Raw genomic sequence first — 128596 nt, forward strand, 5'->3', positions numbered from 1 at the left:
AAGAATAGGATTAGCTGGTCAAAATTAAAGCTGGCAAAAACAATCCAGGTCAGTGCGTTACATTTTCAAAACACAAGACCAAACAGCAACTGAAAAAATACAGACTAAGACTGATAAAAACTAGACTATATTAAAAGAACGGAGACTGAACAACTAACGAGTCCACTGCAGAGGTCACATCCTGCCATCACAGTTAATCAAAACCCATGATAAATGGGAAGGAACACAAACAAAGTCCTTAAAATCCTGCTTCTGTTGATAAACATTAATACAACAAACTCATCACTACACTGCTTGTTTCATTTACCCCCTTGACCCTCTGACACTCTGGCATCCTCTTGGGGCCAGGGATCCAGACAACCTTCCAGGCAGCAGGGCCTGAGACACCCCCCACTTCTCTTCCTGATACAGAGGGAGCTTCAAGATCTGAGACATTAGCTAAGAAGAGGAGGCCCAGAGCTTTCAGTTTAAACATATTAAGCTTTTCTGTGCCTTATATTTTCCTTACAAGGCAGGGGGGGGAGAATCTGTTCAGTTTCCATTGAAATGCGTAGGCTCTGATGATGTGCATCACACCAGGGTCTCCAAGGCAAAAAAATCATGTTGCATGGCACAAGTATGTGTGAAATGGCTTGAGAATTCACAGCCTCATAGAGAAGGGGTGGAGCAGAGCACAGGTAAACCTGCTGTGAAGTTCACTGTACTTCCGTCTGGAGATGGTCCTATCATAAGTGATCACTGGAACCACATTGCCTAGGGAACCACTAATATCCAGAGGCCAGAATCATGCCAGGAGGTACTTTAACAACCTCAGCCTAATCTGAACATGAGCAACTTGGTCTTGTAAAGCAATGACTGACCTTGTTTCTGTTTCAGGCACCAGAGCAGTCACAGTGTCCTGGTGTGGTTCTCATCTGCCATGCAACAAAGGGCCATTAAAAAATCTGCAAAAATCAGCACCTGCACTTTTTTGTGTTCTCTTTGCTCCGATCTACTATAGTGGGTAGATTTCTGCCAGGTTCCATCTGCCTCAGGATCTCCCTCAAAGACTGCTTAATAGAAGTTCATCTTTGTTTAGGATGGTAGCTCTAGAATAAATATATATCCTTCCTTTGAGCATTCCACCTTTTCTTAAAAAAAAAAAAAAGAGTAACAACCAACTCCTTACCCTTAAAAAAATTCCAGGCTTGCCTGAAAATTCCAGAAGTCTTCTCTTTTTAATTGTTTATACAATCAGCTGAAAACTTTCATACATTTTACAACTAAGAAGTTATATTTGGGAGGTAAGAAACATTACATTTTCTTTCTTCTCTGTGAACACTTATTGGCACTAGCAGATTTACTAGATCAACCCTTAGTAACAGTAGATACTATAGGCCTAGGTTCACAGTAGTCTAATACTCCTGGAAACATTTTTTTACCTTATAGCCCACTACCATCATAAAGCAAATGTCTAAATATTCAGGAACTGCTGTGTCTAAACACGTAAGTAGCATTTAAAACCAGACAAAGCTAGTTTTGAGCTAGTTAAAAGAAAAAAGAGTGAAACTACCAATGACCACCAATTTTCTGTGATTTATGAAGCCTAAGGCCTCCTCCCTTCCCTGTTTTCTCCTTTAAGTTATTAGTAATTAAGACTAGAAAGTGGAATTAATCCACGATCAGATCCTCACTCTTAAAAGGACTGACTCCAATTTCTCTTCAATTCGTCATTAGGAAGTAGACTTACATTCCAAGTTTGGGCACACTTGTCTATAATATTATGCCATCTTAAAATATAAAGAGGATTTTGTGAGTGAAAGAAAGCCCTTATTTTAAAAGTACATCGCTCTATGAGCTTCTTGCCAACTGTTCTGATTTTGGTCAGGATAGAACTAATTTTCTATCTCGCAATTTTGCTTTCAGGTAAGTCTCTAAGTAGATGCACTTGCTGAAATTAAAAGCAAGTTTCTCAGTCTTCTAAGATTGATAATGCTGAACCACTGCTTGGTTCTGATAAATATCTTATGCTCCAGAAACAGAAAGGGAATAAAGGGCTTATACCTGCAACCTGCCTTTAGGGAGGATCAGACAAAGCAGGTGACCAAAATTGACTAAATAGAGTATTCCATACCATATACATCATACTTGTTATGAATTTGAGGGATCACAAGGATCAAGTCCCTTCCTTCCTGCTTCTGCTAATTTGTCCATGGCCTGCATCCTGTAAGGATTTTATTTGCTAGCCTGCCTGTGGTCCTGATCCCTGCTATCCTGAGTCCTTGTGTTCCTGCCTCTGCTTTGTGACTGCTGCTGACTCCAGGGGCCCAGCCAAGGACTTTTCCAGGGCTTGCTCTGCAGCTTTGGTGACAACGTGAGCATTACTGAGGAGAAGGGAGGACAAACGTGGTATATTTGTATTTATTTAATGTTTTTTTCTTTTTACCATTACTGTTCCATTAAAGCTGTGTAGTTCAGTTTCCAACCCATAAGTCTCCCTTATTCTCTCTCCTTTCTCTATAAGAGAATTTCTTCTCTTTCCATTAAAGAGAATGTGTCACTGATCCTGCCCTGGCAGGGGGGTTGGACTCGATGATTTTTCAAGGTCCCTTCCAACCACTAGCATTTGGTTAATTGCCAGAACATAATTAAACTGTGACACCAACAGAAATGTTCTGCAAAATATTCTCTGACCATGCTTATACTCAAGACTTTCGTAGTCCTCCATGAAAATTTGAAATACAAGTGAATCACTTCTGCTGAGACTTCTGCCTGCAAGCAAACCATGAGCATCACATCCTGCTCTGCTTCGATGCTCCCCTCACAATTCACTGTTTTATAATGTCCCTTGGCAGTAATAGTGGGAGAATAGCTCTTGGAATTACATGCAACTGAGGCAATCTCCAATAGCTGTAAGCACTTCATGATAATGCTTACTTGCCCAATGTGACAGTCTCATACCCACTAATGGTATCTCAACAAAGTCTCATTCTTCCCTGGTGATGACCAGACTTTTATAAGGGGGTCTACAAAAACAACTTTGACCAGTGACTCACCACTTCAACGCCTCCTGCATATCCTCTTCCCGCAATACGGAATGATCACAGCTAGGATGACAATTACAATCGCCACAGGAATTAACACCCAAAGCAATGATGAGGATCCCTCATCTGTGAAAGCAAAACAAACAAAAAATACACCAAAGCCAGTTTAAATTGGAAAACGAGCAAAAAGAGCAGAGAGGATGTTTGATTAGTGACAGTGCTTCCTCATCAAGATTGTAACAAGTTATCACTAAGCTACAGGAAAGCAGTAATTGCTCAAAAGAGAGAGTGAACATGGATATCTGCAAAGATAAAGCTGCTTGCCCACAGAAAATGCTTTGTGAAGATAAGATGAGCTCATGTTTAGCCAGGGCAAAAACCGCTATCATTCCTACCCCTGAGATAGTTGGTATGCATACACAAGCCATGACAAGTTCTGAAGAAATTTTTTGGTTCATCCAAAATTTTAGCCTTCTGTTTGTAGAATAGAAATTGTTCCTTCTACTGTCTAACACTTATCACTGTCACAAAGGCTGAACCACCTTTCAGAAAAGCAGACAGACTATGTTTTGATGCCTGTTAGTAGCTCTACCCAGCATCTAAGTGTAAAAGTACCTCCCTGGCTAAACATTATCCACATCTGACTGCTATTAACCAAAATCATAATGCAAAGGCTCATTTTAATACTCAATGATGTTAGCTGGAAAACTTTCTGAATTAAAATTTCTTTGAACCAAGCCAAAACTATCACATCTTTTACCAAAGGAAATAAATTAGCACTACAAGGTATTCAGCCTTACACTGATGTATTTAAGATCCACCCAAGGAAAAAAATTATCATCAACTGATACCCTTCCTGTCTGCCTAAAAGTCCTATTACTCCCTGACCATTACTGTAATGCATGCATCTTACCAAAAACATCAGAGAAACCAAATCATAATACACAAGTTAAACTTACTGCATGTTTTGGTACAGTTAACAGAGACATGTTTAATTACCGGTCAAAGACAGTTTATCTTGAATTTCAAAACTTTCACTTCATTGTTCATTTTGCAACCCACAGAGCTTTCACCTTGATACCAGGTGACTAATATTTATATCATCTTTGGGCAGCCAAAGAAACTACAAAGGCCTGCATGAAAATTGAAGACAGAGTTGCTGCAAAATGCATGATGCCTCTCAAAACCACAGCTCCCTGGATGACTAAGTTTGCCTTTTTCCCCTCTTAGACAGGACCTTAATATGTTATTTCTCAAAGGCATCAATGAACAAAAAGTACAATTTCCTTTTTTTTTTTCTTGACACATATACATTCCACTCCCTCCTCCTCCCAGCAGATGTCTACCCAGAACAAGATACTGTAAAACATGGAGGCTGAGAGAATGCTATAAAGCAGCTTGTATCATTCACCTACCTCCTTCTATTTTCACGGGCAATTCCATTTTCTCATTTGTGTTGTTAACTCTGCAGATCAAGTTCTGCCCACTGATGTTCTGAGTGTTTATCTCCAGTTTACTGGTGATGGACACCACCCCATTGGTGTGCCTCACTGTCTCCTGTGTAGGAACAGAATTGAACAAGTTGTTCCAGGTGATGGTGGGCTCTGGGAGGCCAACAGCATTGCAGGTGGCTACCAAATTATCTCCAGAACTGTTGTAATGGACAGATGCATTGAGACCTTCAAAGACACAAATAAGAAAGTCCATCACCACAATGAACATCTAGTCATAAGCAGTAATGGCATCTTAAACACTATCAATCAGAGAAAAGCTTACTGGATGTGCACTGAGGCTCATGGCTCAGGAATGCAACAAGAATTCATTTGTTTGGATCTCCCAGTGATTTAATACTCCTTCCCTTAAACTGAAGTTACATACCCCCAGTGTTTCTCCCAACCTGAAATCCCACGTTTTAAAATAATCTGTTAAAATAAAACCATTTCTTGGTCCGTGCTGTTTCTCCTACTTGCTAATTACCTATCAGTGCTAGGTTTTGCCACAGTAACTCACTGCACAGGGGATGCACCTAGCACCAAGAGGAAACTCCAACAGGCCATGGTGGTTTGCCCAAGCATCAGCTAGGACTGGTCAGGGACTTATAAAGAAAGATTCTACTCCTTGCCTTTCAGTTGCTACCCACAGAACCACAGCACGGTTTGGGCTGGAAGGGACCTGGAAGACCATCTTGTTCACCCAGCCATCAGTTGTCCAACTAATGCATCCTTTGGACAGAATAACAAACAAGGACAGCCCAGAGCCACAACTTGAACGTGGCCTCACAAAGCCTTCCTTACAGCAGTAAAGCTCCTTTCCTCACTATATTCCACCAGAGGATACTCCTACCTCTGCAGTTTCTGAGTCTGCTCAAAGAAGCTTTGTGGGTGAGACTACACCTCTTTTTACACTGCTCATACCCCTGCAGAGAACCTCACCAAAGACATGAAGGCAGGTATGTCCTGAGATGGAGCCTGAAGGAAAAGTGTTGAAGATACAAGTGTAGCACCCCGAATCATCCATTCTAGTGTTCCAGAAAGTGATCTTTGTCTCATTGAGTACCAGACTGGTGAAATTCATTCGGTCCTGATAGGGCTTGTGAATCTTTAATCCTTTTATGGTACTGTACGTAGCTATATTTTTGACTGATGTTTCAGCATTCTTTTGCCAGGTCACTTGCAGAACATCCTTGGGTTCTGTCAGGACACAGCCAAGAGTCACGTTGTCGCCCACCTTCACGCTTGTTTCCTTAGCTTGTGGCACCACTGCAGCAACATGAAATGGTTAGTGAAATGGACAGATACCACAAATATTCAGAACTTCATGCTAATTCCAAGGCCTAGATTATCCACAGACCAAACAATTCCATCAATTATGTATCTTTTTTATGGTTTTCCCCCAGCAAGAAGTCCTTTCTCCTGCATACTCCTAGAAATAAATCAAGTTATGCTGATCTATACTGACTGAGGCTCTGGCTTTCTTCCAAACTGTTTAAAAGAAAAAGACATATCCTATGTTTGTACCCATCCCTGTAGACTTCCCATCTCAGTTGTATTAAATCAGCTGAAGGATTCACATTGTCAGCAAAGACACAGTTTTGGTTTCCTAAAACCTAAAGGAAGATAACAGGGAGAGTGAATGCCAAACCATTCTCAGAGAACTGAGCAGTAAAATGAGCTAAAGGGAATTTATGAACTACGTAACTTCAGAGTTTGCAGTGCATATGAGAGGGAGGGGAAAAAAAAAAGATTTGTTCTCAGGGGGAGGATCAATTATGGGAAGTTGTGAACTCAAGTGAACAACAGTGTCCAGCATTGTTGTAGATACGGGATGCTGTATGTCACTCTTCTCTCCATATGCTTCTCCAGGAGGTTCTGTGTCACACCTGCCAGCTTCATGTCTACACCTCAGCTATCTGAAGCATGTCAAATGCCATCAGCAAGCTGTATTTTGCCTCTTGCTGTTGAAGCCTTAGAGATCAGAAACCAGTTCCCCAAACATTTCTAAGCAGACTTCAGGAAATTCAACTTACCCTTTCCCTTTCCAAGCCCAGCACAAACCAGGCATAAGAACAGAACCAGTAAAATAATTTTGAAAGGGAACATCTTCTTCACCTGAAGGAAGATAAAAAGACAGGCACGGCTCAAGAACAGATTATCACATCTCCAGTGTGCAAATATAAAGCAGTAGCTTTGTCATGTGAAAAAAATGTAGTTGTAGGGGCAGAGGGCGAGTTCTGACATTTTGTTATTTTTTACATGACACAGAAAGTGCCCCAGTCCAGGCAGGGAAAGAAATTCCACAGTGGACATCAGAAAGGCATTAACCTACCAGTAGCATGGTGTAGTGGTTCTCCGGGATTCGCTATGGCCCAGGGAAAGACCTAAGGTTACCTCGTGACATCAAGGGACAAACTGAAAGCAACTGCCCTGAGGACTTCAGGACTCCCCACCCATCCTAAATTGCATGAACTGGGCAATTTATGGGACATACAGCCTTTGCTACATATAAATATGTTACCAAGATGGAAAAAGAGGTAAAAAATAAGGCTGTGTCACTGCTTTCACTAGTGAACAGCTTCTAACTTCCTTCTTGCTCTCTCAGTCAGTTAATTTTTGCCCCCATACAACTGGACAGTGGAGCTGAAGCTGGTGTCATATTTCAGTGGAAGAATTATTTTCCCTCTGTAAAACACATCATCTACTCCTGAGTTTTTTTGCCAGTGTTTGCTGATGCTTCTTGAAACTGTCTTTTGTCAATAACATAAGGAAAGCACCACTTTTTCAATATTTCCACAATATGCAAAAAAACAGGACAATTGACCTCAAAGCATTTTCTGTAATACAGCTTGAAAAAAAAGGGGGCTGAGGAATTAGAAAAAAAGAAAATCTATTTAACAAACTAATTCCCAGCAACTTTGTGCCTACAGCTCACATGCACACAAGCAATAAAATCTGCTTTTTCATTTTAAACACACTGTGCTAAAACAACTGATACAACACAGCCATCACGCATGAATACAGACCAGGTTCTTACACACAAAATCAGAAAAGAAGAACCCATCAGCAACAAGCCCAATGAATAATGAACTTGCCAGGTAATAGTGTAGCCAGAAACTCGATCATGGCTCCAATATATTACCAGAAAGACATCCCTAAAAACACGCAAAAATCAAGGATTAGCCTAGCAAGTGATAAAGCATTTATACAATCACAAAAAACATTTTTAAATCACTGAAAGATGGGTCTCCGGAGTCACGGATTGCATCCCTGCTCTGGATTCACGAACCCTCCGCGATCTTCTGGGAAACTTTTCCAGCTTTTAAAACTCTTCCTCGTTTCCGGCGTCCAGCTCCAGCACACCTACTCGGCACCGCTCGTCCTTGCCGAGTCCGGGCGTCCCACAGGTTTGACAAAGTAGCTTCTGTGTGTCACATTGGGGACCTCCCGGTTAGAAAGGGCGGGGGGAACCTCAGGCTCTCGCCGCAACGCCTGGGAGGAGTCGCGGGCTGCTCCCACATCTCCCTCCCCGGATGGGCCTCGGATGGCAGAGCCCAGTGGCGGGGCATTCGGCCACTCACCTTGATTTCCGGCCTCCCGGAAATGAGATGGGGTGGAGATACCACCGCCCAGCAGCGATGGCACAGTGCCACACGGCACCCCCCGCACTAACAACCCCGGTTTATCAATCCCAACACGCCCTCAACCACACCTCAGAACTGTAAAGGCGCCCCAAAGCGGCCGCTTTAGGGGTTGCCACTCACGCGGCAGGCGACTGATCACTGGTCCGGTCCGGTCCGGCCCGGGAAAGCCGGGTGGGAAAGTTTCAGGAGTCAGCTCCCGTCCCGCAACGCGAGTGGCGGTGCCCGCGGCGCCATCGCCGTCCCGGTGGCAGGAACCCTCCGTGGTGCGCGGCGATGAGTGGCGGGGCGGTCACAGCGTTCGTGCCTGTAATTAGCTAATTAGCACACTGTTGGCTCACGTTCAGCTCTCTGTCGACCAGAACCCCCAGGTGCTTTTCCATAGGGCGGCTCTCCAGTCTCTCTTCGTTCTTCTCAGACTACGGGTTGCAGCTTCCTCCCCACTTCTCGGGGAGATCGGGAGCCGGGAATAGGCTGATGAGCACAGCAGGCTGTGGAGTTTCCAATTGATAGCCCTGAGCTCCAGGAAGACTACAGACTTCCCTTTGATGACGGTCAGCCTGGCAAATCGGATCATTTGTTCCCACTGGGAGAGTGTCCAGCAACTAAAGCTCTGCTCTTCTATATATAGCTGGAAGGTCTGTCTGACTGTGGTGAGACCTCTGGTATAGGCTGCCTATTATCCACATCCCCGTTGGACTGCCTGTCTTCCAGCAGGGCCTCATATTTATTCAAGATAGGACCTTCACCTCCATCCTCACTCCCCTGGCCTTCAATTTCCAGAGCCCCACACCTGTTGTGTATGGGCAGCTGTGAAGTTGAGGGAGGTCAGGAGAGGATTTGCCTGCCTCTCCAGGGAAGGACCTCTTTCCAGTTCTCCCCCTGTCTCTGTGATCCCCGTCTGTATCCAGGGGTCAAGAGAGCAGGGGATCCCCTGCTTCTTGTGGAACCTGCGCCTTCTGTCTTTCCCTCAGGGCTGGTAGGGTCCCCAGTCCATTTCCTTTTCACACACTCTTACAGTCCTCAGCCTTTTGACTTCCTCCTTCAGCTCAATCACCATTCTGAGCAGATCATTCACCTGTTCACATCCAGCACAGGTGTTGCCTCCCTCACCCTCCACTACAAGTGCCAGGCTCAGACCCTCTGTAGCCAGGGGCCTGGATACCTATATGCTTGCCTAGGACCTCTGTCTGGGTCCCCACATTTATTCCGACAACAGCCTTGGGGCAGCTTGCTCCTCGTGGTCTGATGCAGGGGCATTATTGTCATTAATAAAAATGGATATTGGCAAAGAGCTGTGACATTCACAGCAGTCCAGACACCAGAATGCAAATACTTACTCTTCCTGGATATATACTGCTCATACATATTGCAAGGATTCACTGGAAATTGCACAACAAATGTAACTAAGTTTTCCTCAACCTGGCAACTTTTAAATTTTTCTTTCTAACTGCAACAAGCAGTAAAAGTTAATTGCCAGTAGCAGCTCTCTAGCCTGATAATTGTCAACAACAAAATGTTGAGTACTAGACCAAGGCTCTGTCTCTTTTCTTAATCCTCAACCTAAATAAACAAAACCTACATTTTAAATTAATTTATTTATTTTTGGTGTTAAGCTGTGAGAAATCTGTGTAAAAAAAATTCAGTGGGAGACCTTATGGAAAGGGAAGATCTTTCTGACTTTATGGCCAACTTCATATTTACAAGGTGTAGGCATTCAAACTCTCTGCCAAGAATCTTCTGAGTTTATCTTCATTGGTGATGGGAAACTGATTCTGAGATATGTCATTATATCATTGGGAGTGGTCTTTGGCTGCTACCTTCCTGTTGGGCTGAGAAGAAAAGGGGTGGTGGGACAAGTGATACAGGGCAATCTCACTCTCTGTTCCTGTTTTCACACCATTAGAATCTTTCAGTGATGAGCTGTCTCTGTTGTAGTTTTATCAGGCTTGCCCCAGGCTTGACAGAAACAATCCATTTCCCAGTTTGATTGATCAGAAGCAGCATTCTGTACAATCAGTATAGGATGTGTTATGTCTGCTGTTTGCTGTTTCTTCAGCTGGTTTCACACACACACAGTTCCTACTTCGTTCTGTGTCCTGTCTTAAAACATCATTGCTCCCCCATTAAAACATGGGGAAAAATACCAGATTTGGCAGAAGTCCCTGCAAGAATGTACTTGGGAGAAGTGCCAAGTGCCTATATAAACTCAGGCACCCTTTATCATTGAAGAGAAATTCAGTGGGAGGTTTTGCAGCACTGATACTAAACTGTTGTAAGAAAAAGGGTGGTGTCTGCACCTTTCCTGGGTCCTCCCAGGCTCACCCATGTGTTAACCATTCCTGCTTTTTTGCTCTCAGTACTTCAGTGCATAAAGCAGTGCTTTTTCACCTGCAAAAAAAGAAAATACCCATCCTCACCAGAGCAGATCTGTTCTGTTGCTGGAGGCTGAGTCGGGGCAGGAGACCATGATTCTTAATTTAGTGGATCCCTTGCTCTGCCAACTAACAAACCAAACATAAAGCTTCAGCACCACATTTTTGTAACATTTATTTCTGCCTCCTAGGATGGGTAGTAGGTCTTGAGTCACTTAAATGTCCCTCTGCCAGCCTTCCCCTTTTTGTTTTGAGAAGAGAATGAGTTCGCTCTAAAGCAGGTCAGGTCTCCAGCAACTAATTTACTACTTGTCATCTGAGGCTGATGTACCTCTACCCTAAACCTGCATCTTTTTAATGAGAAAAATGTGTTAGCAGGTCTCCTGTGCTCACTTGCCTTCACTGTTGCTGAGGGAACTCCAGGCAACTGCAGACTACATAGCTTAAAATAAATTTATCCAGGAGTACCCTGTGCCATCAAAGCAACAAAAGCAAGAAAGCCTCGGAGACATCTTTCTGTCCTTGTTTTCTGAAAACAAGGGAGACATTTGGGGATCTGGGCAATATTTTATATTAGCTCAACCTGTAACTTCATGTCTACTGAAGTGGAAAAGTTCTATACTTATTCACATTTTACTGCTTCTTCAATGGTCTAGAGAAACTTAGAGAAGATAGAAGAATATAGTGAAAGAGTCTGGAAAGTAAGAGACTTTCTTGTTTGGAAGAGAGGGAAGAAACTAGAGCTGAGCAAAGAAAGCACTGTTTTGTGCACTGCCCTGTAGTCACAGATGAAGACCAGAGGTAACCTCAGGACAGACAGAGGCAAATGGGAAATACACCAGGCAGAGCAGCAATAGCAGAACATTCAAAATCTTTTATCTTCGTAGAAGAACAAGAAAAAAAAAACCCCAACAATTTCTGCCCTGTTTTGTGCTCTCATGTCAATTGCTGCTTTTCACAAGGATCTGGCACAGCTCAGCAGTCTCTGCTGAGTTCTACAAAGTTCTTTGTAGGTCAACTTCTCCAGAGCTGGTGGTGGCCAAGCTGACACTGACTGTCTGGTGTGACAAAGCCTTTGAAGTTAGTGAGAAAGAGAGTAAGTAGAGACCTCTTGTCCTAAAATCCAGAAGCTTCTTGTTCCTCTCTTTTTATTTCTTCACCTGCAATACCCTCTGTGCACTGAGGCAATCTGAAATAGAAGATTTCAGAAAATGAAGAAAGCTGCCAATGGACTTTTTAGGATGTCAGGTAGTAATAGGACTAGGAGAGGTGAGAATCTAAACAGTGGTAGATTCAATCTAGAGAATGGTAGATTTAGATTAGATATTAGGAAGAAGTTCTTCACCATGAGGGTAAAATACTGGAACAGGTTGCCCAGAGAGGTGGTGGAAGCCCCATCCCTGGCAGTTTTTAAAGCCAGGCTGGATGGGGCTCTGGGCAACCTGATCTAGTGGGAGGTGTCCCTGCCCAAGGCAGGGAGGTTGGAACTGGATGATCTTAAAGGTCCCTTCCAACCCTGAAAATTCTTTGATTCTATGTTAAATCCTTTCTGTCACAAATGATATCTATTCTTTCTCCTTTCCTCTGCCTTCTGAGTTAATGCACTCTGCTGCTAACACATGCCTTGATTCTTCTCTTGATTTCTGGACTGATGACCTCTTTTAAGGAGAACCACTTGAGCCAGTAACCAGTGAAGCTTGTACAGGTTTAAGGAAAAGAATTACACAGCTGTTGTAAGTTGCAGTTACTTAACAAGGAAAGAAAAAGCACCAGAGGATGATTTGAGTCAGTGTCACTCACAGGTTCCAGTAGAACAAAACCCACAGAGTTTCATGGGGCATGGTTGGCAGCTGACAGACAGGAATGTTAGGCAAATCTCTTCTGACTATGCTCATAAAAATTAGCATATCAATCTTAATAATCAAATTGAAGCAATGCCTCCGCAAGTCATGAATTTCAACAGGTCTATTAGGAGGTCCAATCTGGTTCAGAGGATTTGCTAGCAAATGACTAGCTACCATTTTGCTAGTGATTCAACCACATGACTATGAACAAATCACATATTTTCTCTCAAACTGTCTTCCATAAAACAAACAAATGCTAAAAGGTTTACAGTTTGATCTCCTGGTCAATTTTTCAGCACAAACTGTATCGTATTTCACAGCAGAGAAAGTTAACCATGTAGGTGGGAGTAAAACCACAGATAAGAATCTGCGGTCTTTTTATCTGGTGAGAAGGAGTTGGGTATGTTCTCCATTTTGCTTTGCTTTTCACCTCTAGACTAACTGTGTAAAATGGGAGACTCCTAAATTTACATTTCATAGTAAAATGAGGTTTAGCATTAGAAGGACTTTACAGCAGTGGAGGTTGTCAGGCATCACGCAGGCATATATATCTTTGATACCTCTGAGATACCCATGCCTAAGCTCACATTCTCTTCCTTTCTCTGGTTTCCCAGTGAAACCTATTGGTCTTTTTGCATTATGTTCATATGTCTTCATTTACATGCCCCTTCTCTGGGCATCCTGGCATCCAGTGGCTGTGGATACCACTGGTTGCACAACCCTCTCAGAGGTGTGCTGCATATTACACAAACTAACATATACACCCGGGCACTGCATATGCAAATGCTAGTTTCCTTGGGATAAGCCAGTGGGAGAAAATCAGGTGTATAGTCAGGAAAGAAGGATAATTCAGAAAAGTCACTGCAAATTTTTTGGTATTAATTTCTGCCGTCCCACAGAACTTCTTCAGCTCTTGAGACAGGCACAATAAAAACAAGCTTAGGCATGTTTCTGGGTCTTGTTAGTGAAGCTGGCTTTGAGACAGCTTTGGTGTCAGCTTTTTGGGTTTTTTTCTCCTTACCATAAGCTGGTAATGTGTTTCCTTTTGCAAGCAAAAAAGACATTTACTGGGATTGAAAGAAATAATTAATTCCATTTCACCAGGAAGAATAAAAGAGCACTTCTGAATTCCTACCTGAAGAGTAGTGAAAAACAGGTCCTCTGCTTTGTAGAAATCCAGTTCTGGACTGTGTTAAAAAAGCCCTCAAGTGAGACAATCTGAAAAAACTGAGACTTTTTCTGCTTATGTGGTTTTTTTGAGTCCTGGGTGTGCATTTCATCCCGTTTTCATTCTTCCTTCTCAGTCACCAAACCTAGCTTCTTACTCTTAAATTAACTAAGAGTAACTGAGAATAATTAAGAATCTAAAATGATTAATAACTAGAATAACTAAGAGTAACTAATTGCACTGAGGATAAATCATATGCTCTCTGCCAGAAGTACAGGGGTGAGACCCCTACTCTTCCCCTCCTTCCACAGGCTCTGAACTGCTCAGCTGGAGTACCACTTTTTGCTATCTCACAGCACCGAGCCTGCAACTTTCTCTTTACAACTTCCACTTCCTGGAAAAGCATTATTTCTTAAAAGAATTAGTTAAACTCACTTGCTTCTTCTTTTGTTGTGTTTATACACATATATTGGTAGTTCTCCATCATGGTGTCAGGGTTTAATGCTGGGCACAATGGAAGATCAGAGCCCATGATTGCCATGGGAAAAAAATAGACAATTTCTCTGAAAAAAAAAAAAAAAAGATAAGAATTTAATCTCCTAAAGCTCTCATTAGAAGAGTGCCAGTTTGTAGCCATTGTAACCTAGATGTGTGTTGCTCAACAAACTTCAAGGCAAGCTGGATCAGCACACGATTTTCAGAACGCAGGAAACAGTTGTCCTTTACATGCTGAACAGACACTCTTGGTCCAAACATCATCTGAGACAGTCTTCTAAAGGCCCCTTGACCAATAAACCCAAGATTGTTTTCCAAAGGCATCCCTTGACCAAAAAGCCCAGCTGCAGAAAATCCAGATGTCTCAAGAGGCAACATTCAGCAGAACTTGTCAGGACTTCAGCAGCCTAGATGCTTTGTCTAGTATTGTGAAATGCCTGCCATTCCCACTTCTCCTTGAGCAAACCTTCTTTTATCCATGGCTGGCCATCCTGTAAGCTTGGAGAACAGGGGAACATCTCCATTTTTCCTTCCCTGGTCCTTTGCAAGAGCTCTTTCTCCAGGAGAGCAAGGCAGGACTGAAACTAAATGCCTAGTTCCTTCTGTCATTTCCTTTCAAAACCTTCTCTTCCAGGGACCACAGTCAGTGCCCACCGCTGGATAATACCCGAAGTAATTTCACCGCATCATTCCTGAACTTCTTGATACCTGGGACGAGGTTGCTGAACGCAAAGAGAAAAAAAAAATAGCACTCATGAGCTACTGTTTTAATGGAAGAGTCACTGGGGGCGTTCTCTCTTCCATTCGCCATCTGTCCCACTAGAGGGAACTCTGCTACTACAAAAGAAGGTGCTCTGCTCTGAGGCTGACGGGCTGCTAGCTGAACCTTTGCAAATCCATTGGAGGGCTCTTCTGGCACATTTTGCAAGTCTTGCTGCATCTGAAGCACAGGTTCTCCTGCCTCATTACTTGTGAAACGTCAAACTTGTGACACTCACCAGCTTGCCTGGCTTGATCCTTGCTGATGTTCACATGCTCACCTGCACTTGCTCGAGGTGCTTCACCAGGGACACACGGGCTCTGCCCCTGCTCCATGCTGGTAGCTGGCACCTGGTTTCTCTCACTTGGGTCTCCCCAGCTGCAGGCACCCAGCACCATGGTCCCGATCCAGCTGCTGTCATCAGGCTCCCATACACAGATGCACATCTGCTAGGGAGCTCCTCACTCAGGATAAGAGTTAGAAATGGAGTTTCACAAGAAGACAGATCGTGGTGATAGGGTGCTGGGCATGGCCAAACAAGCGTACTGACAAGCCTTCTGCACATGTACAACCAGGCTCTCTTATATCTTCTTTTCCCCAGGCTTTTTCCTCTCCAGTTTGCCCTGATTTCTCCCTTTCTCACCTTTGATTCTTCCCCTGAGCATTCCATATGGCCTGTGCAATTGCAAGCGCTCATCCCTTGCACCCCATCATCTGTCCATAACCCTTTTAGGCAGTGACCCACCTCAGTCAGAAAGGTGCTCTACTGATGACTCTTCTGGATGGGCTTCACACCCAGACCCCGCAGCTGAGGGTCTCCTGGAACATCCCTGGGAAGGTGTTTCTTCCTCTGAGTCCTTCATTTGGTCTCCACACCTGTCCTTGGGCTCCTGTGCTCCTCTGGGACAGTGGAGGTGGGTCTTGAGCAGACCGAATGCTCTCCTTCCTATGCTGGGCTGGGGAGCAGCCAGGGGGGGTGTTGTTTGGGCTCTCCCACCTGCTGCTGCCTCTCTGTCCTCCTCCATGGGTGTGCAGCCCAGCTTCTTGGCACATAATGAAACAGATAACCCCTCCAACTTGTCATGGATGTTGCCTTTCAGGTTCTCTGCTTCTTCTGGAATTAAGCACCCCCAATGTTTTTCCCCTCTGATGTCTCTTTTCAGGACTGGCAGCCTTTTGCAAAGTGAGGAGCTGGGTGTCTGCTCCTGCAAAAGACACAGCACAGTGGTGTGGTCACCACAACAAAGCTCTGAGTTATCTGAAAGAGGGAAGTGCTGAGAAAACTGGATTTGTCCCATTCACAGCACAGGACTAGCAAGAGCTTGCAAGGCAAAGAGGAAATATATGGGAGGTCAGAGGAAAGTGGCTTCGAGGCTTCCCCAGCATTTCTAGAGGTTAGATGGGACACAAATGGTGTCATCTACCTGGTGTGGCTGCCTCACACAGCAAAGACACGGAAGCAGGTGCAGACCCTAGCTCTCCATGGGAGGTGTTTTTCACGTTTCTGATGAGTATTGTCAAGCCTTTTGAAGATGTTAATAACTACTGGAAGCCCAGGGCTTTTGTATTACCTCACTTTGATGAACAACGTGCTGGTCCTTCAGCATGTGCAGGCTTATGGCTTTCTCTCTTAGGTCCTGGTGTAAGCCTTCCTCCTCTGCTGGTGTTCTCAGTGTAGTACACCTCTTCTGCCTGAAAACACCCAAACCATTAACTACACTTGTAATGCTTAAAAACCTCATGGCATTTAGAGTGAATTTTGATATTTAAAAGATGCTGTTGTCACCTGGATAAGTTTCCAGGGCACATATATAAAAACAACACCAGGAAACAGAAAGGAAAATGGCAAGGTGAACACAGGCAAGCCATATCATTTGCAGGAAAATGGAAATTAGTCTTACTTTTCCCCTCTTGTGTTGATTTGTCTCATGATGCAATATATAAAGGCTAAGAGCTGCACAGTTATGAAGACTGCCATGATAACTATGGGCTTCTGAACTCCTACAAAAAGAAACCAGTAAGTTGACACAGAACACACAGGGATAACAACATCTTTCTTGTGCTCCCTTTCAGGGTTAGGGCTGAAGTGAAACATTCATCAGTTTGTGCTTATTAATTATTTGAAGGAGAAAAAACCAGCAGTATAACAATGTAACACTCTGGCAGGTGAGAAATTATTTTATGTTTTAACAAATACTGATAATTGTTCCCTCAATACAAAGAAAATGGGAGACAAAACCCACTCTTTTTATTCCTGATATATTTGTGTTTCTGTATGAAGAAGTTTTGTTATGAGGAAAGTCTCCCATCCTTCCTGATATATGTCCTCCTGCAGTATTTTCGACATATATTATTCCCTAGTGTTTGACAGCCAGGGGCCTCCTGTGCTGGTACTCTCCAGCTGTGAACACTGCTGTAGTATTGATTGCATCTGCTCTAATTCACTCACTATGTAGAAACATAAAGATATAAAGACATATATATGTGCATACAAATATGAATATTTATTATATATATATTTGCACACACCCACCACACAGACACAAAGGTACCACAGGAAAGAGTCTTCTGGGTTGTTTCAAATCATGAAATATTCACCTAGCACATGGTCTGAACTCACAGAAAAGCATCTTGAGAGCCCTACCTAAGTACCAGCTGCATTCCCACAATTGCACATCCTTTCCTAAGCACTCCCTGTGACATTCTGCACCTATCCATACAAACACAGCCTACCTTCCTTTCCTTTCTCCAGGCAAACTGTTGTCATTTTCCTTCCCTGTGGGTGTTCAAGGAGACAAGTCAAGGCAGAGAGGTGGTTGGCTGGGAGGGTCAGTCTACTGGACACCATGACTGTTCCATTAGCATTTTGAAGATGGTGTATTTCAGGTGACTTATCCAGGCCTCTTTCACCCAGCCAGGTGATTTTGGGGGCAGGTTTTCCTGTTGCTGAGCAAACTGCAGTAAGGAGACCCTTGGTGGGCACGTGGGAATCATATTCCACTGTCAGCTCAGAAACTGCTGAGGGTGAAAAGAGAAGGTACTTTTAACACTATGTGGTGTGTCGATGGTCAAAGGTGGATGGGACACCTCTCTGTACAGGGGTTCTTATTTAAAAACATCTCCTGGCTTGTTTACCTTTTCTGAGGAAAGATGTGGCTATTCTGGAGACTATCCACTAGGAGATGCTGTTGCATGAAAAGTCTCCATGTGGTGGAGGTAATTCCATCCCCACCTGCTGACTATATGAAAGGGAAGTGCCAGGAAGCGAGACGGTGTTAGTGGAAAACTTACTCTGAATGTTGAGGCAGATGTATTTGCTGAAAGAGCCAGGAGGGAACACGTTGAAAATGCATCTGTAATAGGACTCATCCTCAAATGTAAGGTTTCGGAGTACGATAGCTGAGGCCTTCAGGGTTGCCCTAGTGAAGAGAGCCTTCTTCTGAAATGACCCTATGAGTTTTGGCCCGTGGTTTAGGCTGTAGGATACTAAGTTCTGGAAAGAAGACCCATTTCTCTTCTGCCAGGTGACTTGCAAAACTTCCATTGAGAGGGAGAAGTTGCAATAGAAATTTGCCTCTCCACCAAGAGCTGCTGTGACAACTCCCTCAGATTTCACAGCTTCATTCAAACCTAGGAGCAATGTAAACAGCAAAGTCAGAGCAAGAGGAAAAACAATTCACTCGGGAGGCTATAATGGCTTGAAGCCTGCAGTCAAAGTGTTCCCATCTTGCAGAGCACTGGAGCAAGAAGTGCCCATCACAAGGCACACTGGAAGACCTCAGGCAGCTGTGGGTGGCAATCCCATCCTTATCCTATGCCGATCACATCCTCAGCCTATGCCGTGTGTATCCCATGGTGAGGGGGAGGACAGCATGGGAACAGAAGGACAGATGGGATTCTTAGCAAGCAAAGCAACCTGAATCCCGAGCTCATCTGCCTGCATTACTTTGAGAGTTGTCCTCTACAGACCTGACACACAGCAATAACCTAGAAGCAACTCTCGCTCCTGAAAGCATCCCAGCTCCCTCCCCTACCCGGGGGTGTGTGTGGGGAGGCAGAGCATCCCGGAGCATCCCGCAGAAGGCAGACAGCATCTGCAGACGGACACCCCCCTTCCTCAGCCTCTTCTAACAGATGTGTGCAGCACCCAGGCGTCTGCACTGGAAATGCAGACCCGCTGCACCCCTTGCCCTGAGGAGCTTAGCAACACTTAGACAAAGACAGGGAATACACAGCCTGAATACACAGCTCGAGTGCAAAGACAGCCTGCCCTGTGCCTCCTCTGGCCTGACCTTTCCCGGTTTTGCAGCTGACCAACCCCCATATTACTACTTCCAGTTACCAATTAGTATTTTTCAGTCAGGATGGCGTCTGGGTGTCTTAGTTTTTTTAAAAAAAAAAAAAAAAAAAAAAAAAGGCCGGTGCTACTCCAGAATTAATCTCATGCAGGGAAGGGGCGCCCCACTCACCCGGCGCTGTCTCCTCCAGCTGGCAGCCTCGGCAGAAGGGCAGCATGGAGGCTCCAGCCCAGCAAAGCAGGGGAAAAAACATCGTGGGACAGAGCAATTTCCTGGGAAAGCTCACCCTCTTCTCCCACATCCCTCAGAGGGAAGCTGGCGCTCCCTGATGAATTTGAAGTTTTGCACCTTTTTTCAGAGCGTTTCTGGGAGGCCAACAGGCGGGGCTGCTGGCAGGGAGCAGGCAGCAAGCAGCCAATGGTCCGGGAAGCCTCTTTTTACCTCCCTGGTCAATCATTTACCCCAGCAAACAGCTGCAGGTGATCAGCACAGCTTTGTTACCCAACAACTGCACTGGTTGGCAGAGCTGGAAATAAACAGCAGTCCCCTTTTAAATTTTTTTTTTCTTCCCTCAGCGACAGAACTTAGTGGAACAAGTCGTCCCCTGTAAGCCCCTTCTAAGTGTCTGAGCCAAGGAGTGCCATCAGGGCTTTTTACACCTTGCAAGATGTAAATGTGGGGTTTTCCTGCTAAGTGCCGGAGATGGAAGGGAGCAGACATCAGCCCAGCAAGTTCTGTGTAAACACTCTGAGAGCAGGCTGTCATCAAAGGGGTTCAGCCCCCTTGTTTCCTCCTGGTAGTGTGTTTACTTCAGTTAGGGAGTTGTGGGACTTTTGTCCTTTTGAGCAGAAACTGAGTGGGCGAAAGTGGGGTGGGACATTCACCTGCCTCCAACAGAACATGCTCCCAGCTGTGCCCAGCCCTTTCCTTCCCTTCCCTGGCTGCATTTCCTACAGCTGTCCTCATGTCACACACCAGCCCTACCAACTGAAGCACAAAAAGAGACTGAGCATTTGTAAGTAACTCCACTGAGTTACTTAGGCCAGCAGAGGCAAATTATGTGGCTGGGTCAAGTGACAGCAAAGCAAAAAAGAAATTTTCTTATTTGAGGCAAAAGTATTGCACTGGTTGATAGCACAAAACCAGGTTTAGATCCCAGGGACCAGAAAAAAGAGCAAAGAAGAAATGTGCTAAAGGAATGAAGGAAGCTGTAGAGAATATTAAAGGTTTCACAGACATTCTCACTCACCTTTAGGGAAAAATATCTGCCCCACTAACAATGGCTGATGTTGTTTCCTATTGACTTCTAACTTCATTTGTTCTGAGTCCACCTCCAAAATCCAGGTCTGCCAGTTCCACAGCAGAATGATACAGAGTCACAAACCTTAAACTAGAGCAATTAAAACTGAATGATGACCACAAGTTCCTTCTGCAGGGCTGGAACCCACTGGAGAGCCTGATGCACCATTCCCCTTTGGGCTGGCCTGTTACCTCCCATGAACCAACAGTGGCCCCTCTCCTTTAGTGTCCTAGTCAGACGGTTTCCAGCCCAAAGGAAGGTGCTCAGCACTTTCTCTCAGTGATACACTGAGCTCTTGGTTTCCCTCTGCAGCCCAAGCTAGGCTCTGAGGAATGCATTCTGATTAGCTTTATGTGGTTATAATATTTTTACAATAAATGTTTTTAGAAAAATATCATAGACTTATAGGGTTGGGACATTAAATGATGATATATCCTGAGAAGAAAACTGACACCTTGTTTGTCCTTCTAGAGAGATGCCAGTTGACATTTAATACCTTTAAAACTATTCTGAAGCAGATAAGCAAAGATCTTCAGAAAACTATACTAAGACATTTCCCCTTTTCTCTTCTTTGTATATAGGTTCTGGTATTCAGATAAATAACTGGAACAAGCAAAAATATTTTTTGTTATATAGACTATGGTGAGCTAAAAAAACACCACAATCTCACTCATGAAAATAGCTACATTCTTGTAGACCAGAGAGGCTCAAGGCCTCTGAGGCAAATTGGTTCTTGAAGCTTAAAATATAACCCTGTGTGATTGTGGTGGGATGGTGGACATTCTGTAATTTATTTGAAGGACAATAGAAAATAAATTATTCTCTATTAAAAATACAGTATCTAATTTTAGTCTAAAAGTGTGAGAGGTTTATTTGGTGTTTTATTGTGATTTGGTTTTATTTTCTGCAAGCTTTTCATTGCATCTTAGACTTTCATGTACAACTTCAAGTGTTCTTTTGGCAGATAAGCTTCATTTTCTTCTCTTTTCCTTAGGGTGGGTCATGTTGAAGGTTACTGTTTCTGACATGTTTCAGAGTTAAAAATACATTTGTATTGTGAGTGGGTCCTAGACTGAGGATTCCCTCAAGCCTCCCAGAAAGCCTCCTATAAATTTCAAGTGGCTTTTTTTCCCAAAAGCTGAGCAGCCTTCGACAGAGTCCACCTGCAAAAAACTTGGATGAGAGCTCAGTGCTTCTTTCACACACAGCTTTATATAAGGAAAGATGAAAGCAGTGAAGAAATGAGAAGGCCTTTTGTGTGGCTTCCAGATTATGAGTGATTTCTGGTAAATTAAAAGTGAAAACAAAAATATACTTGATTTTTTATCTGCTTAGTTTGATAGCCTCATTTATGAAAGAGAAAAATGCACTAAATTAGTGCACTTCTCTTATTACAGCTTATTTGTAGGAGCTCATTGTTGAAAAGATTAGGTTATATTTTCTTCCAAGTCCAAGTTCATAAGAAAATTTACTGGTGTGGTATTTAGTAGATGAATCATTCTCCCAGGGTCATGCAACAGAGAAATGATGAATGATGCTTTCAATCTTCTCTCACCAAAACAAAGTTCCTTTCACTAAATGGATTTCATCCCATGCCTCTGCCAACAGTGGTTTCAGGAAAAAGAATATTCTTCCTATTTTTGCCAGTCACTTGCAAAATGTCTAGGGGCAGCCCTTCAGCTGTATTTCAGTTGCATCTTCAGCTAGAGCTGCTGGGGTGATTGCTTTATAACTTATGATCTTAGAACTAGGAACACCAGACAAGAAAAACACCAACATGATACAACTCTGAAACAGCCAAACAGAAACCTGGGCATTTTATACAACATACATCTTAAGGATTCTACATATATTTTTTCTCTATAAAATATGCAGCTAAAATATATATTGTCTTAAGGTCTTAAACGAGTTAAAACTGTAACCCAAGTTGACTATCCTCGAGATGAAAAAGTCCCAGAGCCAAGAGATGCAAGTTAAATAGTTCTGCTTGCTGTGCAGAAAGACATATGACCCAGAACCAGTCTGACCCAAAAGAAAAGAGGCAGGCAGGTGGCATTCCTAGTCACAATCTTTCTATCTGTCTGAAAAACTGATGCACAGGGCTGAGTTGTGGTGACCCTGGACAGACAGTAAGTGGTTACAGGGCAGTGTTGGGTCAGATCAGCAACTCACCAGCCACAAGACTGGGAAAAGTCTTTTTCCTGGCTTTTTTTTTTTTTTTTTTTCATGGTAGTGGCAATATTAGCTCAGAACACTTCCATAGAGTCAGCTTTGAAAAGATACTGTGCTTCCATTTACTTACAAAGTTAACCTGCTTTGCACCACTTACATTACAGCAGCACAAAAGAAAAGTCCATTCCATGTGAATTTCTTACCAGTTTTATTGTTTCTCGAGTGTTATTGAGAATTTGCAACATTTCACAGCCCACATAATAGTTTATTACCAGGAATACAAAGTATCTGAATAAAGCCATCTGAAATGCAGCCTTCAAAGAATTACTGCTGAATTAATTGAGAGCAGAGATAACTGGCCAGGCAAGCACAAGATAATCACAAAGAAACCACAGAACAGCATTCAAGATGTTATTCACCCACAGTAAAAACTTCTGTTCTCCTTCAGACACTTGTTTGTTCCCTGAAAAGTGATTTGTATCCATTTCATCCCCTTTTTCCCAGCTAACAGCAGGTTAGCTCTACATGCCCTAGATGCTTACATTCATTCCTTTGCCACATGAAGCTAAACCTCTAGCACACAGCATTTTGTGGCTCTGTATTTTAGTAGCTGGCTTTGTATAGCAGGAAGGCAAGCACTGTTTTAAATGTTCTGCCTTGGGATTTAATTTGCTGATCTCACTCTGATTCTGCAAAAGATTAATAGATAGGTAATGTCTAGCTTTCTTGTACAGTGTTTTGCTTGTAAGCTACCACATCCTCCTTTCTCACTTGGTCTCTAGTCCTATCATGGTCATAATCAGAAACCTACAAAAGCTTTTCACAATTCAACATTCAGCTAAATGGGAAAAGAAATTACAACCCTGCATGTAAACGGATATTTTTGTGACTCCAAACTGTGCTTTCTCCCACACAAGGTGAGCAGTGTGTAGAAAATAATCACAGGTAATCTCTGCAATCTTCCTGTGTTTGTGAGGGTTTCTTGCAGCTTTGTGCCTATCTCTCTGAAAATCCTTTTAATCACCCACATCTCAATTCTCTGTTTCTGCAAGACTCATTTATATTTTTTAAAAAGCACATTAATCTAAATATTACTGGAAAATGTCTTCTAGAATTCAAGAAAAACCCAAAACTCTGTCTCAAAAAAAAAACCAACCCCCCAAAACAAACAAAAAAACAAAAACCACACACACAAAAAAAAAAAAAAGCCAAACACACCTCAAAAAAACCTTGAAGAGAAAACTGGAAACCTGCTCAGTGGTGAGGGCTGGCTCTGCACAGTTTTTTCTGGAGGAGAGCTGGGGCTGAGCTCTGCCCTCTCCTTCTCATCCTGCCTCCCCCTTCTCCCACAAACCCCCACTCCTCCTGGGGAAAACCTGCTTCTCCCCCTGGCCTCTTCCCCACAGGAGGAAGAAATTACACTGTAATGACAGGAAAACCTGTGCAAAAATTCTTCCTTTCTCGAAAATTATGGGGCACTGGAGAAAAATTTCTGGTTGTGATGATTAGAGCTGGTTCCCCTTGGTTCCCTTTTCCTCACAATCACCAGCTGCACTATTACTAAGCATTAGGGAGCCTAAAAAAAGCATTTTATAATGAAGACTCAGTTTGTTTCTTTTCAACTCACCCACTTGCTTTCATTTTAGGTTACTCAGCCTTTTAGCTTGCAATTCAGCCTACTTCATCTGGGATGCACATTTGGAAGAGATGAGTGAGGAAAAAACATATGGTGCTTGCTCTGGGAAGCAAAGATGGGAAAGGACAGCCTGCACAGACCATCTTTATGCTGCCCACAAGACTGGACTAGCTGAGGTGCTCATGTTTGCTCTCCTGGGACTGGAGGGAAATATTTAACAGGCATAGGATAGGATTCAGGGAACTCTAGGAGAACTGCTCAGAGATACAGGCCAAATCTATAGCTCTATAAGTTATTAGCAATGAATTTTAGCAATACACAACTCATGTTGCCCTGTGCTGGTGTAGATCTGCCCACATACAGCACCCACCCCCTCATGCCTGCCAGCAGCCTCCTGTTTCCCTCTGTACTCACCTGCTACTGCATACACAAAGCCCACCAGACAGCCTCCTACCCTACCAACTCCTCTTTTATTTTCCCATGCCCCTCAGCAGGCAGGTGGGATGCCTGGAAACACAAACCAGCTGTGATGGATTAGGGAAATTAAGAAAGGGGATGTGGAAACCACAGATGGGGAAGAGGGGAGAAGGAAACCTCTGTGTGCCTTTTGCTTTTTCGTTTTTTTTCTAGTATAGGCTGGAAGAAGTTGAAGTTGGCAGCTTCCTTGTGTCTGATTACTCCTGTCTTGAAACCGGGCACTCCTGGTGGCTGGGTTACAAGTTCAGGCCAGCCACAGTCTTGGCTCAATCTCTCAAAAATTTTAGGGAACAGGTTCCAACCCCTGAGGCTCCCAGCAACACACTAGGCTTATCCATGGGTCTTCTGCAACACAGCTCCTGGTGGGGATCTCCTTTGGCTCACCAGCAATGCCTCTCAGGCTGGCATACCTATGAAATTCTGCCCTGTTTCAGACAGTTCTCTACTCGGTTTTGAGCTTGAAGTGTTAAAATATCAGAAGGGAATAAACATAGCACATAAAGCCCCAGAAAATACAAAACATGAGTTTCTTTATGCAGATCCACATAGCCATTCAGAGTTTAAAATAAATACTTTACAGATTTTTTTTTTCTACAAAATGGAATATTATAGTGTAAAATAAATAAATAACTTTTATAAATCATCCCTTTTTTTAATATTTGCTTTGGAGTGAAGTCACAGCAAGTTTTCTTGGAAGCCCAAGGTGCTGTTGTAGGAAGTTTCTCTCTCACAGGTGTAGGGCAGGCAGCTGCTCAGGTATTCAGCAGCATGCCAGGGCTGGGAGGCCCTGCTGGAGCCCACCTCCCTGCAGCTCTGTACTGCCCATGTGTCTTGGCCTTGGTACAGGCAGGAAAGACCTAATGGAAGAGAGGTGGTTAGGTTGTTTTTTGTTTTTTTCTGGTTGTTTTTTTTTCTTCTTCAAAATATGTGGACAATTTAAGTACAAGTTTAAAGATCCAGTCTGTGTGCATTACCAAATGACTCCTTCTATCTCTCTGTGCCAGGGGAGACTAAAGTTTTGCCCTCACAACCCCCCAGCTTGGATCTGGAGGCACAGTGCTTGTGGAAGAAGACACGTACTGCATTTCTTCCTACTGCTGTTTGTCTGCAAAATACCCATCAAACATAAGGGCATATCCCAGAAGTGCCTTCAGCACAAAACCAGGTTGCAATTTTCTGAAATTATGCCACCTCACTCAGTTTATCCCCATCTCAAGCTTGCCTCCTGCACTTGCTATGCCTGGACAGCCTCAGGGGACAAACAGCAGTGCCCTGGCCCCTGCTGCAACATGGCACCCTGGGCTATCTGCACAGAGGTGCACTCTTCTTTTAAGACCCCATTTTGCTTCAGACATGTCCTCAAAGCTGCTTTCTCCACTAGCTGAACTGGATGTTCTGGAAAGAGGTTATTTTTAGAGGTGCAGAAGCAGGGTGCAGTCACTGCTTGCACCATTATTTTATGTATTAATATAGTAACAGAGAAGTGCTTCCTCCCAGCATATCTTGTCATTGATAAAGTGGATGTTTTCTAGCTGTCATTGATGTCAGGCCTGGCTAAGCATCTTCAGGTTTTCCCTTCCCAGTGTGCAGATGTCTGGCTGGGTTCTGATCCCTTCATCCCTCTGCATCCCAGGTGCAGCATGCAGCCAGCCCTGGGGTAGCTGGGAAGAGCTGGGTCCCATCATTGAGCTCCACAATGGGTGGGAGTGAGTCCTGCAGCACCCTGGGCAAAGGCAGACCTACCCAGCATGGCCAGGTTGGATTTCTCTCTGGGTCAGATAGGTGCCTGAGGCAATAGTGGAGGAGGCAGGCAAGAAGGAGGAGGGAAGTCAGGGGGACCAGCACCCCCACAGCAATGACAATGGATGGTGCCACACTGCTGGATGGACCTGTGGAGAAAGCAGCAGGTACTCAGTTTGTGCATGAGGAAAACTAAATAGCCCTAAACTTCTTTCAGACATTGCTTAGCCAGTCCCCGGAGTAAGACAGGATGGGTGGGCATGCTGGGGGCACATGCCAACACACACAGAAGCAACACCACCAGCACTCCTGTGCTTTGGGTCCAATGTCTTGATCAAGTGTGTGGCACCGAGCCCCTTCAAGTTACCCAAAGCAAGCACATTGTGTTGATGCATCAAACTACGTGACAGCCAAACTCTGAGATTTCTCAGAAGAGGCGGGGAGGCTGGGGCACATCACACTGCGCAGGGGACACAGTGAGCACTAAGACACAGTATGTCATCACCCAAAGTGTTTGGAAGCTTTCCAGCACCTTCTCTCACCCTCCCTAGTCCTGGCTGCTCTTCCAGATGCCTTCCCCACAAGCTCCCCCAACTCTTAGAGGAGTTTCCTAATTTCCCCCAGGAGGCATCTCGTGGTCTCCTCCTTGCTGCAGGCCAGGGATGGGGTTGCATACTGACCTTGAGCCAGGCTGTCCCTGGGCAGGACCAGAGTCACGTTTAGAGAGGGGTGCAGGATCACACAGGCAATGGGGTGCTCCTGGAGGATTTTGGAATGGGTGTGGGTGAAATTGCTGATGACAGTCACAGTCTGGTTGCCAAGCCTGATGTGGTACTCCCTGGGTTTCTGCTGCAGGATGGTGGGAAGGCGCCAGATGATTTTTGGAGCTGGCTTCCCTGTTGCTGAGCAGCTCAACCCCACCACTTGCTCTGAGTTCTCGGTTTTGTCTGGACTGGGTATAAGCTTAGCTTCCACTTTGGGGTCTGAGATGGCTGTAAACAGAAAGTAACAAATCCCTTACTTTCTACTCACTTTGGAGCAAAGAGCATCTGTATTTTTCCTTATCTTGGAGAACAACCTTTTTATCTATGCTTGTCTCCCAATCGCTAAAACTCCAGCAGTGACAAATAAATGTGAAAGCCCTCAGGCAGCAGCCTGGGAATGCAGAGCTTGACCAAAACAAAGGACACGAGTGTAGAAGCGTCTGTGCTTCAATTCTGTTGTTAACAGCAGCAGTGCAACATACCAACAGAGAAATGGTGATTAGGGATGAGTAAAGAGCAGTACCTAATGAAACCTTAAAACCCCATCCTCCTCCATCTGAAAGGGCTGAACTGATTCAGTGAATCAAAAATTCCAATTCTTTTCCCTTAAATGTATCTGCAGAATTTACTTTATTTCTGTTTGAGATGTGCAAGCTTGTGGACCAAAGTACTAACTATTGATGCAAGATAGCAACCATAGAAATATGCTTTAGAATCATAGGCTGTTAGGAGTTCAAAGGGACCTCTGGAGATCACTGAGTCCAACTCCCCTGCCAAAGCAAAATCACCTATGTCAGCTCACACAGAAACATCTCCAGGTGGGTCTTGAAAGTTGCTAGAGAAGGAGACTTCACAATCTTTCTGGGCAGCCTCTCCAGTGCACTGTTACTCTCACAATAAGAAAGGTTTTCCCCATATTGACGTGTAACTTCTGTGGTCCACTTTATGTCCATTGTCCCTCATCCTATCACAGGGTACCACTGAAAAGAGACTGGCCCCTTCTTCTCGACACCTACCTTTCAGATATTTATAAACATAAATAAGATTCCCCTCTCAGTCTCTTGTCCTCTCTTCTCTCTTCTCTTCTCTAGACTAAATAGCCTCAGGGCTCTCAACCTTTCCTCATGTGACAGATGTTCCAGTCCCTTGGTCATCCTCATAGCCCTCAGCTAAATTCTTGCTAGCATATCTCTGTCCCTCTTGAACCAGGAAGCCCAAACTGCACACAGTACTCCCAGTGTGGCCTCCTTGGGGCAGAGAAGGGGGTGAGGAGAACCTTCCTCAACCTGCTGGATACACCCTTCAAATAGGGAATTTGTCTGTGGCTATACCACAGGATTTCATGTGTAAAGGTTTTGTGCTTGTACAACATTCTTCCTTCTGGTGTCGGGCTTGGGGGCCATTATGGTATCCCTCAAAAGCTTCAATGAAAATCATTTATTATGACCTCCTTCTCACCCTAGAAGATTTGTGTATGCTGTCACATCTAGTCTTAGTCAGCAAGAAGGATGTCATTCATTCTTACTCACTCCTATGAAGTCTGTTTGATAATTCATATTTATATCAACTATATTTTCAAGGGATACAAAAAGAGGAAGAGTGCAAGAAGTTATTTTCAACCCCAGTAGAATTCCAGGGGAGATCTGAACATATAAGGAACTATTCCCTGTGGAAAATCACCTATTTATTCCTCAGCCATAAAATGATACCATAATTTACATCAGAATGGACCCCTGGAGGTCACCTAGTGCTTGCCCCTGCTCAAAGCCAGTCTCATCATCTCTGCTCAGGCTAAGATCTATGTAGGCACATAGCTCCATTTGGGAGTGCAATGCACAGGTTTCTGTATGGCAGCTAACCAAGCCTGACTTCTACTTCAGTACTTCGGTGCATGTGCTGATGGCATGAAGGTCCAAGGCAGACACTACTTACAGCTGCCTGTTTCTGAAAAGATTGCTTTTTTAAGTGCCGTGGCAATTATAGCTTCATTCAAGACTGAATTAACATGAATGTCCTCTGAATTAAAAAGTATCTGTTACTGCATCTAGTAACAGATGTACTAGTAACACAGTAATCCATGTGTGTATTACTATTTACATAACAAAAATAAGGCTGGTCAGCAAAATATTTATGCTGAAATTTATTTTTATCCCAGTGCCAGCAAGTGTATCACTACCAGTTAAACAATAAATCTGCTTATTCTTCTTAGGAAAGAAATATTCTTTTACTTTTGAAGGTAAACAAAGATTTGTTTATGAATGAGACAGTGCATGATCTTGTGAAAGGGGTAAAAACCTTGGGCTAGATGCATAATGATGACTGTAACCTCCTGGTACAATTCCAACCTCACTAGTCTATCTGGATCCTCCAACCCAAAAGTGACAGAGGCTGAAACTCAGATTCCACAGTGCTGATGAAACCCATTAGTGTTGCTTTGAGATCAACAGGAAAAGTATGTAGGGGAATTCCAGCTGGAATTTCTCAAAATCTCCCAGATATGAAAAGACAAGTGTCACAAACAGTTTATGTTTTGATTAAGAAATAACCTCTGAACTTCTTCTTTCGCTCACGGGATGCATAAGAATAACATATCCACCCACAGCATTAACTTGCAATATTAGGTTGCAGCATCCAAAAGCAGTAAAGGATGGATGTTCTCACAAGTGATAGAAAAACTGCTCAGAATTTTGGCAGAAACAGTCGAATTCCACATCTACTCTTCTTCTGACTAAGAAGTCTTCTCCCGTCCCAGATTGGACCCCAAGGAATGACTATCATGTGAAAAAAGAAGGGGTTTTGCTGAGTTTCCTCTTAGCAAGTGTCTGTAATTGAGGCATGGTCAAAACCTGTAGGTGCTTGCTTTTGCAGTAGAGTCCTGCTACACTATTTGTCAATATGTGCCCGCTGTTGTTGTTTAATGAATAAGCTTAAATCAAAAGCTTCTTCTGCCTTTCAACAAAATTTGTTTCCAGTGGAAAAGTACCAGCAAGAGACATGCATGGGTACTTGATTTAGTAGCTTTTGCAGAGAGATAATGGAAACATTTTCAAATTGGAGCTGTGATAGTGTTACCAAGTATTTGAAAAAGGGACTTTCTAGTGAAGTGCATCAGCTTTGATTCCCTGTCTAAGTTTCCCTGTCTAAGATATAGTGATGGCATTTCTCCTCTGTGCTCAACACTTCCAGGCAGGTGTTGCCACCTACAATGAAGGCAGAAGGTCTCTGAAGATGCATGCAGCACATCCCCCTGTTTCCATACCTGATCATTTGATCCCCTTCCTGGTTCTGCCTCGCATTCCCTTTGGCACTGACAAATCATTTCCAAAGCAAAAGAGAGTGGGAAAGGGGACCGGGCTGCTCAAGAAACATGCCAAGCACACTTGAAACTCTTCTGCTCCAAAATGGGTTTTGCAACACAGCAGGAAATTTCATAGAATCATAGAATCGACTGGGTTGGAAGGGACCTCAGAGATCATCAAGTCCAACCCTTAACCCTTCTGTTTGCTTTTTTCAGGCAGGCAGGTCTGAGATTCCTCCAGCCATACCTGCTTCTTTTTTCACAGCTTGGTGTCTGGTTCTTAAGCAGTTTCACTTCCCCTCATCAGGCAGACTGTGCCGATCTTAGAACTGCCCTTCTTGTGAAGGCTGTTGTAATGGCCTGTAAACTCCCTGGCAAGTCCCCTCTGGAGGGCAAAAACATGGCACTGTTTCATTTTCAGCTGGTGACTCCAGCTTACTCACCTTGCTCTGAATCCCTGAGCCTTGGGAGATTCCTGCTGGCATCAGCCCAGGTTTTCCTCTGGGCTTTTTAAGAAAAGCCATCCTTAAGGGAGTAAGGCTGTGGCTTTTAAGTAGCAGTGCATAAATTAACTTCACTTAAACATGCCATGTGTGAACCAAAAATCTTCTATCACAGTGCCAAGCAATTAATTCATGGTGATCCTCTAGGACATGTTCAATAAAGCAGGTTTCAGGGAGGCCACCGTGCCCCCCATGAGCCAGCCCCTGGCAGTGACCTGCAAGCTGCAAGCTCACACTGGAGCAGGAGGAACAGCAAGCTCATGCCTGCCCACAGGAGAAGTGAAACCCTTCTCAGTGGTGGGTTTTCATCCAAAAAGCAAGAAGAGATGCTCATGGGTATGTGAATAGCAGAAGAAAACTGTAATTTTTTTAAGTGGAGTTCTGCTAAATAACAAATCATGATTAATGATTTTGGAAAAGGTTTCCCCTTCTTGGTTTAAAAAAAAAAACCCACAACAAAACAAAACAAGCAAAACAATAAAACCAGACCAACTTTGTGTTCAGATTGACGTGATAAATGAGAAAGGCATCCCTCTGCAAGACACTTACATATTTTTCTGTAATGTGTAAATCAGCATTTACCCTCTGAATGATTCAGGGCTGGGTGTTTTTAGGAACATTTTCCTTTATGTATCTGAAACTGAGTGAATTTCTTGTAATTTCTCTTTTTTGCTCCAAGAGATTTCCTGAGAGAGAAGAAGAACTTTTGTTCCTAGCTTGGTTTTCCATTCTATTTTCCTTCTTTTTTCCCCCTATGGCTTTCACCCTATAAGCCATGGGCATCTTTTTTTCCCCACCCAAAGACTCGTGGCATGTGTCTGTGTCTGTCAGCAGGCAGTACAAGAGACAAAAAAAACGTTCTCTAGTTATCTTAACACCAATGGCAGATGTTATCTTAACGAGATAACCAATACCTGATGTTTTCCATATGGGACCTGGTGTCTGACCAGCATCCCCACAGAAGTCAACCATAAGAAAGTTAACACTCTGGGAGTGTTTAATGTCTCAGCTTTCTCACCATCAAAAATCCAGGGCTCTTCCCCAAAAGACAAACAGCTTTTCACACTTGTTCCTTTTGAATTAATCTATTTGTCTGTATTTCAGCTTACACTTGCTAGCTCGTGATTGCTTAAAGGGTTGTCAAATTTTGCAACCTATACTTGTGATTTGTTTCAAGTCTCTTCTTGGTGCTAAACGACAATCGTGTGGCAAAGCCCACAAGCTGCATCCCTTTTTTTTTTTTTTGCATCCCTTTTCTGAGCTCAGCATAGCTACTTTTATTTTTTTATAGCTTCGAAATCAGCTTGCATATACTCTGGTCATGCATATGACTGTGCCTTTTGAATAATTTGAATTTTTTTTTTAAGATCAAAGGCAGAGTAAGGGGAAAAGTGCCTGATATCCAGTTTTAGGAGGCAAGAGCAGCAGCAAAAAGAAGCAGAGACACACAGGGTTCATGGTCGTGGCAGGCCAGCTGTCAGCACAGCACATGACCAGGGAAACTTGGAGGAAGTCATGAGTTAATGTCAGCTTTTGAATTCACAGTTGTTGACTTAAAGGGGAACAAAATTCAACAAGTGTTGACTATTGATTTGCCATCAGAGGTACAATCAGAGAGGAAGGAAGAACCAAGAAGGAAGCTGAGCCGCCTTTACCACAGCAATTTAGCAATAATAATCTAGCAATAATGTCAGGGCAGGTTTTTCCCAGGGAAAACAACTATGAGGGCTACTGTCCACAGAGGACAGACCACATGCAGTTACGATGCCTTACCGTAAACCTTGAGACACATCCTGCCAGTGACAGCCCCTGAGGGGAACGTGTTGAAGATGCACTTGTAGCATCCTTCATCTTCGAGGGTGACTTCACGAAGGGAGATGCCCGAGGTTTGTAACTCACTGTGGGCAAAGCTTACATGGCCAGCATAGTCCTTTGCTATCTTTTGACCATTCATTGCACTGTAAGTTGCTATGTTGTCTTCAGCCCCATCCACTTCCTTCTGCCAGGTTACCTGTAGCACATCTTTCATGGCCAATTGGCATGAAAAAGTAATGTTTCCTCCTGCCTGGACCGACTGGACCTTGCTGGGCATCACATGCACAGAGCCTGGAGAAGAAGAAAATGCTGCACTCAGTATTTCTTAACACTCTTCTGCAACCCATGCCCAGCAGAGACCACCCCAGCACCAGTCCTTTTTCCTGGACAGAGCAGCCCTGGAGGGTTTCTCTGCCTTTCCATCCAGGAAAAAAAAATTAAAACACAGCTCAAAAGAATTGTCCTAAAAGTTTGCTGAACCTAACATGTCTCACCAGCCTGTTCTGTTCACTGCAGAGAGAGACACCTAGAAAGGCAGGTCTGGTGTCAGAGTGCCTGATTTCTGTCTGCTAAGAGTGTTACACATGGACACCCATGGACAGGTTCCCCAAGTGTTCAGCCTTGCTGATGCCCAGACAGCCACTGGTGCATGACTGCTCTTTGATCCCTCCTGCAGTGCAGTTAGAAGCAAGTCAGTAAAGCTACTAAAAATACTACATTTACCACTCTATGTCATGCAGCCACACTTGTCAGAGATTGCTAAACGACTAGGAAATAAGAACAAAAAAAAGCAAGGTAGGGAGGACTAGGGACAAACTGCATGTCTCCTGTCTCACAGGAGAGAGGCTGTGCAGCTGAGAAGCAGATGCGACCCTGCTGAAGGCCCATGGATGGAAAACGTTCATAGCATAAATGCCATGGACTTAAGGATTTCCAGGAGGTGGGTTGGGGGAGGAATCAGGATCAGCCTCCTCTTCCAGTTCACATACATGTGCAGAAACCATGAAGGGGACAGGCAAGCAAAATGGATGCTCTGAGGTCTGACATCTCAGCTCCACCATCAATTTAGGACAATTGTTTTTAAAGTTTGTTTGTGTACATCAGCATGGGAAGTAAGGTAGCAGTAGGGACAGGTACTGCACTGAAAACATAATTCATATTACAAGAAAGGGAAATATCTTTACAGATTTTAAAGAGAAGTAAGGCTGTCAGAAGTTCCCAGGAGTACACTTGTCTAAGCTGCCTGATGTAGCTCATTCAGGTCCTGCCTCCTCCATCTCTGTGGCCATGGCCAGGCAGATCTGTACTAGAGACCAAGAAGCGAGCTGTGAAGTTGTGCCAGTTATTTTACTTTCCAAAGCTCAGACACAAACCATGACAATAGAAGTTATTTTAAAGTAAATTCAGGCTTTTTCTACATCATTTTTAGTTACAAAATCAAAAATTACATACCCACACTTCTAATTATCTGAGCAGACACTTATATGTACCACATCCATCACTACAAATAATTTTTTCCTGGCTAAAGCACATCAGTACCATACTCTGACTCAAATACCAGCCACAACAGCAGATGAAATCAAACTTCACTCATAAGGTTCATTGGGAGTACTTGAACATTTGCCTGGTTTATGATTTGGAAATTGTAAATACATTTGTACAACATTCTATGGCTTCAAAATGCATTGCTCATACCTTAAGGAAGAGTTGCTCTCTAGAGAACCAGCAGTGATATGTCTGAAACCTCATGCTGTGACCAGGCACCACCAGCCACTGAGGTCCCCAGCACTGTGACAGTAACAGGACAGACAGACAGACAGAGGAGTTACCTGCTGCAATAGTCCAGATGCTGGAGAGGAGCAGACAAGAGGCCACCATAGCTGTGCACTCAGTGACATGGGCGAGAAAATGATCCATCACACACAAACAGCTTCCTCTTTTTTATACATTTTACTCTTACTCTAGGGACATTCCCCCTCCCTGCACATACGGTAAGAGGCAGCTCGTAAAAACCTCCTGCCCCTCCGACATTCAGCTGAATAATAAAAATTTCAGGGGACATGACAACAAATGTCAGAACCAGAAGCTGAAGAATTCCCATCCAGGCTGCTAGGTGGACAAGGGTAACAGGGTTATGAGGCTGAGTTTTTCACAAGTGCCTCTTCCCATAAGGTTAGGTTTTTGCAAGTGCCTAAACACAAACCCAAAATTCCAAGCTGGATGTGCAACCAAGGGCTGCAGGGGACAGGATGAAAGGTCACCTTGACCTTGACATGAGCTCAGGGAAAGGAGCTACATTGCAATGAGTAGTACAAATGTCCCCAACCTGTAATTCAGAAGATGCAGTCAGGGGTCTGCACCCCATGTGTAAATCAGCAGAAACCCAGGAGCTGCAGCTGTAATGCAGTTCAGGTGTTACAACCTGCAAGTCAAGTGCCTGACACAGGGCCTAGGTCACCTGCTGCCCTGGGGAAGAAGCAGAGCCTTGGCCTCTCCTCTCCTCTCCTCTCCTCTCCTCCTCCTCTCCTCTCCTCTCCTCTCCTCTCCTCTCCTCTCCTCTCCTCTCCTCTCCTCTCCTCTCCTCTCCTCTCCTCTCCTCTCCTCTCCTCTCCTCTCCTCTCCTCTCCTCTCCTCTCCTCTCCTCTCCTCTCCTCTCCTCTCCTCTCCTCTCCTCTCCGTCTCCCTCTCCTCCATCTCTGCAGGTCTGTGCTCCTTCCCCAGCCCTGCCCCTCAGAAAGACAGGGCTGCAAGGACAGTCCTTCCTCTCCACCCTCACCTGAAATTATATAAAAGAAAGTATCAGCAGGTTGAGGAAAGTGATTCTCCCCCTCTACTCCCCTCATGTGAGACCCCACCTGGAGTACTGTGTCCAGTTCTGGGACCTCCAACACAAGAAGGATATGGAGGTGTTGGAGTGAGTCCCAGAGGAGGGCCACAAAGATGCTCAGAGGGCTGTAGCACCTCTCCTATAAAGACAGGCTGAGAGAATTGGGGTTGTTCAGCCTGGAAAAGAGAAGGCTCTGAGGAGACCTTATAGCATCCTTACAGAACCTGAAGGGGGCATACAGGAAAGCTGGGGAGGGACCTTTTATAAGGGCATGTAGCAACAGGACAAAGGGCAATGGCTTTAAACAGGAAGAAAGTAGATTTAGATTAGACAATAGGAAAAAAATCTTGAGAGGGTAGCAAAACAAGTTGCCCAAGAGAAGCTGTGGCTGCCCTCTCCCTGGCAGTGCTCAAGGCCAGGTTGGATGGGGCTTGGAGCAGCCTGGTCTAGTGGGAGGTGTCCCTGCCCATGGCAGGTTTTTGGTTTTTTTTTCTATCATTTTTCTATGACTCTGTGAAAATTACCTCCCACAACTGTCGAGACGTTGCTTTTGTGCATTTTTGCTTTGTCATTTTTACATTTGTGTTTCTGTTTCTCCAGAAACCAGCTATGATCACATTGCTGAAACAAAAAAAAACCTCTCAGCCCACGGACTGTTCACGAATGGGGCAGCAGGGCAACCAGCTGGTGAAGCCTCATTTGCCAGTCAATCTTGTACTGGTAAACTACAGTCCCAGGTTTCTGCCTTCTGATTAGGTGACTTACAAAGTCTTACTACTCCAAATGTCTGTGGTTGCATTAAAAATGTCCTTTTTTTTTAAACTGAATTGCTACACAGATTAACCTTGAATCATGCAAATAGCTTGGGGGAAGGCAACAGGCCCAGATCATACATGATAAAACACATTCTCACACATACACAGCTCATTCTCTCCTCCCAAGTGGTAATCAATTATCTGAAAATAAAACCAGCTCAAGTATCAGTGTTCTTCTAAAGAAACATTTTTGATGTTATTTTAAGTAGGTTCAACTATTCATTTCCATTACTCTGCCAGCAGTGATTGACTCAGACTATTGTCTTTTTCCTTTGAGGTATCACATCTTATTTTCCTTTCCTTGAGTTATCTGTAAAGCTGTGTTCTCCTACAAGATTCCTGGAAGCACATCCTGGCCTGAGCAAAATGGGAGATTATGAGATATATTTCCTGCAAGGTTTGCCAGATCATTTTACAGCTATTAAGAAATGCAAGTAACTCCAGCAGGATGTGGAACAAGGCCCTGAACTAAGTCAGAATGGAAACTGTCAGCCTTGAAATGAAGATTCACAAGCAAACATTTAATTTTTCACTCTCAGCCTCTCTGAACTACATAATTTTGTACCAAAACCTTCTAACAGGACACAATTGACTTATTTAGGGATGTTAAGATCCATTCCATTCCATTTGCTGGTGCCCTCACCTTAGCTCTTCTACAATTTCGAAAGGAAAGGTTGGCAGAAGAACTTTTCACAAGCTCACAGACAATGTTGATGAAGCTGAAATTCATAGCTGAATTTCACCACTTGATGATTGCAAAAGGAACTGCATTTAATTCTAAGAAGAAATGTAAACCCAGTTGAGGTATTTTGCTATTCATAAGAGATTTCTTTGGAAGCCTAAACCATTTTGGTTTCTTCCAGAGACATTCTTTTCTTCCAAAAGTCTTTCCAAACAACCCCACAAACCCTGGGTGATGCTACAGCAAAAGCCTCTCATTAAAGATCAAACCTTCAATCTTAATATCAGCCAAAGGACAGAGGTGGCTCTTGTGGCTGGAAAATATGTTGAATTTAAGTTGTTCATGGCATCCCCTACAAGTGGCTACTCCTCCTTCCAGCCTCTGCCTCTCCCTTGACAGCTTCTGATGCTGCAGGGACCCTGGGTACACAGAGTCCCCTCTCTCAGCCCACGTTCTTGTGCATCTGCATTTAACTACAGCAACATCTCTTTGTGACCCCTCTTCCTCCAGGGACCCTCTGACATCAGCAGTTGATTCATTATTTTAAATATCAAGCAGTAAGGAATGTGAGGTCCACTCATTAACCCCACTACTTATTTCAGTTTTGTTAAAGTATCTTTAAGTGCATTTAATCAGACATTTCCTGATCTGTTTGTCTTTACATAGACTTCTTGTGGATTGCAGACCTCCTTACTGCTCAGTGAGATCCCATGCTCTCCAGTGTCAGTCACACAGCAGCTTCATTTCTGAGAACTGCCCAGAATGCAAGTGAAAGTTTGGAAATAAATCAAGCAGAAGATAGGTCTGCAATCAATGCTTGAAAGATACAGTAGTTCACATTCTTTCCTTCCTTTCTTAAAGTCACTCCAGTTCCTGGTAAATAACTAGTTAAAGACACACAAGAATTAGTTGCACACAGTCACTAACTAAACGACAACCTTTCCACACAGTCCAAGTGACTAATGGTATAGACAAATCTCACAGTTGAACTTCTGGAGAGTGTTGCCATCCAAAGCCCCTTGGGCACAACTGTAGATTCTGCTCCCACAATCAGCCTAAAACATGCTTTTTGCAATCCCAGGTTAACAACTGGGTAGTTATCTACCTTGCCAGCAGCATTCAGGGGTGTCCTCTCTCTCTCTCTCTCAGGGTTTAATGTTCGGCTGCTCTCTAATAACCTCCCCTCCCTTTTCAGAAAAGGAAGTGAAAGAGAATGAGAGAGAGACTTTGCAGACTAAACTACACAGCTTTAACAAGACAGTAATGATGAAAGGGAAAATAATTAAATATATACAAATATATATAAAACTAACGTTCCATTCCTTCCCAATAACTCTCACATCACCACTGAGGCTGCAGGTCAGGACTTGGAAAAGCCCCAGGCTGGGCTGCTGGAGTCAGCAGCAGATGGAGAGCTGGAGTCAGGAACACACAGATTTGGGAGGGCATGGATAGGGATCAAAGACAGACAAACAGATGAAGTCCTTCTGGAACACCAGCCATGGACAAAGAGAGATTGACCTTCATGGTCCCTTCATGGTCCGATTTATACTGAGTATGATGCATATGGGATGCAATACTTTGGTCAGTTTTTGTCACCTGCTTGACCAAGACAGCACAAAGGTAATTTGGCTGCAGCCACAGCTGTTTGGTTATGTTTGACTTGGAGGTATCTGAGCTGTGATCTTTTCCCAAACTGAGCTTCCTCCCTCAGCTACCACACTGCCATTGGCTGCAGTAAAGGACTGGAAACTGCAGGTGCTGGCTCTGAAATCCGGTGTGGGAATGCCAAGCAAGTGCAAAAGAGAAGCAAAGGAGGGGAAGGGCTGCTTAGCTGAGAACTAGCTCAATCTCTCCAGACTGACAACATCTTATTGAGGGACAGCATGTGTTGTGAAACTATCCATCACTTCTCATCTACGATTCTATGATTCTCACTTTCTTTCCCATTGTCTTCTCAGTAGAACAAAGAAGATGTGTAACCTCTAAGTACAGTACCCTAACTTCTTCTAACCCTCTCAAATGAGGCATTCATTTGCCAAAATAAAATGCTCTGCTTGTTTCTGAAGAGAAGCCCTCACCCTCCTGCGGGTGTGTGGCCAGAGGTCTGAGGCATGACACGTTTAGCCATCATTGATCAAAAGGGCAACTGACCCCAGTGCATGAAGCAGTGGTTGAGTCAAGGCAGTGAAATCCACGAGAAGCTGGTGAGCTCTCACCTGTGCCTGTATGAAGCTCCCAAGCTTGCAGAATCCTCTTTGCTTGCCTCTGCCACACTTACAGATGGGATTCCTGCTGCTTTCGAAAACATCCCCAGCTGCTTTTTACCAGCAGGAATCAGGACACTACAAAAAAGGTTTGCATAAAGCAGGTTTTCCTGCTAGGTGTTGATGGGGCTTTGAAACCCATATCCCCCAGCAGAGAGAAGGAAGGTCCAGCGCCATAAAACATGGCATCAGCACAGTGCTGTGTCACAGCCTGTGCTTGTGCAGCTCTACACCTTACTCTCCTCACTTTCAAAAAAACCCTTCTGTAACAAAGCAGTGCTAGGAGAAGTAACACAGGGCAAGCAGTAACACATTCCCCATACAGGACAGAGAGCAGCTGCAGCCCATCCCACTCCCTCTCCCTTCAATGAGCAGTGCCAGCTCCCTCTGAACTCTGTGGGGCACAGCTCCCTCCTTTACCACTCTCACAAGCTGCAGTATTTGCTTAGTGAGGGACAGCTTCTTGTTTTTTATGTACATCACAATTTCATGGCAACATCAAGGCAGCACAATGGTGTTTTAAGCACTGCAAATTCTCTCAGGTGGCAGCTTTCACTCACTGTTGAGAAACTAATACTGTTCCTTCTGTCCAGCTGCAAAACAAGTACACTCGAAAAACCCATTATCTTAGGCAAAACTGAAAGCTCAGCTGTGAAATTTTACTGGAACCACCATAACAAGAACCAGCTAGACAGATAAAAATCAAGCATTGAGCAAGGATGATGCAAAGAGCTGTCATTTATCTCTTTGTGGGACAGGGAGACAAAATTCCAGAAAGCCCAAGCCTGCGAAACCCACGGACACCAACACCCCAGTGCACACTTTGGCACAAGGCACACCAAGTAGTGCTTCTGTGCCCCAGCACCCAGCCAGCAATCCCAGGCAGAATTAAGGCTGAATTGGCCATGAGGTTGAAATACAGTCAGAAAACAAGCAAGAAGAGCCATGTTTAAGAGCAACATGTTAAACTGATTTCAGTTAAGTTTAAAAAAACCCACAAACCGCAAGAACCAAACCACAAAAAAATCCCAGTAAGGTTGCACATCTAGGTTTTATTAGGATAGATGAGCAGTGCTGCATGACCTAAGTGCATGTTAAAAGAGAGTAAAGGTGAATCTTGAAAGGCATCAGATTTATTTAACCTTCAGAGATTCGACCTTTTCCCCAACAAATGTCCCACTAACTCGTGATTTTACATCATTGTACTCAGTATGTAACAATGTCTGAGTAAATCCTGTGTTGCAGAAAGTCCTTGCATCCTGTTGCTGCACCAAAAAATTACAATCACATGTGTTTTGTCCTTTCCCCAGCACAGACTGACAGCCATCTGCCAAATACTATTAAGGTAATGAAAAAAAATGAATGTTTTTGCAGCTCTCCAGGGCAATTGAGTCCAAAACATCCATGGGTCAGAAAGGTGTCCATCATGGTTCTGCAGGAGAGGCTTGGTTGGGATGCAGAAAAACATCAGTTTAAGCCTATGTACAAAGTAAAAATATGTACATAAACTATAATAATCATGCACATCCTCATTCTTTGGAACCCAGTGGCCAAACAGACCACAGCATTCACCTGTCAGAGGCTTCCTTGAATCAATTCAGGAGATTGAACTTCTGATCCATGTCCTAGAGAAGTGTCCCTATCTATGGCCAATCTGTGGCTGCTGGGGTACTTCTCTGTCCTCCTCCTCCACCTTCCCTCCTCCCCTCAGCTTTTTGGTACCAGTGTAACCTCACTTCCTTACAGTTTCACCATAACTGGAGTGTTTCCATAAAAAGTTTTGGTTTCAGCATGACAACTTCTAATAAAAAGCAGTGTAAGTGGACTGTTGCCAACAAGCTTTAGTAATAAAGGAAGTCTTCAGTTGAAATACAAAGGGAGATTTCATATCTGGAGGCTTAAAACTTTTAAGTAATCTTTCAATTGTAAAAAAATAGTAGATGTCTCAATGAATGGCTATGTCTGTTGGAACAAGAGTAAGATTTCCCTTTCCAATGACCCACTGCCTCTAGAGAGAGGAAAAAGAAAACACAAACCTTCACTACCAGGTTGAATATTTGCTTTCTTATAAAGCAGAATGGATCAACTGACTGCACTGCAGGAGAGGACATGCAGGAAAGACTGGCAAGATAAACACATTGATAAACACACAACATTCCCAGTTGATCTTATCTGTTTTGGGGTTAGATTCAGGAACTTTGCTAATGTATACCAAGTTAATTTAAGAGTTAACTATATAACTTGGTGCTCCTCTGCCCAAATTCATCATCATGGGGGAGCAGTCACTTCTCAACTGATACACTTAAGAATTGTTGCAGATGAGAGTGAAATGTCCTAAGGTTATGTAAAGAATCAAGAAGAAATATATCAGGAAAAGATGATTTTAATATAGATTTATAAAAGATTTAAAAAAATATAGATTTATAAAAAGATATATAAAGAGTTTGGTGGCAAGGTTCACTCTATTACTTACGATGTGGAAGGGACGTGTAGTGGTTGGAGTTGGGTGGGAGTCACACGGGGATCAGGGGAAATGATTTATGCAGTGGTAGGGGACACTGGCTCAGGAATGGATTGGAGTGATTTCCAAGGGAGCAGGGAAAAGAAGGAAGGTCCTTCCATTCAGTCATGAGGTTCAGAGAGGACACACTTGCTTTCTGAACTCCTCTACACAGGGGAGTCTGGGTGTGGATGAATCCACCCCTATTCCCAGGCGTGTTCAGTGGTTTACAACTATGGAGTTTCAGCATAGGGATTTCAGTCTAATTTATTTCAGTGCTTTAACATGTAAGTAGGGGTCTGGTGGGATTTGAAATTGCAGTCAATTAAGACTGCATAATGCTTAGAACAAATGAAAAAAAATAGATAATATGATTTTCTATGAGCCTAATCAATAATTAACAATTTGTTATAATCACATGGCAGAGGTTCAATTTAAGGTCTAACAAAGTTTCTAAACTAAATTGTGAACCCACTCACACACACAGATATAGAGGTTACCCTGTTAAGATGTTAAAATTTGGCACCTAATTTCACAAAAGAAGTTGAAATTTACCCCTACTATTGAATCAAATTATAACAACCTTAGTATAATTTACTTAGTTATTTAAGAGAAGTGGCTGGCTACTTATTCTTCCCAATTGGATGAACCGAATTCTTTCACGAGAAGTGTAAGATACAGCATCATGGGTTGGTGCAGACCTGGGGAGCTCCAAAGGGTCTCCCTCCCCTCTTAGAGCCTTAAGGTCTAGAGATGAAAGACTTTAGTTAATATTTTTTCTGTGATGGCCACAATCTTTGAAGTCATCTTTGGCAACTTTCAGAGCAGACCTGTGATCTGAGCAGGAAGGGCCCTGGGTGTGTTTTACAAGCAACAGAGCTGCAGTGAAGTTAGGGAGTACTCAATAGCCCCTAGGTCATTGTGTCTGCACTAAGACTAGAAAGTATCCAGCTTTTTAAACTCACTGCTCCAGCAAGCAAGGCCAGAAAGTGCCAGACCATCTCAGCCCCCTGCACTTGCTATAGAAACAAAAGCAATGTTGACCTCACCACCCCTGTAACTAAAGCAAAAGCAATGTTGTTGTGTTCACATTGCAGTGTGACTCAGTGAGATGGGAGTCTGCACCACTAAAGGAATGTTCTGAGAGGCAGCATCTGAGTACCTGGGGTTTGCTACCTCTGCTTTATAAATAGTGTATTTTAGCAGAGGATAAGTTAAGTTGGCTCTTGAGTCACCAGTGAAAAACAATAACCAGTAGCCCTATGTAATGCAGAACAAAGTGGTGCCATGTAGCAGCCCAACATATTTGTTTGTTTTTTTTTAAATAAGGATGACATCAGCAACACAAAAGTTGGTACCCAGCAGATATGTGGGTGTTTAGCAGAAAACTTTTGAGAGTGAGCAACATGACAGAAAAGGTTGTGATTAAATGAGCTCATTGTTTGTACATGTGAGTGTGGGGTGGACTGTGGGAGAAGGAAGGGGGGGTGAAACTGTAGTGAGGAACCTGCCAAATAGCTGTCTGGTTTTGAGAGTTTTTGCTGTCCCAAAAACCTCAGAGTGTGGTTTGAAGACTATATTGGGTGGGTTGTTCATGCAATAGGAGAGCTGTCCCTTCCAAGTAACAAATTTGGTCTATGAATAATGAAAGACTCAACAAAATCTCAAGTCTTCATGCTTGCTCCCCCCACACCATCAGTGTGTGGGACATATCACACCACCTCTGTGCTTCAGTCTCCCTGCTGATTAGAGAAGGTCAATGATAATAGCTCTTCAAAATCTGTAAACTGCAAAGGTTCTGAAAAGCATGGCTGTGATTAAAGCTTGGGTAGACTTATATGTTGGAAGGGAAAAGAGACACTCAAGACTTGGAGCCAGTAACTCATGAAAATAAAGAACCTACCTCTCTTCATTTCACAGGCACATAGGAGAAATGCTGCTGTCTTCCCAACTTGTTGTAATAGTGAGTAGGGGAGGAGAGCTCCAAGCCCCTGAAGATAGGGAATTCCTTTTCTTAAGCCATTCAGACTTGACTGCTCTTCTCCATAAAACTTCTGGAATTTCTAAATCTCAAAATTTTACAAAGCTTCAACTCAAAACTCAAAAATTATTTTCAGTGAAGTGTCCTCAGTGTCAGGAAATCTTTCAAGCCAAGCAGAATCCAAACAGACAAAATGATTTATACAAGCTGGGAAAATCTCAGACAGATTCTACAGGAGTTAGGTTCTAACAACTATTTCTCACTTCTAGGTTTGAGAAATATAAGTGAACCTTTGGGTTTATTAACCTGTGGAGCAGAGACTCCTGTTCCACTTACAGAGTATGAAAGGTAGCTACAAATGTCAGCATGAACTCAGGAACAGACCTAAAATAATGAGACTACTGCAGACAATACAGGATGATAATATAAAGCCTGTACTTAGTCACTGACTTTATTACCCAGTGGGTTCAAATTGAGAACATCAGGGCAAACAATTATTTAACTTCTGGCTCAAAGGACTTAATCACTTCACATCCTCTCTTTAGATTCAATGAGTCATCCTGCTAAATATCTAGGTGCACAATCACCCCCTACCTGTTAGCAAACAACTCCAAAAAGCAAAAGGAGGGACAAGTCTAAACAGAGTTGGGAAGGCATTTACACACATAATCTTACCTCCTCCTTCACCAATGGCTCTTCCTTCTCCTCCCTCTGTTTTCAAGGAGATCATTAGACGAGGGCTGCCAGGAGGGGGGTGAACCATTGCTGCAACTCCTATGAGGCCAGGACCCCTTCCAGGACCCTGTGTCTCCTGCAGAGACACGCATACACACACACATTTGGGGTCTCAGTCAACTCCCACATACTGTGGTCTCTCTGACAGGTGTCTGTGACTCCCCCAGCCCTCCCCTTATCCTCCAGCTTTCCCATGTCTTTGCTCTACAAGTAACCCTGACCTCCCCCCAGAAACATCTCGTATCAAGTCTTGAGTAAACCCCAAAAGCTCTTCCCTCAAATGCATCAATAATATATTCCATACTTACAGCAGCTCTCCCTCCATTCCATCTACAGTGGGATCTGTAGAGCTACTCCCCCCCACTCATTGGGTAGGTGTCATCCTGGGACTAACAGGATGATGGCTCTCTTGGCACAGCCCTGGGGGGACCCAGGGCAGGGGGGATGATCCATGTTCCCCCACCTGCCACTGTGCTGCTGTAGTCCCTCCTGTGTGTGGTGATGAGCTTTTTACCATGTAATCTACCACTGAGTGCTATCAACCTCAGGACAAGGGTCACACCTTCACCCTCTAAGAGGCATGCATAGGTTAGGTGCTCATGGTGTCTAGCCATGGCCTGTCCAGTAGGAAAATAACTGTGGAATTATAAATCATTCTTGTACTATGTATATTGGTCAACACCACTGCATGGGCACACAAGTGATACTAGATTTTCCACATCACAGACTTCTTAAGGTACAATCATGTTTAAGCTTATTTCTTTGTCTTTCACCTCCTCTCAGAAATGATGTTGCCAAAAAAGATTCTATGAATTCCAGTGAATTGTGATACTCTACTGTCAACCACAATGTAAAATATGAAGCCTCTGTGATTGACATAGGTAATCAGACAGAATATGTACTTATCAACATGCCCCAGAGGAAGGAAAAGATTGCACCTGAGAGAAAGGAAAAGACTGACAGAGCTGAAGAGCACAATGTTTATGTTTGTGCCCTGGAAACTTAGAAAGGGATTCTCTCTGCTCCTAAGGAATTATTTGCTTGAATATTTAAGCCAGCAGTGTGCAGCCTTGCCAACTATCCTACCTCTGCTCTCAGGTCTTCAAGCAAACATCTCTCTCATGTTACTAAGCTTACTGCCAGTTATTCCCAATGACAAATCTGTCTGTGGAAAGGTGATTGAAGAGAAACATGGACAGAGTATAGCACTTGACTATTAAATTAAAACAAATCAGTAGCAACTGTAAGACAATGTATTTTCATACACTGATGCTTTTGAGAAAAAACATACAAACCATGAATTTTATCCTTTCCCAATTTAGGAATAGGAAGGAATATCTCTTCTAGTTGTATGCTTCATCAAATATTGTATCAAGAGAAATTATAGTTCTTACAGAAAACACTGCATCTTACAAATCAAGATGGGGTCAGAATTAGCCACAAGTATGAGAACCATGTGAACTACTAACTTGGTCCAGGCTGTTTTCCAAGCTCGGTTATAATTCAAGCAACAACAAATACAGGTTTGAGTGCACAGATGTGTCAGACAGATGTTTTGTTCAGCTCTCAACATTTATAATCCCAATGGTTACTTTCCAACTCTAACAGCTGAAAGACTAAAACTGTTGAAAAATTAAAACAGTCACTTTAAGAGTAAAAATAAATAATTTAATGTATAGTAAAACTGACAGATTGTTCCTTAAATAAACTAATAATATTAGAAAAAGAGGGACACATCCTGTAATACAATCTCTTACAATACAAAAGGTTTCTTAAAATAAATATATCCATCCAACAATATCAACATTTACATTGGCTACAAATAAATGACAAAAGCTATACTTCACTAACATGGTAGTGAATCCATTTCATTTTATGTAAAGTTAATGTTTAATTTTTAGTTTTCATTTTATAGCCAGTAGCTGGCTATAACTCTCATGCCACACTGGTTTACATGGGTGCTTAAGCATCTTCCTTTTTTTATTGGTCCATTTCATCTGCTTTCTTGTCAACCAGAACAACTATTTTCTGCCTTATTAAGGCAAATATCTTGCACCTGTTCATTTTTATCCCCACTGCTAGGACAAGGACTATAATTAAAGATATAGATTAGTTTCTCTTTGGCTTTGCAAATGTGGGTCAAATAGCTGTCTATTCACTAGCACCAGTAGCTAATTATTGAAGTACACAGTTAATTTGACTTGAGAGATTCCTGTCGTATTCAGATGCATTAATAAAATACATTACTTCTTGATGTTTGTTCCCTTATTTCTATTTCATGTTACAGAAGAGAAAAATAGACTATATACCACATTATCTGAGCAAGGGAATAATGAAAGTTAAATCTCACTTAAGAAGATAGTGCAAAAGTTCTGCATGCAATTAAAGAAAACAGAGACGATAGTTTTCAGGCTGTTTTATGAGGAAAGAACAATGGGGAAATGTGGCATATGAAATTAGCAGGGAAAAAAAAAGACACAAGCATGGCTGCATGTGATCATTAAGGACGATGCTGTGTAGATAATTCTGAATTAGCCAAGAAAAGCAGAGAGGAGACATGTACAAGACTGCTTTTAAAACTTGTACAGGGAAACCACATTTAATTGAAGGGCAAGACAAAGCAAAGGTTTCATAGTCAGCAGAGCATGCATCATACAAGATGCATGATTTTCACACGAATGAAATAGATTATTCAGATAATTCAGATATAGGTTATTGAGATATCAGGACAAAAATAAAGGAGGTAGAGGTGTTACAGGAATACAACACTGTTATAAAAATACCACATTTTCCCTTTACAATATTGCATCACACACCACATTTATAAGGTAACATATTTAGAAGTGTTTCTTCCCAATGAGTATCTCCCTAACCATGGTGTTATTAACAGATAGAAGTAGCCCATTTCTTCTAGGTGGAAGATGAGAAATCTTTCCATCATTTCTCTGAAAGTTAAAATAGTACATTATTAACCTTAAAATGAAACTTTAGTTAGATAGTTCATCATACTCTTTTCTGTCCCTTTTAGACTGTATTTTCTATGAACCCTGACAAGCTATAAGGAACAAAAGGATATTGAGAAACGGAACTCACGACTTGATGCTGTTCTTGACCCTTGATAAGAGTACTGAGAAAAAGCAACATGATTTAATCACAAACCATACTTATACAGATTCTGTGGTGATTCATGAGCTTAGAGCTATTCTGAAAGCACACAGGTGTGGCTCAGTAAGTTGGGTATGGAGAACAGTATCTCCATCCACTGCTTTCAGTAAAACTGAAAAACTCATAAGACTTGTATAATGACATTTCAGTCAAGACAAATCTAAGTGAATTGGAATCATTGCTAGTTGCTGGAATTAGCTAGAAAACCTGGAAAAATGAAAATATGTGTGCATACTAAATTATAAAACCAAAAAAACCAACATCAACAACAGCAACAACAAAACAAAACCAACAAAAAAACAACAAAAAAAAGAGAAACCAACCCCCAACTATGAAAATACAAAAATCAGGAGGCTTCTTCATCCTCAACTGTGAAAAAATCTGAAGTTCATTTCCAGATTACCTATCCTGTTTTACCTGGATTAAAATTTGTTTTATAAGCATTCAAATAAGAACATAAAATGAAGAGAAAGATTTTTAATTATTTGGCTCTCCATTAGGGTACGCACATATTAAGACAACAGAAATGCAAGAGAAGATCTGAAAAACTTGGTTGGAGCCTTTAGCTAACCCGTCTCATCAATACTCTTTTAAGCATCAGCAGACCAAACAGTGAAACCTAGGTTATAAGCTAAGCATTGTAAGACTGTCTTGAAAACTGAATATTTTACAATTTTCCTAATACTGTTGTGCAAAATATATTTACTTACAAATCTCAACATCTTTCCAGAAAGATTTCCCTCCTTTCATGTGTATGCTTCTGCTCTTTGTAAACAGCCTCTCTAATGTGTAGTACTCACATGTTAATGTAACAGAAGCTGGGTCAAGCTTTAACCCGTTACATTCAGATGTCCCAGGACTGAAAGTATCATCTTCATCATAAATATTTTGACGTAAAACATTCCGTATGAAATTTGGGTTCATTGTGTTTTCCATAAATCCTTCTGTTGATGGTGGTACAGAAAACTCTAGCTGATAAAACACAGTGGAGCTTTCATTACTGAAAAACAAAGTCAAGTATGAATGTCTTCAAGTCCCCACTGGATCCTTTCTTTTTTGAGAAGGCTGACTTTTTTGACAGGGATTTTTTAAAAACTTGTTTTAAAGGAAAACATTATAAAAGAAAACTGCCACCAAAAAAATCCAGTTTTCCCCACCCCCTCCCTTCTTAGAAGAGCTCTTGACAATAACTGGGCATGTACCTGAAGCTAACCTGAAATATCTTTTCAAATGTACAAAGGGCAATTGGACATACGACCTAATGGGGTGACATTTTCAGCACTTCTGCTTCACAGCTGTGTCACGATAAGAGGTGTTGGGATATTTTATGCATAGGTTAGCTGAAAACTTGCAGAAAGGTTTGCTCTCCTGCTAGCAGCACCTGGGGCCACTCAACTTTGCTTCCAACCCAGATGTGGAGTGGGTTATGCAAACCACAGAACTGGAGGTCGTCTCTGGAAATGTCATTGTTTGTGGTGTGCCAAATCCACTGACTACAATTCAACAGTTTTATTTTGTACTCACATCATTTAAGATATTAAAAAAAACATTTGTTGGATGGCAGAAAAGGGAAAGAGACACAGAGGCAAGGAGAAAGAGAGAAATTAGCTAGTCAGCACATATGCAAAACTACATCTCTGTCGTTCACAGTCTAAATCAGTAACTTTTATCTGTCAGGCTAAGGAACTACAACTCAGTCATTGAACAAAGATGGTATGCCCAAGGCTGGCACTGCAGGGGAGCAAATTCCCCAAAGTACCCTCAGGACCACCACTTCCCACAGCCTAAGGGGCTTCCTCTGCACTTGCTTACTCAAGAGCCTTGAGACTTTCCAAATCTAACTGTAGAGAAACAAGATAAACCAGGTGCCTCGAGTTGCCAAAGAGTGGGTGTGAGTCCACCTGTGCCTGGTTAGGGCAGGTCCCTATTACCAGGGGGCCAATAAAGGTGGGACACACACCCACAGAGAGAAGCTCAGCTCATTCTGATGTGAGGCAATGGAGAAGTCAGCAGCTCGTTGAGCCTCAGGAGCAAGAAAGGCTCCTCCTGCTACATCTAACTCCCTTGATTTTCTCCTGTCTATCTAATTCAGTTTGTAACAGCTCTTTTCCATAGTACTTGGAAAAGGTCTCTGACTACCTTCTCTTGCCTCTCTGCTACCTCTCCATGGCAGGAACATGCAGCAGTTGAACTTTTTAATTCCCCTTTTCCCCTCTGCTGTACATTCCCCCCTTCTGTTGTCAATCTGTGCTGTCTCCATAGATTAAAATTTACAGGCTCCAAGACAGTAAACTCCTTAGCCTCCCTCCAGTGCCAGTTTCTACCCAGAGTAAGATCCTCCCTCTGTTCCAGCTGGAAGCTTTCTTTTGCCTCTGCAAGGCAGGCCTGGATGCTATTCCCTTTCTTCCCACCACTGCTACTCCTCTGGCTACACCAACCTTCAGTGGCTGAGCTTCTCCTTCCCTTGTGAGCATTCCCCATCCGGGATTTCCTAACCTCCCCTCTGCTTCTGGCTCTGCCTCTCCTGTTCCACCAGCCTCTCCAACATTCTGGTGCTTTGAGAGTTGCTTCTACTGCTCAAAGTAGAGTCAGGGTGTAATAAACAAACCAGTAATGCAACATTACTATTTTCGTTTTCAGACTTGCATGCCCCTGTTGCTTTTAGTTTCTCTGGGAACAAAAGGAGTTGTCCCCTCCTCATGAACCCTGTTTCATTTGTTTAGGGCTATTTAAGCAACATCAATCTCAAGTGGTTCCATCATCTTTTTTTTCCTTCTAGGTAATACCTTTGAATCTGTTCATTAAGGGCTGTATTTGTAACCAAGTAAAACAGATACAATACTTCACACAAACAAAACGTCACTGTATGTCATGATATATATTATCAGCAGTGCTTGCTGCTTACACCAGAGGATGCTACAACCAGTTTTCACTACCTGTACTTGTAACGTTTGCCCAAACATATATGTCTCATAAAATGCTTGGAATTTCCAGATAATTTTGGTAACAAAATTTCTTACCTGAAATAATGCACCTGAGCTGACCTAAAGTAGCGTCCTAGAGCTGGAGATGAACTATAGACATCTGTTAACTTGAAAAGAAAAAAAGAAAAAAAAAAAGAAAAGAATATTTCTTAAACCCTTTTTCCCACAGAAGGAAGTACAGCAAATGACTTTTACAAGGCATTTTAAGGAACATAAACACCAATGCTGAAGGTCAAATATCAGCAAATATATGGCCTGGAAAATAGACACAATCCTTTTAAGCTTGAAAGACAAGTTAATCTTTACCCCATCCCTGAAAGCATCGCCCCCTCCCTGGCAGTGTTCAAGGCCAGGTTGGATGGGGCTTTGAGCAGCCTGGTCTAGTGAGAGGAGCCCCTGCCCATGGCAGGGAGTTTAGAACTCGGTGATCTTGAAGGTCCCTTCCAACCCAACCCAACCCAACCCATTCCGTTATTCTGCGAATCTGTATGTTTGAGTAATTATTATATTACCTTAACACAACAGAGGCATTCAGGGTTAACCAAAAGTATGTGCTCAACTTGCCATGTGCAATCTATGTTGTTTGGTTTTGTTTTTTATATTACCAAAAAAGCCTTCTCTACTCTTATTTGAAAGAGGAAAAAGTTCTCTTTACTGAGACTTCCCCTCCACAACCAGTCTATATGATCACTTCCATGCCTGCTGGGCTTGTTTCAGCTGAAACTCAGAGTTATCATGGCTCAATGGAAATGGCAGCTATAAACCCAGGCTGCCATCATGTCCTTACAGGACAGTGCAACGCACAGGATTTTTTACCAGCATTGGGTTTAGATAACCTTCACAGCCCCCTTCTAACCTAAAATTATACTTGAAAAACTACAACTCAGAATTTTTTGTGGACTTGCAAATGACTGAGTTGCAACACAGAGAAACATAAACCTCTTGAAAAGGAAAACGTTGTGTTAAAAGCAGAATCAGCTGTGCCAAGAACTACATCCACACATACCCTCTTAGTAATGTCTTCAGAGAATAGCTGTGGGAGACCACACATTAACTCCAAAGTTCCTGAAAAGTTGTGCCAATTTCCACTGTTTAGTAGTGCATCAGGATCCCAATAGTCATCCTCATCTGTGTAAACATCTAATGTTCAAAAGGAGATAGAAAGGGGAGGAAAAAGTTCCAGTTAGCAAAAGTATTGGAAAAAAAAAAAAGAAAACCAACAACCTGCTGGCTTTCTCACAAATGTCCTTGGTATTTACTGACTGGGAATGACAGAAAGAAAGTGCAAGTCACCTGAAGAGAAGTGACAGCACATGGAGTTCAGTCACCTGCCTCCATTACTGAAAGTCAGCTACTCTGGGAGCCTGACAGACATTGACACCACACAAGGGGATGTAACTGATTCATGGCACTTGTTGCAATGTTATGAGCGTAATTTCCATCCTCATTCCCCTGTCTGGTGATATTTTCTCACTTAGCTACCAACTGGAATTGCCATCTGATCAGCATAGAAGTTGCTTGCTGTCTGCTAAAATGAAAGCATTCACATCCACTACTGAACAAAACACTCTCTGCAGTCAGCATCCTCGTCCCTTCAGCAGTTTACAGGGGCTTAAAGGATGCTACTGTTCAAATTGTGTTATATTTGGGTTGTACATAGTTTATATTTTTGCTGAGGATGAACCAAGAGTGAGATACTTACTAGAATAAAGGATTAGGCTGATGAGAATAACCAGGAAGAAGACTAGAAAAATTGTGGTTATAACCATCCATAGTTTACACCTCCAGAAAATTACATTCCCGCATGATTTCCAGTGATCTGTCTCCTAGTAACAAAAGGAAGGGAGATGTTGATTAATGAAATATGGGAGGGAAAAACATTTAAGCATGTATTTATTATAACATTTAGAAACAAAAAAACCCCACATAGATGTGAGAGTCTCATTAGTTAAGCATTTCCCTGCATCAGGGGGCCCCACACTTAAGTACGACTGCAGGTGAGTGTGTACACCTGAAGAAGGTGAAGAAGCGAAGGACATTCACAGGTAGGTTATTGCTTGAAAAAGATGCATCCTTCCCCATTTCTGCAGAATTTCCAGTTCTTGAATTGTCCATAAAGTGCTACAAAGGTGCATTCATGGCTTCCAAATTTTATTTTCATAGAATCATAGAATTTTCAGGGTTGGAAGGGACCTTTAAGATCATCCAGTTCCAACCCCCATGCCATGGACAGGGACACCTCCCACTAGATCAGGCTGCTCTAGGTCTGGCCTTAAAAACTTCCAGTTATGGGGCTTCCACCACCTCTCTGAGCAACCTGCTCCTGTGTCTCACCACACTCATGGTGAAGAACTTCCTCCTAACATCTAGTCTAAATCTACCCTCCTCTAGTTTGAATCCATTTCCCCTAGTCCTATCACTACCTGACATCCTAAAAAGTCCCTCACCAGCTTTCTTGTAGGCCCCCTTCAGATACTGGAAGGCTACATTAAGGTCTCCTTGGAGCCTTCTCCTCTCCAGACTGAACAACCCCAACTCTCTCACTCTGTCTTTATAGGAGAGATGCCCTCTGATCACCATCATGGTCCTTTTCTGAACATCTTCCAGCACTTCCATTTTGCTCCTGTAAAAGGGACTCCAGAACTGGACACAGTACTCCAGGTGGGGTCTCATGAGAGCAGAGTAGAGGGGGAGAATCACCTCCCTCCACCTGCTGGCCATGCTTCTCTTGATGCAGCCCAGGATCTGGTTGGCTTTCTGGGCTGCAAGTGGCTCATGTTGAGTTTCTCATCCACCAGCACCCCCAAGTCTTTTTCCTCAGGCAGCTTTCAAGCCCAGCTTATATCAGTGTTTGGGGTTGCTTTGACCCAGATGCTGGTCTTGTTAAACTTCATGAGGTTGGTATGGGCCCACCTCTCCAGCCTGTAGAAGTCCCTCTGGGTGGCATCCCTTCTCTCCAGTGTGTCAGCCACACCACACATCTTGGTGTCATCAGCAAATTGCTGAGGGTGCACTCAATGCCACCATCCACGTCATCAGTGATGATGTTAAATAAGAGCAGTGCAAGCACTGATCCTTGAGGGACTCCACTTGTCACTGGCCTCCACTTGGACACAGACCCATTGACAGACAGCCATCAAGCCAGCTCTTAATCCACCGAGTGGTCTGGTGGATTAACCCAGCACTGATTTTAAATGTACACAGATCTGATTCACATTTCACAAGCTGTTCATGTAGTGTTTGCCATCTCTCCCAACCAAACAGGTATCTATGGAGGAATTTCCAAAATTGTTCACCTCTGGGATGTTGATTATATCACTCTGCATAGCTCCTGCATGCCAGCACCCAGAGCAAGCAGACTATTAATCATTAGATAATATTGCAATAAAGAACAGTGGAAAATAACAGAGACTTTTATAGCTGGCTCTCTTTTTCTTCTGAAGAATGGAAACTTGAAGGCTACTGAGTACATTTAGCAGAAAGTTCACTGCAGATCTCACCTGTTCTAGATCACAAGGAAACTCTTCTCAAATAAATTTGTTTATACAGGAAAGGACAATATCTGCCTTCCATTTAATTTTAATAAGATTTCAGACCACAGCAGAAGTTACTGTTTTATTAGCCACCCAAGAAATACATATATATATGTATATATATTTAAAAACTCAAACCCTTAAGTGATACAATACAAATAAAAAACCCTCCAACTATTTTGTTCCACAGCCAGAAGACTGAAAGAAGGGTGTGAATTCATAAGAAAGTAGACCATGCTGACTTTTCAATTCCTCCTCCTCCCCCATCCACTGCAAACTCAGCTGTAAACTGCATGTCCTTATTGACATTGATACCTGGTGAGGAAAAGCACTGCTGGCAGCTTGCTGGGCCACACACATGTGCTCATTGGCAGGAATTAGTTAATTACCATTAACCCAGGTTACATCCCTATGCTTTCTCAACTTTCTAAGAACCCACCATAACAGGAAGCCTCTCACTGAATTTAACTGACATCCACCAGCTGGCTTAAAGCTTCTTTGGGGGTGGCAGATGAACAGGGGGAGGAAGCAGACACCCACAGAAAGATATCACAAGAGCAGTTTTGCCTGGGGGAGGAGCAGGGAAAGCTCTCTCTCCAGACACCCCTGCACACAGAATTTTGGTGGAGAATAACAGGCAAAAGGCCTGTGAGCTCTATGTGGCTTCACTTACATCATGCTTTCAGTTATGGTCCTGTTTACATATGTATTTTTTATTTGTTTTTTTAAATGTATTAGAAGAATGTAGCTTCAATTTAATACTTACCCCTAGCATATCATTCTGTACCTGAAAAAAGAAAAAAATGCCAGTAACTACTGCCTAGAGTACAACTATGAAATCAGACACAGTAATATCAGTTGAGAGAGAGAGTTACCAAGGCCAAGTTTCGATTGAGGCACATATTTAGACCAGCACAAAAGTGTGATTCTTAATCACGCTCAGCAAACTCATTGCAAACATTCAGCTCCCCAGCTATTCCCTACCTGTTGGGCCAACACCCTCTGGACATTGCCCCTATACATCACAAGAATTCTGGGAGGGAGGAGCATCAGAGAGAAATTCCCCAGTGGGCAGGGCAAATTTTTTTATCAACCTACCACATGAGGAGGAAGCAAGGGCTTGTTTTCCAGCAGTCCCTATAGGATTGAAAGCCAATTGCCAGAATGACCAGAAACAGAGTCTAGCTGAAAACTCAGTTCTGGGAAGGGGAAGGCTTAACAGAAACCTCAGGGTCAAGTTTCTCAAGGCAGCGGAGTGGATCTAGCTCACCCCCTTCCCTCTCCTGTTCCTCTTTCTACCTCCCTAGAATTTGTCTGACCCTGCAGCAAGCTGTTTCATCCTAATCAAAGCAGAGGAGAAGTTACTGGCCCTTGATAGAGGAGAGTAAATGGGCTTTTGCCTGGACATGGGAATGAACCAGCCCACAGTGGGACCCACGTGGGAGCAATTGCTGTTGCCTGGCCGGAGCAGGAAGGGAGGGGTGGAGTGTTTAATGCAGATGATTTCTCAGGAAGGCTTTTCCCCTCAGGGAGGTGGGAAACTTCTTAGCTCTGCCACTCCTATTCCCTCTGCTCTGGAGTAAGTAATGAAAACCATTGTAAAACAGTCATTTGTGAGTATATACTACCCCTCTGCCAGCATTAGTCTGTTTCATAGTTCTGAGCTAAAAAAATAGGGGCTACCTCCCTCAGGACTCACACGCTGGTCTAAACAGAGGCTTTGAGGCATGCTATTCAAACAAACTCGTAATTTTCAGCAGCAGCAAATTACACAAAGATAAAAAGTGAACCTAGCATGGTCTGTTGTAGAACATTGTCTTCTTGTTTTGATAGTTTTCTGATTAATCTATTCTAAAAGAAAGCCCATTTTTAATATAAGTTTCAACTTTTTTGCTTTCTGGTTTTGAGCCCAATCCCACTGACAGTACTTGGCAAGAGAAAGCAAAAATATGGAGTGCCGCTTACAACCTTATTTCCTAAGTTAAAGTTCGCAAATAACCAAACAGCAAAAAATTAAAATATATTTAAAATCTCACCCCAGCAGTAGAATTGGGAAGGAAAGAAATGTGTAACAGGTTTTCAGCTTTTACTCTTGAGTGAATAACATTTCCCTATCCCTTGACTGACAAATTAATCCACCTTACAAGATGTTCTTGTGAAGTGTCATTTCTTTTAGCGTGGTATGTTCCCCAACAGCAAATGAGCAAGTAAAATTCTTACCTTTCTTGTTTGAGCATTTAGAGGTTTGTCATGATCAGCCTCATTTTCCTCCACGTTGTCTTCTTGTAATTCAATAATCTCATGCTCTTGACCAGCGTTTTGACTTTCCATAGCTTCTGTTTCAGCACGAGGACCTCTGTCTCTGAAGGAAGCACAGAGGCAACTCATTTCCTTCTGGTTTCAGCAGCTGTGGTCAGTACCAATTCTGGTGCAAGGCTGGAGACAGTAGCAGTGGGAGTAGGAATAATTTTCACAGGAATGATCTCAAAACATTGATAAAGGAGGAGAATTCCTTGGAAGGACACATAACGTCATCTGCTGTAGCTACAGAGAAATGCCAGGCAGAGGGAGTATCGATTAGCCCAGTTCCCAGAATTACAGCCCTCAGCTCTGCAATACTAGGTTTTCCAGTTCGTCTGCCTTTCTGTACCAGCCCTTGACAAGCATGAGCAGGTGACTAAACCTTCAGTAATGTTGTCATTTGTTGAGGCAATGTTGGAAGAAACCAGGTTTTTTTCCCTGCTGTCATCAGCCAAAACAGTAAAATGTTCTTGCTGTTATCCCCGTAGATAAACAGATGCGATACTGAACAGTACAAACTGAGTAAAAGATCACATAGCTTGTGGCTCGGTTAGGCTACAAAGGGAATTTATAATATACATCAACAGTTTTAATTTTATTCTCCCTGTATAGTTGATAAAGAGAGAAACACTAGTGACCCTTGTTGCACAAAGAGTCCTCTCTCTAGCTGTTATGTACCCCAAAATCACCTGTATCACTTATAGACCATACGTCTATTCACCTACTTAAATCCAATTTAAACCTGAGAAGCCAATTCCATGTAAAAAAACAATAGGGCAAATCTGAAAAGAGGAGGAAAGTGGCCTTCAATTTAAGCCTGTGCTGTACAGGGCATGCTTTTATGAAGTAAACCATGGTATAAGTTGTGATTTGGTCTGTACTGGCTTCCCACAAGAACTCTCTCATGCTACTTATATGAGTCACTCATTAGAATTTTTAGCAGCCTGGGGCTGATTCCTTCCCCCACTCACCCAGTGCCCTTTATCCTACCTCCTCTTATTTCTCCCATTTTGACTCCATCCTCGTGTTTTTCCTTCCTCTCAACAGAGTGGTTTTCCTCCTTTTGAGCAGAGCACCTATCTCACCTCTGGATCAAAAGGGTTGGACAGGCAGCTGATAACTGCACTCTTTCTCACTCCCTTATCCCAGCTCAGGGAGAATCATGCATTAAGAGGAAAACAAAGCCTCCTTCTCCAACTCCCTCCCTTGTTGGCTGAGCATCCACTCACAATGCTGCTCCTTCTTTTTCTTGCCAAATCCTGAGGTTGCTTTTCCTCCCCTTAGATTTTTCCTGTTGTGCAACTCATCTGGTTGCTGATGCCTGGAACGTTGCCAAAAGTTAAGATTTCTGATGCTGTGTCACAGCCACCACAGCAAAAGCACTACATCAAGCTGAACACACAGCTTGGTTTCATTCAGCAAATAAAAAGAAATACAAATTTCTCTCCTTTTATTTCTGGAGAAATCTTAAAACTCCAGAGAACTGAAGATGAAGCTGAGCAGTCATCAAGATTAAAACACATATCTGCATCTGCAAGATTTTACCTTCAACATCTTCACCAGAAAAAGCTTTTCCAGGACTCCTGCTGGAGATGACCTTCATTTATTTCATTTCAAGTCACAGTAATAAGACCTTACCTTCCAGCTGACTTGCCTCAAACCAAAGAAGTTTTTCTAAGTCAAATGAGTTAATGATTATGGACCTCACCCTGCAAAAGTCAAAGTCCTTTTATTTACATGTGTGAAGGAGCTCCTTACAAAGTCTTGAGTTTCTTTCCTCTGTGTGACCCAACTTCCATTCTTGGTGCTCTTCTTGCATGTAAACTAAGTGACCCTTCTGACACATAGAGCTGAGAAACTCTAAGAGAAAATGAGAAGTTGAGAACTGATGGGAGCTTTCTGACCTAGGCAGAAAACTGCTTTGTAGGAACAGCAAGAGAACAGTTTTCTTCCATAGTGAAGACATCTCTGTTTTCAACATAAGGAAAAGAAACTCGTAAGCCCTTAATAAGACAAGGATCATGTATTTATTTACTGTGTGTGGATGGCAATGACTGGTACTAAAATTGCTGGCTTAATTTTTTTTTAATATACACTAAAGATGAAAGCTAAGCACTTGTAAACACTGCGCACAAATTGAAGACCAACTATGAAGACCACTCCTTTTATGTCCCTTTTAATGTCGTGTAGCCAGGTGGGCACATCCCAGGAAGATACAAACCAAAAAACACTGACCTTGAAACTCTGCTTTGCTGTAGAGCAAGGACATCAAGAAAAGCAGCACAAACCCACCAGTAGCATGGAAAAACGCACAGAGCATATAAGAGCCAAAGCTGGGGAAACACACCCATAACATATTGCAAACATCAGACCCCACAGCTATGTTCAAATTTTAAAGAAAATATAAGAAAGCACCATATTTTTCTTTATTTAATTAACTAAAACTGAGTATTTGTTTCCTGTTATTTAAACATCTCAAAGAACCTCATTTATGCCCTCCCAGTTCTTTAATGAAAATTTCTTGCATTCTAACATTTGTGAACTATATATCACAAGTTCTTAGGAAAATACAGGAGACAGCCCAAAAGTTACAGCCCAGAAAGGAACAGTCATACAGTGGCTGCATAACTAGGGAATGAACTAATCTCAGCTTTGTACACTGTATTGATTATAGTACTTGTATATTCAAGAAACATGAAAAAATTATTTATGTTAAGAATCCTGTGACATCTCTAAAGTAGAATGTATGAATTGAATATATATGGGATGTGTCCATGGATATCCAGCTATGTGTGTGTAGAAACTTACACAGATACACACAGAGCAAGGGAGATGAAAGGAGGGGAGAGGATTTTCAGAAGAAAAATCTGGATGGACTTCTGTTGTAGATTCTAAGCCATTTTATGTTGTTTTTAAGGCAGTGTTGTTTCTGCTGCTGCTGCTGCAGATAAGGAAGATGATGTTGGTCTGACTCTGAACAGGTACTGATTGGTGTACATCGAATGAGAGTTTCTTCACTAGGAATTCATCCTCAAAGAAACAGTCAGTGGCATTTTCATGTTACATATCCAAGATGGACACAGCAGACTACAGTCAGAAGCAGCTTTCAGAAGGCAGATTTACATTTTTTCCTTGGCACATCAGTTTGCATTCCGACGAATCCACTCATAAAGTGCTGTCACCTTAGTGTATACACCAGGACGATTGCGCCGGGCACATCCTTCACCCCAGCTCACAATGCCAGCAAGGTACCACCTATTTCCCTTTCCTGTGCAGGCCAAAGGACCTCCAGAATCCCCCTAAAATGAAGGAAGTTGGGCCATTAGTGCATGCATGTGCTCAAATGCACACACACACAAGCACTGTAACAAAAGTTAGATTATTTAAAAATAGTAAATACCTGTCTGTGTCTTTCTCATATTACAATTTAATATTAGAATCTTCATTTGGATAGAAAGTACCCAGCTAGATGTCAATTTTAATCAGTTTATTTAAACTTACGGAATAGCACACTACTCAATATAAGCAATGGCAAGAAGTTGTTTGAAAAACTACTCATTGTTAATGTCACATTGCAGAATTCATAAAGCAACTGGTCACAGGCTGAGTGGGGAGAGGAGAAGACAGAGATAGGAAGTAGGAATTCTGCTACCTTTTGACCATTAATTGCTCACAGGTTGAAGGCAGAACTCTTATTCTTTCTTAAACAGTAACAGAAAGATACCACACAACCCCAATTAAAAAACAAAACAAAACAAAAAAAACCCCAAGCAAACAAACAAACAAACAAAAAAACCCCACCCAACCAAAAAACAAACCAGGCACAATTAAATATTACCGGTGGTTTCATAATCAAGACTGTGTTTACATTCACAGAAGGAGAGGAAGAACAAAGACTAAAGAAGGTGTAAATAAGGACTGGCTTCACAAAGGGAACCCGACGCCCTGCACAGCTACGATGTGCAGCTACAAAGAATTCCCATTAAGTTCAGTTCACAGGATCAAAATACATCTGCACTCACAAATCCTTTGTGCCCTTCATTGTTTCAGCTTTGTATGCCTTGTGTGGGCAGAGCATTTCACAGAACTATGAGCTGTGATGATTGCAGCTGATCTCTGCAGCTGTGCCTTACGCAAACAAGGCGGTCTGGCAGCCTTCAAGTTGACCCAGCAGTTTGTTTGCTGCTCCCACTTGGAGCTAAAACATGGCAGAAAATCAGAAGAAAGCCATGTACCAAGAAAAGAGTTAACAATAGAAAGCTTTCATCACCCCACCAAGCAGAATCATCTTGAGATAAGAAGCCAGAACAATTCTTCCTCTCTCTCAGGCTGCTGTCATAATGGCAAGGCTGATCTCAAAGTAACTTGAGAAAGCAGGCATATACTTGCTGCCAATTACACAGCTAGTTCTCAAAGTCCAAAGGGGCTGTGTGCTGGTGGAGAGGAAGAATCCTAAAAAGAAGAACCAAGAACAAAGAACATCCTAGAGTGATAAGAAGAAAGTCTGAAAAAGAGTAAACATTTCATTTCTCACTGAAAGTACCACATCCTCTGAAGAAGAAAGTTATTTAGAAGCTTCACATAAACTTTGCAGTCCATGCACAGTTTATGGGTCTGTGAAGAAATGAAACAAGTCAGGTTGCCCATAAGTCTGGAACAGGAGTAAGAAGGCTTCAGGGTGCTGTTCTGTTTTCCTGACCTGCCAACAGGATTCCTTCTCTAGCACTGCAGAGGAAATAAACTACTGACTGAGAAGGAATAGCAAAGATGCTACTCATACTAAGAACTTAAAGGCATGCTAGGGCTGAAACACAGCTAATATGCTAGAAAGTGGATTGACCAGTGAGGTATATATCCAGATTGGTTAAAATGTCTGCCTAAAAATTCAAGGGTATTTCTTAAGCAACACATTGTTTTGGAGGAACATTAAGTCTCAAAAAAAAAATGCTTTGCAAAACAATTCCAAGGTCTAAGGTTACACGCAAACTGCACATAAAGTTAACAAAAATAGTAATACATTGAATTAGAGGCCACAGGAGGATCCTGCAAATGGTCTTCTGTGTATAAGGAAGTTGAACCCATTAAGTACTATGATCATGCAAAAATTATCCAATTACATTAAAATAGTAAAGTTCATATATTACAGAAAAGTTATATCAAATTGCCACAGTCTAAAATCATGAGAACATTTCTCCCCCTCTACAAGGTCACCCATATAATGACTTTGTTTGTTATTTTGAAAGTGGATATTCATCCTCCTAAGTTTAAATATTGGTAAAGCAGTCAGTTAGTCTAATACCTGAAGAAGGGGGCACAGTCAGGACAATTGGAGTACATCCAAACATCAATTCTTGATCTAAACCAGATCATATAGCTTACAATACCATGATATAATCAAAACTTCTAATTATGCACAAGAATGAACATATGACTCTGAAAGGCAGTATTTCAAGTGCATTTACAAAACTTAGTTTACCCTTACCTTTTGTATTTTTTAAAACAATATATTACTCATATTACTGTCCGAGTATTGTATTGGTCTCTCACACAGGCATCAAAAAAGGAAAAAAACCTGTGTATAGCAAAAGTTGAAGATGGGCTTAACTCTGCTCCCTTTACCCTTACATCTCTGTTCTTTTATAGGAAATCGAACTGTTGAAGAGGAAAAAGATTCTTTTCAACACGTTTTAATCCTCATTTTTGGAAAGCAGCATTTCTCAAGAGATACAGAGATTATCTCTGCCAAATTTCCTTCCTTGTTTGGAAGAGCCTTTAGTTACCATGTTAAACCATGCACACAAGTCATCTTACCCTATTACAAACTAAAAAGCAAAACACAAAACCCCACAACTCTAAGCAGGTTTCCAATGAAAGTAAATATTCCCTGTAGGTTCCCTACAAGTCCCGGGTTACCTGGCATGCATCAACACCACCATTAAGATTCCCAGCACACAGCATACGTGGTGTGATAAGATCATCATACAGCCTGTTGCAAACACTTTGGTTAATTATTCTCACTCGAGCTTCCTGTAGTGTTTTGGCAAGGTGACCTAGAAAAAACACAAGTGGTATTGTAGAGGTTATGGTGGTACAGATTTCTAACAGAGATATCACTTGTCAAAACAAAAGAGAATTGCTCCAAACTCAAAATATATGAAGCTGATGGCAAGAGACTAATTCCCCTCCCTTCAGTTGCTGCATACCCTCAACTTTCAAAAGCTGTTGCCCACATTAGCCCCTAGAGATAGAGGTCCCATGTGCACTGCCCTCCCCCAGTCTTTATACATGTGAGCATCTTCTGCCAGACTGCAGTGAAAAAGCCTTGCAAATTATGAATATAAGATTCCACACAACATAGCTAATTTTGAATGGCATGTCAAATTATTTAAAGTTTTTTTTTGTTGTATGTGGTCCAAACATTGTCCTAGTCCTAGTAAATGAAATTTCCATGGTCTTTTCCATCATCTTACCTCTGGAAAGAATCTGTGGAATGAAGTTGATGGGGGGGAGAATAATTTTTAGAAGTCAAGCCTATAAGTCAAAAGTGATGCTAATGGACCATAAGGTGTCACTGTGAACTAAGTATCCTCAATAACATTTTGGCTCAACAGTGAACATAACCTTTTCTATACCTGGCTGATCAGTGGAAGTAGTGAGTTTTGGTTTGTTTGCCTATTTTGTTCTGAGCATGGATTGTCAATGAAAGAGGTAAGATGCTGAGGAGCTGAGACATAGACAAGATTCTGCCTCACTGCTCCTCTCCAACTCTGTTCTTCTCCTCCCCCCCTGCATCATGCTACTCCAATCTATGCAGGCAGAACTCTTCATGGAACATACCTTAATTTGCCTGTGGTTAGGACAGACAAAACAAAAAACCCTCAACAATAGTTTTCCAATTATCGCTTTTCATGACCCCATATTGACAAACACAGTCTTAAAGACACATTCCTCCTTTGCAATAATTGCAAGTCACCATTTTCTTTACCTGTAAGATTGCTGCTGATCCATTCACCAGATAAAACAAGCCATAAGCATGAAAAGGGGCATGTTTTTGTAAAACTATCATAATTTGCTTTTCAGTGGTTTGTGACACCTGAGTATGAGTATAGACACTTGTCACCTGCCATCCAAGCAAAAATTTAGATTTCCCTGACTGTGGAAAAGTGCATGCTTGCTTTCTGTAGACTTACTAAGTAAATCACAAGTATTTTTTCTTATGACTATAGAAATATCATTATTAGAGTTTAAAATTAAGTCAAACTTGCAATAAGTGTATCCAGGAAATGAACATACTATTTTCTGTTATGGCTCCCCAGCCAGTTACATAGCAGGCAGTTCCATAAACAAATACTCTAGAGGTGCTGGGTAAACAAATGGGCTGTACCAGCTCACTGAAGAACACGGGTGTCTCCATTTCCAACAGGGCAATGTCATAGTCTGAGATAGATTGGTCATACTGTGGGTGGACAAGAATCTTTTTGATTGGTCTCATAGCTACACGATTGCTCTTTTCATTAATAGTGTGTAAGCCCATATATGCTCTCCATCCTGAAGGACTGGAGTATCTGTAAAGAGAATGTTTTTAGAACATCCTGTTGGAAAGTAATGCACTGTCAGTTCACTCCATTTTATCTGCTTTCCAGAATTTGATAAGATTCATGAAGATCAAAGTGAATGGAGTGGAATTTCACATAGGGAGATAGATGCACTACAGTCTCCTAACACATTAAATAATGGTTTTACTTACCATTTTGAAAAATCATCATTTCTTGGAGATACAAGAAAAATTCGTTGTAATGCATCATGCTTTAGAAGTCAGAAAGGTGTTTTATTAAACACTATTTCCTCTTTGCCACTTTTAGGAGATATGCCTTGTCAATTTACACTACCTAAACTCAATGTTGGTGGGTTTCACACTCCATTTTTCAATAAATAGTCCTCTGCTTGGGGGAAAAGTCCATGGCTTCTACTCTGAAAATCCCTCCCTTCTAGAAAAATGGCCTATACACTAAATCTAACAGAACAATGTCTTTTATGATGCAGGATTCACTAGTAATGGAAGCAAAATAATGATCTCAGATACTTAGGACTTTTGAAGCCAGCAGAATACCATGTTGAGGGATTGTGTAGTTCTATAATGTCAGAGTTATACACTAAACCAACTTATCTAGAAAAGGAATAGCTGCTGCAGATTTTTGGAAGTAACATTCTAAGGTTATTAAACTGCAAATATTGTATAACACTATAAATTCTTCATACCTCACAGAATCAGAATCCAGGAAGCAATGGGCAGCAGATATGAGCCACCTATTGGAAATAAGAGATGCACCACATACATGGCCATGCACTCCCATCTGTAAACTTGCTTGCCAAGGCCACTTTCCAGATCTGGCATCTTCACCTCCAACAATTCTGTTTTTCTTAAGCTGGGGTCTTCCACAAGCTAGCAGAAATAATTGAATGAAAGAGTAACAAAAACCACAAGGTGATTTCACTTTGCTTTGCTTAACATCTAAATTTTTATCTATGGACATCAAAGATGATTATTCTTTTTTTTTTTTTTTTTTTTTTTAATTCACACCTGATTTAATCCATTCTTTATTTAATAATGCTTGAGCATAACACAAATTTCTGAGCCCTTTCCTTAACTCATTAACTGATTTTAAAATAAATGCTACCACACCGCAGTTCATTTCATCAGATCCATCTGCACAGTCTCTTTTCCCATCACACTCAGGATTTGTTTTCAGCAAGCATTTTCCATTGAGACATTTGTATGCATGTGGGGAGCAACTTTTGTAGGCTGAAAAAAAGAGAAAAGATAGTATCACAACTTTGGAGCTGGGGTTTTTTAAAGAACTTGCACATTCAACTGATTCAGTGGTGAAAATAGTTTGATGCTACAGACTGAAGTGCCTGAAGTCATAGTCTGAACTGGAGTAAACTGGTCCCTCTGAGGAGAAGGGATAGAAGGTATGTTCCACTATGTTTAATGATCACAGTAATTTCAGTCTCCAATGTCCATGAAGAAAGACAGAAAAGCTTCCAACTCTCCTCATTCCCATTGAACTGACGTCTAAACTGAGCAAGATAAGCTTGTTGGGTTTGTTGTTTTACCTTTACCATCTTTCCTGACATTACAAATTTTAAATCTTTGGAGCAAACACCATCTGGAAGTCAGTCTTTTTGCTTCAAAGTGAAGCTTAAGAAAATTGTGGAAGAGCTTTTTACCTCCCTTCAAGAAATTTTTGGTTAAGGATTATCAAAATTTAACATGTGGGAATCTTGACAAATCTCAACAATAGGTTTTCATTACTATAATTCTTACTATCAGTTTTTTATCAGTAACCTCTAAACAGAGGAATGTTTCTTTTTTTTTTATCTCCAGCAATCAAGTACATAGTCCTGGCTACCTCAAGGACTTCAGATTCAAAGAAAGGCAAAAATTATAAAGGCAAAATGCAGCAAGTCACTAAGGAGACATTAGTAGTATCGTGGTGTATCTGAAGCAAAGATACTATGGCGTGTAGCAAAGGACAAAAGTCCCAAAGCTATTTTTGTCTTTCTCCTTTACATTATTTGGTACTTTTTTGCCAAATATATTTTGCCAGCAGCTGGCAAAAATGTTCTCTTCTAACAGAGTAACTGTTAACTTGGATTTTATACCATTAATTTCTTGTCCAGACTCTACCAAAAACTAGTTATATTCTGCATGTTTTGTTTCCACTATTATGAAACTTCTACTTAGTGCTATGAAAAAAATACATATAGAAATACTACATTTATCTTTTGGAAAATAGCTAAGAATGTATACTTACAGCACCTGTTTTCATCACTGTCCTCCCCACAGCTGTCATCATCTTTACAAGTCTTATACTGTTGCTTACACTTCCCATCACCACACTTCAACTGTTCTGGATTACAATCTGAAGAAAAAAGGTCTGTAAATGCTTCATAATCCAAATAGCTGGCTAGCAGACACATGCAACACTGCCTGCCAGGGGTCACCTTGATGTTACTGTGCTGTTTCTGCCAGACATTGGTCTGCTTTGGTTTTGATAGCCTCCTCTGTCAGAGATTTGTTGCATTATCTAGCTTGTGTTGTGCTCTCTGAGTTTGCATTGCCTTTTGGTCACTCTTTCTGGCATCTCTTCCCATCTTTGATGTGCAGTGCCCAGTTGGGATACAGTACTCTAACTGGAGCCTTCCCACTGGTGACTGGGAAGCTTTTTTCCCTGTCCTACATCCTAGTATGACATTTTAAAAAAACAAACAACAAAACTGCAAGCAAAACACAAACAGAAAATTCCATAACTTTGTGACTCCCAAGGCAGCTTTTGGGCCACTATCATCCCCAGCCATTTTGCAACAGAAAAGCAACTTAGGCAATCCATGTGTATATTTGATTGCCTAAGTAATCAGGTTTTTACTGAGTAAAATGTAAGTTTCTCCATATATGTTCTCCAGCCTGTCAGGATCATTTATAAATCCACCTCTTTTTCTGTTGTGTGACACGTTTCCATTTCATAAGCATCTCCTTAATCCACCATTTAGATCACTAATAAAAATTATGAGATGTCCCCTAACAGATACTGTCAGAATGACAAAAAAAAAAATCTTTTAATTTTGATAACAATTGGAAATCATCCTCTGGAAAGAGTTTTCTGTATTTTTTTCTCACCGTGTTTCTTTACTTACTGATAGGTTTGTCACACCAGACAGTGTCAAAGTACAGTTTCTCCTCTGTTTATCCTCCCACAGCAGAGGACAAAACAAGATAAAAACCACCATACTTTTTAAATGTTTTGTAATACTTTTTAAATGTTTACATATAGGTTAGTTTTACCACTTTTTACTTAATTTTTTTGAAGCTTAGCTTGATAATATGGGTATAACATTCCCCTTGATTTTTCTGCTTCCTTCTCTTCAGAGATGCATTACACAACCTCTTCCCCAGACTTCTAGATCTTCAATAACATCTTTCATGTGATCCTGAGGATAGCCACCAATATTTTAGAGATAATTTCAGCCAGTCGCTGAACTTCTAGAACAAACTGTTCACAGGAGAACACAAACAAGAGATAATTCCCACTGCAACCTAATTCTTTACTACCATCTGAGTAGACTTTCCAGCCTTCAGACTGATTGCCTGAAGGAATGCATGTTCTATCTGCACATGGTAGGACAAGGTAGAAAAATAAGATACTAATGGCACTAGAAATGTTGTTGCAGTCTAAATGCATTAGTGCAGGACTGTACCATGATAAAATATTAAGATGGCTATTAAAAACCAAGGCTAGTGTAATTTTTAGACTAAATTGAATCTTAAAAAAGAAAAAGTTATCTTACTTGGCATAATCTGCCAAAGATTTTAATCAGACTGTCTGAATTAAACTAATATACCTAAATGGACTTAGAAAATCGTATTCACATCCAATGCCTTACTTTGGGAGTGGAGAGATACATAACTACTACCTATAGTGAACACCTCATCAATTTGTTAAGGTAATATAGTTTACACAGTGTCATTTAAAAAGAGAGAGGAAAAACCCCAAAGAAACAAGTCAAAACTAGGCATTCTTCTTAGTTTTACAACTACAAATTTCCTGACATTTAAATGGTGTAGAAAACCATCTCTGCTACTACACACCAACTTCATGTCTGATGTGAATAAGTGCCTTAGCAAACACTTTTAAAATTTAGCAAATTCATGCTGAAGCAGCCTTTGACCAAGAATTGCTTTCACTTTCACTTAAATAGTATGGATGCTAAGGTATTTGTCTGTAGAAAAAAAGTTATTCTTAGGCTTTGACTCATCTGTGAACTGTTTTTTGAGGAAGGAACCAGAGTAACCACAGAATACAATAGTTTAGGGGTTTTTTCCAGTAGAAAGAGAGACACACTGGTAGAAAAAGAAATCCCTGGAAATATCTGAGTCCTATAGAATGACTGACCACAACATCTATGCTTCTTTCTAATGAATGCTTTCACTAAGCAAGAATCTGTACCTGAGATCTTAATATATAAATACTTTTAAATCAGCAAGGAACAGAACTGTATTCAGTCAAACAAGCTGAGGATCTCAAGAGGTTTCACACACTGAATTGTTCTCTTGAAATCACAGAGAACTTCAGCTACCTGGATGTTAATTGGGAAAAAGAAGTTGTTTGGCTGAGAAACAATATGAGAGAATCTTTCTGGAAACTGCTAAAGAGAAGGCATTTGCAAAGAACATACTGCAAATATGTTTTTTTTCTAAGGAATATCACAAGTAAATAAATATACTGTTCTGAAAATCCTTATTCCACCCTGTGGAAGCACAGCCTCTCAAAAAAAATATTAAAAATTAAAACATAAAAATAATAAAAGTTACACACACTACACAGTGCAAAGACTGTGGATCCAAGAAAGATCTGTAAGAAACCCAGTTGTATTTCTGTAACACCTGCTTGCAAGGGGTCTTCATTAACTCCCAGTAAAAACTTCAATACTTTTTCTACTTCTGGAAGTAGATTTAGAGCATACTGAGTTGCAGGTTTGAAGAAAAGACTCACTATTCATGGTTGGCAGAAGAGTTATGCTTAGAGACCTTCCATACTGTTTTCCTTTTGCAGCTTGGCTATTTTAAGATGCCAGAAGAATGAAAAAAATTACACCTAAAGTAATTTGGAAATTTTATTTCCCATTTTGCAGAAGTGTTGTTAAAGTTAGAAAGCACATACTAGCTTCTAAAAGCATCTTTTATCTAATCTTGCATCTTTTACCTAATTTTGTACATCTATTTGATTAATTAAGTACATAATAACATTTTAAACATTTCTCTCTTGAATTAGGTTAAGGAAAAAAAGGTAGGTTGATTTGTACATGGTTGGTGCATCAGTAGTGTTTCTTTTTAAAAATTAAGGTGCATGCTTATCAACTTACGATCTGTGTAACTGAAGGCTTTGTACTCAATAAAAAACCCTCTGTGGGTGACCAGTTCATCAGAATGGAAGTTGATTGTGACAGAATAGCCATATTCTTTGTTTCTGTTGTTTTCTGAGAGAGTTTTACAGTATCTAACAAGGCAAAAATAATAATTAATTTCTAACCAAACCAGCCATACTCACCCACCTACCTCTCCTTTTACTGAAGGGTACAGATGCCAAAAAGCTTTAAAACAATCAATAAAGTTATTTTTTAATTTCTTATTTTTTTAGTGTTAAAACAGCCCAACAGAAGGATTAGAAAGACTATTTAGAAATGTCTTTTAACTCCACAATTTTGGGGGAGACTAGCAGACTTTGAAATAAAATACAGCAAGATGCTTAATGTCAGAATCTACCTCAGAAATACCAACCCCTTCTACGCATGCCTGATTTCAGAGCTCCCATTTGGGTTTGCAAGCTCAGAAAACTACAAATCCAGTAATGGACTCATGAAGCCAAATGCAACAGCTGTTGCTGGTTTCAATATGCTCCTTCCAAGAGACAAATCACCCTGAATTATATTTTGTTGGGGGCTTCATTTTTTTTTATTTGTAGTTTTATTTGTGGTTTTGTTAAGCACACACATTGCGATTTGTCTTATTTACAGAAAATAATTGTGTTCACTGAAGTGAGAGTTGTATAGGAAATGAAACTTCAGATAACACAAGTGCTTCATCCATGTCAAGATCATTGCCAGGAATTTACAGTTCAACTGCAGTTGCATAAAATCCCATTCAGTGTCCCATTCCAATGACACAGTTTTCTGTGTCATTGCTCTTAAGAGGAACAACAACAAAAAAAAGTAAGTAAAACTGTAACACTTTAGCAAAGCATGATGCTTAAATTAACATGATGAGAAATGTTTGGCAGTAGGGTAGAATTAAAAGCATTATTCTGCCAAAATTCAATGGAAGTGTGCCAATTCTTGTTGAAAAGTATCTGTCTGTACTGGAAGTCGTGAGATATTTTTTCTTAAGTACAGCATGCTGCACAGAAAAGAAGAACTAAATATATCAGAAAATAGTGTATTTACTTACCTAACCCCATCAATTTCTAACCAGTCTTTATCACATTTACTAGACCCTGGAGACTTCTCTTGAATTTGTATTATGAGGATTTTTAACAAGAGCTTGTAACCAGGCAATGGTGCCTACAAAAAAAAAAAAAAAAAAAAAAAAAAAAAAAAATCAAAGCATAAATAACCTCACACATACACCCACACAATGAAAAAGCCTGTGCTTATAAGATGGTAATTCTTGTTTTACTTCTTACCAGATTGAAAAACTATTTATTATGATGCAAATAACCACCTTTGAAGAACCAAAAAACATTACTATTTTATACATGTATAGAAACTGCTACATAAAAGAATGTAATTATTCTCCCAGTCAGCACGAAAGACAAACAGGTTCCATGCTATGTTTGTACTACCACGTGTTCCTATAGGTCAAATAAGAGACTAAAGAAATCTATGGCATCTGGTTAGTCAGTCATATTAGCTATGACCTCTCTGTTTTAAAAAGCCATTTTTCTTCTCTTTCCTGAATGTAGATGAGAGTTTTGTGCTACAAACTGCTAATAATTTTGATTGGACAGGTGAAGGGTAGAGACTGCTACTAACTCTGAGAGATGAAGAGCATCCTTTTCCAGAGAAAAGGAAAAAATACACCAGGAAGTTGGTGGAAATGATGAGATGAATTTATGAGTGAGGGAAAGTCCTGTTTCTGCAGGACTCAGGGAAAAAGAGTTAGTAGTGGAGTGTGGTCTCCATCATGTGAAGCATGATTTACATGACCATTTTTTTCTTTCTGACATAAAACCCAAGCCCTAACTACAAGTAATTTTCTCTGGTTGCCAGAAGTTTTCATCTTACCCATCACTTTGTTTCTGCCATGAGTAATACTTAACTTTTGGAAGATGGCAAAGTTTCCCAGCCATAACTGTGACTTACATATGGCACAGAATAGAAATAGGTACTGGAGAGGAAGTAAGGTGCAGTGTACTTAGGAGGCTTTCCCTTCATTTTACCCACATCAAAAGCCATTTCTCCCAATTTATGTCTATATCACATAAAGCAAAATCATCATTACTCAGAAACGTTCCAAGCACTTACTCTGATGATCCAGCTGCAGTCAATATTTGGTGGGTAGTAACTTGGGTAATAAGGGGAACTCAGTGTCCCATTCCAGGATATATAATGACCTCCACACACTAGGAAAGAAACATATTAACAAGGAATATTATTATCTCATCTGGGCTACATTGCAGTGCCTATCACTTGCTAGGACCCTTATCTATATACAGAGTTAGAAGACAAGGTCATGGCAATATTAAACTCAGGTTTTACCTGTATTAACAGAAATTCATGTGACTTCCAACTACTCATCACTCTGAATTCCTCTTATTTTTTTAACAAATTACAGTAAGGGATAAGCCCAAACCACCACTGACTTAAAAAAAAAATTTTTTTCTATGGTAAGTGGAAGAATCAATTAATTATGTACAAAACAAACTTACTCTGTACAATTCACTTCTGAGCTTGCTGAAGACATTTTCAAAAATATAGAACCAGTTAGTCTAATGAAGTGAAACCTGATTAATTTCTTGTAAACCAGGAAGGTCTCAGAAATCACAGTACTCCATAGGTTTGAAATATGTCTTGGGCCTTGAATATACTTTTTAATTTTTTTTTAATGCATTTAACTACACTGAACAGTACTTTCAGAAAAGGATCAAAGACATATTACCATTATTTGCTCTTGTTTTCATTTATCATTAAAAATGCATCCCCTGAGCTGGCAATGAATTGCCAAAACTGAGAAAAATACTCCTCTGCCAATGGGGTTATCTAGATTTGGATAGACGCATAGTGCCTGTACCGCTATCTGTCAGGCTGATCTGTTACCATTGCTCAGTGTTACCTGGGTTATAAGAGTAGTGCCTGGGAGAGCTGGATTTGGTAGCAATCAGGAATCAAAAAAAAAATCTCCCAGAACAAAATACACTATTCTTTGTTCAGTTCTCAGATTTTTAAAATATGGATCAGAATGATAATTCCCAATTATTATGCCAACATTCTCTCCCCATAGGTATGTTCAGGCAATATCTTTTTTTTTTAGATGCAAGAAGAGGAATAAGGGTCGTACATCAGATGATTGTTTCTGTCAGTTACTTACTGATTTTAGGAATGGCTTGGAAGTGAGCTTTTAGTGTGTTGCTCTCATCTCTTGGGTCCAATGAGAAGGTGAGCAACATTACATTACTTGATGATGTTAAGCGTACAACAGGAGTCCAGGCCCCAGATCCACACCATCTGAAATATCACAAAAATTGCAATTAAAAAAAAACATAGAAAATTCCCACATTCCAGTCATCCTTGGTGAGAACTAGGCAGAAGTGACACTGATCTACTCATCTGTGTTTCAGAAGTATTCCCCTGGCTACCACTTCCCTTCTTCTGTTCCACTCAATTAGTACTACACAAGAGGCTACAGTTTTCTCTAGAAAAACTGAGTCTGAGTCTAGAGAAATTGAGGCTGAGTCACTAAGGGTGGATATCACAGATATTCTTGCCTAGCAGGTGCCCTGGAGTTTTCAGACCTGTAGAAGCATCAAAAGGGCAATGCCAGATTGCATAGCACTGAAAAAGCCACAAGCACCAGTGCAGCAGTGTTGAGCAACACCTATGCAAGTAAGAAGCCCAAAGTGTTACCAATCCCTTACCATTCACCTTAGTTTCATATCACAAAAGCTGTCACAAGATGCAGAGTCCCATGCATGGCAACTATTCCTTTGTTTTGTTCTTTTCTTTAAATAACAAGTTGATTTCTGTCCTGAAGCTTGGATACTCACTGTAACTTTGAAATTGACAGTGTATTTTTTATTTCTTTTCGTTAACTTACAAATCTGCATTTGAAAAATGTCAGTCAGATTTAGCTTTTTATATGTACAGTAAATTAAAAGCATTAAGATCAGAGCTCACAGTAAGAGAGTGTTTCCATCCCGTCCCTGTATGAATTTTTTTGACTTATCACAGTGACCCAGGGTGCTAGTATAAAATAATTTTTTTAAACTTGCTTTTAGCAGACTATCCCCTGCTCCCATTTCATGTGATACTAGAAAACGGATCCATGGCTAGCTTCTCTTTTGAAACCATTATTAAACAATACCTGCCAACAATTACAGTTACAATACCTGTCACGTCCTTTATGAAAGTAACAACTTGAGTCACCTCAGCACTTTGCTATGTGGAAATCTTTCAGCAGTTTGATCTTCCAGACAGCTGAAAGCCTGGCATATCCTCTAGCTGTACATTTTGTCACTGTCTCATCAGGAGAGCAAGGCAAGCACATGTAAGAGGAGTTGTCCACATGAGACACCTACTTTCACAGTACATCTCACTGTCTCAGCTCATGCTTGTCACTCAACAGCTGTATGACTGCAGTTTATAGAAACCGCTGCAAATCTTTTTAGTCACCACGTGTGATCCTAAAACTGGATGTCAGGGAAAAACAGTTATAATACAGTAATTCCCAGCACTCATGGATTTGAAGATATTATTGATTCTACTGCAACTGAACTCTCTGTCTAACAGCTTACTGTATGGATGTTCTCTGAACATGTTACATCGTGTGCCCATGCTGGTTTTTCAAGCTTCCAGGTGTTTTCACACACATGACAGGATAGATTTCTGGTTCCCAAAAAGCTGATCCACTGCTAATAATGCAACAATGGAGTAAAAGCTGTGGCAACAACCTGCAGTTAGCAGCAAAGCAGATGCACCCCAGCATCAGGAACAGGATTCTCCATGCTGTGCTATCATATGAGACCTCAAGAGCACTCCATGCCTGGCTCTCTGACAGCCTACCAGCAATATAGACTTTGCATGCTGTACTTTGTTGTATGAAGAGACAGACAAAAGTCTGTTAATAGAGATGAAGAGAACTACTTACTCATTTGAAATAAGTTAAATTGTGACTAAATATATGTTTCAGGTGAATCTGCATGTTCAGCTTACCTCTTTCTAAAAGTTCTTACATAAACCCAAAATCCCCACCCTTGAAACCACTCATCCTCCAAAAATAAAACTTCTTTATTTATTTTGTTAATGAAGATGAGTTGAAATTTTACTCTAAAAAATTGAAGCACTGTGGGCACTGGAGTCTGCAGCATCATCTGCTCTTGGTTATATAAATGGATTATACAGTGACTTTGGGCATGGAGTTTTCCAGAGACACAACACCTCTGTTATGAACAGGAATTTTCCTGCGACTGAGTGCTATAAAACGTGTAGTAATAGAATAGAATAGAATAGAATAGAATGCAATAGAATACAATACAATACAATACACTAAAAAAATTCAAGTCTATCTTTTTTTGAGTTGGGACTCAAGCTGCATGAAACTGAAACCAGTAAAAATCAGTCATAAAATAAAACCCACAGGAATTTATAATTTGTTGTGGGGGTGGGGAATGATATGGAAGACCTTTTTATAGCCTTGTGCAAGATTTTTTAATTAAGTTGTATTTGGAATCGTACATTTTAGAAGCCTGTTTGCTATAATTTTGGTATCACAGAGAGTTTCTGTAGAGCTCAATTAAACATCTTTGTTCTGTGCTATCATGTACCTTGTGATGATCTTGTTCTGCAGAGGAAGAAGGAAATCATATGCTGATAAGTGGTGTGATGCACAGCTCTCCGGAGTGACACCATGTGAAGAGGTAACTACCAGTCTCACCACACAGTTGGAAGGAACTCGAAGTCTCCATTGATAAAAAGACTTTTTGGGATTCATCAGAGTTAGAGTCCTGTTGTTACCTGGCTTGGCATACAGGTCAAAGGAGACTGCTATACAAAAGAAGCTAGATCAGTGGCTGAAAAACTATTAAGTTGAAAGATAACTTAAGTTATTGGGTAGAATTTCAGAAGAGGTGGCAACACTTACCTACCTGCCCTTCTTACTACTTTTAATCTCCTTTTCCTGTACTTGCACAGCCCTATTCCCTTTTTCCAAGTAAGCACAACCCCTCACCACCATCAGCTCGCCATACACTCAGCAAGCAGGAGGGGATTTGGCTGCAAATGCTATCATATCTGCTTAAAACCTACTCCTTTCTTTGCCATTTTCTCTTCATCCTTCCACATGCAACAAGAGCATTAAGAATACACAGCCAAGATTGAGATGTGATTGATATGGACAAACCAGGCAAAGGGAACTAAAGCACTACAGTATCTGACTGATCACTAACTATGAATAACCACATTATCTAGTCAAAAGGCAAATAAATTATGTATAATTTTATAGAGTAGCTTTTTAGAAGAGCTGAGAAAAGGTGCCACAGCTCATTGTGGTTTAGTGAGAATAAATACATTTTCATTGTTTTAAAAAGAATACTAGAATAAAATATCTTAGGCATTTTTACCTCAGCCTTTATGTGAAACACAGGCCAGGGAGGTACCTAGTCTGGTTATTTCGTAGGCCCTACAGGTATAAGACTAACTGGAAAACTCCCATTTTTATGATACAAGATTTACTTTTCCACCGAGTGATATTAGTTGGGATCGAAGAATAATTACCTGATTTTAACATCACATCATATTCTGTGGAATCTGAAACTGAAATTTAATAATTATCAGCTACACAAGACAAAGACACAAACTAGAGAAAGAAAAATAGGCATAATAGGTATTAAGAGACAGGTACATTGTTACCAAAAAGCTCCATTGTAATGAGATCAAAATCTTCCTCCCCAGAAGACCTGTTCATAGGTGCTGCTTGTTTACTACTGATTTCTTTTTGCTCCACTGGGGTTAATTTTTTAATAGCAGCAATGATATCTTTTGGTGCCCAGAATGTATTCCAGTAGTAAGCTCTAAGTCCAGACTCTCCTTCACTATGGAGGGGAAAAAAACACATCATAAGCACACTCTAATTAATATTTTGGACATGCTTTCCACTAGTCTGCATTTCTGATGCACACAGTTGAATTGGTGTGCAAAAAATTGCAGCCAAACACATTGATAAAAAGGGCTCTTGTTCAACAGTTGTTTTTTCTACCCCATAGAAATACTTTAAAAAATGCTATTCAAACAGTAACTACACCTTATAAAAATTCTTACAATAATTTTAATGAAAGTGGATGTTTCCATCCCTGCTGCATAATTATGTACTCTTAAGACTATATTGTAGTTCTAGACACTTTTAAAAGTTCTTAAATGTATCTCACATGATATATCAATATAACTTTATGCCCATACACTGTTAGAACATTTTACACAACTGTTAAAAAAAAACAAAAGAAAAGATGTATGTAGAAAGTATCACTTCAGAGAGAGTCTATCATAGCTTTCCTTTCAAAATGGACTATGAACAGACCTTTCAGAAGTTTTCAAAGCCTATCAGGATAGTAGTGGCCATCTGCTCAATGCATTTACATATCTCAGATGGAGCTTATGTTGAGTGCTCTACCCAAAATTATACTTGCAACATTTTGTTTTGAAAAGTTAGAAAGGTACTTCTTTTCAATAGACAAAACCAAAATAAGATTCTGCAAGCAGCAGAGAAAAAAGCCTCCTGAAATTTGCTTTCAAAAATAAAAAGTAGACAAATAAGTAGGCTACAAAGTAATCCATAAACCAAGGCACAATTAATTAGACTTCATTTCTCTCACTGCTTTTACAGACCAAGACAGAATTCATAGTGGTAGCTTAGCTTTTAGATCTCATACTTAAGTGCATTTCTACATTTTTCATTTTCTGTGACAGAGATTGGCATATTCTTCCAGATAACTAATTTAAAATACTCAAAAAAGAGTAAGACAAACACAACTGAATATCTGAAATTTATACCACGTGCTGGGACAGAACCTACCTGAAAGCAGCCACTACAGACTTCAAGTAATACCTTCCCAAGGATGAAGACTCATAGGATTCTGCAAACTGGCAGTTGAGTAATGGCAAAATAAATTGTAAAAAGTGTCATTTTAGTGCAAATATGTACCATGTTTTGTGAAATATTAATATCATTCCTGCCTTCCTTCTTCCTTGCCCCCCTCCATTTCACAAGTACTATTATTTTCACAAAATATATCACAAAGGTTCATAAACGTGCATTCCTTCCCACTGAAAAATATTCCTTTTCACTAAAAAATATTTGCCTTCGAGACCACTGACATAGCTCTTGATTATTAGCCTTGAAAAAGAAGCTTTTATGAACACGTTGATTTTTTTTTTGCTTTAGTCTTTGAATTTTTGGCCTATAGTCCAGACATGAGCAACGTGTATTGGCTGTGCACAAAGCAGCTTTGAGATACAAGATTAGCTCTTCTGGCAAATGTAGTGTAACAGAGAACTGCTTTGTGTCTAAGGCTGCTGTTCACATGCACCAGGAAACAGAATTGATCTCATAAATAGGAACTCACATAAGAAGTGCAAGAAAGCAAGCATTGTTGTGAGGGATAAGGGAAAATCAAACAAAATAAAACAAGAAGTTAAGCCTTGAACTTGAGCTATAAGACTTAAAAAAAAAAAAGAGACCAAAAAGAAAAGTAGCAAGGAAGAGCATTTGAGTAAAGTAAAAAAAAGCAAAAGGAAGAGCATTTGAGTAAAGTAAAACAAAGCAAAACACACACTCCTAATTTGTCCATAACTTTCAAACCTCCAGTTTTTATTACATAGGAAATGCTGGCTTTACTCTGAGACACAAAACCTCCCCTGTCTAACTACATTCCTAAAGCTATAAATTGCCAAGACACTTGTTAGCTTTAAACTTGTAATTTTTCAGAAAAAAAAATAATTGGGACTAACTGGAATCTTTTCCTTCTCAGTCTGATTCTGTAATACATGTTATTACTATGCTTATGGGGGAACTTACATAATTTTGGATTGCTTCTGCTTGCAGGAGGAATTTCTGTGACGTTGGATTACTGAGGTCATTTGTGTAAGTCAAATTAGGAATTTCTACACTTCCACCAATATACATAAAGGAGAAAGCTGGAGCTGAGGAGAAAAAAAAAAGAAAATAAAAATCAGCACACCCAGTAAAAAAAAAAAAAAAAAAACAAAAAAAAGTTGCCCAAGAAAGACGCCATCAGAAGCCTGCATTTGTTTTGGCATCAGTAAGCATCAATTCTGAAGAGAAACACATAGTAGTAGCCAAAGGACTGAGTCTATCACAGTGACAGAATAATGACCAGAAGGAAAGGGGTGAGTTTCAGGTTGAGAGACCTTTCTGCTAGTAATCTTTGATTGTTAAAATTCAATTTTTTGCAGTGCTATCCTACTAAAGAGAAATCATTTTAATGTCTATTAAATGATATATAAGGAGGAGATAAAACAGGTACCTGTTCTGTTTTGAAAAAGTGAATGAATGAAAGACAGACAGTTAAATCTGGAGGTTCTTGGGAAAGATGACAGCTCTAATAATGATGGTATACATAAGCAGAGACAAAAAAATAGTGGTAAAAGATATACCTTCATTATTCTTGTGCAACTATCAACTACTAACTGCATTTTGTTACCTTAGCAAAGACATTAAGAAGGGAAAGGGTCCTTTATATATGCATTATGCACGTAGCTGCATAGTGCAGAGCTTTTCATCCTAATCACTCACACAGTGCAAAATACCCATTCTATCCAGACCACACTGTGGTGTAACACTTACAGAATGAGTAGTGCAGGACTAGCACGATTACTGTAACAATTACAGTAACTATAAGTAATATTCCCAGAAGCCATCTTCGCCAGAAACACAACCTCCTCCATCTGAAGAAACAATACTTCTGATGCAAGCTTTCTTGGTAGGACAAGCAGTAGCGAATATGCTGACTTTCCTAGGGAAAGACATGGGAGGGCATCAGTTAATAATATAAATTTAAAAAAAAAGAAAATAAAAGTAAGAGTTATTGCCCTTCTAGTTTTTTAAGAGGTTTAAGTTAACATCTTTCAAGTTATCAGCTACATCACATGTGAAAGCCCTGTGTTTCTCAGCTGTCTGTTTGTGGGATGCGTTTAAAGCTACACAGCGTGGGGAACAAATTGTTATCGTTTTGATTAGGAGCAATTTGCATATGACAAACAGAGTTCAACACACAGCAGGGTGGGCAGAGAGATCATTCAGTTTGTTCCTGCTGTAAAGCTTAGGTGGTGTCTCTTACCTGTCCAGAGTCGTATGGATCTGGTATGCTGTACACAGAAATGCGGCTGGAAGGGAAAGCTCGGACCATGATGATCTGACAGCTGTGCTGGCAAACCTAATAACCAGCTCCTAAAGGAACCTCATTTCTTAAACATAACCCAAAACAGCAGCATACTGCTCGCCCTGCCATGCAAATCAGACTGCTCTCATTTCACCTTTGCCATACTGTTTGAAGCTGGAGCCAGCTGATCTGCAATCAAAAAAGGTGGGGAGGAGAAGTTGCCATCACTGTAACTCTTTGTTTCCCCGACCGGGTAGATAGGATATAGATCCCACCATTTGAAAACAGATCAGCTACCCATTTCTTTCAGAAATACAAGAACAGAAATCTTTGAAATTTATGACACAAAGACTCACAAGCAATTTACAGGTAAAAAGTTGCAGAGCAAGCTTCATACAGAAAACTCCTAAGGAACACCTGCTGGAATTCACAGAAATACTTATGAGAGAGAAGAGGTTTGCAGTTCCACAGACCACCTGAATTTTCCAGCCTCAAGCCTGTAAGAGTGAATAAATGTTATTGCAAAGCAATTCACATTTCTGTTGGAATTAAAACCAATTTTAACTCAGCAAGCCAATAAGTTCAAAGTATCCTGCATGTAAAATAAGAAAATCAAGAGTATACGTGAAGAAATAACATATTTTATACATGGGGAGAAAGAGACAGAGTACACTTGCACAAAGAGCAAATCCTGGAAGAAACAAACAAACAAACAAACAAACTCTAAACAACCAGGCCCAAGAAAACCCAGCTCCAGAAAGCAAAAAACCTCAACAACAATCACATGGAGACTAGAAAAGGCATTAACTGGAAGGCAATCCTCACAGCTCAGGCATGCAAACTACAGCTGTGGAGAGACTTAGTTCAAGTTTTTTAAAAACAGCCTGTCTCCACTACACACACAACCTGCTGATTGACTGATATTTTGCCCCCTCCTTCATAGGAAATAAACACACAGAAGAAACCTAGTGAAAATAAAACTTCCTTTGCAACATCTCTTAAGAATTATATCTGTTTTTTTTTTAACTATACATAGTCAGAGAACCTAATTCCACAGCAATTTAAAATACCTCTCAGAGGGCAGAAGCATCAGTTTTATTTGGGCAAGGACAAGATCATTGCAATAAAACACATCACCATACTCATCTTGCTAAGGTTGCCTTCAGATAATGAATTCAAATTCTCAAGTGGATGAACTGTGAGTATCTTGAATATGGAAAAAATCAAGGCAAGATATAAGAAAGTTAGCAGCTCCAAAGCATGCAGTTAATTAAAATGGAAGTTGGAGAAGAAGTAAAACTGTTTTTTTCCCATGCTTGCCTGCAGAGCTACTGGTCACAAATGGATTTGACAGGAGGGAGCTCAGTTTCTTCACTGCCTCTCCTCCCTCTCTGTCTCCCAGGTGTTCTTTCTGGAGAATGTGAGGGAAAGCAGTGTTTGCCAGAATACTAACACCTGATTGCTACTTCACAGTCACTGCTGTCTTAAGCCATACATAGATGAAATGACCGAGTTAAGCTCTGTCTCTAGCTGGTCAATTGTTTTGTAAGCTTTCTGACAGATGGCTGCACATGAATCTCATTTCTACCTGGAAAATGAACACAGTGTGACAGAAGTTTATTACTGCACCTCCTTCTGTGTCTCCAGACATCCATCTGCACAGAACAACCGCAAGATCAGTCTCTTCATCTTACACCAAGATCTGATAAAAGGATGCTTGCTACTTTCACACTTGTACTTCAGAATCAGATAATGAGTCAGCAGGGAGGCATGCAAAGAATTTCCACCACTGAACAATTATACCAAATATGACTTTTAATGAAGGCATCCAGGACATGTTTTATTCCAGCAAGACAGCTTTCCAGTTACAAGGCTGAAGGTGCATATTTGTGAATCCATGGTGCAAAATTTGACACTTTTGTGTAGACGCCAGGGAAATTTGGTCTTCCACATCCATAACCCCAGCTAACAATGCCAGCCAAAAACCATTTTCCATCTCTGTTTCTTTGACATGACAACGGTCCACCGGAATCACCCTAAAAAGAATATATTGAGTTTGATATCTTTACAATACAGATTATTTAAGCAAAATTTCCATAGAAGATACTTTGCCTGACTAATTCAAACCGTGGTTGTATTTTCCCACTCACAGTTTAACAGGGTATTTTTTTCTTGAAGCAGAGGGAACTGCATGGTTGTATCAAAAATCAGGTCTTTCACAAGAGAGAGAGAAGAGTTCTCACTCTTAAGAGATTCTAATAATGATCTCACATTTTATGGACTATATAATTCACAGTTTTTTATATGTTTTATAATTCACAATTAACCTCCTAGCATCAAACTCACAGTTAACTACAAAATCTGCTACTTACCATGCATGTTATTTTATAGGCCAGACCCCCAAGGACTCAAATAAATAGTAAGCTTTTAAAAAAAATTATATACATAAATTACCAGTTTTAATAACTTTTTCCAAATTGAAAGAAAATGGGAAAAGGTTGGATCATTCAATCTATTTGGTTTTTTTTTTTCAGTTTGGTCATAAAAAAACCTTAAGAGGTGCTTCATGTAGATACAAGCCAGCAGGTAAAGCTGAGGGACACACAATGTCTTTTTAATTAGGGAAGTTAAAATGAAGCCTGTTATAGCCTTCAAAGTTTCATACAGCATGGTATAATTTCATAGTACAGAAATATACTGGCAGACACACAGGAAGAAAAAAAAAAGGGTCCTACTGTTTTTGGAAAACCACATTGACCAAGCTTATACTTTCCTGTAAGATTCTGCTGTAGACACAATACTTCTAATAAAGCAAGCTATTAGCAAATTAAACTTTGCCAAAAAAAAGGATGCAATAAAGGATTTCCAAAAATCAAGGGTGAGCTGGTTAAATTTAAATGCTTTGCAAGAGAAGTGCCTTCCTTCTCGACATATACTATATTTAGAGCTAGCAAACTATTTTCTTTAACTTTATAGGATCTGAGGATATGCAGGATGGCAGCAACATCAGGAGATAACCTAAGCAAAATCACCTGCTATTTATGCAAGATTATCTTGAACTGACTCACAAAATTTTTAAAGATTTAACTTAGAAGATAATTTTTCCATCCTTGACATTTAAGACTTTGCATTTAGCGAGTCAAATTTTTCTTTAGTTCCTAGGACAAAGGAGAAGTGGAACATGAGAGTTTTTCATAAAAGAGAAGTCCCATATTTTGATCAACTCTGACAACTGCCAGAAACAGTCACATATCATTTGCCCCTACAGAAATGCAGCCAGAAGACCTGTAAATTATGCATGTATTTGGGTGTATCTTGAGCAGCTCTATACAGGTAGCTGCAGAAATAAATTTTCCAGTTAGTGTAAATGATGCCTAATGTCAATGGTCTGCTAATAAGCAGCTGATGCATTGTACTTCCTTAGGAAGGCCTCAGACTTTGCTTTGCCTTAAAGCCATTGTGGTTTCTCTTACTGTAGACCAGCGAAATCTAGAAAATCTTGAATATTCCAAGTGACCAAACAAACAAACAAACATGTTTTATGGTTTTAAGTTTTCATGTTACTTTAATAGTGAATTTACTACTGTTTTAGTGACAAATATATGTTTTATATAACAGAGCATATATTTTATAAAATATCAAATGTGGTATATTATATAAGTGTTATGTGTATAAACCAGTTTTATTATTATTCAGTAAATTCAGAACTTCACATTTATCATCTTTCAGCATTTCCAGATCAGAAATATTACACATTTGACAATTTATGCCTAGTCGTCTGCATCTCATCAGATAGCCCTGTAGATCCTGAGAAGAGACAAGCTGGTTTCTCAGTTTTTATTTCATCTGGGACAGTCTTGTGCCAAAAATTTCTTGACTTCAACTTGTTGTGGGACTTATGAATTGACTGACCCTTGGCCTGCAACTGCAACTTTGTGAAACATCACATCATGCGTCACTCGTGCACATAAAAAAGCAAAACTCTGAAAACACCCAGATGACAGATTTGCAAATAGAGAACTCTTACATTGCTCTTGTTCAGAACTGAAGTCCATGGCATACTGGTCTGCCAGTCAATTCTTACACCTCATCATGCAACAATGAAAGACAATGTACACTACACAAAGCATACTAACATACATACTTTGCATCCATCTCTTTTCCCAGACATCAGTCCAGCACAAAACATCCTGGCTGTAATAATCCCATATGTGGAATGACATAATGTTTGGTCAATAATTTCTACCTCTGCTTTCTGAAGAATTGCTGAACCTTCATCATCTGTAAAACAGATTGAAAGAAGGAAGTTTCAAAAAATCTTAGAATTTTACTCATCTATTGAAATACAAAGAAGGAAGTCTCCACAAAATACCCACAGATACTTTTTAACCTTCAGGTTATTCCAGATTCCAGAAAACTAACTGCAATAGTGCAGAAAGCCTCTTAAGTATCAGGCATTTCTGTAATGTGATCTTGGTCCTTTGACCACACCAAATGCAATGGCAGAATCCCAAGGGTTTGCCAACAGGCTTTTTGCAAAATGTCTCAAGATGTCTTAATTTTCGTTTTTGTTTTTAAAAGGAAACAAAATTTTACAAAAGTATTTGGATTATCACAAGACATACTTGCAATTAGGGTAATATGCCTGAAGGTGAGGTATCCAAAAGTAAGATTACGAGTGAGAGTTCCAGGATGCAAATTGCTCTTTTGGCAACATAAAGAACTTGGCTACATACCAAAATCTGGTCCTCTATGTCTGAAAGTTTTAGTAAAATACCTCTTTTTCTATAAGATAGAAATTTCCAGAAAAACAGAATTAAACTGATTTGTACCCTCCTTTCCATACAGCAGCTCTAATAATGCCACCAGATGATCCTCTCAGAATCTGTATATAACCAAAACCTCTCCAACATATTCAGATATGCAAGTGCTGGTTTAGATCATGAAACTTTGTCTCAGGATCTGCTGCAGCTCGTATGTTATAAAGCATACATAAAAAAATACTTGAAAGACTGATTGCACAATCAAAACGTACACCCCGATGAAGGCAAAAGAGGGGCACAAGGGGAAGAAATACCTGTGGTTTTTTGTTTTGTTTTGAGGCATCACATTTATCTTTCGACTACATGGTGTTTAAATTTCACAGACACTAACCAGGAGGCAAAAAGGGACCACACCACACCACATGTCCTTACCACCCTCCTCTTCTGGTAATGGTGGTTCATACCCACCATCAGTTCCCCCACAGCTGTCTATAGAGAGGCTGAATATAATTCAGCGGGTGTTAATTCTGGCCCTGACCATCAAGTCAAAACGCTGGAGGACAACCACCATCTGCTGTGTGTTCCTTCCCCTCTCCCACAGCCTGCCCAGAGGGCTGCCAGCCCGGAGAGGGCAGGTGAGGCCAGGCCAGGGCAGCCTTCCAGGTGCAGGCAAAGTGCCCAAGGTCAGGCCTGTCCTGGCAGAGCCAGGTTTGGCAGAGCGATGGTGCCGTGCAGCCTGCCAAGTGAAGCCCTCACACACATGCTTACACTGAAAGGGCTTCAGGAAAGCAGCTGTAAGAGGGAAAGAAGGTTCACACTTTCACACAGGGGAAGAGAGAGCTCAGGACAAGGTGCTGAGGGGGACAGGCCTACTCTGGCTATAGGGCAGCCAGACATTGCAGGGGCGGCCATTTTGTCAGCTGGGGGGACGTTTTTCCAAGCCACCCTCTTGAGGATGGAGCTGGGATCTGGGGCTGGAGCTGGAGGCTGCTCAGCCTGTGGGGTCTGAAGGCAGGAGGAGGGAGACCTAGCAGCTTCACCTCCCTGCAGAAAGCGGCAAAGGGTCTCTCTTTAGGATTGTTAATGTACCTCCAAGAGTAACAAAGGAGAAAAACAACATCATGTAATTTCAGAGGAAGTTTAGTTCCCTGGAAGTCTCGGCTACCAACATGAATATACAGGACTTCCAGATCCACAGGACTTCCAGGTCCACAGGACCAGCAGTCAGTTTTCCCAACTATATGAGGTTGTGTGTGTACAAAAACCTACTTCCACGGGACACTAAATTCAAGAGGTTCTAATTTTGGGCGCACACCAGCCATGCAACAAAAGCAGGTGTCCTCCACACACAGTCAGAGCTCTGAAAGCTTCTTGTTTGCCCATGAATGAAATCATCTCAACTGAAACTATAAAACTCACCCGATTCCTGCTTTTGGCCCCAACCTGTTATCCAGCACTTGTCACCACTACGGACTTTGTGTGACAAGGGAGGGACGCAGATGGGATGGATGAAGCGTCCCATCGTGTCTGGCCAGGGATTGCTCAGCTGCAGCAGGGCGATGTCGTAGTCGTAGTTCCTGCTGTTGTAGTATTCGTGGACAACGATCCGTCTGACTGCAGACACAAACTTTGCACGGCCTTGAGTTTGCATCCCCAGGTGAGCACGCCATGCTCTGGGGTCAGCCAGCCTGGCCAGGAGAAAACAAACAAAACACCTTTTTAAAAAGAAGTCCCCTTCTCACCCCAGTGCCGTTCGGACTGCGGAAAGTAAAGGTGTTTGGGGACGTTGGCAGTGCTCGGGACAGAGCTAGGGGTGAGACTGCTTACTTGTTCCCTTGAAAGCAGTGAGCTGCAGACACAAGCCATTCTTTTGATATTACTGATGCTCCACAGTAAGCAGCTCCCACAAAATGGAGGCTGACCTGCCAGGGCCATTCCCCTTCCTCAGTGTTTGTACCGCCTACAATCCGGGAGATGGAATTGCTGCTCTTGCTGCTGCCACAACCTGTGAGGAGTAGTTTGGGTTATAATCCATGTGCCCTGCACCTCCCTTTAGTGAGAGTGTTAGGGCATGGAAGCATCTTGTACTTTGAAATGTATTTCCTCGCTCTGCTCCAATCAGAAATTTCTCTACTTCACTACTCTATTCCTGAAACAAGAAGAGACTCCATAAAAAAGGCACTAGCCTGGGAAGTTCAATATTTGCGTTTCTAGCTCTACCTCAGAAACTGTCCTGTAGAAACTTCTGTACCAGAGATGACAAAGTATCCAATGATTTAATAAGCATCAAAATGAACATATAAAAATGGACAACCCTTCATTTCTATTTGGTACTGTCCAGCCTGAACTGAAAGGAGTCCATCAGGAAGACAGGGAGTCCAACATCATCAGGAGACTTATTCTTGACAAAACATGTAGGAATGATACAAAAAAAATGTTTACATCAGCAGCCACATACATGGAGTTTGGTCCCTTACTATTTCAGAAACCAGGTGGTGCATGGAAGTAACTGCAAGTCTGAAAATGTTGCATACTACTTAGACATGAAGAAGTTACATCTCAGCACAAAAAGCTGAATACAAATTTGTAGAGCAGCAGAGAAAGACCCCTCTCTGGGACCTCCTTCACATCCCGAGTGCATGCACATAAAGCCTCTGCTCAGGAGTTTTAGTCCCACACTGCCACTTGCAGGTGTTAATGCTTCTGGGCACTGAGCCTAGCCAGAGTCAAATGCAATACTAAAGTTTTGAAACACAAAAAGTAATATAGCTGATCTTTGAAGATGTTCTCCTGGATCCAAGGTAGTTGCTGGTGGATTTGACATACTAGTAGCATGCCAGAAACAGCTGAGGGCCAGACAAAATATTCAAGAATATTCAGCTGAACCTGCTTTAATTGCTATTGCAGTAAGATTCACCTTTTCACTCTACAGAAAAACAAAAAAACAAACTAAAAGAAGAAAAAAAAGAAAAAAAAAAAACTTGAAATGCTTGTACAGAGGTTACTTTGAAGATCTGAGATTAGAACCTAACTAAATACTATAAAATATTGGGGTCTTACCTACCCATAAGAAGCAGAGAAGTGAAAGATCTGTGGTTTTTATCTCATTGCAGTTCAAATGGAATCTAACTCCAACAGAAGTACCTGGCACTGCTGCAGACAACAAAAATGCTGCCTTACCAGGTAACAGTTAATCCTGCAATTAACCCTGCTTCCCTGCTCCTTAACACAGCTGTAATTAACATTACAGCTGGCTAAGGCTCCCCATAACAAGAAACTCGCCCTCTCACAAGAATTCAGGAAACTCTGCAACCAGATCTGAAGTAAACCAATAGACGATCACTACCCCACTATCACTGAGAGGATGCAATAAAAACTCAATACCCACTGCTTGAGTTGTATCCACTCCAAAACAGGAAGAAACAAAAGGCTTTATTGTGCAAAAAGTTCCAAGTTCAAAAAGAGGAACATTTGAGAGGGACTTACTGCAGCTGCTTTCATCACTTCCATCAATACAGTCCACAGTTCCATCACACTTTGCATTTTGTTTCCTTATGCAAATATTATTTCTGCACTTAAATGTTTGGTCAGTGCAAGGAATGCCTGAAATAGTTGCAGGGAAGGAAGAAAAAATTACTACTGGCTCAGTTTAGCACAAATTAAAGTTTCATATGTGTAGTAACAGATAACTGTAATAGTTTAACATAATATCTAACAGAAGGAAGTATTCAAGTAGAACTGCACCTGTACTAAGGCCTGCATCAAGCTGACTGAGTCTGAACAAAGATTTCCCTCTATCCTTTCCCATAGTATTACTGAACAAGGATATAGAAGCAAAAACTTATCTGAAGAACTTATCTTAGGCTAGAAAAAGAAAACATTCAGTACTCTGGAAAGAAGCCTTCTTTTATATTTCGGCATTAAATACAAAAAGATCATAACAAAAATAATCTTTCCAATTGGTTTCAGTTAAATTGCAGCCCCAGCCTTGGCATTTTCCTGTTTCCCTGTGGCTCCCAATAAATGAAGCCACTCAAACCCCATCTGTTTTTCTTGTCAATATACAGAAGTATCCTTTAACCATTTATACAGACTGTCTAGTCAAGTACATTAAAAAACATTACTTTTCTTTTAAAAAGTTATTTGTAACCCTTCCCAGTTGTGCTTCCTTTCATGTCATGGTGTTAAAGAAATGGACTACTCAAAGTTTTCATGTGCTTAATGATAAATTTAAAGCTTCCGTGGAATTTTAAACACATTAACCTTATAACCTTGAAAACTGCTCCAGAGATACTATTAATTTTATAGGTGTTCTTAATAGTTATTTTACAAATGGTAGAACAGATCCAGGAAATAATTTGCAGTGATTATGGTTTAGAGAGGAAAAATCTGGGATTCAAGCTTTAAAATCCCTAGATTCCCATCCCACATCCAGAGTACTTAATTCCTCTGACAGTATTTTGCTGAAACAGATGTTCATGAGCTCATTAAAAAGAAGCAGTTTAAAATCAATAACAGCTTGTTTATAAGCATAGCAGAAAACCAAACAGATTTATATAGCCTGAATTAGATTTAATAGTGTCTCTTGACTCTTTGAATACAGCATCCAGTATTCATCAGGACTGGATAAATTACACCAGAGAGGAAAAAATGTAACTGAGAGTAGCCTTACTGTGGGTGCAGTTCTGCTCATCTTTTCCATTCTCACACTCACTTATTCCATTGCAGGCAAGCAGATTATCCTGTAGTGCGAAGCTGGAGTTACAGTTCCACTCAGGGACAACTTTAAAAACATAAGTCAAATCAGCTATGGAAGAGTGCTTGTAATACTGACACTACACTTCTGACTGGACCTGGGTACAACTTCCACAGCTTTACTGCTCTGTACAAGGATGAGTATCAGTGCCACATTATGCATAGAGAAAGTACATCACAAAAGAGCTATCCCAGCTCACACATTTCCCCAGGTGGAATAGCCCAGGTTCCACCTTTTACTGTGGATGTCTATTATCATTCTACTCTATGCACCACAATTATCATTCTCCCATGAAAATTAAATAACTGGTCTCAAAAGAGAACAGAACTGCATAATTATCAGCATTTATCACATAAGGGAAAAACTAAAAAAAAGATATTTTTTGCACATCCAACTTTTTTTCCTATTGCTTTCCAGTGCCATACCATCTTTGTGCTTAGTTTGATCCCTTGTTAATTAACTGTGAATGAAGCTCTCAGGAGACTGGTAGTCTTTAACTGGAGATACAAAGGAAACTACAAACAATATTTCCCCACCCCTAGGAAAAAATTCACCTTGTTTCAGCTGCCTTCTAAGACCAGGGAATACATTCATTGGGTTTTCCAGTTAAGATCTCTAGGTAAGTGAGTACAAACCACAAAAGAGTTCATCGCTTTCATCAAAGCAGTTGTTTATCCCATCACAGCGCTGAGTCTGCTGGATGCATAAGCCAGTAGAACACTTGAAATGTCCAGGTGGACATGCTGCAGGTAAGAAAATCCAAAACCAAAACCAAACATCAAAACCAAAACTTAAAAGTGTCCTTTTCTCAAATATTGCCAGTTCATTTCAATTCACAGTCACTAAGCTGTTCCAAGGAATGATAGAGTTGATCTAAATTTAATAGTCTGTATGCATTGCCAGCACTTAAATTGAGCTCAGATGTCAAAAACTACAATTTTAAAATGAAGAAAAAATACCTCTAAAGTTCCAGTTCAGCAGTCACTGCAATATGTACTGCAAGCACTATGCTAGGACTGGACAAAATCAGCTAGTATTTTATGGTACAAAACAAGACAACTTAGAATGCCATTTTCTTGTAAAGGACAATCTGGCTTTCAATAACCAAAATTCACAACACTTCACAACTTCAGTTAGTAATTTGAGGTGACTTATGAAATACATAAATGTTTGCCTTTTAAAAAATTATGAATTTACCATTTTTTTCCATATTCCATGCACAGACAATGGATATGCTCTATTGTCACAATACTCCGATGTGCCAGGTAGCTGTGACTAAAAACCATTGCTTCTCTACTATTTTAACAGCATCAGTAAGATTAACATAGGGGAAAGTATCAGTAAACAGCTGTCTGCTGTAGGACTTGAAAAAAACTCAGTGGGTAGACTGCTTTATCAACTTTCTGAATTTTTTTTTTTTGCCTCAGATTTCTACTTGCACACAGAATATTTAAACTGATGGAAGCACCAGAATAAGCAGTTGGTTATTAGGCACTCTGCATTCATTGCTTAGAAGTCTTTGTAGCAATAGAAACACTGCAAACAAAAACTTGGGGATGGGAACAAAAAGAAACAGCAGACTTCAATTAACTGCACTGTGGGCATATACGCACAGAAAGCTTTAAGAAAGCACACTGTGTGTGTATAGGAAACCAGAGCACACTGCACATGCCCACAAAACCTTAACTGCACATACTTGATGAGCTAGAAGAGGCTCTTTGTTTACTAGTCACCTGACTTAGTAAGCTGAGAAAAGAAAATAAGCAAAAACTCAACAGAGAATTTCCTGCATAAATCTAATTAAGCCCTACTGGGCCTGAAAAATGCTGCTTCACAGGTTTGAAATGGAAAGATGAGAAGTGAAAATGATAAATCCATCTTACGCTGGTTGATGTTGTAGCTGCCATACTCCACCAGAAGTGGCCTCTCTGAGACCTCTGAACTGCACTGGAGTTCAATGTTGGCAATGGAACTTGCAACATGGAAGACTGTTTGATGATCAACATAATAACCGCAGTACCTAAAAGCATTCAGTGGAGCTCTAGAGAAGCCTTGACATCAAAATTGCCATACATACATACAATTAAAATGCAAACATCACTGAAATTAAGCAGTACAGTCAGCTGCCATACTTTAATTAAGTGCCAAAATCTGAAGCAATATTCTAATTCCTCAAAACGCAGGTCCCAGCTCTCCATGAACACACACATGTAAGCAGAATGTTTTGCCAGAAAGCCTAGAGGAATGGAGATGCCATGAAGAAATTTATTAAGACAAAGATAGCACCATTTCTGATATCTGTTTTCAGAAGATCTGGATTTTTGGGAAGGATTAATTAAATTAATTAAATTTGGTGGGAGAGAAGATGTCAGCACACTGGAGAGCACATTTACTGCTCTGACCTTGAGGACGTCCCCTAAACAATAGCGTACAAAGACATTGAGATAAAATTTGTCCAACTGCTTTGGAAGTGGAAGGGAATAGATTTAGGCAAACTAAAACCATTTCTAAGTAGTCACCCAGCCTTCATCCACCATTAACATTCTGAAATTTTACCCTTGAAAGGCACCTCTTTAAATAACTAATCTAGATTAAAAAAAAAAAAAAAAAAAAAATCCCTTAGGTGCACATCTACTTTAAGCAGCCATTTTGGCAAAGAGCTTCCTTGGACTTCTGCCTGGATGCCACTTAACTTCAAGAAATCTAAATGCTCCCTGATGCCAGCATGTACTCCATTAATTTCTAATATGTTTCTATTGTTCCTTTCACCCATGATGCCACATACGTCACACTCAGTATAAATTTGAGGCATCACGAGGGCCGAGCCAGATCTTTTCTGGATTTCCAGATTTCCAGACTTCTGGATTTCCTGATTTCCCTTCTTCCCTTCCTTCACCCGGCATCCTGGAAGGATCCCGTCCGTTCATCTGCCTGTGGTCCTGATCCGTGCCAGCCCATATCTGTGTGTGTTCCTGCCTCCGGTTCCCGACTACTGCCGACTCCAGGAGTCCAGCCTGGACTTTCCCAGGGCTGCCCTACAGCCTCGGTGGTGACGTGAGAGTTATTGGGGGAGAGGGGGGAGGAATGTGGTTTCCATTTTCCTGTATATTTGTATATATTTAGTAATTTTTCCTTTTTATCATTACTGTTTCATTAAAGTTGTGTAGTTTAGTTTCCAACCCATAAGTCTCTCTCCCTTATTCTCTCTCCTTTTCCTATCAAGGAGAGAGAGATTAATAGAGAGCGTCTGTTATTCGGTTTAATCGCCAGGCCAGTGTTAAACCATGACACCTCTTTAACTGAGAAAGGTTTCTGGATCATGCTTTAAGAACTGGAGACAGTTTTAAATGTAGTAAACCACTGGCCATTGACATGTTATATTGTTCTACAAGCAGAAACAAGGATCCTCTCCTTTGTTCCACTCAAAGGACCCAGAAATGAAGCACTCATGAGAAAAACATCTGGCTTTAACACTCTTGTGAAGAAAACTAGTTATCAGTTTAAACAGATTTAAGAGCAGAGGCAGCTGTATTGATTGTTGGCACACTTGACACACACACTGGCTGGACGGTGGTCAACATCACAATCTGAAGTTAAAATTAACTCAAAGAACACAAAAAGAGATTACATATTACCATATGTAGCTCTGTGCCACTGCTGCAAAGAGAAAACAGTTAAGGAAAACCTGTCCCATATGCTGAAGCAGAGAGCAGGATACCTTTTCAAGAGATTATTAGATACATACATCCAGCAGCAGGGACAATAGGATGTTGTGCCAATGGCTTTAACAAAAATAAAACACTAAGAACATCTTTGTTCACATAAACCTCTCACAGGCTGCTCACTGAGACTTGCTGATATTCCTGCCTATGAGAATTTTGGCAGAAGCAATTCATCATCTGTAACTCGTCTGAGTAGGCAGAGGAACTGTCACACGTTCACTGGAAGGAAGACAAGAAAGAACTACATGGTTGAGTTCAGTGTCTCTGGCTAGATAAAGTTGCCCCTAAAGGTTTGAGGGAATCCACACCATCTTCATAGTAGCAGCTTTTGTTTACTAAGATCAGTCTCCTGAAGATTCTTAACCCTTTTTACCCAAGAAAGCAGAATATGTGTGCTATAATCTGCCATTGCAGAAAGCTGAAAAGTTGGGGTCCCACACCATTTCATTAAATAAAACTTGGGGGTGGGGAGGTGGAGGAATCAAATCATAATGTTTCATGCTTTAAAGCATTTTTTTTTCATGGAAGCTGAGCACAGAACAGAATATCATGGAGGTTCAAAAGCCTTTTTAGTGAAAAAAACCCCACTTTAAAAGGACAGTTTGTCTTGGTCTACTTATAATATCAGCAACTTAAAACAGAAATCAAGAGCATTTGATTCTCTGAAATGTGTAACTGGTAGGTTTATTTAACAGCTGCTCTTTCATATAAAGAATCCTTAAAATATGAAGCCATCATTGCTTTTTCCACTCCAGATTTTGCCCTTACTTGATTCCTACTGCAGCTATCCCTAATGTCTCAAATATTCCAAATGTGCCATAAAAAGAACACAGGAAAAAACTCACAAACAGATCAAATGTTGACTTTTTTGACTGGTGCTTTTATGTGTCCATCTACTCTAGCACCACAATTTTAAGTGCTTCAGACAAGCTAACTTTTCTCTATGTAGGTACAATAGGGTATCAAAGAATAGAGTTTTTTCTCTGCTCTATAATTCTTTCAGTCACACTCTTACAAGCCTGACTGACTTTTTTTAGTTTCAGCAGTAAGCTCAGAAATTCAGTTTCAAGTTTGATCTTATGAAATTTCCCTTTGAAAAAAGTTTAAAAAAAAATTTAAAAATTCTAACATCCTACACATTGCCTCATCAACCAGTGATTAAAAGATTGCTCAAAAAACTTCAGGGGGAAAAGGGTTGGACAATGTGCATGGTAAAGCAACTGTATTTTAATAAAAAAGAACAATAGCAATATTTTAATTAAAAACTAAAAACACTAATGAAATACAATGATACCTTGGGAGTCAATCTGTGAGGTTTCTCTTTCTAATGACTGTTATGTGAAAGCTGTTACATTTCTGTTTCAAATAATCTCATTGTAATAGCTTTCACTGAGAAATTACTTAGGTTTTGTGTCCTCCTGAGCAATTAAAGAATTAAGTTATACTTTAAATAATTTTAACAGAACTTGTTCAGTGATTCCAGAATACACAGAATTATTTTAGGATCCACAGGACATCCACCTTCACCTGACTCTTCCCATTTCTTTCTCTCCAGAGAGTATGAAAAGCTCTTATTTTCATCTTTCTGGTATTTTCCAATAGCAAATTTTGCAAATATACCATTACAACATCAGCCAAAGTGGAACAATGGTAAGAGACACCAGTGAAATACTCCTGTGGAAACTCTCTGAGGGAGGTGCAATAGTGATGGGCAGGTTCATTTTGATAATCTGAGTTTAATAACTCCTGCAGAAGTACTTACATGCGTTCATTAATTTTCCACCATCCTCGCTCACAGCCTTTAATATTCTTCTCACTAATGGTATAGTTATGAAACTTCAGAGCTATACCAAGGCTCTTCTGTGGAGTCTGTTGTGAGCAAGAAAGACAGTGAAAGCAGTCTTCTTTTCCTTTTACTTTTGTGGACCTAGTACACAGAAGTTTTTAGACTTATCAGCAAATAGGGTGCTTGGCAATGCTACTCTCAGGGAGCTGTGCTGACTTTGCCTGCTCAACAGCTACCACTTGAGACACCTGCCAGATATTCAGTCTTGAGTAAAAGCAAAGGCTGGCAAAGCCTCACCACAGCTGCAGGCTTTCTCCCCCTCTAGCCAACTTACCTTTCATCTTCAAAAGGCCAGGGGCCATGGAAAGCAGTTTTTGTATCAAGATCAGAGCACTGAAACACATTCAGATTTACTTGTGTAGGGACACACAGCCCCAGCAGACTCTTAGTTAAGATACTGCACTGACTACCTGTGACACCTTCTACCACAATATTGTAGTCTTCTCCTCAGCCAAGCATTCTTTGTCATTTTACATACAGTTTACACTATGATTTTTAAGGCTGGTGAGATATCATGAGGGTTCATAATTAATTAGAATTCCCTTTATCAAAAGGAACAGAATCTTTTTGCAAGACAAGGCAATGTTGCTTTAAAACCAGAGGTGGGCTCAGTTCTAGAACCCAGAAATGGATCCTTCTCTCTTACAAAAAACATTAATTGGAAAATGGGGGAAGTTTCAGCATTGAACTGCTGGGAAATTAAACTCTTTTGAGAAATTAGTCTTGGGGGTTGCCCTCGTTAAGTGAGAAACTGTAGTGAGGAAGAAGCTGCAGGTCATGGCTATCTGGATTTCATTCAGATTTGTGTGATTCAGTAGAGCAGCCACTAGCTCAATCAGACATGAAAAGCATAAACAGAAAGATGGGCCAAGAGTGGATTGCACCATACACCCTGCCATATTTTTTAGAGAGGAAAATAATAAAGGGCAAATGACAAGTCAAAGATTATATTTTAGCAGCATCAATAGGGAAACACTAATGTCATCAGACAAGGCATGAGAAAACTGTTTACTTTAAATAAATGTCAAACTTTTGGTCGTATGCTTTCTAGGAAGTGCCTGAAGAAATGCAGAAAAAATTAACAAGAGAAAGAGCCTGTGGAATTACATTGGTAGGGCAGAAGACAATCTTAGAAGACAAAAATTCAGTTTATTTAGCATAGCAAAATAGACTAGGTTGGGTAAGGTTGGGTTTTTTCCAAATTTTTGGGGGGAGGAAGAGGGGACTGAAAAACAGTAAAGTTTTATGTTCTCTGCCATGAAGTAATTCGGCAGGCTAAATGTCAAAACTTCACCCTTATAATAGGACAGCTTGGGAGCTCTGTTTTCTTTCCTAAGAATAAGTGACACAAACCCAAACCAAAACAAAATCCAAAACCAAGCAATAGCACAGCCAGCTATTTAGCTATGTCATATCTATTGGCTGCCACTTCTGTAAGGATGCTGGGTCCTCCTTATGAAGTTGTTTCTGCTATGCTTACAGGCTTTACATGCCCAAAACGTGGAACAGTGCCTAAGAGAAAAAGAGATTCACATTACCTGGAAGTTCCATGCACAAAGACATTTTGGAGGATAATAGCTTGGGTAATAGGGACTTGTGATTCTCCCTTCATAGCCAATTGTCTCTCTTGTCTGGATTGCTTTTCCACACCCTAGGAAGAAAAAAATGAATGAAAAATTGGTAAATATTAACATACATCCACCAAAGCTACTCAGTGAGTTAAGCATCCAGATTTATCACTATTCCACTGCAAAACAAAGCAGTTTAGGAGTTATATTTATCTGGTTTCCTGATCCACCCTTCTCAATGATGCAGACAGAAAATGGATGTAAAAATGCAGATATGATTGCTGGGCTCTGCAGGACCAAGAGAAAACATTGTGAAATATATACTACTTGTTTCACTGAAATCAGTCCTGTAAAGAAGTATCAGTGAACAGTTTTGCACACCAATACACCCACACTGCAGTAGTACATAATAATCTCTAGTCTTAAAATGAAGCCAGGAATAGGAAAAAAAACTAACAATGTGCTAATCTAATCAGCCTTCTAAAAGCCAAACTGTCTTTATGACTGCTCAGCACATTTAAAGAAGTCACTAAAAACAAAACATACACACAAAACCAACAGAGAAAACCCAACCCTGAATTTAAACCAACCACCCAAAACCAGCAGCTCTGAAATTAAAGTTACTTATGATGGAGAAATCATCGCATGCTTCTCTGATGGTATTTAAATGCTTAATTACCCTCATCATAGAAAGATTTTGGCTGAAAAAGACCTTTAAGGTCATGTAGTCTGATCCTTAACCTGGCACACTGCAAAGTCCACCACTAAACCATGCCCTTCTGCACCAGGTCTTTTTAAAACTGAAAGGGTAGTGACTCCACTACTTCCCTGGGCAGCCCCTTCCAGTGCCTGATGACCTTTTCGGTGAATAAATTTTTCCTAATAGCCAATCTAAGCCTCCCATGGCACAACTTGAGGCCATTTCCTCTTGTTCTATTACTTGTAATTTGGGAGGAGACACCAGCCTTGTCACTACAACCTCCTTTCAGGTAGTTGTAGAGAGAAATAAAGGTCTCCCCCTCACCCTCCTTTTCTCCAGATTGAACAGACCCAGGTATCTCAGACACTCCTCATGAGACTTGTTCTCAAGGTTCTTCACCATCTTTGTTGCCCTTCTTTGAACACACTCCAGCACTTCAAGGTCCTTCTGGTTTTGGAAGAGCCAAAGCAGAGCACAGTGTCTGAGGTGAGGCCTCATCAGAGATTAATACAGGGGGACAATCATTGCCTTAGTCCTGCTGGCCACATTATTCCTGACACCAGCCAGGATGCTGTTGACCTTCTTGGCCATGTGGGCACATTGCTGGCTCATGGAAAAGATGAAGCATCTTTCTGAGCAGCTTGCATTAGACTGAATTAGATTTTACTCCTTAAGATATTTGTGTGTTGCTCGTTGTGCTATTTTTGATGATGATCAAATCACATCTTAAAAGGAAAAAATTTTTTTACTTTAAAGAAAAAAAAGAAAAAGATGGACTTCACTCCCAAGCATAACTTACTCCTTCAAGTCAATGAGAAGGGAGAAATCAATAGAAAATGCTGAGATACTGATATTTTATTTTCTGAAAACAGTTTTGAGTGCTGAACATCTTCACCTATAATATCAGCAAGTCCCAAACCAAGCCAGGGGCCAGAGCAGTGCTACACCCGGAATAACAACTCCATCTACTGGTACATTGTAGCCCTGACCAACTCAGTTCAGCCAGTGCAGGTTTCAGCCTTCTACGTTTGTATTTCACTTCGGTACAGATAAACTGGACATATAAAATTACTTGAGGGGAAGGTAGACAATCAGTAATGCAGATGAAGGAGAGAGACAGGCATGTAGAAAATCAGAAACTAAGATATAGGAGTCATTTATCCACAGTCTGGAACATGATAGCCACTTTGGGATCTTACACAGAAATACTAAACATCTTTCAAAACACAGAACAAACCTACTTTCTTGTGTAATAACCTCAAAATATCCATGGAATTCCTTCTGTTCCTTTATTTGTGCTGCTTTAAACATTACCAGCATGAGATTATTTGTGGACACAAGTGACACCAATGAATCAGCTGGTTCACAAGCTCTGTGGGAGAAGGAGAGGACATAGGTAAGCAATTCATAAAAACAAATAAAGAAACAAACAGAAACCAAAATAAAACCCCAACACATCACTCTTATTCTGTGCAGAAATTTGCTACTGGTGCAGAGCTTACATCCTTCAAAGCCTAGTAAAAAAATCCATGCCTCTTAAGCACAAAATTCTCTGTTACAAGGGTAGTTAGGAACCAAATATTGGAAAGTCAATTCTTATAAAAGAAACAAATTACACACATGAAGAAAAAGAAGGGTCCTCTCTAGGAGATAATACTGATTTTGAGCCTTCATTCCAAGAAGAAATAAATGAAATCAATAGTAAAGAAAGGTTTATAGAAAGATAATAATTATTTTATTAGGCTAATAGATTTAGCTGGTAACTGGGGAGTGGGAAAGACAAGCAAGTTATTCTTCAAGTCAGAAATTAAGAACCTGAGCCAGTCAAATAGTATCATTTAAAAAATTAAATATTACTTTACATATGCATTACCAAATAGACATCCTCAGTCCTCTACAGATCCCAGCAAGTAAATCCCATCTGTTATTTTATAGGCAAGTCAGTGACAAGATCAGTGGAGAAGCTCTCAAAGAGGGTTGAAAAGCCAGTGCTCTTTTTTGAGGCTTATACACACACTGCCAGGCCAGAGAAAAGGATTTCAAGAGTCAAAACACTGAGGTCTTAGTCTACTTGATGGAGGTGCTGTCTTGCCCTTTAGGTCTAACAGATCCCCGTGGCATTAGTTACCCCTAGTTTCAGACAAAAAAATCTTCAAACAAGCACACTGGATAAAAAAACCAAACTAAACCAAAAAAACCCCAAAACAACCAAACAAAAAACCAAAACAAAAACCCCAACAAAACAAAACAAAAATCAAACAAACAAAAGAAAAATAATAAAGAAAAATAGGTCTACACCCCTCAACCTATCACAGCTTCAACTAGATTTTAATAACCCTCTAAACTACCCAGAGCAGCTAAAGAAAAAGCTCTGAAGTGGTGAGTGGCTACAAGTTTCTAAATAATTAGTTTTAGCACTTCAGTGCTCTTATGAAGAGTGCTAGTCTTAATATAGAAGCAAAATTTGCTTAGAGGAGGAAATTTTTCACATTTTAGTCTAGTTAGCATCTGTTTCCTGATAGAAAGAGAAAATTCCTTCCAGTACTGTCTGAACTTCTTGTAGGTTCTGTACCCAGGTGAAGATGCACTCTTGTAGAAGAATGAAGAATTTGAAAAACATTTTACTGTATTATTTATCAACTTATCAGCAAAATCAAATTCTCCACTTTTGTAAGAAAAAAAAATTATCACTAGGTGTAACACACGAGGATCAGAGTATTTCTGACAGAACAAAACTAGAACTGTAAAAAATGCAGATGAGAGTTCATTAGGAAAAAAAAAAGCAACCAAACAACAGTCAATGAATTGTCAGTGAAAACATATACTCACTGGTAGAGTATCTTATGCTTGATTGGCATCAGAGAGTCATAAACGGTGAGAGAGTCAGTGATGCAGTTATCTGCTTCAATCTGAAGGGATACGACTGAGAGGCGGATGAGATGGCCCACCAGTGCTGTCAGCTTCAGATAGCAAATTGTTCCTCCCGAGGTGGCATGGATATTCAGAGGAAAGTGCTCATGGAGGTGATCAGCATACAGGTCATACATACAATCTGTTCCTGTGGAAAGACATTTTCAGCACTGAGACTCAATCTCTGAAACTGTTAAACCCGCAAGACATTATAAAAAAGACATTATAAGGAAGGTAAATCTTAAAAATTCTTTTAAACCAAAGCATCATATGATAGCATATCTAGATCTGGAAACAAAGTCATCTGTGCCACTCACTGTCTGCATCTTACCTACAAGCTTGTGGTCAAAGAAAAATCTATTTATAAAACCACAGAGCAAGGCAAACAGTGCTGTACATAAGGCCTTGCAGTGTATTTACTCTAAAGCATTGCTAGTTTGTACAACAGATATTTTCAGTTAACAAAGCTCTGTGGAGCCCCCAGAGGAAAAATTATTTAAGTAGTTGTTACTGGGAAAGACATAAACAAACTGCTAACCCCTACAGATATTACAATATTTATTATAAATAAAATAAAAACAAACTAAAAATCCAATTACATATCTGTACAACATTTTATTAAAAAGAAAAAAGAAAGAAAAAGTAGTGTCAATTTATATAAGAATAATTAAAAAATTACCCTACTCATATGCCGTTTTCCAATTAAACTGAAACAATTGTTACTTTCAAGCCAATTATTTTGAGGTCTTTATTTCAATTCAATACTGCAACTCACAGTCAGGGGCTTTTTTGTTTGGTCATATCTAAAACGCTTACCATGGCTCTTTGAAGGGTGAGAAAGAGGAAAAATGTAAATTAGGGAGAATAAGATCCAAAGTAAATATTTCCATTGATTTCTGCTTATTAAAAAGAGAAGTCTCTGAAATAGTTCCTGTCATGGAACACCAATTAGAGCACTGTGAAAGTTCACTATCAGTTGTTGACTCAAATTAAACGTTGGCCACTTACCCAGCAGTTAATCAAGACAGGAAGCAGCAGGCTTTGTCTGAGTTCCAATTTACAGTCTCAGAACAAATGTTATGAATGTTTATGAACACACATGTAAGGGTCACACACAGTTCAACTGAATTACAGTTATAACTATTTAAAGCTTCAGCTGAGCCATTGTTCTTCCTTCTTCCTTGTTCTTATCTCTTCCCAATAACGTGCTTTTTAAATAGCTACTTGTGCTTATTTATTCGGCCTTAACAAAGCCATCTGTCTTCATAATCTTTAGAATTATGTGACTGCTATTATTTTTACTGTGTGGTTAATAATGTGACAAGCTCACTACTGGTATGGAGCATGGTGCAGAGAATTCAGAGCTAGCTCTGGAACTAGAAGTAATGCAAGCAAACCAGCTTAACACCAAAGCTGGATATACACTTTACCCAGACAAACCCTGCACAGCCAGGTACAATAGTGATGCAAAGCACCCTCATCAGCTGAATCTCTACAAGTCCCTTCTCCAACCATTCTTCAATAAATCTGCACTTCAGCGTTGTGCCTGAACTAATAAGTAGGTGCATAACTTCATGCCAAAGTAACACCATCTCTCTCAAAATACAACCAGGCAATACCCCTTCCTTGCATGGTACTCAGCACCATGTTCTATAGTCCTCAGCAGACACGCATAAGGGAGCCCAACAAATGAAACTGCACCTTTATAAGACTTTCTCAACTCCTGTGGCAATCCATATTAGTGTTTCCCTGCAACTTCACTTCATGCCAGCACCGTGCTTCTCATAGATACCAGCTGCCACCTGGGCTAACTGCCCTGTTTAAGTCTTTGATATCCAGAAAGATCTGGAACATGGAAGGTCATCCTTCTCCCTTTGTGCAAACAATAACCTAAGTCCTAAAAAAGCCTTAGCATTAATATTTGGGTCGTGCTTTTCTCCTTATTTTCTTTTCTATCAGGGACTACACTCTGGAATAAAATGAAACACAACATCTGACTGTGCTAATTCCTCTGTGCCTTGGAACACTGAACTGGCAGATGAAATTGCTGTGCAAGTAAGCAACAATGCACAAAATCCTTTGATGTAATTAGAATGTATGTCAGGATATATGACAAAGGCCAATATTACTATACTTTGCAGTTTAACCCAGGACAGGTTAGTCCTGAATCATAGAATCATAGAATCACAGAATTGGCTGGGTTGGAAGGGACCTCAGAGATCACCAAGTCCAACCCTTGATCCACTACCACTGCAATTACCAGACCATGGCACTGAGTGCCACATCCAGTCTCTTTTTAAATATCTCCAGGGATGGAGAATCCACTACTTCCCTGGGCAGCCCATTCCAATGTCTGATCACCCTCTCTGTAAAGAAATTCTTTCTAATATCTAACCTAAACCTCCCCTGGCACAACTTGAGACCGTGCCCTCTTGTCTTGTTGAAAGTCATCTGGGAAAAGAGACCAACCCCCCCTGGCTACACCCTCCTTTCAGGGAGTTGTAGAGAGTGATGAGGTCTCCCCTGAGCCTCCTCTTCTCCAGGCTGAACAGCCCCAGCTCCCTCAGCCTCTCCTCATAGGGTCTGTGCTCGAGTCCCTTCACCAGCCTGGTTGCCCTCCTTTGGACTTGCTCCAGGACCTTGACATCCTTCCTGAACTGAGGGGCCCAGGACTGGACACAGGACTCAAGCTGTTATCAATCTAAGCAGTGCAGAGTATGTCCCAGAATCTGTGACCACAAGTCTGCTTGTATATCCCAGAACTGGGAGACCCTGACTTGCACTGACAAGTATGCAAGCTTAACCCTTGCAAGACAACTGAAATGCAAATCATAGAAGTGTAACAAGTTAATGTCTCAGAAAAGAGAAATTCACACTTAAAAATCCATTAAGCCCTAAAAAAAACCTGACACGGTGCAACTTCAGAAATTGAAGCTCTGTGACAAGCAGCAAGGAAGGCCATCACATCCCAACCTGACTGATGGAGGCTGGCCCAGCAGAAGCTTCTCAGGTGTCTGTATCAAAGGTGATGAGTTTTCTATTTCTTAGCCTAGTAGCACAATTTTTTCTAGACACCTACTCCACACACTAGTGAATGTAAATGTGCTGCACTTTTAAACCACTTGTGAAGTCTCTGCACACTGTCAAAGAACCCTACTGTGAGCCTTACAACATGAAGCCAAGCAGGTATATAGGTGCCTATATTCAAAATAAAATACTCAAAATAAAATAAAAACTCATGAGAGAAAAGGGAGTAAGAGAGGATAAAAGATAGGCAAAAGCATTGCTATTTTCAGTGTAAAAGCCAATAAATAGACTTAAATCCAGTACTGTCCAGATCAGAAAAGCTTAATCTCTACAATACAATGAAGAGCAAATTTCAGCTAAGTTTATTTCCTACCATGCCACCAGGTGCATTAAAAAATTTACTGGCTATCTTAAAGGCAAACAGTCTCTGTATTTGTTTCATGCCAGACTCTTGTACCAGACTCTTATACTCAGAACGTAAATGCCAAGGCTGAATTTAACCCTTTTAAGTTATTATGGAACTCTTTCTTTGAGTCTAAGACATGTACTGAAAAAGCTTTGCTCTCTACCTCTCTTTTGCCATGGAGCTACCAGAAATATTGAATTACCTGTTCCTGTTGTTGACCAGTAATCTGACCGAAGACCTGCTGCATAGAAAGAGAGTTGTATGAGTCTTCTCATTTGCCTGACATGCAGAGTTCAGGGTGTAATTCAGTAACACTTTAATCCTGACCCTAAACAGACAGGACAAAACTATTATCTCAATGAGGGAAGCTGCCAAAGCCCCTTTCATTTCTTCAAATTCTGCAAGCAGTTTTGGAGGTATCATGTCCTATCTCAGTGTCTGAGGCAAGAACAGACTGTATGCCAATTAGAGAGTCAAATCCAACTGAAGGACTGAGACAGGGATACCCAGGAGGTTATTTTCTCACCCTTGGCCACAAAGTCTTTCTCAGCTTTCATCTGGACGAAGTAATTTGAAGCTTGTTCTGTCCTCTGTTCATGGAGCTGAAAATCATACAGTCTGTAGGTAACTACATTAAAATTACATACTTGAATATCACATTGTTAAATTTTTCCCCAGATGGGGATGGCACAATTGTTTAATGAACAGGCAGCTTTATAATCCGTTTTTAAATCTTTAATAAAAGGGTGATAAAAATCTCATTTTCAGTGGAGGGTCTATGTAGAAACTTTAACCCTTCATCTTTTTATACCCTTAAAATCAAATATACTGATTCAAATTTGAGTTGCTGACAAGGAGTCAGGTTTAGGTCTTTAATACGAACACAAGCACTCCAAGTACAGGAGTTCTGTTTTTGGTGTTTACAAGGACACTTTATAACTTGGTTTTTAACCTCAAATCTGGTTTTGACTTTCCTTTTCCTCCCCCTTTCTTGTTTTCTTAATCATTTTATTATTAGAAGCTAAAAATAATGGATAAAGGCTTTTGTTTCTTTATAGAGTTTGCTACTCCAAGATAAAAGTGCTTGCTTCATGAAGTGTTTCTTCAGGAATATGGGGATGTACCACTTAGCACTATGGAGTCCATGTCAACTGCAAGGCCCTGGAGAGTTCCCACTGATGTCCGGTTGATGATACTTGTCTGGATGGAATCCTTCAAGATGGCAGCCACACAATCCTCACACAGTGCTTGGCCTTTTGCCTGTGGTACCACAAATACGATCCAGAAATGAATAAGAAGGCCTCCATTGTTGTTGTTACTGAAATAAAAAGGTCCTACAGATTATTATCATGCTGAACGTTTTCTGAAGACCAGACTCTTAACACAAATACAAATTTAGAAGTGTATGGCTCATTTCCATCTTGAAATTCCATCTTTTTTTTTTTTATCTTATTTCCATCTTATAATTTTGAAGAGCTGAATGTATTTTTTCTCTTAAAAAAAAAAAAGGCTAAAATACACTCTTCATATCCATTTGGGGATCTTCACTTGGCTGATAGAGGGGTCCTGAATTTTGAGATCTATGGAAATCACAGTATCTACCAGAACTGAGGCTGGATTATTCCCTAAAGATTAAATCTGAAGTAAGAGAATTATCATGTCTAGCAATGCAGAGTTGCATCTCATCCTGTACTGTGCAATGCATGATGCAAGAAACTATTTCTAGAGTATAGAATATATGGTCACCTCCATAGAATATATGGTTTACCTCCTAGAGGGGAGAAAGACCTTTAAATCAAAGGTACCCCCAAAACCTCCTATTTCTGAAACAAAACTGTAGTTAGTTCAAAAGGACTGAAATAATTAATCCTCTAACATTAAATGCATACATGTATTAGAGTAAGTGTTCTTATTTACAGTAATATAATTACAATATAGAGAATTTCCCTTTCTTCTGTCAGTAGAAAATATATTTATAATAACAACATTACTTATACACTATATGCAACTCAGAGCTCAACTCTCTGTTATTGATTAAAAGCATATTGAAGTGTTAAAACTTGGGTGTGACATAACAGCCAAAGTACCATCAAATCTCTTTAGGAACACTATTTTGGTTTATCTTAGATTGTACTCCTGGAAGACAAGGAACTGCTTATATGACTTTAGTTCACCCTTACTTTTGTGATATGTATTGGTATAGATTATAAATGTATTTTGCTATCAGTACAAGTACATAGCAAAGAGATTAAATCCTAAGCACCAAACCCAGTCTTTGCTTACAGGCTCATTACATTATATACTGGCCAGCAGAAATGCAATTACATCAACCACAGTTTTACCTCACTTCTGAAACTGTGGACTGCTTATAAAATTTGGAGAAAGAAGAAGTTGTGTAGACCAAGTTCATCTGAAAGAGAAAGTATTAAGATTTAGCATTTCTGAAAATCAGCCATACCAAGCAGTATTATATATATATATTCCTAGCCTTCCTTAGGAAAATCCTCTTCTCCACCAAGAATATGCAAACTGCACACATCTCCAGATGTATAGCAGAGCAAACATGAAGAGACCAGCTCTTTGATGCACCCATAACAAGTCCAACATTCCCAGGAAGTATCAAAACCTGCCCATGGGCAGCTGACATGTACTGCAATGCTTTTTCCAAATAAATGAGTTTTGAAAAAGGTGCATTTTTTTTTCACCAGCAAAAGAGGGGAAGGATGCTAACTCGTGCTAAACCTTAGAGCCAGTCTTCAGGAAATGAGCATGTGCTCATAACATTCTGTGTTATGGGGTGCAGTTAACAGCATACCTCAGAGATTTTACCAGAGAATCACAGAAAGACTGAGTATGGAAGGGGCCTCTAGAGAGCATAGAACCAAACCCCTCTGGTCAAACCAGGGTTGAATACATCATGTTGCCCAGGGCTGTGTCCAGTTGAATATCTCTAAGAACAGAGACTCCACAGCCTCTCTAGACAACTACTCCTTTGATTACTTTCAGGGTTAAGCAGTTTTTTCTAATGTTTATGTGGAATGCCTTACTTTTTGATCCAGTTTGTGTACATTTTATTCACTAACAGCTTAGTATTAGTGTAGTTCTTTCCAATACACATACGTGAAGAAGGAAAAACTCTGCCTATTTCATGCTGTAGGACAGCCCTTGGGGAAAGCAAGTTCCTGATTCTTCCAGTTCCTTGATGTCTGAGATAATAGCAGTGTGACAATAACCTTCTTTCCTCTTGTTCTGAGAGTCACAATTCTAAAGCCACAAGGTGGCAGGTACCTCAAGCTCTTCAGAGCTCATCCTGCTGCTTAATGGTTAAAATCAATGCCCAAGGGATTATAACATTATTTTTGGAGAAAAAGCTCTAAAAATTAACATTAGTAGCTAATTTTTAGTGTTTGATTCAGGAAGCACGAACAATTCTTTGAAGGGAATAAGTAAAATGGGTGGAGCTCAGTCTTTGTCCAGATTAGGGTACAAGCAATTTTATATATTACTGTTATTAGAAAAGGGTTATCTTGAAAGATTCTACCTCTACTCTGGGAGTCTCTGAGCCAGCAGCCACAAACAAAAGAGTTTCAGGGGGAAAAGCAAACAAACCTCGAAATCCCCCACATCCCTACTAATAATTTTAATCACTGGTCATGACACCACAAAGCACGGTTTCATCAATGCAAAATCCATTGGTGAGTTCAGGCAAAGTTTACACCCCAAAAATTAATGCCAAGCTACATTCAAATAGGAGGCTGTGACACTGGCAGTTCACCACTGCTGTCTGTCACCTCTCTCCACTGTGCACAGCAATGGCAGGATGCTCAGAGACAAGGGCAAGACACAGGGCTCCCAGCAGGTGAGAGCTGCTCCATGGTGAGCAGAGGAAGGATGTGTCCTCTGCTGGTTCCCTGCAACCCCTGCCTGAAAACACTTCAGTTGTAAACATGCAGGACTAGGAAAATAAGAGTCTCTGCTTTCAAGTCTTTTGTAATCCAGTTTTTAGAGGGTGGAGACAAGGGCGGGGGGATCTGAAAAACAGGAACATGAGCTCAGAGTATAAAAAACTCAGCAACTGTTAAAAGATACCTTGATTATATCTGAATTTTGTTTGCTTCTTTAGCAGTTTTCATATTATTGCTTGAATTCTTAAGGGGACAGTGCTGCATTTCCTGGCATTAACATCTTTTTCCTCTCTATACCAGAGTTACATTCCCTTTTAACCAAGATTCCCACCCCTCTCTTTCCACTGTAGAGCAGCCTTAACTGCCTGTAACGAGTGCTATTTCTGGTCTAACTGACACAAGGTGTTTGGGAAGGATAATGGTCTTTAAAATACCTAGTATCAGAAGGAAAAAAAAAACATAAATATGTTTGAGAGCTCTAGGGTAATTGCAGATGCTCTTAAGCAGAAGACTGGCAGCAGATATCAATTTAAATGCAAAAGATTTCATCAGTTTGATGTCCCAAAAGTAGCAGGGAAGGTTGGAAGGGCTTTTGTAGAGTTCTATTCATAGATGACTATTTGTAGGGAGAAATAGGTAATTTTTAGTAAATGCAAAAATCAAACAGACCTTTTCAAATCTCAGTTTGTGGTTAACAAGCTGAAATCAGGCAGTTCTTCCCTACCTTCAGCATGCTATCTTTTGTACATAGTCTTCAAGAGTGGGGAAAAAAAAAAAAAAAAAAAAAAGGAGAGGAGTTGGGGAAATGGAGGGCAGAAAGCAGAACACCACAGCAGACTCCATGGCACCTGGAAGCTGCACATCGTTTTTTACAGCTCTGCTCTTTTTGCTAGCCAAGCAGCCCACTCATCTTACCACATGCTGCACATTCTGAGCCACAGAGAGGAATTCTTTTGACTCCTTCTGCCTATATTCTGGGAGAAACTCTATGTTGGCAACACGAAACAGTCCAACAAAATACAGTGCATCCTTGTTTTCTGCCTGAACTGCAAGAAATACAGAAGACAGCCAACATTTTTTAATAAAATGAGATTAATTTTTTTCTGATTAAATCCTTGACAAAATTAATCTATTCAGCTTTACCACCATAGCCATGAACCAGCATAATGAAGCCAATAGCAACATCCAGATTCTGGAGCATCCCTAAGGAATCTTGGGTGGTATTAACATAAGGGATCTAAAGAGAACATAGCTTTTACTCCCCTTAAATTTCTTTTAATCTGTTCTGCATAAGAGACAAAGGACTTACTTGACCTTCAGCAGGACAAGAAACACAGTGAGAGTAAAATTTCTGAGGAATCAAGCTCATGGGGACTGTCGGGTCTGTGTAATTACCTAGCACATAAAACATGTTTTGCATAACCCCCCCAAAATTAAATCACACTTCTTAAAGCCTACAGCTATACCTGTTCTTGTGATTACTTGTTAAGTCTTAACAAAGCCACTCAAGTGTCTTTCAGGCCCCATATAAATAAGTTCCATGTTTATTTTAGAAACAGTCCTCAGGTCAAGGGAGGTCCTTAACTCATCTGAAAGTGCTATTTGGGATAGTGATGCATGAAATTGGCACGAGTTTTCAGCAACTCACCAATGAAGAGCCACAGTAGTGTCCAGGTTACAACTCCTAAAATGAATAGAATGAGGGTAAAGAGAATTATTTTGTTCTGAAAATTCCACAGCAACTTATCTTTTCTCTTCAATTTCAATTTGCCATGTTTTTTCCTTGCCAGAATCCTCTTTGCCAACTTATCTTCTGCAGTTACCATTTGGACTGAGATGTTGGCTACCTAAAACAAGGTGAGAGACAACAAAACATGTGGAACATTTCTAAAAACAACTGACTGATCAACACCTAGAAGAGGTTCCTACACATTTATCTCTTATTGCATATGCACAACTATAATTAACCTTGTGGCAGTTTAAAACTCTAGTCTGTAGGTAAGGTCCTTTTCAGCTAGACACTTGCAGATGTGACACAGAGACAGTCCTGGTTGCATAAGGATGTAAAACCAGAACACACCCTGGGGTGATATTTCAATATGCAATAACATTAATCCCCAGCATTAACCATAAGAATGAATGCAAACATCCTTGTCATACCTTACTAGCATAAAGTAAATTTGCCCTCCTTAGACAATGTGTAGGCAATGTTTAATTACCTTCCACTGTCTAGCTGAGACGCATACAAAGACAAGTACTACAGATCAGCAGCTTCTCAACAGAAGCGTGGTAACATAACCTAACAAGGTTTCTCATGATGCAAATCTTGGCAATCTTTATGCAAGTTTGGTGCAGAAACAGACACACAGTCAGCCATTTAATTCACCTTTTGAGTGAAGTGGGAGGGAGAGGTTAACATGATATTTGTCATTTGCCTGATAAGAAATTGGGAGACAGATATATGCATACATCCTGTTATATGGTCAAAATGATGCTACTGTTTCTCTTTTCCCCTAAAAAAAAAAAAAAAAAAAAAAAAAAAAAAAAAAAAAAAAAAAAAAAGGCTACTTCCTCCTCAGGTCAGAATCATCCCAATGCAAGAATCATATAAAAGGATCACAGAATAATTTGGGTCAGAAAGGACTTCTAAAGGTCATCTACTCCAAGCTCCCTATAGTAAGCAGAGACACCCTCAACTAGATGTCAAAAAGCTCCGTGACAGTATGTTTTATGCTACAGGCCCATATTTCCTCAAGCTAGATTCAAAATATCTCCTGACCATCTTACCTACATATGAAAGACTGTTATGTGACCATTTATGTATTTAGTGAAGCCATTTCAACTTCCTATCTATCTACAGTATTGTCTGCTCTGGATAGTCTGTTTGTGCCAGATACTCCCCCAGGCACTTCCCTCTGCAGGAGATAATAATCACATTTATGCATACAAATGATGTTTATCAGTTGCTACAGGCACCAAAAAAATCTGCCTGGGGAAATCTTCAGGATTTCATACAATTCCCTCTTGGAGATCTGCTGTGACAGTCAAATGTGTTGTTGAGAGATCAGCCAGATCTGTTCAAACACTTTGTCACAAGTCACATAATTTTCTCATCTCTGCAGAGTTATCTGGTGAATTCCTGGACCACCCAGGACATTGAAGACCAAATGGGTGTGAATCCAGGTATAACTGTGATACCCAGAATTACAACTACAAAAAAAAAAAAATAAAAAAAAAAATCTTTTAATTACCTCTTTATATCACAACTATAAGTTATATATTGTCACACACAACAAGGCACATTCAGGAAAAATATTCCAAAGACATATTGGTTCTAGTGAGAGGCAAGGTCTCAAGAGGCTGCCTTGAGAAGTTCTCCAGGGGTTCTCCCCAGATTTTTGTTGACAAACATCAGTCAGCAATTAGCAGGAAGATTTTTAGTGTAAAGTCTTCTCTGAAGCACAGAACAGACTTTGAGGCAAAAAGACCTGGCACAGGACCTCATAGGTACAAAAGTAAACTTAACATCACCACCTTAAATATAAAGAAGGAGCTCTTTTTCTCTATTTGCCATTTTTACATTGTTTTGTTTTAGTCTTCATCTTTGGAAGAGTTTAATTCATTTTAAGGGCATTTTCAAAGTGAGTTTCCCCCTCCTCACAGCAATTAGGGGTAGGCAGAAAGGAGAAGACTATTTAGCATAATTTAGCATACTTAGCATAATTCTGAGAGACTTTGAAGCCTCTCAGAAGGTACACTGCAAGGACCAGTGGACTCAAGACTAATTTTTCATACCTACTGTGTTTCACTTAAGGATTGAGAAGACTATGGAAGTTAGGAAGCACTGAGATAAGAACTTCACTCAGTTATCTGTTGGAGATGCTGAATTTAATACAGTTTAATACAAAAGCTAGGTGCTGATAGAGCTTGCCACCCAGGAAATTACAAGTATAACTAGTAGCCATTTGCTAAACTGATGCTGTGAAATAATATACTGTAAGTGGTTTTTTTCCTTCTGGCCAATAGCAGTAGAGCTTTGTCTGAAGTAGTGTGTCTAGTTTTTGGCCCATTAATATAACAGAGATGTTGGTAAACTGAAGTGATTCCAGGGGAGGTCCACCAAGAGCTGAGGGGCTAGAGCCCTGGTGAGGCCACACCTCGAGTACTGTGTCCAGTTCTAGGCCCCTCTGTTCAGGAAGGAGATTGAGGTCCTGGAGTGGGTCCAAAGGAGGGCAACCAGGCTGGTGAAAGGACTCGAGCACAGACCCTATGAGGAGAGGCTGAGGGAGCTGGGGGTGTTCAGCCTGGAGAAGAGGAGGCTCAGGGGAGACCTCATCGCTCTCTACAACTCCCTGAAAGGAGGGTGCAGCTAGAGGGGTGTGAGTCTCTTTTCCCAGGCAACTCTCAGCAAGACAAGAGGGCATGGTCTTAAGTTGTGCCAGGGGAAGTTTAGGTTAGATATGAGAAAGAATTTCTTTACGGAGAGGGTGATCAGGCATTGGAATGGGCTGCCCAGGGAAGTAGTGGATTCTCCGTCCCTGGAGATATTTAAAAAGAGACTGGATGTGGCACTCAGTGCCATGGTCTGGCAACAGCAACAGTGGTTCAAGGTTTGGACTCAATGATCTCTGAGGTCCCTTCCAACCCAGCCAGTTCTATGATTCTATGTACAGCAAAAAGTTGAGAGCCCTGGGGTTGTTCATCTGGAGATAAGAAGGCAAAGACAGTGTGAGCAGATATATAGATTTTCTCCTGTCAAAAGTGGGTTATGGAGAAGACAGAGCTACACTTTTGTCACCGTGAAGAGACAGCCACAGCAGACACACATGGCAGGAGGGGAAATTCCAGCTAGACTGGATGTGGGGACACACACATTTTTCACCATGATCCTTTCACCATGATAGGATATCTTTACCAGGCTCCATGGATGCTCAGTTCTGACATCTGAAACTTGGGGCACTTAGATCAAGATTCCCCCAAGAATATTTTACATTTAAATTTTCATTCCTTTGAATGAAATTCCTTTTTGTAGCTGTAAGGCCTAACCAGACATTTTCATTCATTAAAATCATACCTTGCCAAGGATCATTAAAGGCAGCTCAAGACTGACATCACTGGACTATAAGTATGCACTTCAAACAAGTAATGTTTTTCAGTGCATCTACTACAATTCCAACCTTATTTTTTAAAAAAATGTGCTTCACATATCAAGGCTTGCACAGAAAATTTCACTGTTACTCAGGATTCATAGAAATATCAAATGCTATAAATGCATTTTAATTCTTTCCTGAGGTTATATTTGTTTACCATAAATATCTTATAGTAAGAAAAACAAAGGAAAAGTTTAACTGTTCCCTTCCCTTAGTAAGGATCACAATTCTCAATTCAGATTTCCTCTAAATTGCAACTTAGTACTTGTATTATAAAATTGGTTTCCAGCTTAAGTTGCTATTTGATGATCACCATAAATTAAATTATTTAATTACTTTTTTTTCATGAGTTAATGCTCTTGAAATTATCACCTTCTATATCTATTCAGGGAAAAGCAAAACACTTTGCCTACTTTAATTTTGCCTTTCTTGCCTAGAAATTGATTATCTGGCAAAGCATTCTGTCATGACACCAATATAAACTTTTCACATCGTCACACTGACCTGCCCATTATTTCAGTTGTCTCTTACAGAGAAAAACATGTTACTAACAACCTGAAGATAGACAGACACTTTTCAGATTGAGCTATAAACCAGAAAATCATACCAAATCTGTGATATTAAGTTCAGTGCTTTAGTAGTGTATCACAAGAGATCTAACAGTGTCAAGAAGTGTATGAAATCAAGAATGCTCAAGTCACCTACTTACACTTCCTTCATCTTCAGGTTTAGCTGCAGAGGGATCATTTGTTTCATCCATTCCAGTAGAGCTCATTTTTATTATTAAGATGAAAAAGAGCTTTGTACCTTTTTCTCAGGCACCACTGCTACTTCTGAAGCTGAAAACAGTCACCAGCAGTGTCCATGGCCAATAGAGGCATCAATTTACTTTGATGAGTTTCCAGTTGTAACCTCATCTGCCCTATGGCTCCCCTGTGAATATTAGAAGGACACTATCACATAACTCTGGACAACAAATTCAGACTGAATAAAATAGTCTTTCAATAGCCTTTTTAAGATGAAACAGACTTCAGCTGGTTAAAAAGTAAATTTTATATATCACTAAAATTTCACAAAATTAGTTGTCATGAACAAGCAAAGTAGCAAGTAAGATATGAGAGCAAAATCATGCAACTAAAAGAAGGAAAATTAAGCAAGAGTGCTGCAAATAGCAGATAACAACTGCAAACAAAGAAGAGCATTTCGACTCTTTTCTAGAATTTTATGTACCTTTTGGAAACTCAAATCTGGTTCTTTTATTGTAACAGAGAAATAAACTGCTCCAGGCAACATGTTCCATATATTGTTAACATAGATCAGGCTTCAAACTGAGAATCCTTTTTGTAATCAGATGCAGGAAATCACTCGTATCATAACAGTTCCACCCTATTTTCTTTGGTAATTAAATATTTATGAAGGATGTAAAACAGTACTCTCCTGAATGGATGCTAACTATAGAGCAGCCTTTACTTTTCACTCATTAACAATCTCAATGTTTTCCTTGAGTCAGTTTCAGAAATGGCACTGGAAAAATGCCAACTTTTTGTTAAAAAAAAACAACACCCAAACATTTCTTTAATTATCATTGAAGATATAGACCCAAGGTGAACAATTACAAAACAATGAGCAACACAGTAACTTAGAAATATAGAATAGAAAGGATGTAGCCAGACTTTGTAACAGGTAAACTCCAGGCATGATCTATGCAGTGTGTGTGTAACCAGCAATAGATTGTTTCAACTACAAGACAAAAAAATAATCTTACATTTATATACTTGAAAACAAAATATTTCTTGTCACTGTGGTAGTCTTTGTCTTCTACCTTGAAGCCAAACATTTACATCTTCAGTCATTGCTATTTGTTCTAGAACATTTTAAATTTACGAAGTGATACCTTAAGCTTTGGGCCTCATTGATGCTTTAGTAGAATAGGAAAATCTATATATAATAATAGGGAATAAATTAATAATTTCTCCCACCCTTTCATTTTCAACGACAATTTTATGGGAGACTACTACTGTCTCTTCAAGTGTTTGTGCAATTCTCAAAAATATTCTACTAACCTATACACGGGGAGTTATTATGATTTAAATGGTATTTTAGAAGCTGGTCCATGGATTATAGAGGAGCATTCTTCGTAGAAATACTTTCCTTCTGTCACTATCAAGGTCTTTGGCATGTTTATATTATGCTCTGAGGAAGCACTGCTATTTTCAGATTTCACTGTTCTTTAGCATTTAGTTCATATATTTTTTTCCTGAGAAAATAAAAAAAACATCTCATTTGATATTTAAGTAGAAACATGAGTCAATCAAAAGGTATAGCATTAAATGTGAGCTTTAAATCTGATGAGAAAATTATATGCCCCTTTCTCTAGATTACACAGAAATGCTGAGGTAGAAGTTATTTCCATTCCTTCAGTGAGGTGCAGAACATTGTTAGGCATCTTTCACATACTTAAGGTATATATGGGCTCTTTGTATAAAATAAACAAAGTAAAAAATAGAATTATGGAGAGGGAGGAAGAGCAGGAGGTTCTCCAGGTGCCAGAGCAGAGATCCTTGCTGCAGATGGATATTCCTGAAGATCTGCAGACCACAGAGAGTCCACAAAGAGTGAGGAAGACAGAGCACATGTACACTGACCATACCAGGGCTTGGGAGGTGAAGGGGGTGAAGAAATGAAGCTGAGCCTGGGAAAAGGAGAAAGAACAGTGTTGTTTCACCATTTGCCTTTTTCTTTCCTGCTACCCAAATTAGTAGTTACATTTTAGTTTTACTTGGCAATAAATTAAATAAATTTTGGACAAATTGATTCTGGTTTGCCTGTGACAGTAGCTGGCAAATAATCTCCCTGTTTTAATCTCAAACCATTATTTTTCTCTCCTTCCTGTTCTTCCTGTTTTCTTCCCCAGTCCTGCTGGGGAGAGGAGGGAGGGACTGAGAGGATGGGTGGGAGTTTGGCTGATAGCCAAACCCACAATGTTACAGTACCTGGTGCTTACTTCACCTTCTCCTTTTAAAAAGCAAAATTACGTGTGAAGCTTTTTTCAAGGTGAGTGCATGTTGTTTGCAAGAAAAGCTAAGGATATAGAGGTTGGGAATCTGAAATAAAATATGAAGCATACTAGAAATAAAATCATCTTATGAAAGTGAGCACTGCTGTTTCCTTCTGTTTCATTAATTGCGGGTTGCCTATATGAAAGTTAAAACAAAAAAACCAAACCAAACCCAAACCCCCCCCCTCCCCCCCAAAAAAAACAAAACACCAAAAAATTGCCAAAAAAACAAACAAAAAACCAACAACAACAAAAAAATACCAGTTATTCCAGGTCATCTTGAAAAGTTAACATGAGCCAACTACTCCAGTTACTATAAAATATGAGCCAATTGTTTGTGCTTTCACATAGGTCTGCCTGCAAGGGCTTTAAACAATTACCTGCTATGCATTAACTGGTATTAGAGACCTTGATTTATTTCCTGCAAGTAGTGCATATCAAAGCACAATTCTTATCTCTTTCCAACCTGAATCAGCATAACACCTATGTTGATTACTTTCAGAAGAATCCTGTTTCCTTGTCCTTGTCATGACTTCTAGTCCAGTTCAACCTCCTCACAGTCTCCTTCTACTGTAAAACCCACTGTGACAAATAAACTTCTCAATTTATTCACACAATGACAGTGATGCTTGGTTTTACTCACCTCATTCTCTCAGGGCTGCAGCTTCCTGTACTCAGCCCCTGTACTCAGCGCTGGTGAGGCCACACCTCGAGTCCTGTGTCAAGTTCTGGGCCCCTCAGTTTAGGAAGGATATCGAGGTCCTGGAGCAGGTCCAAAGGAGGGCAACCAGGCTGGTGAAGGAACTTAAGCACAGATCCTATGAAGAGAGGCTGAGGGAGCTCGGGGTGTTCAGCCTGGAGAAGAGGAGGCTCAGGGGAGACCTCATCTCTCTCTACAACTCCCTGAAAGGAGGGTGTAGCCAGGGGGGGTTGGTCTCTTTTCCCAGATGACTTTCAACAAGACAAGAAGGCATGGTCTTAAGTTGTGCCAGGAGAGGTTTAGGTTAGATATTAGAAAGAATTTCTTTACTGAGAGGGTGATCAGACATTGGAATGGGCTGCCCAGGGAAGTAGTGGATTCTCCATCCCTGGAGATATTTAAAAAGAGACTGGATGTGGCACTCAGTGCCATGGTCTAGCAACCACAACGGTGGTTCAAGGGTTGGACTTGATGATCTCTGAGGTCCCTTCCAACCCAGCCAATTCTATGATTCTATGATCCCTCATGCACATCTTTTTGGCAGTCTGACTTTATATTTCCCATCTCTCCAAGACCCTCACACAACCAGGGGCACTCTGTTAGTCTCATCTCACCCCAGGTGACCTCACCCCAATCCACTGAGCCCCTGATTAAGGCAAAGGTTGTATCAGATCTGTGTGACAGCCTCAAGCCACAGCTGGAATGTCTGCCTATATTACACAGAAATCTGGGGAAAGTTGGGATGGCAGAGATTCTGTTCTACCAGAGGAAAAGTTTGTCTTTTGCTGCACAAACTTCATGCTATGCTAGGAGAGAGGTAGGGTTCACCTCACCTGCCTCAGACTGGCTACAAGGTAGGCATATAAATCCAGGTTTGTTTTCTAGACTCAAGTCTATACACAATGGTGACAGAGAAGCAATCAAACTCAGAATATGAATCATGCTTTCGCCACCAAATACAGATAGAAAAAAGACAAATAGATTGTCTTGTCTTATAAAAGCTATCACTTACACCTCTCTGTAAAAAATCTTTCCCTTCTGACAAAAGCTGCTTTCATGATCAGTTCAGAGGCTTTCTTGCTCCTTTAACTGATAGGACCCTAGAGCCAACCTGCCAGCATCAGCCCACTAATGCATCGATGTCCTCTAGAGAGCTGCTAACCTCAGCATGACATTGTTTTTTCAAACTGAACATCCAAAATGACAGCCTGATTGTGTATCAGGAGCTCCCTTTAGTAAGCAGCAACATCTAACAAGCTGCACAAAAGCATGGAAGGAAGAAAAGTCCATACACAACAAAAAGTTAATTCTACTAAAGCACTGTTTTAGTATTTATACAAGAATTCTCTTGCTTATTGCTTGTAGCTGTCTTTAATCAAGACTTAAGTAAAGCACAGATCAACCTATCAGTGAAAATGAAAGAAGGGTTTAAGTGATGAATTATAATAACATTTGAGAAGGCATTCATATAGATTTTAAAGTCAATTAATTCTCAGCAGAGCTGACAAAGAGTAACATTGTATGATTGCTTATTTTGCTCCTTGGATAATTTCTTCAAATTATAGCTAAGATTACTTCCATCGGAGGAAGAAACGTTTTGGTTTTCCTTCCCAATAGTTCAGCTGAATTTATAATTCAGATTGATTTTCAACCTAGAAGAGGTCAAATACCTATACCCTTAATACACAGGCACTAATAAAAACTGGTACAGTATTAATAGTCTTAAAAGATTTGTATATATGTAGGGAAGTCATAAATATTATGAATGCATCTCTTCCATCACAGGAGACAAAACCATCACACAATAACTGTTTCTCTTTTCTTGGAAGCTGCAATTGTGACCAAATTCAAGCGTTCAAGGGAGGCTTTTACTGAAGTATGGTAGCAGGTGGCAATTGATTATTAATTAACTGGTAATAGTCTACCAATATATGTTTTATTACCAACTTTGAACCTCTTTCACCTGAATACCATCAGGTGAATGAATACCGTCCTTCTGGCTTTGAGACCTTTGTCACCTGGTGATGCAGCTTCTTATCACCACATTCACTTATTTTTCCTCTCCTTGAGCTCTTAATTTCTAGTTCCTGACAGTTTCTGACAATGCCTGACTATGCCTAGAGGTCTCTGATGTAACAGTTTCTAACAGACAAAATTATCTTGGAATTTACAGGCAATTGAGTTGTCTTCATAGATCCAGACACACCATGTAACTGCGACTGACCAAGCCTATTATCCGATATGAAGCTGCTGACTGCCTTGCATTGCACCTTCCCTGAGCACTAATAGAGCTATTTTGTCTTGCCTGTGCTGAGAACAGCCTAGTTATTTGTATCCCCATCAACTGAAATTAAAATAAAAAGGCTAAGTGAGCACATTACTCAGCCATACCATCCATTTATCAGTCTGTGGCATTTTAAGGCCAGACAAGCCATCATTTTATGGTTTCACACCACTTGTCTCTTACTGGAGCCACTAGCTAATTTTACTCTCAATTTCTCTTTTGTTTATATGAAATTGGACAGCTATGTGGGGCAGGAAGCAGGACAAGTAACACCAACACAGCATACATGAATCATACTACTGGATCAAATGTGGAGAATTGCAGTGCTAGGAAACCTGCTGCATTTCAAATGCAATTTAAAAATACATAAAATAAGATAGAGTTTCTACAATAACAAGGTTGACCTAGTTGAGCTAGCACGGAAGCCAATGACAACTCTACATAAGTCAAGTCATGGCAAGTGCTTCAGTCAAGCAAAAGCAATGTTTGTAGATTTTCAGGTGATGAGATGTGCTGATGTGTAAATTCTTGTCTATCAGAGTGCTCAGTCATGCATGGATGGCTAGGTCAGGCCCCAGCAGAGTTTGACAAGCCAGGTTAAAGCACTTTTGCTGGTGAATGTGTCTGTCCTCTTCTTTAGTAGTTAGATTATTGTGTTGGTCAAAGGTTGGACTGGATGATCTTGGAGGTCTCTTCCAACCTAAATATTCTGTGATTCTCTTCCCTAAAAAACACATTTCAGCTGCTGACTTGGTTGTTCATAGGTGTCCTGTTGAAAGTGAACAAGGACAAAATTTTTAAGTCTAGTCTTCAGCTTATAAGCAGTGTAGCACTGTCCAAAAGCATTGATCCTTGAGGCTAAGACACCTAGAAGCTGTTATGATAAATGGATACCCCATTCTCTATAAACAAACACAATGAACCACAGGAAGGGCAAATAGGAAAACATCTCTCTCCCCACACTTTCATAGCAATCAGTTGCCATAGCAGATGCCCAGCTGAAAGAAGAGTACTGTTCAGTGCCAGTGAACCAAAGATACCTTGCCCATGCATGCAGGACTGCAGTAGCTCCCCCAGGAAATACTGTGCCAAGGCCTCCAAAAGCCTGATGTTTGCCACAAATAAATTTCCACATCAAATGCTAACTTAATTGTCCTACTTTTCGACAGCTGTATTTTCCTCACAATCTTTGATACCCTGAAAGAAAACCAGCTTTGGAAGTTTAACTCCTTGTGTTCCCTCCTCTGTCTTTCAAAAACCTATCCATGTCCCTTTCTTTCAGTCTTGACCTTTCATCTCATTTCTGTTTCTCTGAGCATCTTCTAAGTAGGACAGAACAAAAAAACCTTAAAAATATATATATAATATATAAAAATATATATATAAATATAAATATATATATAAAAATAACAAAAACTTAGCTTTTTCTGTCTTTGTGACACCTTCAGCAATGCATGCAGGTCACAAATACCACTTTTATCCATGCTCTATGAGGTCTCAGAGTCCTGTGATGTTATCACCCAGGCAATGACAGACTAAAAGCAGCACACATAACTACACTGTTAAGGAGCAGAACAGATTTATATATTTTTTTATTTTTGTTTTTAAAACAAAAAAAAACCCTTGAATTACCCTACTAGTAAACAGATTATTTGCACTTTTCATTGTTAAACAAGCTGTTTCACTCAGTCTGGTGAATTTGGGATTTTGGTTTCTTTGTTCATGGGTTATTGGGATAACTTGACATTTCACTTCCTAAAAGTGACTGACACTGTTGTAGTCATCCCAAAAGTTCTGGTAAGTAGAGCACCCAGAAGACCCATAGAGATTTATTCAAGGACTGAAAAAGCATACTTGACAGGGAGGGACGCCAGGAAGTTCATCCAGTTAATTCAACACGGAAAAGCTTAAACAAAAGTATTTTTAGTGTTTGAATTGCATAGCTTTGTTATTGGCAGGCTCCTCACCATGACAATGAAAATTCAAAGTTCAGGCAGAGGCAGGGCAGTGCAGATGTGCAGACAATGTAATTTAAACAGAAAATTTGGTGTTCAGAATGAAAGCCACAGACAAAACCAGACAAACCAGTTGAGATGAACCACTAGTGAATGCTGTTAGACATGAACACAACTGACCAAGAATTGCACTGACTGCCCTTCACCAAAGTGTACTCTCCTGTTTTGGTGGTTTGTTTTTGGGTTTTTTTGGTTGGTTGGTTGGGGTTTGTGTGGTTTGTTTTTTTTTTTCCCTGGAGTTGCTCCTGAAGTTCCATCTAGGTCATTGCAGCTTCCTGTGACCTTGACCACTTTGAGCACTTGCAGGCAATGCTATACCTCAGCTGCAAGGACACTAAACTTTCATTAGGGATTGATCACCAGCTTGAATATCTGATCATGCCCTTGGGCTGATTGCAGTGAAAAGACAGGAAGAAGTTAAGAGGAGCTGGACTGATGGAAACAAGAATACAAGCCTAAATACAAAACTTGTTATTGTGATCTGTATAGCATTTGTTTCTCCCATCTGCTTTTAACTTCTGCATGAGAGACATTGCTCTTTGCATGCTGGTTAGAGCAGCAGGACTTCAAAGGCTGGATGTGGTCATGATTGGCATATGGCAACATCCTCACATGTTCACTGCTACATGATGAAATTGTAAGAACTGAAGAGCTCTTCGCAAGAGGAACCTACAGCCCTGTACAGCTACAGCCCTGTCCACTGCATTTGTGGTGTCATCACAACACCCTGACCAAAATGCTACCATAGTCTGAAATAGTTTTAGTTTCCTCTTACCTTCTGTCCATGCTGTGTGGAAATTCAGCAGAAAAAAACACCCTTCCTAGCCCTTGGGTCAGCACACAACTGAGTTCAAAGAGTTTGTAAGACTGCCTACAGAGCTGCCATGTTATCCAGCTCTGTCACCCAACATCTCACAACACCACCATTTGAGCTATCTCTACAGACAAATCTTTACTTGGGGTGTAAGTACTGTATTTTTCCACAAGTTGGCCCTAATTCTTTCAAATAAACAATGCTATGTCAGCAAGCTCAACCGTCTCAATGTTAAAGCCAAGCACCTCATGAAAGATAAAAGGAAGGTAATCAAGACCATTGTGGAAATCATCCTGAGCATCAATTTGCCAGGCTAGGGGGGGGACACACCTGAGATTTGTTTGGTGTTCAGGAGGTTATCACAGGAGACAAGCTGATTGCAAGTGTATGCATACAGTGCCTAAAAAAGATAACTGGTCACAAAAGCTGCACTTGCCTACTGCAGTGAAATTTTAGTATCCTTTGTTGCCTGGAAAGCATGAACTAAGATCCCCAGACTATATCCCTTGTGTACAGTAATGTCAGAACCTGCCAAGACTCTGCACTTCCTCTGTGTAACAGAGCAGGGCTGAACATCTGTGTGTCTCGACCTTCAGACACAGGGAGCTCCCTATATCCATTCCCATGCTGGCCAGTCAGCTTCCTACCTTTTGCTTGTCCAGACTTGCAGTGAATTTATTTTAACAGGCGAGATGTACTCCTTATGGTTCTTTTCTAAGTTGAAAGGAGGCGAGAACTAATCTGGAATCACGAGATGTTGGCAGAGCTGCTCTCCTAAAAGTATTTATTGCCATGGCCACATAACAAGACAAACAAGATAAAACATGCCTACACTTTTACGTGGGACACCTCTTCACATAACTTAGGATTTTGTGCAGCCTCATGGTGTCTTGGCTCTCAGTCTTGCAAGTGATATACAGGGTTGTCAATATTTCTCCAGAATCATTACTGGGAAGCAGCCAGGAGGGCCCTGCTGCCCTTACACTATTAGGCCAAACCCTTTGCTTTGTTAGGATACTGTTCAAGAACTTGTCTTGGCCCAATCATTTCACAAAGTTTTCTCTAGAAACATTTTTAAGAATAGATTTAGACTCCTATTTCACTATATTTCTTGGGGACAGAGGAGTAGGAAGGAAAGGACTTTATGTAGAACATGATTCCTATAGTTTAAATTTGCTATAGAAGTTGTATTTTTAAACAACTCTCAGTAATACATTGAATTTTCATTGCAGCCCTCCTCCTGAGGATTTTAAAAGACTCCCAGATACCATGGTAAGTCTCAAAAGTGCTTTGCATTTGTAATGAATGCCGAGGGAGGAAACATGATTCATTTTGTAAACCACCAAGCAAACGGCAGTAGCCACCACCTTCATCTCAAAGGACAAAGTGTTGTTACAAGTACATAAGTAATGCTCTGTAAAGAACTATTTTTGGAGTGAATTTTCCTCCCCAAGGAGCAAAACAGTTTTAAATAAAAAAAAATCCTGTTCTTTGGGAGCCCTGATTTCCTTTTGGTGGATAGACACTCATCTATCTCGGAATGAAAATGCTCCGGCAGGAACATTGGCTTTTGTTTCTTCAGATCAGTAGCTCCTGCCTGACATGAAAGGAGCTTATCCCAAGTGCAGCAGCTGTGCCTGTGCAGAGGTGATGTCCTGGAGAGAGCATGAGTGTTCTGATGTGCCTTATTTTTAGACAACCAAGTAAACAAGAATATGCCAGTTGTCTTTAAGCAATGCCACATTACCGAGCTCTGCTATGAACAGCTTCCCAATAATGTCCATAAAGATCCTCCTTCCCTTGTTCCCAGTCAAGATGACAGGACTTTCACCTTCACTTGCTATACATCAGTTTAAATTAGCAATGTTACCTGAGAATATACAAATGTTGACCAAAGAGACAACTAAAACTCGAGATCCTTGGTGAACGGCGATGGCAGAAGGAGTAGTGTTGATGACATTAAGTCCAGCTGGTTCATGTTTCCATTTGTAGAGGTCATTCATCTCCTTCTTCTCCCAAATTAGAGGAATCCTTCTTTTTTAACAGAGCAGCTGGTTCCCCTCCTGGGGGTCCCTTTCACTGTATCTTTTATTCTGTCCATCTTTCCCCATATTTCATGGGTTATTTCAAGCCTGCTCAGTGGAAAGACAACTTTAAATCCATTCAGTCTTCAAATTAACTTAATACCTAATTTGGCTTTTTTGCTTAAATACCCACCATATGTATAAAACAGGCAAGTTAGTAGAAGGTAGAAAGTGTTTTCTTGGCCCCCCCCTCCCCCCTCCTATCAGACTGTGCTGTTTTTTCTCCCTGGTTTCATATTTAAACAAAGAGTAAGGAGTCCAGGAATCAAAAAAAACCCTCTTTGTTTTCTCTGCCCATTAAGGGGTGTTGCCACATCACTCCCCACTGATGCCAGCCATGACCACTGCAGTTCATCTCCTTGAAGACCACACGGTGCTCCATTGGGGGCTCATGTCTTAACCACCATGACATTGCAAGAGAACAAAAAAAATCCAGCTGTTTCAATACTACATTTTCGAATTCTGATACTCTAAAAATATCACCGCAAGGAGAGTTTTGACATTTAAAGCACGCTAACTGTTCTCAGGTGGCCTTCATCATGTATGCCCTACATACAGTACAGATTACATTAGAAACATTGTTTTAAGAAGATTGTCTTAAACACCAAGATAAATGGATCCCTTTATTTCTGAATCATTTTGAAGAAGCTAACATCTTTCGAAACTCATTGTCTTCAAAACTTAAGATTCATTTTAGATGAATGCTAAGGTTTATGATTCATCCCATTATAGCTAGCACACAGTCTCTTAGAGAAAGTAATGTTCAGAACTGAAACCTCCTTCCTCCAGCTCATACATAAATGAAGGGCATGAGCACCACCACTCCTTCAGTTAAGTGCTCCCTGGGCCCATTTATTTCCAGCTAATAATCAGATTTGCCTGGATGTGCTTGACTCCAGTGGGAGGGCAACCCATAGAGCAACTGCAGAAGGTGGGTCTTAAGGGACTCATCATATTACATGGAGCCAGACATTTTAAGTACAGAACATATGCTGCCAAAAGGAGGTTCACTCATGCAGCCTGCTCCTATGACATGGCAGTACTACAGCTTGCTTTTATTTCACAGCTCCCATTTAAAATGCAAACAGCACAAAACCTGCTCAATCATTCATGTATTCATTTTACAGAATACAGAGACTGCTGAGTACTGTTGTAAAAAAATAATTCGTCTTTTTGATCCTCATCCTACACCAAGTATATAAAAAGAAAGAGGAAAAGACAGAAATAAAAAGAAAAAGAAAATAACCAATTACTACAAATGCACCACTCTCTTTTATCTACTTACTTTGATTCAAGTGGTTATAGGTGTTTCACACCCGAAAAAATGTAGAAACCTACCACATATTACTTGTTTTTATATTCTGTCTTGAAATATACAGCAATAGCTTGACTTACTAACACATACACAAAAATCATGGCTGTTACAGCCATTGTTTTTGGCATCTCATAAACCAGCTCATATTGTGGTTGTGCTTCTGGGGGAGGGCTTCACATAATTAAACATTTCACAGCAGGAGATAAAAGTAACTTTTGTGTTTAAGCAAGACTTCCAGTGCTCAGTAAATCTCCTCCAAAACACACACAAGAATTTTGTGTCTCTTTCTGAGACGCAGGCAAAAAAGCTTCTTACACTGAGAAGTCATAAAGAATCAATCTCCAATACAAGTGATAGAGCTCAAAACCAAATGCACGGGAGTCCAAAAAATAAATCCCAGGACTTAGGAACTGCAAGTTCATTCCTTAAAGCTCACCACAGTGACCTTCGTGATGGCAGCCAGCACATCTTAGCTGGGAGCCTTTCCCAGCTGCCCTCTGCTCACAGCAGCTCCTGCAAGGCCCACATGCATTGGGACAGATGCCTTCATACAGCCACACTGCTACGTGGGCTGCTTTCATCTGTGGTCACACTGCCCTGGTTAATAACACCTCCATCAACAGCCAGAAATAAAATGCACTTAATAACAAGCAGCCATGAAGGATTAATAGCTTTGCTACGTTTCCAGCAGCTCCTGCCAGTGCTGAGCCACTTTAGGGACACTGACTCAGAGCAAAAGCTCCTCCATATACAAAAGCAAAATGGACTTCAGCTTACACACATAAGCCTGACTTTTGTTCACCTCACCTTCTTTTTCTTCAGGCAAAACCTGAACCTTTCTCTGCATTTCCTTCATGCAATCAAGCAACGAAAGCCAGGCAGCTACAGCCCAAACTCTTTTCAGCAGCAAAACCTACTCCAGCTGCTACTTGTCTGGGGACCCAGCTGTATCCCATCTTCAAAGAATCATTCGTGTTGGAAAAGACCCCTAAGATCATGCAGTCAAACCATAACGATATTCAAAGCTATCCTTCTGAGGCAGGAGGATTCTAAGAAATACTGCTTTGGTTTAACACTAATTCCACAATTGTGACACAACGCTTGATTCATCTTAACTGTTGTGGCAAATCAGGGGAAAAGGTTTCTTCAGAGAATGTCAGAAGATGATGATCACTCCTGGCACGTGCACAGTTTCTCTTGATATCCCACTTACACCTCCCAAACTGCTACCTGAAGTATTGATTTTTCCTACTTGTATCAAAAGCTTTGTCTAATCGCGTTGAAAACTGATGTTGCCATGGTACCCAAGCACTTTAAAAGCCGGATCTGCATTTATATTAATTACTGCTTTCCTGTGAGATGGGGAACTAGTTTTGTCCCCCTTTTACCAAGAACCAAACCCACAAAAGACCAGAACTGGTGCTCACTAGTTCTGGTAGTGTTAAGGCACATCCATTGTGGGGAGGCACTCCAGCATCTTTTAAGAACCTGGTGAAAACAACATCTCCTGTGTTTGTGTTTGAAGGAGCTGGAAGAAGCAAAGCTGTCTTTACATCTACATTGTGTGTGGGAGCTCATATGAAGAAACCTAACATAAAGTATTGACTCATAATGACACTAATGTAAAACCTGTTCCTAAAAACAATCCCTGCTCTTTTCTGGTCCTTCTCTTTTTCTGTGTCTTAACAAGAACTGAAAGAAACAGTGTTTCACTGATTTTGTGCAAACACAAAAGCTTTCATCCACCTCACATCTTTATTGACAACATGACAATGCATAACCTTTCTTAAAATCCATTTCAGGATTATGCAGCAGTCACAAGTCTGTCTCAGACACATTTTGCTGCTTCAAGCTCCTGCAAGCCATGTGCCTGGAGGTGCCTGCTCCATCCCTCTGCTTTTCCTCTCACCAGGAGAGTCTGGTCCTGCAAATCCTTGGACTAGAGCAGAGAAGAGCACAGCCTGCTCCTAGGTTTCTGAACATCTCTTCTTCTAGATGTAAGCATTAAACCTGCTATGCAGTCTACAGAGCACTGACTCAGTATAGCATTGGATTTACTCCTGCCCAATCACAGCGTAGTGTTTCTACCAAAATGAGCCATTTAACAGAAATTTAATTAGGGAGAAAGGTCAGCTCTCTAATTTCCTCTATAAATCCAGCTGAACTATAGACAAATACATTTCTGCACCTGAGAAATAGCACTTTCAACTTTACTTGAATGTCAACAGCATCGTGCACTGCACTGTCACATGAACACTGCAAGATGAGAGCAGAAAAATTCCTTTTCATCCAAGGCTGTGATTTTCCCCCTACAGTTAATATCCTTTTTTTTTTTTTTTTTCCCATCCCACTCTCCCATTTTACATCATGGTTTTCTATTGTTTTGGCTTAGTCACAGAACTATGGTGTTTTTGTTTTGGAGATTTAGGTGAGCAGAACAACCTCAGGGAAGCTTAAATAGGTAAATCTGATAGTTAGAGTGGTGAGAGGTGGCTGCCTGTGCATGTTTTCCTAACAGTCGTGTTGTCTTCATGTCCATGCCACTTGCCTTTTCTGCACAAATCCCCACAGAGAGGGAAAACACGTGTTTCCAGACAAGAACAAACTGTGCAAAACACCTGCTTATGGAATTGTCTGTTTCTCTACTTGGGGGTCAACCTTAAGTTTCAGGTGTCACAGACTGTATGTCCACGTAGCTTGCAGTTGCATTACAAACTCAGCTTTTATGTTTCTTTTGAAGCTTGTCAAAAGACAAAATATCTGGAGGGGGAGTCTGTGAACACGTGTTTATCTGAAGCCTTGGTGCCTCCTCACTCTCTGGCTCAGGAATTACCATGGCAGTCACAGTAGAGGCCCAGTCAATGGCTGAATGTCTTTCACCTAAAGGTGCTTGCTTCCCTTCTCAAGGTATTTGAAGCTTATCTCTGGGTAGGAGACAGTCTCATGTCACTGATCCTACTAACTCCTGAACTGTTCAAGACATAACTATTAACCCTGATTTCATACAAGAGAAATGGCAAAGTGAAACAATGCAGACAAAGACAATTGGTTACAGACATAGAAATAAAACTGATATCCTGAGTCTTCCTCCTTTCTCCCTCGTGGCTCTGTTTTGGCCTAAGCAGTTAGTAAAACAAATCAGCTTGGTCTGAATGTGCTGTGGCTGGAATGTGGTCATCCTGCACTTGCAACTCTCTGGCAGAAGGGAGGGGTGGACTGGTACCCATTGCTGCCAGCAGCACCTTCTCCTCACACCCCTGCAGAGTGTGGGGGATGATGCTCAGGATTGCAAAGAGATGCTGCAGGCAAATTTACTGAAGAGCAAAGCCTCTTCATGCCATTCTCCCTCATTAGTTTTTATTTAAAAGATGTCATGTTATGTTAGCCTAATAGAACTCAGATTCCAGCTTAATTGAACTGGCTGAACCTAATATTGACTTTCCTTTTGCTGTGTTGTCCTTCTTCTCTCCTAATAAATGGGAGTAAACTGGAGTATAACACTCATATATGTGGTTCTTTATCACTCACACCACTACAGAGCATCATTTCACAAAGTTATTAGATGCTACCTTAATTTTGAGAAGTCACTGAGCAATTGTCTGTAATGAGGTCATGGTCACAAAACCTTCATGAAGGCAGAGAAATGTCATTTACATTTCTAAAGGTATGACAAACTGAAACAGAAGGGCAGCAATGTTTAAGGGGTTTCTGCTCTAGCCTGCTATGATGGAGCTTTCTCTGGTAGAGCTGGTGGGGGCAAGAATATTTAAAGCACTTTCTCACAAAAATATTTTTTTTGTTTTAAGCTGGGATAGT

General features: G+C 40.6%; 5 protein-coding genes across 12 annotated transcripts in view; all 5 read right to left on the bottom strand.

Moving 5' to 3' along the window:
* CD200 (CD200 molecule) overlaps window positions 1-8643 on the bottom strand; it is a 14146-nt gene extending 5503 nt beyond the window's left edge. Inside the window, exons 1-6 of one of the 5 annotated variants that reach the window (XM_030456268.1) lie at window positions 8281-8643; window positions 7612-7671; window positions 6550-6631; window positions 5456-5782; window positions 4439-4702; window positions 3036-3149 (exon numbers count right to left, since the gene is read on the bottom strand). In XM_030456268.1, the coding sequence (XP_030312128.1) occupies window positions 3040-3149; window positions 4439-4702; window positions 5456-5782; window positions 6550-6622 (774 nt within the window). In that variant the 5' untranslated portion in view covers window positions 6623-6631; window positions 7612-7671; window positions 8281-8643 and the 3' untranslated portion in view covers window positions 3036-3039. Of the gene's footprint in view, window positions 1-3035; window positions 3150-4438; window positions 4703-5455; window positions 5783-6549; window positions 6632-7611; window positions 7672-7805; window positions 8104-8280 lie in introns of those variants that run through there. The other 4 variants (XM_030456276.1, XM_030456291.1, XM_030456258.1 and 1 more) reach the window with 4 other exon arrangements.
* Window positions 8644-25287: 16644 nt separating this feature from the next.
* LOC103531205 (OX-2 membrane glycoprotein) lies at window positions 25288-34701 on the bottom strand. The gene is made up of 5 exons (XM_030464170.1): window positions 34632-34701; window positions 32761-33093; window positions 27103-27414; window positions 26426-26571; window positions 25288-25539 (listed from the first exon to the last, which is right to left on the bottom strand). The coding sequence occupies exons 1-5, from the start codon at window positions 34678-34680 to the stop codon at window positions 25435-25437; spliced, it is 945 nt and encodes a 314-aa protein (XP_030320030.1). The 5' UTR covers window positions 34681-34701; the 3' UTR covers window positions 25288-25434.
* An 11642-nt stretch (window positions 34702-46343) lies between these two features.
* C1H3orf52 (chromosome 1 C3orf52 homolog) lies at window positions 46344-56857 on the bottom strand. Of its 4 annotated transcripts, XM_030460633.1 has the most exons (7): window positions 56512-56857; window positions 55058-55078; window positions 52461-52584; window positions 51765-51898; window positions 50795-50865; window positions 48575-48774; window positions 46344-47554 (listed from the first exon to the last, which is right to left on the bottom strand). In XM_030460633.1, coding segments are annotated over exons 1-7 (720 nt in total). In that variant the 5' UTR covers window positions 56680-56857; the 3' UTR covers window positions 46344-47552. The 4 variants fall into 4 exon arrangements, with proteins under 4 accessions (XP_030316493.1, XP_030316477.1, XP_030316485.1 ...); XM_030460617.1 differs by lacking the exon at window positions 46344-47554 and having other exon boundaries at window positions 48400-48774; XM_030460642.1 differs by lacking the exon at window positions 46344-47554 and having other exon boundaries at window positions 48700-48746.
* A 1841-nt stretch (window positions 56858-58698) lies between these two features.
* LOC103531203 (suppressor of tumorigenicity 14 protein-like) lies at window positions 58699-79784 on the bottom strand. Its single transcript, XM_008496833.2, has 17 exons — window positions 79716-79784; window positions 79223-79391; window positions 78434-78558; window positions 77432-77499; window positions 76273-76454; window positions 76138-76176; window positions 75189-75408; window positions 72737-72873; window positions 71674-71771; window positions 70598-70710; window positions 69517-69650; window positions 66411-66518; window positions 65276-65395; window positions 64852-65035; window positions 63886-64157; window positions 62506-62642; window positions 58699-59891 (listed from the first exon to the last, which is right to left on the bottom strand). The coding sequence occupies exons 1-17, from the start codon at window positions 79782-79784 to the stop codon at window positions 59733-59735; spliced, it is 2334 nt and encodes a 777-aa protein (XP_008495055.2). The 3' UTR covers window positions 58699-59732.
* Window positions 79785-81559: 1775 nt separating this feature from the next.
* TMPRSS7 (transmembrane serine protease 7) lies at window positions 81560-113427 on the bottom strand. The gene is given in 19 exon segments (XM_008496816.2): window positions 81560-81793; window positions 83902-84038; window positions 85940-86208; window positions 86348-86525; window positions 88007-88123; window positions 89193-89303; window positions 89912-90019; window positions 91160-91296; window positions 94761-94867; window positions 96383-96495; window positions 98354-98484; window positions 99942-100170; window positions 103658-103696; window positions 104580-104773; window positions 105798-105865; window positions 108276-108406; window positions 109009-109207; window positions 113220-113288; window positions 113290-113427. Coding segments are annotated over 19 exon segments (2646 nt in total). The 3' UTR covers window positions 81560-81622.
* Window positions 113428-128596: the final 15169 nt, after the last annotated feature.

Source organism: Calypte anna, chromosome 1 (genome assembly GCF_003957555.1).
Source record: "Calypte anna isolate BGI_N300 chromosome 1, bCalAnn1_v1.p, whole genome shotgun sequence".
Classification (NCBI taxonomy): Eukaryota; Metazoa; Chordata; class Aves; order Apodiformes; family Trochilidae; genus Calypte; species Calypte anna.

What these genes read in the sequence shown, in the direction of transcription:
- LOC103531205 (XM_030464170.1), bottom strand. Translation starts at nt 34,680, where the DNA reads ATGGTGGCCTCTTGTCTGCTCCTCTCCAGCATCTGGACTATTGCAGCA. An exon ending in CATCTGGACTATTGCAGCAG is followed by an intron (nt 33,094 to 34,631) that starts GTAACTCCTCTG and finishes CTTCTTCTCCAG; the next exon opens with GCTCTGTGCATGTGATGCCC. An exon ending in GATGTGTCTCAAGGTTTACG is followed by an intron (nt 27,415 to 32,760) that starts GTAAGGCATCGT and finishes TTCTGTTTACAG; the next exon opens with CCATCTCAGACCCCAAAGTG.
- C1H3orf52 (XM_030460617.1), bottom strand. Translation starts at nt 56,679, where the DNA reads ATGAGTTGCCTCTGTGCTTCCTTCAGAGACAGAGGTCCTCGTGCTGAA. An exon ending in TAAATGCTCAAACAAGAAAG is followed by an intron (nt 55,079 to 56,511) that starts GTAAGAATTTTA and finishes TTCTTTTTTCAG; the next exon opens with GTACAGAATGATATGCTAGG. An exon ending in TACAGAATGATATGCTAGGG is followed by an intron (nt 52,585 to 55,057) that starts GTAAGTATTAAA and finishes TTTTGTTACTAG; the next exon opens with GAGACAGATCACTGGAAATC.
- LOC103531203 (XM_008496833.2), bottom strand. Translation starts at nt 79,784, where the DNA reads ATGGTCCGAGCTTTCCCTTCCAGCCGCATTTCTGTGTACAGCATACCA. An exon ending in CAGAACAAGATCATCACAAG is followed by an intron (nt 72,874 to 75,188) that starts GTACATGATAGC and finishes GTGATATTTCAG; the next exon opens with ATGGTGTGGATCTGGGGCCT. An exon ending in GTGGTGTTGATGCATGCCAG is followed by an intron (nt 59,892 to 62,505) that starts GTAACCCGGGAC and finishes CCTTCATTTTAG; the next exon opens with GGGGATTCTGGAGGTCCTTT.